Raw genomic sequence first — 109067 nt, forward strand, 5'->3', positions numbered from 1 at the left:
AATATACTAAACAGATTTTCTCAAGAATTTCTACAATAGATAGAGAGATTTTTAAGAAAACATTGAATGTGAAGTAGTTTTTTTTTATCGAATTTGGTTCTACTAAACCAGGCGGGGTCGGGTGTGTTGCTAGTGAATTTGCCAACCTGCTAAATAATATTTCATTAAATTACAAATTAAAACCGAAATACTCGGAATATTTGAGTTCTTTGAAAATATGTTCGGCTGTTTTCGGGATTTCCGCGTTCCGATGAACAGAATGCTATGGAATGTTCATATTTAGTTCATAAAGCATTTCATTTGTATTCATGTAGGTTTGCGGTTTGCATTACAAACTATAAATAGAACTTTTGTTTGTAATATACGTGTTTTACTATTAAACGTTGGCAGAGGTATATGAAGTTTAGAGACGTTTTGACTTTTACAACCTTTTAATATTATAAATGGGAAAGTTTGCTTGACTGGTACTCATGTCACGCCAAAATTAGTGAACGGATTTTGAATGAAATTTGTCACACATATAAAATACATCTTGGATTAGCATATTTTATAGGATTTGTGCTACACTTTTTACCCCGGGAAGTCTTTTTACGCGGACTAAATCATGGATAGAATTAAATGTTATTACCTAAAGCAAAATAATTTTTAATCTGTAGTTTGCATTTAATAACAGTTTATTACAACGTATTAATTACTCTTTACGAATGAACTCGATATGAAAATATTTTAATCGAATCGTACCGTTATTCACCTGGAAAACGAAATAAGTGATATTAATTGAAAGGTTTAAATACTCTTATTTGTTGCGAAGGTTTCCGAAGCTTTTAAGAGTGGACGTTTGTGATGCACTCACGGCCTGCAGGCTTGCATGATCGAAGATATTTTTGAAAAAGCAAAATTGAGAATCGGTTATGCCTTTTAGGTACTTTTTGTAATTGAAACTTCAGGCTGATTGGCAGACCATTAACTCTGTATTTTGAGGTTTTTATTTTTGTTACTTATTGCATTATGCTTGTTCCTGAAAGTGTAGGTAGAGGTTTGTGATAGAGTTGGCAATGAAAGTTACATTAGGTAAAGGGAAAAGATGGAACTTTTGTTTTGTTTTAGTTTATTTTACAGCATCTCACTTGTTAAATACGATGGTGTAGTTAGAGGTGTATGAAATACACTTACATTTCGTTTTGACAGTGTCAGTCATATGTAAGAGAGAGCAACTCAATTATTATAAGGACTTTTATCAATCTCCGGGCCTGCCACGAATTCTTTCAAATAGAAAATAACGAAAAAAATCTATTACTTGACCCCGCACTAACCGAAATTCCTGGTCATCATTCGCATACCCTATTCCTCACATTATTAAAGATCTCATATTTCGCAATTTGGCAATCAGTGTGTTCCCCTATATCCTTAATTATGTGTTACAATTATTATATACGGTTTCTGGACCACCAGCTAAACGTCGTGGTGGGTACACGCTAATTAAGTCCCATCGGCACATGAATCAAGTGCATGCGGGAGCTCTGTCTCAAGAAGTATCAGTTTCGTATACTTTTGGATGGATACTTTTGGATCGAAGGAAATCGTATACTTTTGGATTTTAGGATGACTTTTAAGTACCTATCTATTTTCGCTTTTGTGTTGGCTGTGGTAGCCGAGTGGTCTTAGCACCTCCCACACAAGTCGAAATTTCTAACCGGAGGCAACACACCAATGATTTTTCGAATATTTGTGTGTATTAGAAATAATATAACTTTTTCTAACGGTGAAGGAAAAACATTGTAATACAACTTTCAATGTCTAAGAGTTCTTGAATACATTTCGAAACTCGCATTTGGCCACCGTGGTGGACTTAAGGCCTAACCTCACTCTCATTCTGGTAGGAGACACTTGCTTGACAGTGCGACAGTAATGGATTATATTATTAGGAATAACATATTTAGAAATAGTTCCAACATAACTAGATGTATGGATGTGAATTAATTAAAGGCAGTTTGAAGCGTATCAAGGGGTGTCCTCTCATTTCCGCCTACCCCTTGCGGGAAAAAGGCCTGATATACATAGATATATCGTGCCTTGTATGATTACGAATAATTTAATTAATTAATATTTTACTAAAAGCGGTCGGATTTTAGACTTTACCTGTTATATTCTAGACAGAACTTTGCAGTGGCTTCAGCAACTTAGTTCCTAATTCATCTGACACATGTTGACTTTGCTAACTTGTGCAATAGACGTTTCATGAAAATCTTGTGAGCGGAAAAGTTGTTCATAAGCTTTTAGCCTAGATTTTATACAATTAAAGAAGTTTCTCGGGCTAAAAATATCTAATGTGTTAGTAATTCGTATTCACAACCCGAGATTTTGTTAATTTGGAGATATTTCACGGGTTAAAAAGTATTCTATGTGTTTGTCCGGATTATAATGTGTGCCCAATTGAAATAAAATCCATTCTATAATTTAAGTAGTAATTCATTCAGAAAAGTATTTGGCAAGAAACGACTTAAGATAGTTAGCAATATAAGGGTTTAGGAGAACCTTTGCCCAGTAACAACACAGTTAAAAACCAAAATGACGTCACTAAGTTACATAACACGATGGCGTCATTAAAGTTCCAAACCATTACTCAAAATTAATTTTAATCTTTTCTTGCGTTAAATTAATTCGCCGATAGTAAACTATAACCGGGCTGTTAATGCTAGATTAAAATTCGCTTATTTGTCAAGTTGTTAAGTTTATATTAATGGTCTACCGCCACGGTTGTGTGACTTAATGTTAAATTGATTTTACTGCCTTATCGCTATCGGGAACTTGGGACCGAGTCAGTTGACGACGCGAACTCATATAGATAGGTAACTTTACATTATTATTAAAACTATATGTCAATTTAAATATACTACTTATACCTTGTTTCTGAGCACATTTAGCGGTAGTTTATCTGTTAAATAGCGTTTTTTTTTATATGAGCTTAAGCGCTATTGAATAAGTAAACTACTGCTAAATGTACCTCAGAAAACGGGATTAATCTTTTTATTTTAATGTATTACTAAAACTACTATTACATTAAAATATGAGTACTATTGGGTACTTCTTCCTAATCTCTATTTTTACCGACTTCTTCTATCAACTTATATTTAAGTACTTGCAATTCTTAATCTCAATATTATCATGCGTAATTATATTTTAGGGCTGATTTTTCTATCAACTGTTATCTTTATTTAACGAATAATTTTGTCGTTTTTAAACGTGTAGACAAAATATCAAAGTTATTTCGTAAGTTTTCTGATTAACATGAAGTCTAATCTAATACTAATTAAAGAATTCTTCTAGCTACTTCTGACTCGTTTTCTTAGTAACACGTAATTTTATCTAAACGATTTCGCGACTTTCATTTCACTGTTCAATCAGTATTATTTTTCAAAGACTGAGTGCAGTATTAGATAGATTTCTTCGAAATTTTTCTAAATTCTATATCTCTTTCTATTTTAATAGCCAACTACTGGTTTTTAATTTCTGGAATCAAATAATTGCAACACACTTACGAAACATAATGAAATTTAAAAATATTAAATTATTCATTAACTTATCCGTGCCATAAATAAGTATATAAAATTTCGTCCATATTAAATATAATATCACGGATTAATACACCATAAAAATGTTTGTTATCACAACAGCTGTATATCTAAAAGTCATCCAAAAAAAACGGGGCCGCAAATTCCTCGAGGCCCAAACATCAAAAAACGTATTAGTAGTTTTTGTTATAGTTCAATGTTGAAAGCGAGAAGCTACCGACTTTCCGATGTTATTATTGGTGGTTCTATTGTGTGCAACCCTCGGGCGCGCACCGGGCCTTCCCGACCCATCTCATCCCGGCCTTTGTACAGATACTTACCCGGATTATCTGAATGTAATTACCTGTTTTTCGATGCTGTAATTATGCAGAAAGATGCAATACTAAGTGACCGACAGACAAAAGAAATCCTCGCTACTGCATCCTTTTTGTCTCTTAAGAATGGTTTACGCAAAATGACTTGTTTTTTTTCTCGTCAATAATTGTGTGATTTCCGTGAAACTACTTGTTATTTGACTACTGTTTTGTAGTTTGGGGATACTTGTTTTCTATTGTCATCGCACTATCCGTTGCGTTCGTTTTTTAATCTTAAGCCGGTTTTTTTTTTGACTTTACGAAAAAGAAATAAACGATTCCATTTTACTTTACATTAAAGTAAAATGTGTAATAAATTTAAATACAAAATTTTTATTCAATAAAATTTAAACCATATAAAACTTAAAACGTATTAACAACAGTAACAAAATCAAGTAACAATTACACAAAAACTATTCACACGAATATATTTGTTAGGGTAATATTGAGTGTTTCGAATGAATGAAACTTTAACCGCTCAATTGCTCTCGATCCAATAACCGTTTATATAAAGTGGCATTAGAACAATAACAATAATGAACAAATTGCAAGGGCCACTCGGCATTGTGGCCGAAAGATGTTGCCACCAGGCGCATTCACAATAGAGAATTATTTTCTTACGTTTGTTGCAATTCTTGACTGATTCCTTTGACTTTAGAGTGCTCTTGAAAACCGCGAAGTACTCCAGTGTTCATTCTCAACGTTCCGATGAGAAAATAGTTCCCGTGGATTCGTTTTAATGTGGTGTTTTGTTTGTAGAAACGTGGAAATATCGTGAATAGATAGTTATGCGCCCGATACGCCTTGCGTCTGGTCTTGGTAAGTGCTTAAAAGCAGATAAACTGTCAAGTCTACTTCTCTCAGTTAAGGAAACTTCAAAATAGGATATCTTTTACACTGTCTGTTACGTAAATAGTTTGGAAAAATTATAAACTTCCGTTCAGTGAGCAATAAATTTTATCCGGCTCTCACATTCGTAAAATCATTTTTAAATTGCATTTTCCAATTGAATTAGAAATTTTGATTTATAAATTGCATATAATTATGCAAATTTCCTGCACTTCCTTTTCTATACTAGTGCGAATATGGCTGACTTCTGACTAACACTTGTAAAGAAACAAAAATATATGTTAAAGTGTAAAATTACAAAAAAAAACACTAACACAACAAAAACAGTTTTAATGACTAGCTTCACTGACTGCTAATTACAATATTAGTGGCACTTCACAGTCGCTTTTTAGCGGCATTTTTTCCACGGGATCTAACCTCCCTCTCGATATTAAGTTTAATTTACATTCGATATTTATGGCTAACTAGCTGACTCGCGCAACTTCGCTTGCGTTACATAAGAGAGAATGGGTCATAATTTTCCCCGTCTTTGTAACATTTTTTACTGTTACTCTGCTCCTATTGGTTGTAGCTTGATGATACCTAACTACCTCACCTATGATTGATGATACCTAACCTAGCTACTTAACACTGAAAGATTTTTTTAAATTCGATCAGTAGTTCCTGAGATTAGCGCGTTCAAACAAACAAACTCTTCAGCTTTATAATATTAGTATAGATTAATTACAGTCAATATTAATGGCTAATTACCGTCGAGATGACGTGTGGACAATTTGACTCATCGGCTGCATTCCCACGAGGTACCCGCGCATCTGTTGATACTCTCACAGCTCCCACACACCCCTTGCTATACTGATACCGTTTATTAGTGCTTTTCGAATTAGTTATTATCATCTAACATGATAACACCACTTTAATGGCGGTTATTTTGGCAATAATTTGTTTTTGAATTAAACGTGTGATTAATTTTAGAGTCATTTCTTCTAATAGTGGTTAGCGAGATGTGAATAATTTTTGTGTTAATACGTTGAATTTATAAAATTTTAAATTTATGAGAAATCAAAAGCTGCGATTTATGAATTTCATTACCAAAAAAAAAATGATTAAAATTTTAACAAACAACACTATTTAAAATCTTATTTATTTACTCAAAACAACAGTTTAAACAATAAAAAGTTCATTAAAAAAATTCAAAATCGTTACACCGACTCTACACTTAAATAAACACAAAAAAATATTTTAAAACTCATATATCACGCAAAATTGTTGTGGGAACATCTCTTCCTGGGTATAAATTTTAATTTAAATGGCTTGTTCATTTAAGGGAGGGTTTGTTTTGACCCCTCAGTCACGCGAGCGGTCACTGCACAGGTGATCGCTCGCACGGTTAATGACCGTCAGATGATGATTTGGGACCGATACGTAAAAATGCGATGACGCATTTCGTTGGCAATTAATAATAATATTAACTGTTGACTGGGTTACGACTGGTGATTAGTTTGATTCTACGATTGGTCAAAATTATTTTTGGCTTTTTTGATATTGTCAAAAGTAGTCCGCGGTTTGGTAACATGCCTGTTATCATTCAGTTTTCAATGCTAGCCGGGGTCTGGTATCTTGTCCGTTATCAGGGGTTGACAAAATTGTTCTGGGATTTGTGAAAATTTTCAATGCCAGCCCGGGGTTTGGTTTCGTATCCTACATCATTCAGCGGCTACTACTTGGTCTATGGGTCTTCATCAGGCCAATTGTCTAACCAAACTTTAGTTGACACCTCACCCCTACTTAATTGTAAATCGAGTAACGCGGGTATAGTTTTCTTCTAAATTAAACTGCTAGACTCATTAAATTATAAATGGCGAAAAGCAGGTGAATTTTTTCACCTCTGCCTACACTTTAGCATATACAGACGTTATAATAAAATATGTTTAAAACAATAAAATAAGCCACCCTTTAGTGGTACTTCTTTGTAAATTACATCTATATATTCAGTGAAACAGTGACAATTTGTTTGGAGTGTCGACTTTCGAGTAAAAGTTCTATCAACGAGTTAATGCGTGTGGTTTTGGTGTGAACTTATTTATTTTTTATTAACTTATTCATTTATTTTCTTCCTTTCCCTTACTTAATCCTTCATTTAAAATAATTAAGTTTATATCCTAGCATTTGAGCTCACATCGCATTTGATCTAAAAACTTCGTTCCAATGGGTTATAGCGTAATGTTAGATCATCATTTTCATATAAAATATGGTTATTATACGCAATCTTATATTTCTAATCCCACGACTTCTTGATCTAAAGCATAAGGCGTTCAGAAAAAATGTTTTTCGACAAATAGATATGCACAGTCTAATTATTCGCTTTTTATTGGGTGTATTAATGTTATGGACAACTAATTTATATCCTAGAGGCATAGATTTTCTCTCTAAATAAATATTGAAATCCAGAGGAATATTCTCCTTTCAAATGGTCAGTCAAACATAAAAATAAAATACCACTTATCTCAAGTTAAAAACAAAAAAAAACAGTCATTCAGTAACCCGTAATTATCTGTGCTAAACGTTTTCTCATGGTTCATTCTTTTTACATTCACTCCCGATCAGTTCATTTGACACCACACATCCGGCGCAAGTGTATTGTGGGTTGAATACCAATGGGATGTCTTGTTCAGTTTGCCTTTATGCCTTTACGACTGTTAGCGAGTGAATAAACTTATTGTCTCTGCCCGTGGGATCCTAAAGATGCTTTGGACGTTTTGGGGTACCGCGGGATTTCGGAAATAGTTTTCAATTAAGCGGACTTTATTTTACTGTCTTATTATGAAAACTTTTACCCACGACTTAATCCTTCCGAATTGTGACTTAGGACAGAACTTTTATACAAACTTTCATCTCCTATTTTATCTTTTGGGGTTAGAATTGATTAAAATCCTTTCTTAGCGGCCTACGTCATAACATCTACCTGTATGCCAAATTTCAGCCAAATCCGCCCAGTGGTTTGGGCTGTGCTTTGATCACTATGTCAGTCAGTCCTTTGAGTTGTATGTATTTTAAATTGGTAGGTTTCGTCTAGGTTATGAATAATGTCAAATTATTATGTTGTGACATTCTATGGAGAACCCTATCCATCTGTCCTAGTCTTTTGGCTGTCTCATGATGACAGTCAGTCATTATGACACTATTCTACTAGTCACAATTACTGATATCTGCTATCTAAGCTTCCTTATCATTCGCGATTCGGGAAAAAGAATAACTATTTTAATACGGAACCCTCACAAGTAAGGCATGATCGAATAGTTTTTTGTCAGTGTGCCCTCAATGCCATGCCGGTCGTTTATTCAAAGGCAATGTGCAAATAATATTTTGACAGTAAGATGCTATATAATAGACATATTGTGATTTTGGCGTATCGACTTCATTAATTGTGTGTTTAGAGGCATAGTTATAATATTATGAAAGACTAGCTGACCCGCGCAACTTCGCTTGCGTCACATAAGAGTGAATGGGTCAACATTTTCCCCGTTTTTGTAACATTTTTTACTGTTACTCTGCTCCTATTGGCGGTAGCGTGATGATATAGCCTATAGCCTTCTTCAATAAATGGTCTATCTAACACTGAAAGAATTTTTCAAATCGGATCAGTAGTTCGTGAGATTAGCGAGTTCAAACAAACAAACAAACTCTTCAGCTTTATAATATTAGTATAGATTATTGTAATATAACTGTTTCTATCTTTAAACTTCTCTTAAACCAATCGAAATAGTTAAACAGAGTCCTTGTATACCGACTGTATACGACCATCCCTTTCTTCGTTAGAAACATACCGCTGTGCAAAGTCATAAATTATAAGAGCCTCCCATAAAGGGGCGGAGTCCTACGGCCCGCGGCGCTTTTGTGTATCTCGAGTAAATATATAACCCTGACACTTTGATTTATTAATCACTGGTGAGAGACTTTATATACTGTGAACTCAGAAAATATGTCCTTCTGTGAAGTGATGATGTAATAATGCTAACTTAACCCTCGTTTTTTAAATTGGTACTGTTTCCGTAGGTCGTATTGTTATAATATAATTATTAGATAAGTGGTTCCTATCAATGCGGCTTCCAAACTATTATAGACGGCACTGGTACTTTGAAAAGCTCGTGTCTTAGTTAAAAACAGCCGCGCGGATAAATCTCCGAGGTTAAGCCACGCTTACCGAGGTTGTTCTGTGGATGGGTGACCATCTTATGCATATCGAGTTTCTCTGTATTTCAGAAGGCACGTTAAATTCCCGGTGGTCATTTTCGAAGATCTTTGACAGACGTTACCAGTAGTCAGAAGCTTGAAAGTCTGACAAGCAGTCTTACCGAAGGGTATCGTGTTATATCCCAGGTCATTGCGTTGTGTGGAGGTCATATAGATATTCAGCTGCATCCGGTGAGACTGGAAGCCGACGCGAACATAGTTTGGAAGAAAGGCTAGGCTGATATTTAGGCTGTACTGGTACACACTGCGAGCTGTAGCACGAGCGACTTCATGGTTTATTTTACTGTTTACGTGATCTCCCCTATGGCTCACAGGTAGCAAATGCGACTGACGCGTAAAGATCTTATTCCTGACATTTTCTGCTGGTATTTTCACAACGTTTCAAGTCAACATGTGAAAGAGTATTACGATGCTCGGTGCACCTCCCATCCCTTTTTTTATTTTAGTTTCATTTTTTTTTGGTTACTAATTATTAAAAATCTAAGATGGACCTCAAGAAACCTGCCTGAGATCTGGATTCAGAACCTGCACACTTTAGAAACACATAAAAATTTGATCATGTCGGTCAACCGAGTGGTGAGACATGGACGAGAGAGCTCGTGTGCTTTGCGAAACATACAGGCGTCGCAAGCTGTTTGGGCGTGTATATCATTTAGATTGCTTGTTAAGGTCGAATCCTGTACGACGTGCCGTGCGCAGTATGCGGCGACAACTCCTCCGGGAAGCACTATGGGGTGTTCGCGTGCGATGGCTGCGCTGGCTTCTTCAAGAGGTCTGTCCGCCGCGACCGCCGGTACACCTGCAAGTCACGCCTCCCTGGCACTTGCACCATGGATAAAGCACATCGGAATCAATGTCGCGCTTGCAGACTTAAAAAATGTAGCGATGCCGGTATGAATAGAGATGGTAATTGTTAACTTCAATTATTAATATATATTTTATTTACATATTATAATAACAATGTACACGAAGAACCAACCAATTTGTCTATTTACGGTCATACTATTGATATTTGACTCCAAACCATCCAAAATTCATAATTTTAATAAAACTAAGGAAGAAAGCGCCACCGAAGCAATAGACGCAGTGTGGTTAAGTGGAGATAGGCCTGACGTGTTGCGTGACTGAGAAACACGAGGCCACTATTCGGACTCTTGTCGGGTTCGACATTCGGCAGTCAATAAATACCTTACGAAGAAATTCTTCCGATCAAGATGTCAACAAAGGCTACCACCAAACATTCCATTTTTTTAAATTTTTATTTACTTTTTCTTCAATCTTTAATAACATTACTGTATTGTAGTTGTTATAGATTTTCTAATATAAATCTTTCATAAAGAAAAATGAAACACAAGGATTTTCAATTTTGTAGAGTGCCCGATGTTGTTTTTTGTTACACAAAAACTAGTATTCTAGGTTCTGGTATATTATTAACATAGTGTAATGATTTATTTGCTACAATTAAATAAACTTATTATTATTGTTCTAGCTGTTCAACAAGAACGCGGTCCCAGACAGACGACGCTACACAAGCAGCTAGCTTATTATCTCAAAGATAATTCTTCTTCAAGACACAACATGGATTTGCGTAACTTTTTATTCAACTGGAATAATACTCCTAACTATTCAGAAGGCCGGGCTACATCTTTTACCAACAATACATCAGTACCCGCTCGGTTTACTTCACCGCCACCGGCGGGTCACTCACCCCGCCATGATGAGGGGCCTTCTATCCCTTACGATTTAACTTCAGCTCGTAGAAGTCCATCTCCGGCATCTCCGCCATTCATTCGAAACGTGGCCCCACTAGCACCCTCCAGCGGAATGCCACCTCCAATGAGTAGAGCAATGGTACGGACACCATCCTTGGCCGCTCCCTCGCCTTACAGGGAGCCGGTGCTGCCCTCACCGCGTCGTATTCCACCAGATCAGCATTCACTCGGCTTGCCTTTGCCACCTTTGCCAATGCCCTCACCTAATAGGGTTAGGCAACACGGACGCGATTCCACAACGTCACCACGCAACAGAAGCCGCCAAAGATACCAGAAGTGGCCAAGACATAAGAACACATTAACTACCCATAACAGAAACATTCGAAACGAGTTTACTTTAACACCCTTGCCCACACTCCCCCCTAGACCACAACAAGTAATACCAGGGCATGAAATGCGTCTTCCGGAAAATCTAATGCCACCGCCGCCGCAAGTGGCGCCGCAACAAGTGCCGCCGCCGCAAGTGGCGCCACAGCAAGCGCCACCGCCACATCTGCTGCCGCCGCCACAGCTAGTGCCGCCGCCACAGCACGTGCCGCTAGTGCCGCCGCCACAGCACGTGCCGCTAGTGCCGCCGCCACAGCACGTGCCGCTAGTGCCGCCGCCACAGCACGTGCCGCTAGTGCCAGCACTGCAAGGGTGGCCAGAGCTGCAAGTGCCACTGCATGGGCTGCCTTCATTACTGCCGCACGCACCAGGGCTGCCGCCCCTACTACTGCCACATTTACAAACACTGATACCACCACCTGACGCTTCGTCGCATAACTTATACTCTCCAGCTGACTTTGCGGGCATGATGCGATTGCCCGCAAAGTTATTTGAACCTAATAATTATCTGGGGATATATGAGATAGCCGCAAGGATAGTGTTTTATATAGCTAAGACAACGCTTGCGATACCTTACTCTCGCATCATGGCGATTTCTGACCGGATAGTGCTGCTTCAGGAAAATTGGAAAACGATCTTTCTAATATGGTCGTCGGCGTTTAATATGCCCACAAACCTAAAACTTCTTGCGCAACACAATAATGTTACAGATATTGCACGCGTAGAGCGGGTTGAAAACGTCATCAAACTTGTGAAGACATTAGAACTCGACGCACAAGAGTCTTTGCACTTGAACGCAATCGCAATGTTCAGCACGGCCGATATAGATGCCTTAAGACTGCAGCGAAGCCTAATAGATCAGGCCACGGCAACAGAAGCGTCATCTATGACGCACCAGGAATTGTATAATGTAAGTCATGTATATGATTTGCTACATATAGATATAAAAACATAATAATATGTCACTGTAATAGACGCCAGAAGCGTATACCATCTCTAATTCGTGCACTCAACACTCATGTACACCAGTCTGAGTGACACGGACAAGCAGGTGCTCGGTGCCTAGACACTTAACAGACCCCCGTAAAAGCATTTTGTAAATATATTCAACTAGCATTTGTCCGCGACTTCGTTCGCGTGGCTTCAGTGACTTGGGACAGAATTTTCATACAAACTTTCATCCCCTATTTTATACCCTTGGGGGTATTATATGTAGATCAAAATCCATGATGAACAATGATTTCTTAATGGATGTCTACGCTTAAAATCTGCATGCCCCAGCCACATCCGTCCAGTGGTTCGGGCTGTGCGTTGATAGACTATGTCAGTCAGTCTCCTTTGAATTATATATATAACTAGCGGACCCGACAGACGTTGTCCTGTCTACACATTAAAAATTAATTAAAAAAACATTGTCCAGCGGACAAAATTGTGAATCTAAACCATTGTCAGATCCCCTTGAATACACACAAAAATAATCATCAAAATCGGTCCAGTCGTTTAAGAGAAGTTCAGTGACATACACACTTACAGAAGAATTATATATATAAAGATATATTTAGATACACAGATAGAGGCATATTCGTAACGTATTATTTTATACATATATTGATATGTACAAGTCAATTAACTGTTTATTTTTGTTTTTCACAGTACTTAAAGAAAAAGAACCCGGAGCGTAGTATGACGAGATACACAGAACTAATTGAAGCCCTACGACTAGCGACTGATGTGCCTATGCGTACAATAGTAGACTTGTTCTTTCGGCCAACCGTCGAAGACTCTACAATGGAAACGGTTTTCGAAGGAATTTTAACCAGAAAAGGTTTATATTTGAAGGACTAGTATTCAATGTTCGTTTCGTCGCCCGGCTTTTGGGTGCCATGCGGCCACTTTTTGCACATGGCTACGTGGCTCCTGAAATTATATGCCAAGGGGGTCATATAAAAAGGCGAAACGAACGATGGTGTGTGAATTTAAAGACTTTGTAAAATGTTGTCCACTAAAAGACTTAAAACTGTGACCCGTGCCAGGGTACTCGCTGTGTAATAATAAACAAAGAAAAAAGATATAAATATGACAATCTAGTCAAAATTATGTGTAATTTAAATGTTAAATATTTGTGATAATTGTCTGTGGTTGATGTTCAACGAAATTATGTGAGGTGTTATTAATAACGTCTAGGAAAAATATTTGTTTGTCAATGTTATATGGATTCTTACACTTTAAACCTACAAAAGGGATTCAATTGATGTTTTCAGTGCTTTCGCTATACAAATGTCGTCATGTATAAATATTCGAATACTTAAAAGCATAAATATTTTATGTAAATATTTTTCTATAGCTATCTAATCTTTATGTAATATTGAAAATAAATATAATGTAGAGTTTAAATGTACATACACTCTTTTATTAGGTAAATAGTATATTGGTAAAACACATTGTGTAATCTTTATATGTCTATAATAATCTTATACTTAATAGTAAATATTGCATTAATCAAATTTTTATATTGTATCGTTTAAAAGTCGGTGTAAATTTAAAATAAGCAAGTACTTTAGTAATATTATTATCAAAATTTAATTATGTAAAACTTCAATGTCTATATAATCTATAATATATAACCATAATACATAAGTTACTATAATTATTATAAAAAAATAATCTCGTAGTTTAAAATGTAGTTGAAAAAACAATATGCGTAGTTTTCAGTAATAAATGTTAGATTGGTGAAACATTTGTTTTATTTACATATTCACCTCACACGAAACTATATTATACTAGCTTTTGTCCGCGACTTCGGTCTCGTGGGTAGTGACTTAGGACAGAATTTTCATAGAAACGTTCATTCCCTATGTGGGGTATACCCATGGGGGTAGAATTGATCCTTTCTTAGTGGATGCGGCCTACGTCATAACATCTACCTGCATGCCAAATTTCAGTCCGTTCTGTCCAGTGGTGTGGGCTGTGTGTTGAAAGATTACTATATCAGTCTGTCACCTTTGAGTTATACATACTTAGAATTCCAGGTGGTATAGTTTCTAACCAGTTCTTCTCATAGACTCTATTTCCTGGCGATAGACTCATCAACTGTAGGTATATGTATATCAAAGAATATTAAAGCAGCCATGGCTTACGAGGTGGACTCAATGCCTAACCTGCCTCGCCCCTGCGAGAGGGAGAGGTTAGGCATGACCCTTGAACTGGTGGAGGTTAGGCATGACCGAAAAATGACCCTTGAACAACAGAAGCACAGCAATGGGCACTACCTGCGCATTCCCTAGTTCGCCCGATTCTAGACATTATTTACATCATAGTCAGTCTATGTCATGGAGTTGTAAAATATGAATATACTAGAGGCCGTCCGCAACTTTGTCCGCGTGGAAACCCTTCCCGTGTGAATCCCGGGATCGAAGGCCTTTGTGTTACTATGGGTCTTCAAGCTACCTACATACCAAATTAAATCGTAATTGGTTTAGTAGTATTTGCGTGAAAGACTAACAAACACCCATTGTCACCCACACATACTCACAAACCTTCATTGGACAATACACTATATAATGATTCCAATGAGCCATATATTATTAAAATTCTATTTATTATACTCTAGACGTAAAAGGAAATATCTAAAACCTATACCTACCTACGCATTAAGACAACATTTGAATGGTAAGATTAATACCTAGAGTTGAAAAGTACCTACTAGTCGCTCGAAGGCCTTCGTCATAGAATAGACTACCATACCGTAGAATAGAGACCATCGTACGGCAGGCTACATTTGCCCCCTCAAACGACACGTTGACCACGACCACTCTGCCATGAGTGATTCAAATAAGAAGAGGAATAAACTAACGTGCCCTCCGCTTGATTGAAATATGGCACTGGGCAGTGAGCAGCCAGTATTTGAAAGCACCAAGAACTGCTAAACCAGATTGTTTTTCTACCGGTGGACGCTAGAGGCTATGCGCGCCTTACTCTCTCTCTTTCTCTCTCTCTCTTCCTGGCTATTCGTCCCATATGGTGGTAACGTCAGCCTTCCTTATACTCATTACTCTCTTTCCACTTCGCCCTAACCTTGACGTCGTCTTCCTCAACCACACATCCATATCTCGCCACAAACCTTCTGACCATCTATGCGTGCCTTACTAACTTTAAAATTTTGCATAGCCCTTGTTTGTATCAATAATAATGATTCGCATCCCCATAGCGCTGTGAGTGACAAACCGACGATTTCGTCAGCCGTGCCATGTGTGTATTATTGTACCCAAATCCCGATTAATCTCCAACTTTTATGAGCTTTTGTTCACCCCCTTTGAATTTTTTGCTCCGTTCGTCTTTCCAACAATAGCTAGCAAACATACTCGATAATAAACTCTATAAGCAAAGCGCAGGAGTTGAAATTACGTTAACCCGCAATTACATGGATCATTGTCAATTTCGCACCCTATCGCACACAAAATAAGAACTATATTGTGTTGTAAAGTGCCGCCTGCGGACGCGTATTAACTTCTAAAGTTTATAGACTTTCGGCCGCGTCAATTTGTGTATTGTCATATCTGACATAATAGCTATCCCATCCTCACGGATTTATTGGTTGAAATCCGACGACAGTTGCCTCGGCTTTTGACAAATGTGTTTGTCTATCTCGTTCGCTCTCGTTGTAAATTAGGGGTGGTGAAAAAAGACGTGGAATGAAAGGCCTACTTAGCGAAATATGGTTGTTGTAGAGTGAATTTAATGAAGTATAATAGGGTGACAGTCTATTATGTCGATGTCATCGGCGGGTACGTGACAATACTCGGCGATGTGACTTTGTCGTCGGTTAAAGCGCCCTTAAATATTATGTAACCGACTTTATGAGACATTTTTTTTAAATTATTGCAACAATTAAGTTAAACGACTGTTTTTTGAGGATGGTTAAATTGTCAACGCTGGGTAAAAGTAGATGATTTAGAGACTTTTCATCATCAAGAACCATTTAAAAACTTTAAGCCTGTCAGTCAGAAATATAGATAAGTTTTTTTTTCTAATACACATATTTTGCATGACTTAAGAGTTGCAAATAGTTCTTTAACTTGGCTATTACTGCTGCTGTCTGACAGATATTTTCTCTAAAGGGCTAGTCTCACCATCTCTCGGTATTTGTAGGAAATACAAACATTTGCAAGAAACTAAAATCACGAGAATTTGCTATCAGATACCTATAATAAGTTATTTTAAAACTAGTAGAGTCTTTTTAACATTTTTTTTTATAAAATTAGCTGTGTCATTTTTTACTCTTCTATTTAAATAACACCAACTTGCTTGTTTGTATGTGGGCGTGATTACCTAGTCCTTAATCAAAATAAATATAATATTATTCTACCTTTCTTTCTTACTTGAAAGAACTGACGTCCCCTTTGCCAACTTTTCTGTTCTTCCACGAACAGGTTTACGGCCGTAAAGCACTTGAATACACCCGAAAGCCGCGAATTATATTTGGATAATCGTAGACTTTTTAGTATTAACAAGATGCGTCTTGCGAATGCATTGAGATATATAAGTAAGTGTTGAGACTGCCCGGACGTATCACAGTTGACAACTATTTGAAAGCCACTATGATGTTCATTGCTTTCTCTCTTAGATTATATCAATTAACCCGTTACGCCAAAGCAGCAATGTACTGAATAGCGACCATCAATGTGACGTCCACTAACTGTCAAATGAGATACGTGATAATCCCGGGCATTGAGCTTTATACCTACCTAGTTTCTGTTCTAACTCAGCGACCGGAGATGACGTCGAGCAAGGCCGAGAAGACGTGGACTTTTACATGTATGAACCGTTGGCGTGACAAAGGCAAGAGAAATATTTTATGGAGACCTTTGCTCAACGCTGTGTAGTGTGTGTAATCGCACTACTCGCCTCCGTCCTATAAATAAATAAATAAAATAAATGAATAAATATTTTTGGACAACTCACACACGGTCATTTGATTCTAAACTAAGCAGAGCTTGTATTATGGTAACCAAATAACTGATAAACATACTTATTCTAAATATATACTTACTTATATAGATAATTTGACAACCAGGCTCAGAACTCGTGCTCATCACACAAAGATTTGTCCCGGGTAGGATTCGAACCCACCACACGCGGCGCTACGGTTGTTGCGGCGAGGTGACCGCTTAAAAATATAAGTTTAGAATGTAAGATCATTCGTAATTATTATACCTATACTACTCAAAGACACTATTCTATGGACACTTCCGACGTCCCACATGGCAGATGCGACAGCATAGGATCTTTTTTTTTAACTCTATCATCTCAACTTTAAATAAATGTTCAAAAAGACTTTCTGAGTATTTCTGTTGAAATTTCCTCAGTGCCAGGAGTTACGGAAGTTTATGTTGTAACATCCGTGCGAATGCAAAGCAAACGTAAAGTCGGTCTCATCAACAGAATTCTAGACCCCACGGCCGCTTGCTTTCTCTGGCCGTCACTCGAAGAACGGCACATATCTTGCGGCACTGTCTTGCAATATAAGTCATTTAGTACATAGGCAGAAGCTAATATAAACAGAAAACGAAAAACAGCTCTTGCAATTATAGTCATGCAAGAATACTTTTTTTACATTTTTTTCCGTATTTTGGAACACAACAATCAATTCCTATACACGAAAACAGGAAAAAATGAGAATATAGGAAAGATTACACATATTATTACAATAATATGTAGTAAGGTAAGTTTGAGAATCAAATCCAAGACAGGACTTCAAGCTCACGGTACCTACCTACTACCTACTAAGCGAACCTTTAAATCTCTTAGATAGATTCATTTAATTAATCACATAAAATGCCAATCGATATAAAAACTTTTTTTACAAAGATACTAATTTATTACGTTACACACCAATCACTTTTTTAAGTTTTGTACCTACGTAAGCAAGTATTAGGAATGACTATCACTTGCTCTCACGGTGAAGGAAAACATCGTCATGAAAACCTAGGATGTCTGAATTTTTTTTGTCTTGGCCAGCGTGGTTTACTCAAGGCCTAACTCCTCCGTCGCTCAGGAAGAGACCCTTACCTTGCAGTAGGACAGTAACGGGGTAAGACAAATATTATAATATAGGTAGGTACATAATGTAAAAAAGTTTTGAATTAATTAATTAAAAATTACGCAGGAATCGAACTCGGTTTCCGTAGCAATGTAACTACCTACCAACTACCTGTTTATCTAGATACTGCGAGGTGTCATCTAACATTTAACAATCAATCAGCAGTCCTCACCTTCGCTGCGTATCATATAAATTAATCTATTGTTGAACCTATGTTATAGATATCTACATGCAATCATATCGTTACAGGAACATATTGCTAAGGTTGACTAACTTGACTTTGACAAACATCTCATACACGACGGTCGCTTGTTCTATAAAATATCTCGACAAAAATGTAAGTAAAAAAATTGAATATTTTGTGTAATATTTTAGTTTGTTTTCTTCGAATTTTATCAACTTTTATGCTTCATACAAACTTTTAAATGTGTTTTGTAATAACTTTGCCAATGACATTGTAACTACTGCCATCTGTTGTGTACTCCGTGAATTTTTATGGCGTAATGTTGCCAATATACATAACACAACATAACTAATCAAAACATTTCGTAACTTTAAAAACAAAACTGTTTTAATTGAGTGGTTATGAAACTTGTGTTATTAATTTAAAACACTCTTCTTTATTATTACTTCTTGAAATTAATAATTATTGAGTGCTGCCAGTGTGTCAAAATACTAAGGAGGAATTATTTAAGAGGTAGGGTTTTCAAAGTTTTAAATTAATAAAACTTCTATCTCCGGCAAAAAATACTACCATGAAAATTACATAACAAAGTTAAATTATTGCTTTAATATAATTAATATTCTGGTTTTTCCTGCTGATACAAAATCAATATTGTACGGCCTTAGACGAGTTTCCTTAGAGAGGAATAGATGGCGTTACTCCAGGATCTTGGCCTAAAATGAAACTAGAGCACACATGAATATCGGTCGCAAGAAAGTTTTCCTGCAGCTCTCGTGGTATTTAACGCTCGCGTTATAAGGTCTATATTTGTTTACTCATCAGAAACGTTTCAGTCTATTGTCGATTAGTAGGACACGGTATACGGTTCGCGAGTATTCGTGTGAGTGTGTGCAGCAGTGCGGCAGCAAGTAGCTGTCAAAAACGACTGGACGGAAAACGAGTGCAATATTTCTTGTAAAAATGAATATCTTTAATTTATTAAACTAGACCAGAGTTATGTATACCCATACGTACACGTATGAAATAATATTATCTTGTTATTTAACAAGCAGTACTTACGCAAACTACAGACACCATGGTTCACTGTCATCCGCCGTTGGAGCTAGAGGAATTACCAAAAGAAGACGAAGAAAGATTAGAAACGCTATTTTCTAAATTAGACACCGATGGAAATGGGAAGATTGACATCCACGACCTGTCCAAGGCCCTCAAGGAGTTGGCTCCACACATTAACCGGAGTTACGCAGAGGTTAGAATGTAGACATTTCCTAATAATTGTGCTCCAGCTAACGGTTTCACCTTCCGATGATACGCTCGTTTACCTGTCGACACGTAAGCCGCGCTTTTCGCTGTTCGATGTTCAATATTATCCCTACTTTCTTTCTTTAACAAGAGAGATTTCTTTGCAGGTGCCTGTCACTTGCTAGTGTACCTAACTTTCTTTTAAAGTAAAACCTTATTGTGCGGTCACAAAACATTTTTTAATTTCAAACTGAGTTCCTTTGACATTACTGTGCATGTTGTTTTTTTTTATCTACATTTTGCTAACACAGTACCATTATGTATGGCCAGTGCTTATTACCTACACTATAATTCGTACACGCCGCGATTTTATTTTAAAACCCTACATGTCTTGATCAAAAATGTGTTATTACCATAGGCCTGTTAAACTTCATTATAGTATGCATACAATGTCTTAAGCCTGATAAAGGAAGGAGTTAGAACAGATAAATCACTGATATTGTAATCTCATGTCAAGATTTATTTATTCTGATGACAAAAGATAATGTTCCCATCATCCTCAGACTCTTTAAAATGTATTATGTAAAGTAGAATGCATTATCACCACAATCTCTGAGATTTATTTAAATAACAATGTATTTGTAGATAGCAATCAACAAATTCAAAAGCATTTGTTAGTTCTTTGATGAACTCTATTTAAATTCATCTAGCATACATTACATAAGTCATAGTATAAATGAATAAGAATTGTATTTCCTGTATTTTATCCTTCAAAAGGCTTAAATACTATAAGTAACAGAATGAGGAAAATATGAATGAGAAGATCTTTGACTACATAAATCAAACTTTTTCTTAAGTTAACTTCATAGTAATAATATAATTATTGTCATAATTAATCAAATTCCGTGCTCATTTAGTGGTACCTACATTAAACATTTCAATAGTATACCTACTTGTAGAACAATAGTTTTAAAATTTGCAATCTACTTCCTCATGGTATTACTACATTGCATTATTGTCTATGTACTAACAAAAGCACCAATGATATTAAAATGTATATAAAACCCCATTTTGACCACCATATAGACATAAAATAACCATTTAATAACAGTTTTAAAGTAATAAGTAACTTAATTATGTCAATCTCTGTCTCAATAATATTATCACCATTATTTTCTTATTACATCATTTATATTGGTTAGTACACAAACCGTAATGTTAAACACACATTACATCATTACTTAACCTTAAGCTGACTATAAATCTTTATAAAATGATTATCCTTAGTGGTTACTAATTTGGTAATTTATTAATCAAAAAACGATGTTTATCCAAAAGACATTTTCAGCATGGCTTTGCTCTCATGTATTAAAAAAAGAGTATTTTACCCTACATTACGAGACATTACCTATTAACGAGCTCACTCTCATCAATATCTGATCTATACTTGATTGGTTAAAAGTTGTAAAAACAAGTACATTTTCGAAATTTTCAACCAATTTTTAAAAGGAGACATAATATCATGACTTTTCGCGATCAAATTAAATTTAGCCCATAATAAATGGACAGCTGTCATATTATTAATTAAATAGAACATTATGACCGTCTGTTGATGAGCATCACACGTACAAAGCATGCACACAGTAATTAAAACTAAACTAAACTTCCTGTTTCAATGTGACATTACTCATATTAATATTCTATATTTTATACATAGTAGATTACTGATAAAAAAATAATGCCTATAAATTATTCCATAGACTATTTCTACGGTTAATAATCATAGAGAATCGATGAGTGGTTGAATGTATGCTATTTTATTAATAGATTCAGCTTTTTATTTTATTATTCCTATGTGGTTTGCCTTTACGGTTCACTTTTAAATATGAATTTTATTAAATACAGAAAAAACTCAATCACTTTCACATTAATAATATCAGTAGAAGATTAGTATATGTATTAACTTGTTACATAAGTTTAATAAAATGTCCAACTATTACATATTAAACTTGCATAGTCTGCATTGCTTCATATAAAGGTCATAAAAACACATGTCCTGTCACCATTTTATTACCATTCTTAATAATACACATTGCATGTTAGTTTCTATATTACTGGCATACAAAAACCTATAAGACCACACCACAGACAAGATCAAAATTTATATAATTTTTTATTTTGGATAATTAATAATTACTTTGAACTGTAAAATTGAGACCGCTAAGATCTTACCGGTTCAAATATTTGCAGGCACGTTCAAAGAAAAGCCTTTTATTTCACATCTTTCACACCAGTGTTATTGTGATGTAACTAGGCTTAAGATATAAATAGTATTATAAGGAAGCACTTGTACTGCCTTGCTGCATTTGTTATTTATCACTAGTTCAAGACAATATAAAATAAAAACCTTGCAGAAATCTTTAAGAAGAATTATCCATAAAAATCTCATGGCCAGTTTCATCTCTTAAATAAGTATTGGTAAGGTTATAAGGTGGAATTTGAACATATTTTTCACACATTTGTTGCCACTTTGTTTTTTGGATAGATTATCTAACACTTATCCATGAGCTAGGAAAATGGCCAAGAGTAATCCTGTGAGATATGGGTGTATAGGACCCGGCTATTTCCTATGTCTAAACTCACTGGTTCATTGCGTACCTACGTATATCATTATCATGTGAATATGTGGCTACTACAATTGCGAGCAGTCTAATACCGTGAATTATTATCCACAGCTGTTGTTTCATATCTAGGAATAACTTTTTTCAGTATTGCGGTAAAGGTCTCGCAATGAAAAACTGTCTCTATTTTTCCTAATCTAATTTCAAATCATGATGCCTATGATATATAGTTTCACTTGATAGAATAACATCTTTTTATGGAACAACTGCCGTAAGATCTCTGTAATCTACTACCGAATACTCAATCGACATTAAATTTTAAGTTACAGTCAAGACTGGTGCTGTCCAACAGGCTTCACAAGTGTCTCTTTTGAAAACTATTTTACGTCAAATTGATGGTCACTATTCAGTTCATTGCTGCTTTGACGCAAAATGTTAATCAATATAATCTAAGGGAGAAAACAATGTACCTGCAGCATAGTGGCTTTCAAATAGTTGTCAACTGAGATTCGTGTTAGCCCGCCTGGTTACCTTGACGGACGTGTGTTGTAGCGATAGTTATAACTTAGAGCGTGACTTAAAATTAAGTGCGTTTGAGAATATTGTTGTTTGATTTCAAAAAGATGTTTTTTTTTCTAACATTGGTTAAATATGGCGTTTTCAGAAGTTCCTGGCAAAGTCTGGCTGGAAGGACGGCGGAGATGTCACTCTGTCCGAGTTCATTCACTATGTACGCGAACATGAGAAGAACCTCAGGCTCCAGTTCTCTCATCTCGACAAGAATAAAGACGGTAATTATTACTACTACTCGCCAATTATTCTATATACATACGTTTATAAAATCATGCCTTTTTTCCTCACGGTGATAGGTAGAAAACAAAGAACGCCACGAGCAACCAACTAACTTCTTTCGGTTCATTAAGATTTTTTGCTCTGTTTGGCAAAAGTCTCCTCCCAAACAGGGGGTTAGGCCTGGAGTAGACCACACAAGCCCAGTGCGGATTACATTACTAAAATTATTACATTAAATATTATAATTTCACATCTTACTTCACATGTTTCCACCTATTTCGAAAGGAATTTACTTACACCTCTCTCCTTTCTTCCCTAAGGTGTAAACTATTTAAAAACATAATCATTGGGATATTTCTAATGGCATTAAAATCATCATAACTACATTTATTTACGCATTTAATATGTAGCCTAAAATGTACCACTTAATTTACTTTACCTTTTCTCAATTGTGGTTGGCAAACGGGTTTCCCACTTAACAATATTACCTGGTGCATAAAATATCCCAGAGGCAATTGGCTTAAAATATCTAGAATGTTATTGAATTTTCCTCCAACGAAATTATCCAGTTCTTAGTTTGGTGACATGAGACTGAAAAGCACAATATTTTACCTAACTATTAAGGATATAGTAACACATATACTTGGATACTTAACCTACGTATATAAAATCACGTCTTTTTCCCATAGAACTAAGACGACGCGACGTTCCCTACAAACTTAATTTGCTTATTAAACATAGACTTTACGATGAAGCGTAAAAAATGCTTTTTCATATCATAAAAAGACGCGTTACCAATAGCTTTTAATCCTCCATACAATTTTTGAAACAAAAGCACAATTTGTGTATAAAATACCACTTAACATATTAAAAAGAAAGTAATTATGAATCAATTACGAGAGTAGACAGTACGGCGGTCGTTATCTAACGTACTTCTACATATACTTACTACGCTTTTAGTCCGCGGCCCAATTCTGGAACTTGGCAACTATTCGCTCCAGAAAATACTACCCTAGCAATAGTCGACTGACATTTTCATGAATCAAATTATTCTCATATTGCTTGCCAAAGGGTCAATGCACTTACTTTAAAGCGGTTTCTGGGTTTCCGTACCTAAAGAGTAAAACAGAACCCTATTACTAAGACTCCGCTGTCTGACTGTCTGTCTATCTCCTGGTTGTATCTCATAAACAGTGATATTATAGCTGACATTTTCACAAATTATGTATTTCCGTTGCCGCTATAACAACAAATACTATTTTTTTTTTAATAAAGCATTAATGGGTCCCCATACAATAAACGTGATATGTTCGTTTTTTTTGCTTTATATTAAAAAAGGATAGGTATAATCTTCAAAACTTCAAATTCAGCAGATGACAGTACGAAACCCTTCATGCGCGAGTTCGACTAGCACTAGGCCGGTTTTAGTTTAGTATACTTCTTACGTGTTAATACTTAGGTCTAAACTTAACCGTTCTCTATCCCATGGTTAGGTAGGAGGTAGTTTAGTACAGTCACGGCATCGTCTATACGTTTGAAAAGGTCAGAATCGTATGTTTCGTTAATCGACCTTTTTTAGAGGCGAGCTTCAATAAATTAAAATATTCATGAGTATGAAGTCTGGTTCAAATCTATTTTAGTACCTTTTTCATTTGGTGGGTAGTTTAGGATTACCGAAAAGAAAACCTATCGAATAAAAAATGCCCTATTGTATAAGCCTTCATACAGATACATGCATACATAAAATCACGCCTTGTTCCCATCGGGGGAGTCAGAAAAGAATGCCACTCAACACGATCCTTACAAACTTCCTTTATTCATTCACATTTATTTATCTTGTCATACAGTACCTATTCCCAATTATAGTTAAGAGTACTACGCATCAGTTCTTAAATACCAAATAACTAAGTTTCAAAACCAAATGTAGTATGTCAACCATTTGTTTATCGCATATTGGCGCGTTCCAAATTCCTCCATAAATACACTACGCTATTCACGTTATAGTAAACCTTTTGTTCTAAACTTGTCGAGTTATCGCTCTCAGCTGTCAGCATATGGTGTTGATTACGTCACTATTGCGTGACGTCATGCCGTCTCGCTTCATAAGGTGGGATTCACTGAGTCACACACTAGGTACCTACATATTGTACTAGGCATACATAACTTGTAAACGGTTTGTGCACAGCCAAATGATTGAATCTCTTAATGGCTGACCGCTATAATCACAATCGAATCAAATCGTTGAGGTCAAATATTTTGACTCTGATTGACAAAGTTGCAAGTGCATTGGAAAGTTGACGGTTCGGTACAACCGTGTTAAATTGGGTTCAAATGTCGAAACCCTTTTACTGATTTGCAAATGATAGGTTCAGATTGTATTATTGATTTTTTAAAGTACCCGCACGCAATATTTTTTTAATAAACAAACAACAACAACAGTTTGCCGTTTCTTGTGTATTTGTAAAGACTTACAATACGAATTAAACAAAGCATAGTTTTCCCTATAGGTAATAATTCCTAATATACGAATTAAATGGATAAACTATCCTATTGTTAAAATCGAATTTATAAAATTCTCGTCTACATAATCTAACAGTATGTACCTACGTAATGTACGTATTGCCGAACTCTTTCGAAACAGTTTGGCGAGGCGTATTTAGTAACTCCTAATAGGACAGGAAAAAATAATAATTTAAGTGCCAAAACATTTTTTTCCGGGTCAGCTAGTAACATACAAAAATGTATCCCCTGGGTAACTAACCAAGCTAGAGGTAGTATAATCTATCAGAAAACAAAGTTAGTAGTATATGTCCTTTAAACATAGCATGACAGCAGAATATATTAGAATAATCCATTACTATGAATGCATATCGTGCTGACAATTAGACACGCGGCCAGATGACCTAGGTACTACATTAGTGACTAGTTGCGACCCGCGGCTGCGTCCGTGGGGAAATAGCAACAGAAGTCAAAGAATGTAGGACGGGTAATAAGGTTTCTTTTTCTTCTTTTCCCGGGGGACTAAAGCAATTCTTAACTAAAGTAATTAATAGTTGAGCAGTAAAGCCGTCTTGTGATTAAGAGGTCTTTGGTTTTGTTGTCTTTTCTGTAGGAAAAAGTACCTGAGAAGGAGAAAAAGGGCGTTAATTATTTTCGTGAAAATGGTTGAATTATTACAGACTGACGCATTTCAGGTGCTCAAATGATCCCAGAAAAGTACGACATGTGATGTCACTATGTTGTATTTCTATACTAAAATGTAAATCTCATAAAGAATAGTTGATTTGACAGGCAGTCAACTATATGAACTATCATATTGTGGTTGGGATTGCTACTACAATGGCTGTATCTTGTTATAAAAGAAAGCCTATATGACGTTTATTTAATTGATGTCGTGAATTTACGCTTTGGAAATGAAAAAGAAATCTATTGTTTTCTTATCGCATTCATACAATCCAACATCAGTAAACGTGATTAGGTAGTAAGATTTCTAACTAATATTAATTTCTACTAATATTATAAATGCGAAAGTTTGTGAGTATAGATGGATGTATGTACGTTTGTCTCTCACGAAAATAATACTGAATGGATCAACTATTACAGTAAAAATTTGATACACAGATAGTTTATAACCTAGATTAACACCTCGGAAAATCTTTTCACGCAGACGAAGCTGCGGGTGATATCTAGATATTCATAATTTGCATGTTTTCACGCTGTACGTACCATACTAACAACCTACCAACTTAATAACATACTAACTTACACACAGAATCGACTATGTATAGCAGATTATGTACATCTATTTCACACTTTATGTTTAATAAAGTGCTATCAAAATCGCCATAACAGTTAACCATAACAGTCGCATAAGAGATAAACAGACGGACGCACAGAACGAACAATGTATAACACATTATGTACATACATTTTCACACTGTATATTTAATAAAGTGCCACCAATATCGCTATAACAGTTTACGCATAAAAGCGTAACAGACTGACACACAAAACAAACTACATATAGCACATTATAATGGAATAGCACTAGTGACGTCACCGTTGTTACCCGCTGTTAATTATCGCGCCTCCCACACGCTAGTTTTATTTCTATCAATCATTTGTAATTGACTATTGTATTTGTATGTCGATACATTAAATGAACTGTTTGGATATCACACTGACAGTGATGTTAGTTATACCGTCAGTTCTATATAAAAAAAAAATTAATTTGTATTTGTAGTTTTTGTTTCATAGCGCAATAGTTAAAATAGTCTTTATGTGGCTACCGGGAAGGTCGTAGGTTTGGTATATTGTTAATGAAAGGATTGTATATAAAACTTCTAGAAAGGCTTTTCTAATTCGTTTTTTAAGCCGTCATCTTAACTTCTTCTATAATCTTAACTTAATAGTCTATCTGCAAGCTATAACAAATCTAGAGAGCATTTACTAGAAAATACATGAAGTATTTAAATTTACTTCATGAGAAACAAAAGTCAACTATCACATGACTTAAATGAAAATCATATGATCATAGTTAATGTTTATCAAACATCGTAGCACTATCCTCAGTATGTAACCAGTGGAATAAAAATGTTACATTTATTGGTTGTTTGACCGTAATTGTTACTGAACTGTAAAACTAAACTGTTACTGTTTTTATTTTTAAAAGGTATGGTTATAGTTAATTATTTACTTCAGATCAATAGACTGTATACTATTTTGGCGATGTCCTGCAAAAGGGTCAGGTGTGTAGTAATCGTAACCGAAGGTCCTGTATGACAAGATGTAGGGATGTGAATATAATTAAAGTGAAATAAATGAAAAATAAGAAATAGTGGGGTTTTTAGCAAGTGGTATTTTGTAGTCCCTGTCTACCCCTATAGAAAAAGGGCGTTATTTGGTGTGTATGTACTTACTATAGCTAACTAACGGTTAATTTCCAGGCAACAACATTAATTTAATAGAAATAACACAAATATCTTATCGTTCAAGTACTCAGCTGGTTCTATACTCGTGCTCGAAGCCTTCACAACGAACGATACACGGTCACGGCCATTGCTAACACGCCAACATACCAACATCACCAACATACCAACATTTGATCCAATTATTATACCAACCTTTGGGCCAACATTTTAGTATGTCATTCATGTTTTAAGTTTAGCCAGTCAAAGGTCCTTGAGCGGTCTGAACTACTTTGACACTAGGTTTGGCCACTAACCATACGATAAGAAGAAGGATGTTTTATCACTACCGAATAGGCGTTGTCAGCTTATTATGTAATTTCTACAGATTTGACTATACTTTTTATCAATTGGATAAGTTATCCGACATAATAATATATCGGACATCATCAATAATTGTAAAAGTAAATTGAATGTGATTTTTCCCTTGTTTTCAGGCAAAGTGGATTTGGAGGAGCTCATTTCGGCGTTTGCAGATCTGGGAATTGCGATAGGCAGAAATGAAGCAACTAACTTGTTGAAAAGGTGAGATTTTATCCTTTAGAGTAAAGCGACTTTAATTTAAAGCACTGCGATTTGTTTTTATTAAATTATAGCACATAGCGCAAGCGAATTTCTATTTCTTAATAGGTATTCTTGTGTATTATTTACTTAACTAATAAGTCTTAAATAAACAAGGCCAAAAACCCCGTTAGTTGTGAAAACTAACAAAAACAATAAAAAATAAAATGTTTCAGAAAAGCTGTTTGGCCAATATTCTGGTGGTAAGTCGAAAACCACGAGTAGACTGTGGCTTAGACTCGCTAAACATTTGCTAATGTTTCAAACATTGCCATTAAACAAATAAAAAAAAAGGCTGAATGCCATCCGACCTTCGACCGACTTTTTGACATAACGTTTGACAGCTGTCATTAGGTTCGAAATTTAAAATCTTAATCATCATAAGCCCGGATTCTGAGTACATTTAGCGGTAGTTTATCTAAGGTCAATTTGGGTAACTGAATCATTTGGGTAACATTGACATGGGGTTATGAACTAGTTTCGATTATTTTTTCATATGAAACCAACAGAATTGATAAAGGTTTATTTTTGTTTTGCAAGCTTTTATTAATTGTGGTGGTTTCATATGAAAAAATAATCGAAACTAGTTCAAATTCCCACTGTCAATGTTACCCAAATGATTCAAAGTTACCCAGGTTGACTGTATTCAATTGCGTTTTTTTATATGAGTTTAAACGCTATTGAATAGATAAACTACCGCTATATGTACCTCAGAAACCTTGGGTTAGTACCATACTGGCTAGGTTTTGTAATTAAAATATAAAAGTGCATGTTGCTTGGATTTTTATAATATTTTTCTATATTGATTCTCCATAATGTTTTTGGGCAAAGCGACCGATGTTACTTTTTTATTATATAAGTTATATTATTTTTCTGCGATTTTTTGTTACTATAGTTTTTTTACTAAGTTGTCTGTATTTTCTTCTTTCTCTAAGAATATGTTTAAGTTTGTTATCTTAAAATATTCAATTAATACTTATAGTTTTATTATATATTTATATTACTATCATTTTAAAACTCTCTTACTTATTTCTTTGGGCTAATGCGAGATCCAGATATGTAGAGTTATGAACACACTAAACTATAGCTGCATATAATATAACATATAATGAACACATAAGCAATCTTATTTACTCTAAACATTTTTAATTTAGTTTTTTTAGTAGTAAAAAAGTAACTATCGGAGAGACACTTTTAAAATAGTATATTTTGTACAATATTCAAGCAACATGGACTCAAACATCGTAAGATCACATGCTTCAAGTGCTGCAAAATATAAACTGCGTAGGTAGGCTGTTCGATTCCGTTTTGAGTTGATTTGACACATGCCGTGTGGTTTTTCTCATTGGTTGATAAACGCTAAAAATAATTTCGTATGCTGGTAAATTCATTTAACAAAAGATCATTTCGTTCATAACTAATTAAAGGATATCATATTAAAAGCATTTTATGATCATTGAAAATTCACCGTTTAAGTATGTAGCCTGTATCAGCTTAAGATTTTTAACGAGATTCTTTTCATACATTCTTGATTGGATAGGATAACATAGAGATCTAATAGGAATAGGATATCCAAAACAATTGTACATCCTTGTCCATAAATTATATTGTTTTAATTATAAACGTCGCAGAAGCTCTGATTAGTTGTACGAAGATTTGTCACTTTCAATTTTGTACATGAGAGAAATAGACAGACACTGTATTTAATCAGGTTCTTATCGAAATTTTGACATCACAATAATTCTTTATTCACATAGTAAGAGCATAGTGTACGAAAAATAAACTAATTTAGCCTTATAACTTATATTTGAAACGGTCCGTCCCGGCTTCGCAGCGGTGGAGATTTATTTTGTAGTTTTAGTGGGGATCCTTTTTTTTTTTAATTTAAAAAGCTTAAATCAAGTGCCTAAATCTATGGTAATGCAGCAGTTGGGCTAATTTGATACAAACATACATAAATACAAATATTTAATCCTTATAATGTTAGTATTTCAATAATAGAACACAGAAATGTATTAAAAAAGTAAATAAAATAAAAAAGTAATAAAGTCACATAGATCACAGTCATCCAGGCTATCGATGTCACTGGCCTTACTTGTACCATCGAGGCACATCATAGGCTTTATTGAACAACCACGCCACTCACGATCATAGATGTAGAGCAATATTATCACTATACTATCAATAGTATCACTTGTGAAAGTTTACCGTCGACGGTAAACGATGTGAAAAATGTTAAATTTTATATTTTGTACGGCATCTACGGCCACATAGTTGCCTCTATTCTGTTGGAAAAAGTTAGATAAAGAAGATTAGCTGTATATTTGAAAGGATTTTTTTCAGAAATGTTCGGTACGGAAATAGATAATTGAATTATGTCACATTTTCAAACATATTTGGATTATGTTGAAAAATCGTAATACCCACTACTTATAACTATACTCAATCCCTACATTTCGTATACAGTAGGCTTCCTTCTTTTCAGTTCTTAACGTCTATTCCGACAATAGAAAAAAATAGATTTAATTTGCTACATAAATGCACACTTGTGCTACTACTATTGAAAACTCCTCACTTCTTAACTTAAGTAGGAACCAACCGTAGTACCGTACGACGGTAAATAATATAAAGCATTCATGTAGTAACACATTACGCACTTACACTTAGTTAATAAATTATTACACGGAAAGGCTGAAAACGTTTAAAAGGCTATACGTGTTTGTCGCGTTGACTTTTAATTATTCATATATGAAAGCGTTTTTTGCGTCAATTAAGAGATCGAACTTGAAAATTGTATTGTTTTTAAAACTGTGTTTAAGTTATTTCGAGCCTCATTGAGAAATAGATAACGTGTAACTAAGATAAATGAATTTTGAAGTAGAATATTGGGCATATTCAGTATGTTGGTCGGATCAGAATGAATGTTTTTAAGAATTCTTATAAATTATTAGGCACCTTCAGTATGTTGATCGAATGAAGGTTTTCAAAGTTATTTGATTAAGAAGAGTAATGATTTTTACGAGCGATGAGATATGTATTGATATTGATTGTTAATTCAAAGATAGAGATTATAAAAAACTATATTGAGAATTTTACTATAAAGAATAAATATGAACTGTGATATGAATCATTCACAGTATCGTTTTCGAGAGTGCCATGGGAGAAAGATTATGTCGTGCAATAATCTAATAGACATTTACAGAAATTAGTATTAAAATGTTTAAATTCTATTTTTACAAAGCTCTTTTATAGCCAACTAGCTGACCCGCGCAACTTCGCTTGCGTCACATAAGAGAGAATGGGTCAGAATTTTCCACGTTTTTGTTACACTTTTTACTGTTACTCTGCTCCTATTGGTCGTAGCCTGATGATACAAAATATGTTTTTTTTTCACGAAAAATATTCTCAAAATTATTTATATCTCTTAATATTATGTAACGAAGTTGCGCTAAGGCATAACCGTCATTAAAACAGTTGCCATGACAACGGAATTTTGTTATTTCAATGTCATTATAATATTGATTATTCGCGACTTCGTTCGCTACCTGAATTTTCCCGGGAAATGCGTCATTTTCCCGGGATAAAAAGTAGCCTATGTCCTTTCTCGAGTATCAAAATATCTCCATACCAAATTTCATGCAAATTGGTTCAGTAGTTTAGGCGTGATTGAGTAGCAGACAGACAGACAGACAGACAGACAGACAGACAGACAGACAGACAGAGTTACTTTCGCATTTATAATATTAGTATGGATTATATTTCTAGTACACAGTATGTAGTCAGAGGTAGTTGAACTTTAACTAGAATAGTATATTTCTAATAAATAAGTAGGTATACGTAGTTCTTTGAGTTAACGTGATCCGACACGCACTTCGACAATTATCTACAACACCAATACCACTGACTAGGGTAGAACCGAACTTTAAACTTTTTGTTACTAGGCAAGTGAAATTCAATTATTTTATTTTTTTATGGTTAAGTAGCAGCAGCATAACAACAAACAGTAGCATATTATTATATGGAGTAGTTAATTCAATCCTTCTAATTATAATTATTAGAAAAAATACACATTATGATTTTAATTAATTTTATAAATATGTAACAACAGATTACTAAATAAGCTTATTACGGAAATTCGAGAAATAAAGTCAAATCAGGTATCAAAAACAAATTATTAATAACTTAAGGGACTTAAACGAGGGAATCTATCAATAAACCCATCAAACCAAAACGCAATGTACAAAAGTTCAAAAACATTCAAAACGCATGTCGGGTGTTCATCACATTGGCGCATGAGTTCACCGGGTGTCGCTGTCTCCCTCACTCTCGGAGTTTGTCCGCAGGATGGACCAGGACGGCAGTCTGAACATCAGCTACGACGAATGGCGGGACTACTTGCTGCTCGCTCCGGCGTCGGACATACACTCGCTCATACATTTCTGGAGGCACTCGACTGTGAGTACTTAGCTTTATAACTACGAATTCGAAACAGGAGGTCTTTGAAAGTATAGCAGTAGCGCGATTCTGTACAGTTATTACTGTCGAGTATCGAAATTTTGACATTTAGAATGAATTGCCAAAATAGTTCCTACGACGCCCGTCAGAGGCGCTGATCAGATTTTCTATAAAATTTCTCAATGACGGGCCGGTTATCGGTAGTCGATTGTGATAGAAAATCGGGGACCGTGTATGTAATGCAATTAGCATTACATACACGGTCCCCGATTTAAATCTCAAGTTTAAGTAAGCTCTAAGACTAAATTCTAAGACTTTTTATTTCATGTTCATCTCAAAATAAAAAGCGATCTCTAAGTCTTACATCCACGAGTAACTAGCGATATCTAATAACTTTCAAAGACCTGTCTGGTTCGAATTTGCAGATTTTACAGGTACTCCTCAAGATAATTTAAATGAAATCGGGAATCGAACTTGTAGCTTTACTATTTTACGTTGTATGGCTATCAAATTGAGATTACTGTCGCGCAACATGCATTTTACCTTTGCCCGCTTGACAGCGGCACTCGTTGGATAGTTGCAACGACTGCAAAAATCGCCTATAGCCTTGTGTAATATGGCAAATATTTAAAACCTTTCAATCACAGAGTTAAATTACATGTTCTAATAATAACCATAGTGTGATTGTTTTAGTACAGTCAACTTGGGTAATTTTGAATCATTTGGGTAACATTGAACGTGGGAATTTGAACTAGTTTTTAATATGAAACCAACACAATTAATAAAGATTCATTTTAGTTTTTAAACTTTTATCAATTGTGTTGGTTTCATATGAACTACAAAATTCTCTAGAACATTCTTTCACACTTTCTTGATAATATTGATATGTAATCCATCACTGTTGTTATCGAAATAGCTTTAAAAATCATGATTATCATGAGAAATCGTACGATTATTGTCATACATCAATGCATCAATGTTACGAAATATTGACAATATAGAGATATGTCAGGTTATGTAAAAATATGACCTAATAAAAGCAACGGCCAATGTCAATGTTATTTGTTTATCTTTGAAGATTGACGTTTCTACTGTGTTTAAGAATACGAATGGAACTCTTTTTTAGCATTAAGCTGCTAAATGATTAAGCTGTTTTGGATTAAATTTTGCATGTTTGATAGGGTTTACGGTTATTGACTTACAGTAGATTGAATCGGAGCACAAATAAAGATTTTGCGCTTTTCGAGCACTTTAGAACAAAATATTTAACAATTGTTAAATAATTTCAGTGTGTTAGTAAGTTAAAAGTCAGTTCTAATTGTATTATTATTTAATTCAGAGTACATATACATTTTTTTCAAAACATAATTTCAAATAGTTAAATCAACTCATTCAAAGTTTCTTACTAGTACCATAGTCTAATCATAGATGGCGTTACTAGGTATAAAATATATACGTGATTTAAGTTGGAGTTTTTCGTCGAAGTAATTACCTACAATAGATAAAATATAATTAAATATATGCGTATTTACATCTTATCACATTTGTATATTGTAAAATAATAAGTAAACAAGGTACACAGTTTCATGACCATTGACCTTACTGAAGTTTACTGTGGCGGACGAAATAAGGTTTTCTCAAAGATCTGACGATGTATGAAATGTTTTGACTTATTCGTTTTACTATACAAGTGTTGAACATACAGCCACATTTCCATAAGTCTCTGACCAAATTATATCTTCCGTTACCCTACATTTCGAAGCATAAATCTTATTTCACCGAAAAACCATCTTAAATTGATTGAAATCTTCTTCTTTATACCTGATTTTGTTCAGGTATTTATTAAAATTTCGTAGTGAAAGGATCGTTACGTAGCGAACGTCGGGTAAACAAATAAGGTATCCTAACCTTTCCTCTTTCTTTAATTGTGTACCCCGCGAGCTAGTGGTAGATTCAGTAATTGTAACGACTATCATAAGTGTCAATATTTGACCTAAATTAATAAATGATTTGTTTTTGATTCTAATTTTCAATCACATTTATGACCCGATGGATTATAATATTGTTAAAGGGGTTTTGATAATTGTAAGTCGCTCAGCGACTTTTGGAGTTAACTGTATTTATAATACCTATCCCCTACAAAATATAAAGGAAAGATTCAAACAAAAATTCTGATGACAGAATAGATAGACCCATCTATTCTAAGTTATTCCTAATATAGACATACAATAACGATTCCTACATACATTGCGACAAACATGCGTCACTTATCTAAATCTTAAGCTATTCTTATCCAATAACTATTTTTTATGTAAATGCGTTATAAATAAATGCTATAAATAAAACAAAATATTTTTACTGGGATTGTCGTCATAGTGACGTCACTGTTGCTTGTATTGTATGGAGGTCGAAGTTTATCAAGATAGTGTTAGTATCGTTTGTTTATTATTGTTATTACCTGTTGAGGAAAGAAAACTTTAGTAAGACGCAACTTTTTTGGTAAAAATAGTTGGCAGGCAGCATCCCCGTCACATCTGAATTAGATAGTTGTCTTTTCTTTTCCTTTTAAGAAAATTAGGTCTCCAAATCTGGAAATGCAAAATAAACATTAGAGAGAACAAGAACCAGTTACTAAATGCTAAAAAATGATATATTTTTAAAAAATTCTTCGACTGTTAAAAATCCGTTCCAAAGATGATCTTGATTGACTTATGATTAAGAAATTTATGTTATCTATCTATTTAAGCCACTTCTACCCACAATTGAGCAAAGGTCCCCCCCCCCCTCTCAATACGCCATTTTTTATGAAATAATAAACATCTTAAGATCTTTTTTTTGCGTCCGGAAATTGCATTACTGCGTGTCCCGCCCCAGGGAAGAAAGCGGGGTTCTCTCGGGCTCTCCCGCCGGCTAGGCGTTCCGGCTGGGCATATCGACTAAAACCTGACGGTGTTCCTTCCACGGTCACCATAACGTAGCTAGGACGCGGTACCTCCAATCGGATACTCCGCGTCCCAGCCGAAACCTCTTAAGACCTAAAAGCCCTGAAACGAGTTCTTATTAACTCATTTGAATTTCATTTCTCCCGATGTATCTGTGAATTCAAAATGTTGTTTACAGCGTGTGTTACACGTGACCAGTGATTATAAGTCCGTATTATTGATGCACTGGATTTTTCCACAATAATAAACAAATCGAGATAGTTGCAAGCCCTGATAGTAACTTTGAGTAGTTCGGGCTTATGTCTGAAGTTTTTTATTACCTTAATAGGAATATGTAGCTTTTCGTTCTTTGTTGTAACAGGAAATCTAGTTTTGACTAGCAGTAGTGCAATTCTCTACTGTCGGTACTGTCGAGTATCGAGAGTTTGACGTTTAAAATCTACTGCCAAAATAATTTATATCATGCCCACTAGAGGCGCTGAACCGATTGTCAAACAATATTTATATTATTATTTTTTAATATTTTTTTCGATACCTAGCCGTTTGCCGGTAGTCGAGCTACAGTTGTATGTATTTATCTTCGGTAATTCAAACAGGAATTGGCAAATGAATGGTTTCGTAAATTGATGATTTCTTTTTTATGTATCTAGTAGACAGCATCTTTATGTGAATAGCAGAATTTAGTACGTTTCTAAGTGTGTCTCTGTTAGCAGAAGCAAATAGCTCTCCTTTTACCTTGTGGATTAAACCCTTAATTTAATTATTCTTTGTTTCTGGCCATATATACAGAAACGCCAATCATCCAGATAAAAAATGATATGTGTGACTCGTTTTTAGCATGACTATTAAATATATGAATGATTAAGACGCTTTGATAGTTCAGAGTATCTGTTGATCGTATGGATAGATTAGGTTAATTCTTCACAGTTTTTTTGTAAAAATCCTAAAATAATAAACGAACAGTAGCCGGTTTTGACTTCTATATAGACATTTTAAAGAGTACAGAGTTCCTCCATGCTTCGGAAGGCACGTTAAATTGTGGGTCTCGGCTATTACTTTCAAAAATCTTTAATACGTTACCAGTAGTCAGAAGCTTGAAAGTCTGACAACCAGTCTTACCGAGGAATATCGTGTTATAACCCAAATAACTTGGGTAGTGGAGGTTCGATAGGCAGTCGCTCCATGTAACATACTGGTATGCAGCTGCATTTGGTGAGACTGGGAGCCGACTCCAAGATATTTTGAAGAAAGGACTGATGATTACGATTTGTATGTTTGTAAATTCCCACGATGTTAATGGGTTCTGTAAAATTGATTACAGTTTCTCTACAATTCGGGTTACTAAGCAGTTATCATTTCAATATTATACTATTTACATAACAAGCCGGCCATTAACACTAGTACGCGAAGGTTAAAGCCACTTATTGTCATTATTTCAATCAGATTTTATTAAAAATAATGTTTTTGATAAGAAGCAATTGTATTGCACTTATTAATATTCGTAAGTTCAATTATTAAGCTCGACATCTTTTGAATTAATTACCAATTAGCTAATTGTATTGAAAAAGTGCCAGAGTGCAAGAAAATAGTAGGGGATTCCAATCTCTATAGAAAACTTCTCACTATTTTTGTAGGATTCTTTTTATAAGTAACCAGCGCAGTGGTCCGATTTCATCTGTGTATCCAATTTGATCCCATTGATTCCATTGCCGTGGGAATTTCGATCTCATTGATCACATACAAACCTGGTCCCGACAGTTACAAACATATTTATGAAAGAACTACCCAATTTAGTTAAGTTGTTCAAAATTTATACGCGCACATACATTTCAGTACTCCATTTTTTTTTAAATATAATATTATAGAAAGATATCTAAAGACGTCAAAGGCTTATTATAGAAAAATAGATAAGAAACGTCAAAAGCTCGTTAGCTGGTGTCACCAACCGTAGATCCTTGGTTCAGTCTATTGGTTAGCATCAGTTCAGTTCACACCTGCTCTATATTGTAGTCTGTTACTATGATTTCCTACAAGTAATGGTGTTGTGTCTTCGGCACGAGGATATAACGTGCTTGGAAACATTAGCAAAGCATTTAAAAGCTAAATAGTTCACTTAACAATAATGACCGCTCATTCATCTTACAAGTCATCACAATCGTTCAACCACTTATCTTATCAACATGAATGAACAATTCGGTGGAAGATTAGAATTATCATTCGATGAATGTACAGAACACAGTTTCCTGAATTTGCAAAAAACTTAAAATGAGAAGCACAAAATACCTAACAATACTTTACTTTTCTAATCTTAGATCATCTTCAAAACCATCGAACATTCATAATTCCTTTTAAACGCCAATACTGCCTCAACAGTGAAAATCGCCCACCTGAAACCTGTGTTTGTTTTTTACCGTCCCTCTGCTGAGCAAGGGTCTCCTCCCTGATAAAGGACAGGCTAGGCTTTGAGCCCACTAAGCAGCCTAAGCGCGGGATGTGGACTGAAACGTTCAGAATTTTTATTTGCTATGGTGGTGGTGTATGGAGAACTTGTGGTGATAACTTCCAGAACATTTATGAAATTTCCTGATACTTCCTTTAAGACATTTTCCTTCCTCTATTATCAAAGAAAATCTTTAACATGAAGGTCCATCACTCCACAAACAATCGTCCTTACATATCAATGTGTTTGCCGGTCTGCTATATACCTTACATTATCAATGTTTCGCGAACAGTCTCCTGCATACAAAAAGTCACGTTTTCTTCCTGTGCGTAAAGACTACATAACTACCATCTACATAATATGTATGCACTGTATATATTTCACTTCTGCATTTATGCATGCTCGTCACATGACCGTTGGGTTTGATTTATGTACATAGAATTCATTGAATAATCTTACTTTTCTGTTTTATAACTCAACTAGCTGACCCGCGCAACTTCGCTTGCGTCACATAAGAGAGAATGGGTCAAAATTTTCCCCGTTTTTGTAACATTTTTTACTGGTACTCTGCTCCTATTGGCCGTAGCGTGATGATATATAGCCTATAACCTTCCTCGATAAATTGGCTATCTAACACTTTTTAAGAATTTTTCAAATCGGACCAGTAGTTCCTGAGATTAGCGCGTTCAAACAAACAAACAAACTCTTCAGCTTTATAATATTAGTATAGATAAGTATAGATTATTTGTGCGATCCACAAATAATTGTTTTGTGTCTGGTTTTATAATATTAGTAGGATCTGTCTACCAAATTTCATCAAAGTTTTTCAATAGTTCTTGTGTGAAGGTAGTTTGGAAGAATCAATCATAAGGAATGACATGTCCGACAGTTGTTTAACACAGCTCGTTAAAGAATGTTGCATTTAAGTTAATAAAAACTTTGTATGATACGTCCGCGTGTTTTCTCTAAAACTACTGAATTATTTCACGTTTTTTTTACTAATACAAAGCTTAATTATTCCTTAACAACAAAATATGCTTTTTTTCACGAAAAATATTCTCAAAATTATTTATATTTCTTAATATAACGAAGTCGCGCTAAGGCATATCCGCCATTAAAACAGTTGCCATGACAACGGATTTTTGTTATTTCAATGTCATTATAATATTGATTATTCGCGACTTCTTGACTTCACTTGAATTTTCCCGGGAAATGCGTCATTTTCACGGGGTAAAAAGTAGCCTATGTCCTTTCTCGGGTATCAAAATATCTCCATACCAAACATGGAAATTGGTTCAGTACTTTAGGCGTGATTGAGTAGCAGACAGGCAGACAGACAGACAGACAGACAGACAGACAGACAGACAGACAGACAGACAGACAGACAGACAGACAGACAGACAGACAGACAGACAGACAGACAGAGTTACTTTCGAATTTATAATATTAGTATGGATGTATGATGGAAGTGTATTTGTTGTGTTTTCACTTTGCATTTAAGTATGTCCTGTGCAATAGGACATGAAACTATTGCCATATATCAAACTACGTAACATTAGTATTTATGAATCTGTGATCTTACATGCTACTGAGAATCACTACTGTGAAATAGATAGTCGAAAATATTTTTATTTATTGAGGTAACCAATACGCACGTAACATTTTCACTACTTGCTTCACTACCTCTAAATAAGTATCGTTTCGCTAAACCAGCAAAAATCTCTCCAATCATTTGCTTTTGTATCTATCGTTATTCTTAAAATATTTACGAAGAAAATGGAACAAAAATAGTCCCTCAAAACTGTTGTAAAGCTTTCCTCCTAATCACCAAGACTCGGATTTTCCTGCCACCAACTTTTTACTTTTTAGTGCGACAGAACCAGTGCAAAATCGTCTCTTATATCTAGGTCATACGATGCGTGTTATCATCCAGAATAATCCAGCTATGATGACGTGCTTGCAGGATCAGTAGTCGAGCCCACAGTCGTGATTGATCACTATTACTGAGTTACTGACGCAGATGGTGTTTGTACAGGGCTGATAGTGCTACATTTAAATAGTAATAAACTAACAAATATGTTTATTAATATATCGGCTAAAATACTACTAAAGTAACTGAAACTTTTGCTACATAATATGATTGTAATGTAATGCTAGCTTATGGCCGAGGGCTTAACGCGTGATTTTTTACGGAAATATGTACTTAGTCTATTTTTTTTCTTAATGTGTAACCTTAACCTATAGCCATGCTATATTTTAAGCAAGTTTATTCTGCTGTTTGGACGTGAACAGTAGTTAATACTTCAAACAAACTATGAGTTTTTTACATTTTTAATCTTAACGGATATAAAAGGGATTGAATACGTTTTTCTTTCGTCTCGATGACTTTTGGTCGCTTTATAATGATACCAAATTTACAAGCTGACAGACGACACCTAGACACTATATTATAAAACGAAAAGGATTATCAATTTCAATGATTTCATCATGAGAGTAATAAACGGAGTAGATTACATTGACCATGCATGCAAGTTGTCATTTCCTACATATAACATAAAGAGATTTAACGAAAAACGTTACCAATTTCTGTCATCAAATCACGAGGGTAATGAACTATGCATCAAATATATAATACATAAAACATAGACCGACATTATTGCACAATATTTGTACATAGTCACTTGTTCAATGTTAGTCGGTATATTATCATTATTGTGGCCGAGTACCGTGGGATTCCCGCAATAAACAACATATTTGTTGGATCTACAAAATTGTATTTTATATAGTTTGTGGGTAAAAACCGTTGCAAATAGGATTATTATAAAATATATGTACTTCTGTTACTTATAGTATTTTCAATAGTGACTGTTATTTACAGCTAAAATCAGAAACAATTAAATTGTAGGCGATGCTAAAAATATATTATGGTAAAGAATCTCAAAAGTCACTCAATATTAATGATTCTAAAGTAAGACATTCATGATTTATCGCTACTACACACCTTAAAGTAATAGCGACACCAAGAGACTTAGGCGTAACTTAAAATTGAAATTCAGTATTCGACAAAAGAGCTCTAACCTCAAAAGTTACTTATATTTGACGAACGTTAACGTTCCGCCATTAGTGAAAGAATATACTCAAATTGTCAATATTATAATATAGTTTTCTTTCTCTTAAAAAGAGCGTATTTACTAAATAAAGAGTATTCGTAACAGCCCTATTGCGATGGAAAACGTCGTCACTAGAAAATTATCGCCTTGTACCACATACGTGTGTTCAGGGCTGCATTCAACTGTTATTTGACAAAGTGACATGTGACTTTCAAGGATTTTATTATTAGAGGAAATGCGTACTAAGTTCAGTAGCTCAATTCTCTATTACTATCGACTACCGACAACCAGATAGCTGTCGAGAAAGAACAAAAATCTGATCAGCCCCTCTAGTGGGCTTCGTAAGAACTATTTTGGCAATAAATTTTAATTGCAAAACTCTCGATACTCTACTGATTGTAGAAAATTGCGCTACAAAAATAGCCTGTTTGTTTTGCAACCGCAAACTTAAAATAACCAAAGTCTTATAATTTTGGGTATGTTACAGGCATAATTACTAGGCATTTCATCAATCATATCATAGTTAAACTATGATAGTTGCAGTTTCAAGATGGTAGCTCTTGAACCCTATAACTATTTTATATATTTGTATTGAAACTTCACGAAGCTGAGAGATCATTGAAACAGGACATTGGTAGACAAACTTAAGACATCTCTCTTATCTCAGAAAGATGCCCTGGCCCACAAAGAAAAATATAATTTACCACTAAAACAATACTTTACAATCCAGCCCTGCAACAAACAGTTGAATATGAAAACAGATGATTCGCTCAGCTCACCCTCCTTCCGTCGTACGATCCCGCTCATTGCATAAATCTGTATTGAACGTGTTATTGACTATGTGCAGATTGCACCGCACGTTGTAATATAAGTGCTTACCCGTGTATGAAACAGCCATGACGTATTATAAAGTCTGATGGACCCCTTTTTTCTATTTAGTAGCTGAATAGATGACTGTTTCTAACATGTTTATGGATTTTCAAAGTTACTGGCCTATATAGGCCAAAAGAAATGAATACTTCCTCAAATAATTTTAGAAGAAGATCGTTACGAGATCTTTCGTACCGTTCATTAAGGGATGCGTAGTCTCTATCTCGCATTTAGCCAGTTCGTCTGGCTAACGCTGTGAAGTCTTAGCCTTTCCTTTATTCCGATAGGAGACCCGTGCCCTGCTGTGGGACATCATCTAGTTTTTATAGTGTCATTTTTTACAAGTTCTTAAAACATATCATGGATACTTGAGTGATTTGATACCATGTGTGAGTTGTCCAAAAATATTTATATATTTATATTGTACTCAATAAAAAGTGACGCCAAAAGTCACAATATTACTTGGCTTTAAAAAGATCTATTCGTTTCGCGTCCCATGATAATGATCTCCAAATGTCAGCTTAGTAACATATTACACGTGGCAAATATCCTTGACATTCGAAGTACGCCTATTTAAATACCTCCAATATTTGCGGTAATGCGAGACTTTACAATTGTTTGAATAACCACTAATTGCTCATTAAGAATAAATACCTACTTCGACTATTCATTGTATAAAAAGAAATATTTTAAAGTCTCTTGAGATATTAAAAAATGTTTCTTTGAAATGGTATTCTCTCAAGATTGCTCATTACGAGAAGCGCAGTTTCCATAAGACGGGCAAATGCCTTATAATGAGGCACTCATAGAAAACCCTTATGCAGCTGGAGAATGGAAAATTGCAACAGTTTCCTAGCCTATTTATATTTTATGAATGCAAAAGCTTGAGAGGAAGGAATAAAGAAATAATTTATTAGATTGTTGGTTCTTTCGACGCTAAATCTAATTAACTGATTTTAATGAAATTTTGCCATTTACTTATTTCTTTTCCTTTTCCTTTTTACAAATATTTTAGTACTTGGGTTATATGGGACACAATTTGGAAGGATTACATTCACGTGGACAAAGTCGCAGCAAAAAGCAAGTTATAATAAGCTCGTATTAATAATCCTTTCCACCCAAACATTGTAAAAACAGCTGCTATCTTTCAAAAAACACAATGAATTATTTCAATAGCTTTCGGTTTTGTTTATAAGAATGCCGCGTAATACTCATATTGTGATATTTTGGCACCAATAGAGTAAAGCACGGCGCTGTACACGTGATGCTCTGTAAACAAACTGAAGCATTCTTTATTTAGACGTGATGGGAGATTTCTAAAAACGGTAGAGAATACGTAATTATAAGAAAAGTTTGTTCTTAGCGGTGAAATGTACCACATTTATAATTAACTGTTCATCGTACCGTGGTGAAAATTTGTGCCTGTACTTTTCAATTTAATTAAAATTGAGTATTATAGTTTAACTGATGACAGATCCAGTGGTTGTAACTGATAACAATTGTAAGGGAACCTCGAAAAATATGTTTTATTTTTATTGGTATTGAATAAATTTGGCAAGTGTTAAACGAACCAAAAACATAGTCCTTTTAAATCCGTAGTTAGAACAGTAGCACGATTAACACAGTTGGAACGATCGAGTATTGAGAGTTTGACATTTAAAATGTACTAAAAACACTACAAAAATAGTTTCTTCAATGCTCGCTAGAGGCGCTGATCAAGAACAGCTGAAACAGATTATCAAACAAACATTTTCGATAGCTAGCCGGTTGTTACTAGTCGATAGTGGTAGAGAATCGCGGTACAGATATACACTGTTTTTCTTTCTTCTTTCGGACGAAATAGATAGACTATCTATCCATCCTAATGATCCAATATACAAAAACCAATTTGTCTGTCATACCAGTCTACCCATTAAAGCTTAAACTATTAATACAAATATCTATTACACGAGTGACAATAGTATCGCGCTTCACAACTACGGCTGTAGATTAATGATTGGTCGCCGGTGTCCGACTACAATCAACATTAATCTATGCTCAAAGGATTGCTTGATGCTATTATTCTGCACTGTATTAAGCTCGTAAGGTAATGACACTAAACGCGGTCTAGCGGTCTGAGTTCTGCGTTCTCTGTAATTTTGTGATATAAAAGTTTCGACTTGAAAGTATGATATTAAGAACCTATTTTTTACTTGTTAATACTAGTTTTTTTTATACGGGATTTAGATCAGTTACGTGCGTGACGCAGTTTTTAAAATGGACATTACCTACTCTACTATGAGTGCGTTGGGTTTAAATTTCAAACGATATTTTTTTTGTTTCGGCTGTAGTTGTGCTTTGTGTCGGTAGTTTGTATGTTTGGTATAGTCCCTGCGATATAAGAGTAGAGTCTAGACTTCTTCAATCCATTGTTGTCTTTTAAGAAATAAGAAGAATTAGACAGACTGCGCTGGTCAAAGTGAACGCATATACACGTCAACCGCCGAACGCCGTTGGGCCGTGTGTATAAACCCTTAAATTAGTAAGTAGATAGCGTTGAGACGGGAAATTGCGTCCTCTCTGTTATAATCCGCTAGTCTACAATATGCTTACTAGCCTACCGACTTACATACGAAGATAAGAGCACCCTCTGTTGTTATCTTGTCTAAAAGGTAACATTCGGTTCTTAGCGACCGCGACGCGCGACCGCGACCCGCGACCGCGACCGGGTCGCGCGACCCACTGCTTAGTATGGATTTATATGGAGTACTAAACAAATCTAGCGACCGCGACGCGCGACCGGTGGGCGCGGCTAGAGAGCAGAGTGGGTCGCGCGACCCGGTCGCGGTCGCGGGTCGCGGTCGCTAAGAACCGAATGCTACCTTTTAAAGGTAGCATTCGGTTCTTAGCGACCGCGACGCGCGACCGCGACCCGCGACCATGGTCGCCTGTCGCGAGGCGACCCTAGCTTTCGGATTTCAGCGACGGCGACATCGTCACTCTTCCCGCAGTTTTAACGGGTGAGGGTTGTGTTCTAGTGCAGTACGATATGTCGGACAATTATTCCGCAGCTAGGAAAAAAGTTATACAGCAGCTATTGGAGGATGAAGAAGATGATGATATTCTTATTATGCTATTATCTATGCCTCCAGAAAAAAGAATGAGGATTATTTATAAGATGCGAGCCTTACATCATATAAAGGTGGTTTTTAATAACTAATTATATTAACTTCTCGTCCTCGTTCGGTGAAAATGCCGCCATTTTGATGTGCTTCTCGCCTGCGTCGCGTGACGGCACTGCCTCTGATGCGACCGAGTCGCTGTCGCCACGCTGCTCTCTAGCCACGCCCACCGGTCGCGCGTCGCGGTCGCTAGATTTGTTTAGTACTCCATATAAATCCATACTAAGCAGTGGGTCGCGCGACCCGGTCGCGGTCGCGGGTCGCGGTCGCGCGTCGCGGTCGCTAAGAACCGAATGTTACCTTTAGACTACCATGCTTGTTATATCCGGAGAGGTATGAAAATAAACTTAAAAATGTATTTATTTTAAGAGAACATTCATAAAATCACACTCTTTCTCTTATGAGCACCATTCGATACTATCTCTATAAACATCTTTTTTGTCAATTGCCCGATTTAGCAAGCGGAGCCGAGACCTCATAATCGGAGACTAAAAGTAAGAATACCGGAGGTTTCTTTTTATATTATATATTGTATGTTCTGTTCTAATATAATGTGTGTTTATCTATCACGTTTAAAACACACGTGCTACTCGTAAAACGTAAAGCAATTGCTTAAACGTAATTGCGAAATTATAACGATAATTAGGTTTGTCCACTCATATTTCATTGTTCTACAATATTGCATTAGTAGAGAATTTACGGTTTGTAGAAGAAATAATGAGTAACGATTATAGTCTAAAATACTATTTCGCATAATAGTAGCGATCTTTAGAAGTGTGAATTACCAATATACAAAAGCAAAGGAATACAAAATAAACTATGACGTAGTAATGAACTAGTAATAGAAAAACTGTATTATAATAAACCTTACTTTTGCCAGCCGGTTCTCTCGGGTGGTCCATCCAAATCTGTAGTATCAAGTAGGACTTTATCAGAATCTGTGAAAATATACAAATATATAGATTTGTATGCAGAGTATCATATTATTGTGGACTATTAATATAAGCGCTAATTTACTTGGTGTGCAAAAATCAACAGTTACAGTACTTAGCGCCATTTAGTATAGTCGGTACTATGGAGTAACGAGATTTTGACATTTTAAATGTACTTCAAAAATAGTTCCAACTACGCTCGCTGTAGATGCTCATCAGATTTTCATACCAAATTTTTCGATAACTACCCGGTTATCGATAGTCGATAGTAGTAGGGAATCGCCTCTCAGAAGACGGGGACGCAAAACGACGGCGTTTTTCCATTCCATCGCGTAAAATCTATAATAAAGCATTTCTAAAAACCTTTACCCATGGTAAATGTTCACGCTAAACGTTGATCAAATATTCACGTCTGCCAGCACCCACAGACGAGGTGTTATCGCGTTAATTCCTGAAGACAGCCGCTGTCACGCGTTGTAGCGCATCGCGCCTGAAACGTGACGGCCCACTCGAGTGTGACTTTATCGTTGAACTGTAGAGCTGTATTTACTAGACACGGCATTTGTAGGCTTCTCTTGAATTATAGAAAATAAAATAGCAACAAGTGACCGAGGGGACTGGAAGTCTAGGGGAGAAGCCTTTGCTCAGCAGAGGGACACAGAAATAGGCTAGATAAAAAAAATAAAAATAAAAACATTTTTTTTTGTTTTGGTTGCGAATGTGATAAATATAGAATTTTATTAGGTACCTAGATTGTTCCTTCTCCGCTTTGCTGTAAATTACAGCGTTCTATTTCATAAATAGACTTTAAAAAAATATCTTTACTGCCATGGGTAACAGACATACACACCAAATTCTAGGTATCATAACGTACAGTTTAATCAGGACGTACAGTACGTGAAATAAATAATTTCATTACTATTTACTTTACTTACTTTACCATCTAATTCGAACTGAAGTAGGTAAGTTTTTCCAAAATTTGCACTACATAATGTATACCTACATACCACTTTCTAATATTACAGCTCTAAGACCGAACCCGTCAAGTTCACGGTGTCACACAAAGTCAAGTGGCGGCATTGTGCTCCGATGTACGTTATTGACAATCACGATGATTGTCAGCCGACTCCTTGCACTCACTTTCGTTAGCATTGACCGCTAGAGACCTTTTGATGCAGCGATCGTTTCGCTTAAAGTTGTTTGGTATGACGTTTTACTCTTTTCAATGTAAGATATTGAAGAAAACTATAGTTTACTCGGATTTTCAAAAAATAAGTCCAAGTACCTCTCAAAGTCTCTGCATTTCTTGTTACGTACGAAGTTAAGGTGGTAATCAGGCTACTTTTAAAGCATGTGGGGGTCATAGTTTCGATTCCAAACGAAATAAATATTTGTCTGATCCTCAAACAGTTCCAGTTTCTAGGTCTTGTTGTACTTTGTATCCAATTTTGTAAAAGTTTCCGCAAGACGGTAATTCTTACTATGGATTATTTTTAAACAATAAACATATCAACTCAACTGAGTCATCGTTTTCTATCTTAACAAACAAATAATTACTACTAATAAAATCTCTCACGGCCCTTTTTATACAATTGTATATTCACATGTGAAAGAAACCTATTAATATTCAACAAAATTCTAAGACTCCCTTTCATATCGTAAGATAGTATGCAATTCTAAGGACCGCCAGAGGTCATTGCCCTTCCGTGTTTTTTCATGAACAAAAGTAACTGGTTATTCGTGTTGTTCCTGTCGCAAACCTTGACTTAAACTATTGTGAAGGGATAATTTTGACTGACACCTTTTGTTATTTAAACTTGTTTTACCTGTGACTATGTCCGGGATAAGTTACTTGTCGTGCTAATTATGTTTGATAAACAGTTATGTTAACATTTTGTTGTGATTAGACGATTTTATCATTCTTACCAATTATGTTGTTTTATCTTTGGTCTCTGCCTACCCCTAAAGGAAAAGCCGTGATTTCATGCATGTATGTTATGGTGCTCTACCGATCTGATTTATCAAAAAATACACACATGCAAAATTTTAAAATTAATTAACGTGAATAGTTAGCTATGATTAATTAGTTTACAGTCTTTTTTTTAGTCATACAGTTTTAAAATTTATTGAAATTAAAGCTTATACGACGTTGATTAGTAAGATATTAACTGTAAAATAGAAGAGTGTGTTATATAAGCACTTACAATACTTTATTGTCGACCCGCTAATTTATAAACCAAAGTAGTCAAGTCACATTGTAATTCGAAGAATATTATGACACATATTTGTGAATGATATGGTCTAATAACTTAATATACCGCCTGTAAACATAAAGAATGAGTTACGTTTGCGTTTTCAGGTGACTCGTGCTTCCGTGTTTTTTTGATGTTGGATAGAGTACGTCTTTTCTTATGAACTTAAATCTCCTTTTTTTTCTAATTTAAATGTTACAAATTTATTGTGTGGTTATAACAATTATATATAATTAAATAATAATAATGTTGTCAACTTCCGTAACTAGAAGATCCGGAGCGAAAGATTAGCGTGGTCAAAAATCTCTTTCACTTTGTTTTATTTTAGTGCATACAGTGATTTGAAGTCTTTTTTAAAACTTAAGTTTTGAAAGTCGAGTTAGGGCGGGAAATCGCCGACTCTTATAATTGAACATCTTGACATGCAGTCTTAGCGTTTCATACTAATAACTATGTATCTACAAAGACTCCGTATCTACAATCGAGAAATATAGAGCAGCACTGAAAATGTTGTAAAAAAGTTTTTTTAAAGTTGTAAACATATCGTCTAAGTACTTGGCATTGATAGACTATCGACTTTAACATAAACACTTAAAGAAAAACAAAAAAAAATAGTTCAAAAAAATTAAAAATTCAATTTACAGCATGGTATTTTCATAGAGAATTCATACGAATGGCATCGGTGACATCCTTTCGAATGATCGATTTTCTACTACTACATGACCTCTCTCGCAGTGCTGCGATAACGGTAGATTCGTGATGACGTGTAGTTGCCATGGCAACGGTCTAGGATCACCTAGGACCTAAGACCTAGGAACACTAACTGTCTCAAGTAACTAAGACGTGCGAGTGACAAAATGATTGAAGATATTGACCAGGTACGTTATGTAGGAAAAGTTGTATGAAAGTGTATGAACCATAATTTAATTAATAATATGCTTTGTATATTATTATTTAATTTATTGTTAGTGGTCAACTTAGTGTGAAAAGTTTTACAAACCGCTCGAATGTCTAACACATGTCTTTGCGAGTGTTATCTTAATTGACAACAATCGAGACCGGCTTTTTTACTCTCTGAAAAATATGTACGTAAAGTTGAAAAAAGTGATGATTTAAAATTTATTTAAAGGAAATTGACGAAATTTTGTTAGTGGCCATGTGGTCCGTGTGATTTTCGATCAGCATTTTATCCAAGCGTGTAACAAAGTAGATGTATTTATAAGTATGTAGATAGCATAGTGGTATTTAAACTGGGCGTCTCCGTGCTACAGAGGACACGTAAAAAGTCGGTCCCGGTTGTTGTCTACTAAGATAACAGTCGTTAAGCCATGTCAAAGGCCTTTCGGGCGGCTTAAACAACTTTGACACTAGGTTGACCACTAACCATAGGTACGATTAGAAGAAGAAGAAGTATGTATTAATGCATGTAGAAGTATGTACAGGGATTAGGAGTTGGCGTTTTTCAATTTCTATACGGAAATGAAATCTAGAAGATTGTGCCAGTGGTAGTGTGTGTGACGTTATTTTAATTTCCGTGTCCAGCGATATGTATTGGTTCTATAATTTCCGTATAAATGTTTTCAATAACTAACTGGATTTTCGTTGAATACGTTCGCAGCTTACCTTTGAATTGGACCAAATAGGAATAGTAACATTTGTGCATGTTATAATAGTCGTGATAATATTATTATGAACAACAGTGCTTTACGTGAACTAGTTCAATCGCGCGGTTTTGCTTGCTATTTCATCTCCTCTTTGGTTTCATAGTTGTTTTTCAAGTAATATAAGTTATACTCGGTTTTAATTATCTCCTTGCAAAATATTGTCTTAATTAATTTAGCAGTTTAGACGCGAAAGCATTCTAGACGAAAACGCGTTTATTGTTTTCTAGTTATTTAATTATCTGCAACTTCGTACGCGTGAAAAGATTTCTCGGTGTAAGAAATGTCCATGTTGTATGTAAACTGTCTCTGTGCCCATTCAATAAAAAAATTATTAAGTTGCTTTTTCGTGAAAGGGTAACAAACATACATCCATACTCACAAACATCCGTATTTTATATTAATAGTATCGCAGTTTTAGTCTATAAACTTGCATTTATATTAATGATGCCTTAGTATTTTTAGTTTATTATTTTCTTATGTTATTGTTTATACAAAGTTCCATATCAAAAACGTGAGGAATCTTTTCGTATCAGTGATTGAAATTAATTAAGTACTCTTACTAATTGACTAGATACTAATTAATGGGATTACATGCGGTCTAGAGGTCGTGGGTCACTGACCGTTGAACTGACTACTTATAGATTATGGAATCGTGTGCCATAGGAGGTCTTGATGGAATAATACTGATTTATTTTAATTAGATTATTTATATCTTAATAAGCCCGAGTATATTCCCCGTATTAAGAACCTTAGCACGTGACAAATAGATTGTTTCTTCACCCTTTTAACAAATGTTTTCGTAAGTTCGATTTCCACAAATCTGAATATCTTTATAGCTTCAATACTTACACGAAGTTTTTCACCATTTTCAAAAAGTAAATGTTACGCTTCTTGCCTTGCATTTTGTAACATCAATTATATGTTTTGTTACATACTTAAAGAGCACTTAAAATTTGAGCTAAAATAATGTAATTATAAGTCACCTTAAAGTGCACCTTTCATCACTAATTAATTAAACAACAATTTCGACTGTCAATAGTCATTTAAAATAAAAAAGCAAAGCATTATAAACCTTATTACTTTGTAAAAAGTCTTAAATTTGAAGGAGGTAACCGCTACACATGCACGACCATGCACGGTATTTCCGACGATATTTGTTCTTAAGATGACGTGAATATAAACAACGTGTTTATTTTAAGAAGTCCTGTGTAAATACAGCGTGATAACTGTTAGAACACTTATCAGTTTGTCCTCAAAACACGTCACTTGTTGATTGTCACGGTGACGCGAAATCGAAATGCTTCAGTAGCTCGATCATCTAATACTATCGACTACCGACAACCGGCTTGTCATCGAGAAATGTTGTATGATAATCTGATCAGCGCCTCTGACGGACGTTGTAGGAACTATTTTGGCAGTACATTCTAAATGTCAAACTTTAGATACTCGACAGTACCGACTGTACAGGATCGCGCTACAGCGAGTTTGATTCCTGCAATGCTGTCTGCTGCAAAAATGCGGGAGCTCTGTGTTTTCTAACTGTTGCTTTACGGGTGAAACGCAAAAAACGGTTTTATCAAAATATTCATAACTGGTGAGGTATAGATAGGAATTGAACGTACAAAGACGACAATAGAGACAATTTGAAAAAGATAAGAGAGGCTTTTGCTTAGCAATAGGACATTAAAAGAAACCAAGTTTAAAGATACTAATAGTTAAGGTCTTTTGCAAGACAACATTAATCCCTGTAATCTGAGAATGATCATGTAACATTGGGAAGGGTTTGAAAAGATATTATAAATATGTAAATGTAATCCATGTATTCAAACCATGGAACTACCTAGATTCCTAATCAAATCCAAATGAAAGATAGAAAAAATAGCCGCTATCTAAAACCCATATCTACTTCATTGATTGTTACTCAAAATAATCGTCCAGTAGCGTCAACAAAAATTGTTAAGCTATATCCGAAGCTAGACTTTATGGCTATTAAAAGTGCTGATCGACGTTGATGACCTCTCCCACAAATTGACAGCATCCATTAAGCAGAAAGTTCCATTACCGTCTCTCTGTTCGTTCGAGTAGGTTATTTTTGGCTAGTGGATATACAGCAATGTAAGTTGAGGGCTGAGGGCTGATCGCTTGATTACTAACGTTATTATACCTGTATCTGTGGAGGGTGCTATGTTATAATGTAACTTGAATTCTTTAAGGGAGTCTTATGTCCAGCAATCGGCGACTTTTGGCTGAAACATACATAGAAGCACAATATCACCTGATTGACCAAAGAATATGACGATGGTGAAATTATTATTATGATGATAATTATTTTTGGCTGATATGATGGTGACAGTCAGTCAGATAAAATAGGTTCAAATACATAATACCAATAATGTTCATTCTCTAGCTAAGGTTGATTAAGATAAAAATCTCAACAAGTGGTCTTTCCATGCTGACTTTGTACTTGGCTTTTTCTTAGGGTAGATTTTTGACAGAGTAAATGAACATGACAGAAAGTATGGAGCCTTATTTCAAAATATTTACTGTAGCAATAAAATTGATCATGACGGAAATTGTGGACACAGATTTCTAAATAATGACTTAAAAGAAATTGTTTAAAAATATCTGTAGGTATAAAGACTGCTCTGATGGAGTGTACAGATTAAAGGTCTAAAATTGTTAGACCCGCAACATGGCGCGCACGTTACGTTGACGGGAACTGTTTTTGACATTTTTAACAAGCTTTTGCCAACGGCTCGCTCACATTTTTTACAAATTCCCGGATGGAACCTGACGCCCACCATGGCACAAATTTTAGTTCAAATCGAGTTAGCAATTTAGCCGTTAAAAACGTTAGTCTGTTAGTCAGATTAAGTTATGTTACCTTTACGTAGATATTTATAATTCCTACCAATATAAAAAGAGAGTATGTAGAAATGTATGTAATTATGATTTTAACATTTTTAACAGTCAGCCCGTGACCACGGTCGATGCAATTGGATTAAAACGTAGGGTAAACAACTAAGGTATATAAACCTTTAATTTTCAATCGCGCTTACGACCCGTTCCATTACATATCATAGTATTTATGTATTAGACTGAATTTCGTCATCACAAGCATCATTATAAGCTTTTCTCTAACTACTGCAGGCTACAATCCACATCCAGAATACTTGTAACAAATCAGGCTACTGTTTTAAAAAGATCAAACCATTTATTCGCAAATTACTCTAGACCATGCCGCGTAGGACAGCTAGTTTTGCTCCACTTATATTTATCCGACCAATCTCTTCCTAATAATGACGTTTTATTTAAAACATTGTTGGACTAGTTTCTCAAAATAAAAATATATAAATACATTGTCGTGTAGGAAGCCGTTGCTATGGGAATAGTACGACCCATTAGGCCATTACGTCCGACCTAATGTAGTTAACGCGACCGCTCGCGAAAATTATCTCTTACACTTTATATACTGTATTTAAACTTTTAAATATTTATAAAATGTATTCCGTAATAAATACTTTATAATATAAAAAAACATGAATGCTTCTTATTCTTCTGAAACTACATGGCTACGCTTGAACGGTTAATCCGTTGAATATATTTTCATGACATTTGATACAGTGGTCAGTGTCATTGACATGAAGGTTAACCCTAGTTAAAACACTAAAAACTCCATTATTTAAAATTAAATGTTCAATGATATAAAATTTGCAATTTTAAAAAAGTAATTTTACACTTCTGTGTACAAAAAGATAAAAAAAATAGTAATAAAAGAAACTGAAAACTTTTATCTTTGATTTTATAACTACACGCAGATGGAAACCGCGTTAAATTAATTGTATCTAGAAATTATCTACTTCTCAGACACGAGACTTCCAATATTGTTTACTTCTTCAACGAAATATACTTAGTAAGCAAGTATGTATGAACGCGTATATTTGCAACGTCATCGCACAAACAAGTGCATGTCGCGGCGGTTCTAGAAACATATACAGATAAGCGCACGCGCACGACACACCCACTTTTGTTTCACACTATATTTATGCAAACTTCTCCTTTTATACCATTTAAGACATCCTCGCTATAAAAATATACTACAACAAGTAAATTAATGGCCGCTTTCGCTCCATCTTTCCACTGATTTCTTTAAAAATACTCTTAATGACAAACATTATTATCTATCTATAACCCATGGATAACAATCCCTATCGGTATAATAGGTTAGTGATCTTGACAGAATATTGAAAATAGCATATGACTATAAACAGTCTCTTTTGAAAAATCAAATCATCAAAATTAAATCACTGTCGTCGTATTTACTATGGTAGGATATGTGTTTCATAATATTATTCGGTACTAGATGTAAACTCAAAAGTACGCAAACATGAGTAGTTTCGTATAGTTGCAAGTATATTTTCAGTTCAATAGCAGGTCCAAAACCCATTGTCACGTACCCGGGATTTTTCCAAACAACTCTTGAAAAAGTTCGTGCATTTCCGTGCTTTTCAGAGATTTCAATCCTGTACACCTCTAGTAAACCTTTGGAACTATCGATGGCCATGTATGACCTAGATAAAATTGTCTCATGTTTGTTTTACTGAGTATTTTAAATCACAGTAGTTTTCTGTTAATTTGCACTTTTTGAGGCAAGGTTTTAGCACCTTTGGATACACTTTTTTTTACACTTTAGCCATACCTTTTTTTGTATAGTCTAGTCTAGCTTTTAGTAATTGTCTTAAGCCGCGGATACATGCACAAAGGTGCAATCTATGGAGAAGTTAATTCAGACTATAAACAATTATTAAGACATCACAAACATTTTTTTTCCATGTTGGTAGCGAACCTACGACCTACAGCCGTAGACATATAATAGCGAGCAACAACCACTGAATTACGGAGTTCATCCGTAATAAAATTGACATAAAAAAAGCCCAAATTAAAAATGAATCAATAATTTCAAAATTCTTATACCTTTTATTTAGTAAGTGATGACGCATCAAATGATATCATGCAACTCGTCCTTGAAACAAAAAACTACGACACATTGATAAGTACTGATTATTTCATTACTCACTTATCATACGGTAATATTTCCTACCCATATCATTGGAATACGTAGTTGGAATTGTTTGTTGTGGAAATTTCTGCTATAAACTAAACTACATACATTTTATTAGTTACGCGACTGGTTTGTTTACAAACTTTCATCCCCTATTTAAGTTGATTAGCAGTCTGAATATTACCTAAAATTATATTCTACATTTGAGCCCAGGTATTCAGGCATATCCATGCTAAATTTCATCCAAATCGGTTCAGCGGTTTAGCAGAAAAAGCGTAGTAAACAGACTGTTGCATTTATTTTAACATGGCATAGAAATATTATTTGCCGTGCCCCAAAGGTTATCCTTTTTAGATGATTCTTTGACATATTAATGAAGGAACAATGCTACGAATAAGATCTCCCACGTTGATTATTTAAAAATCATACAAACAACTATTCGAACCGTCATTTTCTAATTTATACCCAAGATTAAGGTGATAGACCTGACCTTATTGGTCATGGGAGTTTTTAAGACCTGAGTAATTCCCATGTTTAAATTACGTAAAAAAGGTAATTATTTTTATTTTTTTTGCATAGATTTTATGATGATTTTGTCTTAGTTTACCTATAGTAGCAAATGCAATATAGTAAAAGACGTGATTTTAAAAGTGTATATTCATTGTGAAAAGATAAGATTCCCGTGTAAAAATCCGTAATTTTCGAGACCTTCGCAAAATGTTATTAATACAATAATAAGTAATTACAAGTTTATACTTTAACTTAAAACGGAGTAGAAGTACTTAATAATTGTCAATATGTCTAGAAAATAATTGTTCTAAGAAGTCTTATCTGCACTTAACATATGATGCAATAGACTTGAATAGATGACATAGTAAAAGGACAACAAACCGAGAATTAATCAATAGTTCTACATAATATTCAAATATAATGTATCCAACAGCTGTTATATTCCCAGACGCAATCAATAACAAAAACATAGCAGTTTCTGTAAAATAAACATTGTAATTGTATACTAGCTTCTACGCCCGATTTCGAGAGAACATTTTCCAGAGTACAGTACATGTAAAAATAGATAAAAAGATGTTTTATACATGCATTTTGAACAGTGATACATACTAAACATCAATCCTTGCAAACAAACTTATCTGTCTTTCAATGAAAATCTATCTTTTAATCTTCGAACAAAGGAACCGCGGGTATTGATTAAGCTTAAAAAATATTTAAAAACTCGCGATCAAGTAAAGAATACTTTTTTTCCTAAAACTAATTTCAAGCGTAGTCGAATGGAGTAACTAGTTGATAATCCTAATAGGAGCATGATGTAGGATGTAATTCCAAAAGGACATAAGTCCCATGTTTCTAACGCAAGATATGCCTTTTCAAAATTGCGTATTTGTTCACCGAATACTCGTCTATATTATGTTTATCACTATTATCAGTTCTAGACTTTTTCCAAGTCACTGGGGTCTTGTTAGTGAAAAGCTGATTCATTATTACAAAGTATATCTGTTTACTGTGATTTACTTATACCCTAAGCAAGTCACGATCTTTATCTAACGTTACGAAGTCCAATACGTAATATATGCCTATAATATCTTTGCATGGAGAAACTTGTTTGATATATTGCACCATTTAATTCAATTTGATTAAATAGAAGAAAATAATAGAATGGCAACATTCTATCAAAAACATTTTTTATAATTTTCGTATAACTCTATCTCTCTCTCTCTCCCGTGCATGCTATAAATCCCATATGGTAGTGGGTCAGCCTTCATGGTCTTTCTCCTCCACTTCTTTATATTTTCGTATAACTATTAAATAATAAATATTTTGGATATCTCACACACGGTCATTTGATTGTAAACCAAGCAGATCTTGTACTACAGTGATCAAATAACTGATAAACATACACACATACTTCTAAAAACATACTTATATTGATTAATTAACAACCAGGCTCAGAAAAGATACTCGTCCTTATCACACAAATATTTGTCTAGGGTAAGATTCGAACTCACTACAAGCGGCGCTATAGTTATTGCGGCGAGGTAACCATGTTAACCACTGCAGTTCATTTGTAACAATGTTTATTTGATACATTAAGTATGCGATAAAATTCTTGTGTTTCTGTAGATAATAATCTTTGTTGTTAGATAACTGTTTCTTCGACATTTCGAGTTAGTGCTGGAGGTTTTTTAGACTTAGAATTTACCTACCCAAACGCTCTCAAATAAGGCCTTTATTGAAACCCTTAATTGCATCTTCTAAATTTTGCATTGTAGTGTGATACACTACAATGCACTCTTTTATATTATTCCACGGAACCCTGTAATGGTCAAAACAATCATATAAGCAAGTTAATGTATAATAACACAGCCAATGATTGTAATAGGATTAGCTATAATCTAAATCAAACATTTCAGTCTCAATTAGTGTGAAGTACCAATAATGTGCTGGAATATTTACTAAACGCTTCAGCTATTCATACTCAAGTGATACAACAATATGGGCCGGTTTATTACAATCTGCAATATGTTAGAAGAAAACAGGCATATCTGAGAGTCCTTTAATAAAAATTATTGAAGAATGCATCCTCAAACAGCACTTGGCCAGCATAGTATACTCAAGCCGGGTGGGCTATCACGTATCTCAGTTGACAACTATTTAAAAGCCACTATGCTGTACATTGCTTTCTCCCCTAGGTTATAGTGATCAACACGTTACTTTAAAGCTGCAATGCACTAAATAGTGGCCATCAATTTAACGTAGACTAGTTGTCAACTGAGATACGAGTAAAGCCCGCTGAAAGGCTATATTGAGAAGTATGACATTAGTTGAGGTATAACAAGAAACTTATAAGTTCTATAGAAATTCTTCTTCAGTGTATATTATTGTGTATTCTTTTGGCTTCGTTCAGAATGGAAAACGATAATGTAACGTATGAAAATATATATGAAATCGTTTAGAGTTTGGCTTCGTTCATGTATGTTCTTTATTTGTACTATAAACGTATTAAAACAATACTAGTGTGTTTGCGAAATTCCCCAAGTTCGACGGGTGGGACGCAAACCTCACTATATCGAAATTGCAACTTGACAACTAAACTAAACTACTCATAATATTATAATGCAACGGGTCTTAATCCTTGAAACTGAAATATTTGGACACTATATTTGTATACCCCACAGTTCTAAAATAGCCTTTACAAGAAACGAACCTACAAAGATTAAAACTTCAAACCCGTTCTTAAAAAATGTGCTCTCATTTTTTTCGTCTCGTTTGCCCAAAAATGGCCAGTGTTATAACGACAATCACTTGGCGCTTACTCAATGGACGATGGACTTCGACCGGCACATTCCCGCTTACCTGCACGAAATGTGAGTTGCATAGCAACATGTGACGTATCTCTACTATCTATACTAATATTATAAAGCTGAAGAGTTTGTTTGTTTGTTTGAACGCGCTAATCTCAGGAACTACTGGTCCGATTTGAAAAATTATTTCAGTGTTAGATAGTCCATTCATCGAGGAAGGTTATAGGCTATATATCATCACGCTACTACCAATAGGAGCGGAGTACCAGTGAAAAATGTTACAAAAACGGGGAAAAATTTGACCCATTCTCTCTTATTTGTCGCAAGCGAAGTTGCGCGGGTCAGCTAGTGCATGCTATAAATAAAACGATATGTGAAACGATGGCACTTGGCTAGTGACAGATGAAATGACGTTAACAAATCAAATTATGTCGATACAATGCCAGTTGTATTTCAGAGCCAATCGGGATTCTTTTGGTTTAATTCACGTTTGATGGTCATGTTCTCTACCCCCGATCGTATGAAACCCAGTTTTACGTAATTCAGCCCCGGGGTTTGGATATAGACGATATTTAGGGGCTAAATATGAATGAGGAAAGTTCGCGGTGGTTGAAATCAGACTATATCATTTTTTTAAAGGAAAATTATATGATTTCTTCTTAAAAACTAGATGATACGGTAGAAATCTTAAACAACTTCTTTTTGTTCAAAAATATGGTTTAACCTGTAAAATACAGGTTATTGCATTTCTGAAAAAAAATCTGAATGTTTGGCTACGTTAATTAAACAATCATATTTAAATAGGAAAAGCAAAAGTCTTCAAATTTGTATGTGTGTTTGTTATTCTTTCATGCAAAACTTCTCAAACGGGTTTTATTTTAATATGACACGCTTAGTTAGTAAAATTTTGTAAGACAAATTAAGGTCTCTTAGAAGAAGTATTAATAAGTTTTCGTGTACTATTGAATAAAATTGATTGTAGTTAATACACACAACGATGGTTAGCAGTATTATATAGAAAAGAGTAAATATGAAAAACGGTCAAAATATGCCAACAAAATGTGTTTTCACACCTCTCATTACTGTATTTATTAAAAAGAAACTCGTAAAATTAAAGGTAGTTGCAAAAAAAACATTGATTATACGACGTTTATTATCACGAATAATTTTTACAAATGACTCGTCATTTTAGTCATTACATTATACAAAAGCTATTACATCAAATATTTCATAATAAAAATTACATACTTTTTATAAATAAAACTATTGTCCTTGTCTCTTCTGCTATTATTTGATGTGGGAAGGCATTAATTATGACATGAGTGACGCAATATAATATTGCGGAATGTTGAATAATAATTATATTATGAAAATAATATGATTCATAAGACTTACGGGCGAAAAAGTAGCATTTATTTTTTCCCTCTACTTTCCCTTTGTTTAAAAGAACTCCCGCACTAAGAATTGATCTGCATCGCGGGGACTTTAACAAACATACAAACAACAGACACAAAGTACTACCAGACTCCAAACAACTAAGTATTTGTGCGATCCACAAATATTTCTTCTGTAAGGGAATCGAACCCAAGACCTCCTGACGCACTGGTAGCATGGCGTCCAACTTAACCACTGGGCCTCAGAGGCCGTTAAACATTTTTTTTTTTTTTTGACTACTCCCGCACTAAGAATTGCTCTTGTGTCGCGGGGACTTTTACAAACATACAAACAACGGACACAAAGCACAACCAGACCCGAAACAATTAATTGTGGATCGCACAAATAATTGTTCCGTGTGGGAATCGAACCCACGACCTCCCATTGCAGTGGTATCGGCGTGGTGACCTAAACCACTGCGCCACGGAGGCAGTCAAATTATAGTGTTGTATTGTTTTATTATATATTATAAAATATCAATGTACCGTCCTACAAAAGCATTGAACTTATTATAAGATAAACAAATTCTTTAAATATACGAAAGTGTCGTGAAAATTTACATCACAATCAGTTGATATGGATTATTCGTACATTTCGTAATATATCACTTATCACTGTCCTGTAACAAAGATTTTCACATTTTACATCATCTGAGTATATATTTATAGATATTTACGTATTTCAGCAATCTTCTTAGTTTTGTCTTGCGAATATTAAAAAATGCTAGTTTTCAGCTAGCAAAAAACTTACTGTCTCGGTGACTATCACAATAATATTAGCAATATATTATTACAAAAAGTTCTTAAAAGTATGCGAAGTCCCGAACCCGCAATTGGGATCCCTGGCATAGCAGAGGAACAGTAATGGGTTAAATTTATTTTATTATTAAAATAATTCATACTTATACAGTAATGATAAGACATTAATCAATAATAATCACGAGGTTTCCTCACGAACGCAATAAACTTAACACCATTTTACTTTGACCTCTTATTAGTAATTACGACCTCGAATAAAACCATTATTTATTAGTAATTAAAAAACTAGTTATATAAGGAATACAATAATATATAAAGTTTTTTTTTTATTAATTTCCAACTAACTCAAGATACTTGATTTATATTGTTAACCACTACTTACTATCTGCACCAATAATGGTATTCAGCTGCATCCGGTGAGACTGCAAGCCGAATCCAACATGGATGGAAGAAAGGATAGGCTGATTTACTATTTGTAGCTGTAATATCTTATCAGATGCCTTTTCAGTAAAAGTAATTGGTCTACAAAATAAAATAATCAATATTTCTTTAGTTAAAAAAAGCTAACGTGATTTGTCTATAACAATAGGTTGTAGAAAACCACACACCATAATATAACTGTTTACATAAAAAATAATCCCTGCACAAAACGCCATAAAAAACTATAAAAAAGAAACAACTCTATAAAACAAGTGAGCATCACAGTTCAATATAAGATGGTGGTATAAACCTCGTGACGCCACACGCACGTCACATGACATTTAAACAGCTGTTTTGCACATTACATGCGGTTGCTAACCCACCCAAGGTTTCCACTTTTACTTAAGATATTTTGACATAGTCATGTTAATTGTTAGGTGATTACCCTGTGAATGCAATGGTTAAGACGACTTTTTGAATAGCAGACGCATCTATAATCATATTTTAAGACACTCTCATAACTTTGCATTTAATTGGTTAAGAAAGAACCAAGTGAAATCTTTTAGGTATGTGAAAATCTTTTGTACTTCATGGCCAAAGGGTGGTCTTTCATTCCCTACGTATCAGAAAAAGGAATTCATATAAAAACTAAAAAAGTGTTCTCAGTATGGCCCTACTGAGGCAAATTGAGACATCAAAAAAAAAGTGGTTTCTGGTGCCTACTGCAATTAAAGACAGTTTAAATAGTCTTCATAAAAGTTTACGAATATGTCTTGACTTTACATCTGTCATACTAAGTCATTGGGGACCGTGTTAGGGCCCCTCATAGTCAGTAAAACAGTTGAGAGTAACAGAAAACATCAGTTTTCTTTAAGACCGCTTTGTAGGCCGATTGTGAGGGAAAGTAGACAAATTGCTATACCTACCTTGACCTGATTGGAGCAGGCCTACTGTGATAAGACGCTGACATACGTAGAAATACTCTTTGCAGACCATTGAGCATTTACACACTTGCATCAAACGCTTCATTAAGCTTACTTCTGGATCAAATGCTGTTAAGACGAAAAAGAAATAAAGAAAATAATCAAGAACTTAGAACTTGTCACCATTTTTTTTTTAGTTTAAACCTGAATAGAAAACGATACTAAAGCCAAAAAGAGGCAAGTTTTTTTCCTTAAAGATTGAGATCAAAATTGAAAAATTATGAATACTTCGTAAAATGTTAAGAATATTCTCTCTCGAGTCCAGACACTTGGTCAATATGTCATTTTGTTTATTACCTCTCTGCACTATTTTCCTTACATTATATAGCATCGAAATCAGGCCAGTGTCTTTATAAATAGATCTTTCTATGTCATTAACGTAATAAAAGAGTGACGTCCTAATTTATTCACGGCTCACTCAGAAAGCTAGCCTTTCCTTCTAAAATTAGCTTTAAACCTAAAAACCGTAAGTTATTTTTGGGGGCTAATATTTCAAAGCTTTGGCCATCACGTCATGTCCCCTTACTACGCAAGGTTACGTTCAAGGTTCCTATTTTAAAAGGTGTGGTGAATACAGCCTTTGACGTCACAACATGGCTTCCTACCCACACGTATACTTACCAGCATAAATATGGAGACACTGATAAAATTGACATTTGTGACACACAAAAAGATAGATTTACTTTTAGCTGTCGTTAGGTTTCATTTTAGTAGATACGGATATAAATAAAAATTATGTGAGTATATATATAATTAAAAAAACTTTTTGAATTATAATTATTCAGTTTTTGTTAGATTCCTTTTGGGTAGACGTAGCGATCAAGTAGTCTTCAATATTTAAATTTTCACTAATCCTTAGTGGCCAGTCTTACTGCCTACTTTACAAAACGATCCAGCCCTTACCAGACTCATCGAACAGTATTACATTTAAAACTTAAGTTAAACAAAAAACATTAATTACATATGAAACTATACGATACAATCATAAATCAGCCTCATTTTTGTATATTTCAATTCTCAAACACAGATTTTAATGCTTAATCCTTTTTTTCCTATATTTTACTTCACGATCTTAGATTTTAATGCTCAGTATAAACAAAATGCTCATGCCAGTACAATGAAATACTTTCACGTGTGACGTCAAGTGCCTCTACTAGTTAATTTGATTGTCTAGAACTTTCCACACAATTTAATTGAGACAAGTCATGTAGTTATTGCGGTTGACGTTGAACTCGTTTTAGGAGTTCAATAGGGTTGCCAACTGTATATACTAAGCTACGATACTACTATTTCTATTGAAAGCAAGCCTACGAAACAACGGTACATATACATACTATATTTATGTAATCAACAAGCTCAGCCTAAAAGTATAGATATAGAAACAGATTCTACATTACGAAAAAACAAGGCAAAAGCGATTTTGAACCCCTAATTCTACCTTTTTGGAGTTAATTATTCAATTATCGTATGAACCCTGTTTCCACCCCGTTGCCATTCTCCTAAAAACGTAAAAAGTACACTACTCATTCTCTTACAGCATATTATATGGAAACACTAAGATATTTCTACAGTTTATGCTCTTTGTGTTGCCTATAAAATTATATTATCTATGCTTGGACTAGGAATACTGTGCCTCGATTCTCTACTAGTATCGACTACCGACAACCGACCTGTCATCGAGAATTTTTGTATGAAAATCTGATCAGCGCCTCTGACGGGTGTCGTAGGAAATATTTTGGCAGTACATTCTAAATGTCAAAATTCGATAGCTAGCCGGTTGTCGGTAGTCGATAGTGGTAGTGAATCGAGGTACTGGTCGTAACTATTTCTGAAACATCATTGTCAACCCTAGTACATGTACAACAATGTGTGGTTCAAACCATCGTCATAATTACTATTTTGTTTACGAAACAAATGTTTTTAGTAAACATATTTCTTTATTGTTATAGCAATATTCTAAATTGTCGTATAATTGTATCTTCATTAATGATACAGGAAATCTATTAAAATCAATTATTATACGTCATTAGTAATGACAAACGCGCTTAGAACATGTCATCACATTAAATATGTCTCTTGAAATGATAAGAACTGATTTGGTCCAATCTCTTAACTAACCGAACGAAAGTTATTGATTGAAATTATGATCAAATACTGATAATTTAAAGAATAGACTAAACATACAATTTTTTTTTGGTCCCGGCTGTCAATTTCGAAGATCTTTGGCAGTCGTTAACAGTAGTCAGAAGCTTAAAAGTCTGACAACCAGTCTCACCGAAGGGTATCGGGTTATATCCCAGGTAACTGGGTTGTGAAGGTCAGATAGGCAGTCGTTGCTCGCTGCTGTAAGCGATGATGATGATTCAATAGTCTTTGCATTAAAAGACGCAAACATCCTTACAAACTTTCGCATATATAACATTAGTAGGATACTTCGAAGCTGCTCTCAAAAGCCAGTTATTCAAATAGTACAAAAACAAAGACAGATTCGGAAAGGAGTAGTCGAACCACTTTCACTAAATTCTTCTGCGTGCTTAGAAACTTGCTAAATGCTAATACAAAATAACGAACTAAATAAATTAGTGGTACAATCTTTGGCAGGAAGTTCTGATAGTAATCTAGGTCGTAAATTTAGAAGTAATTTGGTTATCAAACACTTACGTACTGTCTCAATTTCGTACTAGTTTGACTGATGTCCACATTTCCATAGTTATAGCCCATATCCATACTGTCCAGTTAGTGTCCACAATATCATGATTATGGCCCTTTCTACCATTCAAATGAAAATGGAACATACACATATATAGGTACTGTACTGATAAGTTCCTATAAGATTCATGAGCTCATAAAACCACTCTCTTTTTAGTACAAATTTTTCCTATAATTACATCCTGCTTATATTCCATACTCTATGCAATATTTTTGTGTTTCAGGCTTTCCACAAAATTAGTGGATTATGGCCTTTGTTTTAACAAATTAAGTCTTTATATTCTCTGTTCCCTGCCTACAGAAGAAATTGTGTTTTTATGTTTGTATGTATATTCTATGGTAACCAACTATCTGCAATTAAATAACATTGTCTTGGCAACCGAACTTCAGTGATCGTCATACAAAAGTGTATATAAGTGTAACACAGATCTTTCCGCGTCAAACCTATCAAATTAGCTTTCACTAATCACGTGAACACCATTGAAGTAATATCAATCCATTCATGCGCCGAAATGTATAATTAATGGTGAGCCGGTTCGAACCGGTTGTGTTGGCATATTGGTGGTGACGTCACAGCATGGCGGCGCGGGCGCTAGAAGAAGTTCCGTCAATTGTTTTCACACTACACTGCCTACGTCACACGTCCCAGTTAACTATTATAGACATATGATCGTTATGTAGAAATTCTACGGTGAGGTGTTTTTCCTTGGCGATAAATGTCGTTTTGGAGTGACTGGTATAACATTTTGTAGCTGGCTGCAACTGTCTTTGATAACAAGTTTCAATAAATCTAATATATAAAATTCTCGCGTCACAGTTTTCGTTGCCATACTCCTCCGAAACAGCTTGACCGATTCTCATGAAATTTTGTGAGCATATTGATTAGGTCTGAGAATCGGCCAACATCTATTTTTCATACCCCTAAGTAACACTTTTTTTAATTTATATGGCAAAACAACCTTTGCAGGATCAGCTAGTAATCTATAAAAAGAATCACTGATATGTATGTATGTAGGTACACGCTAAGTTTTGCACAACTAAACCAAATGGGGTACTTTTTATGTTTGTAACTGTCGACACAAAGTTTAAATGGACTCGACAGGATGATTAGAATGGAATCAACGGAATTAAATTGCACTATACCCGGACGAAGTCGGGCTAATCCGCTATATCTATACAATAAAGATTATTTGGTTATACCTAAGGATTGATCTATCTCTAACTGAAGATGTAATAAAGAAACCGGTTGATAGTACACCATGATTAAGTCATAGTTGAGTTTATCTCGGCTATAGTTACGCATGTCTAATAAGTGATTTCCATAAATATCTGCTGATTCATTCTTACGTTCTTTGTATTACACTCATTAATGACCTTCATAGACTTCATTTAAAGACGGATTATATCATTTAAATTATTTATTTGTTTCAACTTCATGTGCAGTAGTGGTACATAGGCAGACTTAGCCCCGGTTTCTGAGGTACATTTATCGGTAGTTTATCTATTCAATAGCGTTAAACCTCATATAAAAAAACGTAATTGAATAGATGAACTACCGCTAACTGTACTCAAAAACCGGAGGTTAATGCATCAAGGCATTCTCTACCAGTCAACTATTAGGTTATACAACGTGTCCCAAAACTCAACGTCAAAACGAAAACCTGAGCTAGGCCGAGTTGTGTTGGCTCTCAAAAAATAATTTAAAAAAATCTATCTCGTGTAGTTTAAAAATGACAACCATTTTTGTAAAATTGCCACCCTCTGATGAGTTTAGTCTACTGTGGCTACTGCGTATAAACTACTTTTTTACTATGTTATTGTCTTCTAGAACAAGCAAATTTTGGCAAAGCCTATATAAGGCTTCATTCAGGCTTCAGAATGGAATTTATATTAGTCGTCTCTATACATTTGCAGGCGTAATTTTGGCTTCAGAATTAAATTACTTATATGACGACAAGTGGAAAACCTACAAAGTACCTATTAAAAAAACCGACCAAGTGCGAGTTGCTCTCGTGCATAATGGGAACCGTATCATTTTTACCACCGACAAACAGCGAAGTCACGGTAATAGGGTTCCGCCTTTATGTTCTGGTTACGAAACCCCTAAAAACGCAGAGTAATTGAAATTAACTAATAATGTGACAGTAATGCACCAAAATAATATTTAAAACCATTACGGCATATAATTTCGCAAATCTCATAAACACTATTAGCTTATCTATAAAAAACAAGCAGCAAAATTCCCAGTGTTTCTCCACTGATCCGCATGTAATTTTCCGCGTAATTAAGCGAATTCATTAGTATTATTGTTAGTAAATATTTACTTGTGTTATTTAATACGAGCGCATAAATAGTTGCGCTGACCAGTCAGTAAACGTTGAGTTAAGCAACCTTTAGTGCAGACCATCCATCGATGGGTGGTCTAATGATATTTGACAGTGTCTCCGGAGTTCCAAAGGCATGTAAAAAGTCAGTCCCGGTTCTTGTCTATTAAGATTTGTTAAGCCAATGCCTTCGGGCGGCTTGAATAGCTTTGACACTAAGTCGTCAGCTAACCATGTGACAGATAATAATTAAGGGGTAGTTTTATGGCTAACAAAAATCATTATCCATTGGCATAACCACCCAATACTTAATCTTTCCGATATTCCATATGTATAAAAAACAATAGCTTTATCCATCGGATATGTTATTCGGCACTTAATTTAGCAAACCGAGTCTAAAAATTCTGCCTAATAACTTAACCGACACTTATTCACAAGCTAGCTCTCAATTATATTTATGTTTAACGAGTCTTTATAGCTGTCAGACGGGACATTAGACATGATTACGTAATCAGTACAAAGCATATTGTGTAGTACAAACACCGGTCTATCAGATAAAGTTTATTGCACGTTTCTATTGCATACTACATACTGAGCGAACATTATGTTATATAATGTAATTAAATTTTGAAGCACATTTTTGTATTGGATAAGAGTTAATTCTTTAATTATAAAATCTAGTAGACTCTAGGCGTAACTCCCTCATTCGGGATCGTCGATCAGAGAGAGAGAGAGAGAGAGAGAGAGAGAGAATTTAGATAGAATTATCTTGCAAATTCAGAAGTTACTTTAAAATTGAAAGGAATAGGTATAATTGCGATCGATTTTACCCTTTTATTCATAGTGATCGAACGATTTTATGCTAGTTATTAACTTATTTCTGTTTCAATTTAACTTATTTTTTCCTAGTCATCCAGATTAACGGTACCAATAAGCGCACATTAGGCCAGATTTAACTTACAAATTCTTAATTTACAACTTCACTGTTTGGCTAGCCCACTGTGACTTATCGACCCCATTCTAACAAATTTCTAACCCGAAGAAATAACAATCATATCATCTCACATTCAAAAGCCTTGAGACTGTACAATACTTATCAAGTCACGGGCGCGAGCAGCTGTCGCTTCCACCTGCGTCTTCGGCGGGAGTCGGCTTTTTTTTTCTTTGCAGCCAGATGTGTATGCGTTTACCTGTAGTGATACCGACAGCTGTTTGAATCAAACGTGAACTATCTCTATATTTAATGATAATTACATTTATACCAAGTTATTGGTTGTCAACGCTGTATTGTAGCTTACTTTTAACCAGCTTCTAAAGGCGAAAAATCTGCTTCTGAGGTTCTCCAGACGACTGTATTCTATTTAATGTATGTTACCTCATATGTTTTTACTGTGTGGACAGATTTTGATGGTTGTTTGTTTGTAGTGTGGTGCGGGTTCAGATTTTACCAACTACACTACTTTTTTGCGGTTTCCCCCGACTACGTTTTCTATTAAACCACAGCACCTAAATATTATAGAATTGTCACTCTTTTACAATAAGTTCGACGTGATAATAAATGTATGTATAGAATTTTCTTTATGTATCAATAAATCATACATTTTCATACTTATTTTATCGCGGTAAATTAAACTCTACACGTGTCGTGTAAAATGTTATAATATATTACATACAGCATACAAATGTTTAATGAGCATGAAAGAAATCATATAGCGTATACTATGAAAAAAAAAACCATTGCACAAAGTCCGTGTTACTGTTAGAGGAATACCATATTATAAAAAGTAATAATAATCTGCACCGCTAATTTCTACAGTCAAAATATCGAAATTATAAACTATGTTGGGGGCGCCGCCAATGAGATCGCCCCACAGAACATCTGCCATAAGTTTATATTAGGTCGGGAAAAAAGTCTTTTCGCATTATAGTATGTATGAACTTGTAATAAAATCTCTTCTCTCAAAAAGCTCGATATTTGGGTACCTCACGAGCTCACTGAAAGAAACCAACCATGTACTCATTTGTCATTCTTGAAGCCAAAGAGATTTTATTACAATTACATACATACTATAATGCGAAAAGACTTTTCCCCCGACCTAATATCAACCGTATCTATTAATAAGCCCTTAGGCATATTTAAGTACTTATGACTGTTATGTTTCCAAAATTAAGGTTTCTCTTTATACGCATTTGTTAGAAACATTAAAAAAAGTTTTGGCAAAAAAAAATGTTTTAACAGATGGTTTCATAAAAAGTCATATTTTAAAGTTAATCGACATCTACGCAACAGCAGACGCGAGCCTCTCTCCGTGACACGTTATCTACAATTGATATCATTATACCTACATTAGTCTCGTATCAGCCGACATTACCTATTCAAGTGGTTTTAAAGTGCGCCTCTTGTTTTACTTTAATGTATTTTAAAACGATCCCCTATTTATTTTGAAATGATTTGTTGGAGGTAAAAATGATTGCTGTGAGTTGGCAGTTAGCTTGAATCTATTACTCTCGTACGAATAGACATGCCTGGTCCTGGTCGCTAGACTACTGTAGATGTTAAAAGAGTATATCTACAAATCTATGTCTCTTTGGAAATTAATATTTAAAAAATATTTATACATGATATTTTAAAATTTCCTGTCACCATTACGCACTTGATAATTTATTTCTAAATACGTAATTACTTCAAAACACTGTTGGTGTGTGCTCACACACAAATTGGGTAACTAAAAGGAGAGATTTAGTACCAGTTTCACGGGTTATAGATAGTTGACAGTTAACATATCTTAGAGATAAAATTACAGCAACCGAATGAAAAAAACCTGTTCAAAATGCCACCTATACTTATTCTGAACTTTTTTAAACAGCTACAGAAAAATGAACCGTTAGATAAACTACCCAGCACTCACCCATACTCCCTAAAAATCTCAACATTCTTGAACATTCATACAAAGGCGTGTCTGTAACTACCTTGACACTTAGATAATCGACTGTCGTGGTATCAGTCACTATACTCAACAAGTGACCTTTCAATATCGAAATAAATGCCAATTGTCTTCAGATAACACACACCTATATCACCAGAATAGATTTTAAAAACTGGTTATGTAATTTTAAAGCTGTGAGGTCGCGTGTGGTTTTTGGAAATAAAAAATAAAACCTGATTTAGTTTTCCAGCATATTCTAGCGCTGATTGCTATTGTACTACCATATAATTATCATTAGATGTTCTTATGTGCTACTAGCGATTTAAACTTTGTTCTGTCTTAACCTGAAATATACTTCCTTAAGGCTGGTTTTGTTTTAAGTGGAAAAGATTCCTTTTTGTATTTTATCTAAGCTACACAAAATAATAATAGGTATAATTTTAATAAACTTTCCATATTAATAATTCTGTCTTTCGGTAAAAAATCTTATTTAAATAATATTGTGTTTAAGTTGCAAACGAAACGTAACTGTGCTTTTCTAATACGGGTTATTTTATAATTACTCATGACAACACGCAGTTACTGTCGACACAAAGACTTTAAAATTACTTCAGAGACCTTCATCTGAAAAAACAAAGAAAAAATACAATTCCTCAACATAAGTATAAAATATAGCTTCATTTAATATTACAAAGGTTATCAGTGTATTTGTCATCAATACTTATAAATTGCACAGTCATTCTGATCAAAGTCCTATAAGTCTTAGCAAACGACTAGCTATTTGTTTAACTTATAAACAGTTTTACTTTTTCAAATGCTAATTGGACCTCAAACCCATCTGGCAAAAGGAAACTCACCTCTCTTAGTTATTGTAAAGGTACGTAACATATATTTTCTACTATTAACCGACGTGATGGATTTATTCCACATCCTCATCCCTTTGGCATCAAACAGTCAACAGTCAGTGTGTATTTTTGTTATCCTCTTTAACCTTAAAATTAAAACCGATCTATCTATTTCAAGGTAGCTACCAGATTTCCAACAATAATTGCACTCACAGCAATGTATTGTCAATTAAAGTATTATATTAAAGTCAGAGCATAATGTTGCCTTATGTGCGGTTTCTTCACGTAACCACATATTCTTTATTACATTCTTTTATCCATAATATTCTCTACACCCACCGATATTACTTGCTAAATCCCACGCAACAACTTAGTCCAGAATATTCCATAACAATTTAAGTTCCTACCAAGTTAAACATAGCTCAACTGCTTGAAGTAAGCAAGTATCTAACATTAGCAATAACTGTGTAACTACTCGATAGTTGTACCTGCAATGTAATAACTAGCGCCTTGGTAAAGCACTTGGAAGTTCTGACTAGTTCGGTTATTAGTTCCCGATGCACCACTCAGATAGTTGTATGTTATGTGAAAGTTTATTAACTAGTGAAATAGCGGTTTAACGGGGACACAATGTGGATACTTGCATAGATATTATCACGCCTTCTATACTCGAAGGCGCCCACATTTCGCTATCAACAATTTTAAGCCGATATATGTAATAGGGGCGAGTCTTTTGCTATTTACCAAGTGTTCTCTTTAGGTTTACAGGTCATGTTATCAAGGGATATTATTGAGAAAATTAGAAAAGACCAAAAGGACGTCACTACCAAGAGCGCCACAGAGTAATTTAAGATACGATTAGGTATTTAAAATCATATTTTTTTTACTATTTATTTGCTGAATGGTAAACGACTGAATTGGTATTTACTTGGGCTCCCATGCAGACTTTTAAAACGAGTGCGTTCATGCGAATTTCGTGTGACCGATTCCCATATGGGACAACTATTTGTGCTATCAACAAATAGTTGTTTTGCACTCTGCAATCTGTGTTCGTTGTTTGTATGTTTGTAAAAAGTCCCTGGATGACAAAATAAATGGCTACTATACCTATCGTGCCTGTAGTGTAATTGAGTGTCAAAGTATGAGGTGCTATAACCACTTGAAATACCATGTTCCACAGCACTTCACAATTTTCAAGATTGCAATTCGTGATTCCGCTACATAACATTTATTTTGAACAGCACAGCCTGTTCGGCAAGCTATTTTTAAATCTAAAATATAGCTTCAATTTTTTTTAACAATTGTCTTATGTAGTTTTATATCCTTCTCGCAATTTTTATCACTTATAGTTTAGGATCCCGCAATGCAATCACCGTTCTGGATAATGAATGAAAGTTATTTTTATCAAATAAATGTCAAGAAATATATTGCGAATGGGAAAATAATCTATTCTTTTTATTTTTATTTACACTCGGTCTTAATATAGCGGGATCTTAGACCATTAAATACACGACTGAAATCCGGTAGACGGATAACATATTAAACATATTATACCTTTAACAATACAATAGTACCATTCATCTGCTAAATAACATTCTAGAAGTTTCGCTAATAATTTAAGCAGTACAATACAGATTAGTTTCGTTCAGAGTCCAAGCGTGAGTCAGCCCAATTAGAATGGACTTATGGTCAAGTGCTAACCGGATCACATCGCTAGGTATTCGGCTACAGCAGGTTTGAATCTCCGTTTATGCAGATTACAATGCATTTGATCAAAGGTGCATCCTTTTTAGTGGTTTAGTGGAATTGCATTAGTCTAGATTGTTCGATGTTAAGTAGGACATGTGACATGAGCACAAAAGGAATTGATTTAAAACTTAACTTATAAATAATATAGGTCCTAGAAAATTCATATTTATTCCTGAATGTTATTGGTGAAATTATTTACACCAAAAAACATAAGTATCTCATATTTCAGGCAAACACATATGTAATTAGTTTTACTATAACTACTTAAATAAATTATTATTTGTAACTGGTAGAAATTGACACGCATAATTTTGCCATCAAAAATAATTTGACCGCCGAAATTTACTTCAATAGTGATTGATGACCATTGAGAATTTTACTGCACCACAATTCACCACACACACACATTTTTGCAAGTAATTGAGTTGTATAGTTGTATACGACTAATCAGTCCTAGTATTCTATCTACTTATTAATATAATAATTATATCCAGTTCCCAAGCGGTAAACGTTATCGCTACCTCTCTTTTCCTCGTTTAAACCCAAACTGTATAAATACGTAACCAAGTTGATTGTGTCAAACAAAACCGCATCGGGGATTTCCAGTTTATTAAATAACATACAGAACTAAAATGCATTGACATAATTTTTGACATAATTCGGTTGAAGATAAATAGCTGTATTGAAATTGATATTTTCACACAAATAATTACGATAGAGAATGTGACTTTTGAAGCTGGTAAAAAACATAAAGTACAAAACGTACAAAATCATTCGCATTTGATACTTTAATACATTAGAATAGATACAAATATTACTTTTAATGATACTACTAACGTGTTATTAAAACTATATGTAATAACTCTTCAGAAAACTAATATGTTATCACGTTGTAGTACATAATAGGGTTGAAAATCACAAGTAAAATACATGTATTTTTCAATCGGGCTTTGTATTTTTCAATAAAAAACAGAAACTTTCAAAGAGGTCTTACGATGTATCTTTCGAAACTTTCCGTTTTTTACATGTATTTTACATATATTTTACTGTATTTTAGGACTAATAATGATAAAATAACTTTATGGTTAAATCAGCATTAATCAGCATCCTCTTTTACATATAATTAAAAATCATTCAATTGGTTGTTGTCTTGTTCACAAATAAACCCCAACAAATACTACTTGCACGATAATACATTATTTTTATTATTTTAACGAGCACGACAAAATGTGGCACTGACTGATATTATAACGACAATGAATAACCAACTTTACTAATTATTCTATACTAAGTGGGTAGTAGTAATTTATTTTCTTCTGGATTCGTGTAATCTATGTTATGTTGCAGTAGTTAGTTAGCTATTGAGTCTGATTCATTCACTTACTAGTACCTACCAACCGATGCACTCTGATAGTTGTTACTTGTTATCAAGCATTAATTTATTGATTCCGGATAGTTTTCTTTTCTAATAATAAATAACGTTAGTAATTGTAATAAACAGTGTCATTATCATTGTTTGTTTTCTTTTTCTTTTCAAACAGCCCTATATTTGTATTATTCCAAAGTTACATGTATTTTACTGGAAAGTTTCAAAGTTGCGAAAAAAACAAATGAGTATCTTTCGCCATTTTCATCCCTAGTACATAAGCAATCACGGTAACATTACATCAGCTTTGCACGGCTTAATCACAAGTGCACACGTGCCTTTAACTATGAAGTAAGTGCTATTACACCATAAAATAGTCAAAGTATTAAAAAAAATTTTAATACATTTATTGAGGGTAACCAACCCGTAGTTGGCCAGCCTGGTAGATTCAAGGTAGCCCTGCCTAGACAGCAGTGGGACAAAATATTTCTTGTAAATAGGTAAACATTACTTTTTGTAAATAGGTAAACAATATTCTTGTAAATAGGTAAACATTATTTCTTGTAAATAGGTAAACATTATTTCTTGTAAATAGGTAAACAATATTTCTTGTAGGTGAATATTGTATCTCACGTATTTCTAGTAGTCCCTTTTAGCTTTGCTCCCGGTGTGACACGTGGGATATTTTCCCAGTATTATGCCAACTGTTCCTCTATAGGGGTTTAGGCACAAAGAAAGCAAAAAGAATAGACCTAGTTTAGCATTTCTTATTCAAGTTTTATTCAGAAAATTCTTGAAGATTTATTCACAATAGCGGCACTGAAAGGCTCGTGAAGAGAAGCGGCTTAGGCTCTCTATACTTTATCTCGAAGCTGTTGAGTGAATAGGCGTTCAGGTGGAAACTAAAGGCGGATCAGATACTGCAATGCCTCAACTATTATTTACATTAAACATATTTATATATGTAGCTGCAGGATAAAAACGTGTTTAAATGTTTTTTTCTATCAAATTGTAGGTAGTTTGTGATATGTAACTTGGCACAACTGGAAACCATCTAGTAAATTGGACGGGAATCAATTCGATTACATTTTTACTTGTAGATGCTTGAGGTTCCGTCACAGAGGACAGTGGCCGTGGTCCTAAGTCAGTAAGTTTCGTAGCAGCGGTTTTAGACAGTCATTTTTCTACATTTTCTACCTTTGTATGCAAAAGTATAGCTATCCGCCATCTACCAGTGGGACAAAACTGATCCCAGGTATCCTATTCAAAACAAATAATTAAGTAAAGATTTGAGAATTTATGCTAAAATAAAATATATTAAAAAGTGTTATAGATAGCAGACTGCATTACGAAAAAGAAATAACTAACACAAATTATTTCCCTATTCCGCAAGTAAGCAATAAACCATAATAACACTATACATTGTTTGAAACAAAAGCGTCAGTGTGAATTAGACCATTATTACAAACATACAATACCGAGTGCACTTCTAAGTAACAATATGACAGTATTCAAAGAAACCATTGATATGAACTGCCGACAATCGTCATTAGTATCTATACTAATATTATAAAGCTGAAGAGTTTGGTTTGTTTGTTTGTTTGAACGCGCTAATCTCAGGAACTACTGGTCCGATTTGAAAAATTATTTCAGTGTTAGATAGCCCATTTATCGAGGAAGGCTATAGGCTATATATCATCACGCTACGACCAATAGGAGCAGAATACCAGTAAAAATGTTACAAAAACGGGGAAAATTTTGACCCATTCTCTCTTATGTGACGCAAGCGAAGTTACGCGGGTCAGCTAGTAAACAATATAGTATGGCTTTTATGACTTCAGATACTGTTGCTTAGGGTTATACAGTTATTATACTCACGGCTATAACTTTATAACTACGTAATGAAAGCAGAACCAATGTATTTTTTACATTGAGTAATTTTCAAATATTCTTTCTCTGAATTTGGTTTTTGTGACTTATTGGTAACGTCAATTATATTCAACACTTTATTGCTAGCTAGCTAACGGTCGCCGAAAATTTGTAAAAAAATGTGATAAATTGAATCTGCAAATATTTGGATATAATTTAATAATTTAATTCATCCACCGCAACATAAATTAACTATTTTCTGAACTATAATTATTATTATAATATTTGGGTATAATGAATCTGATTCGTTACAAATTCGTAACTTTTAATTCATTGTCGAATACTTCAGCATAGGCTTAAAACTGTGAATGCTGCATCAAACAAATTGTTATTGGTCAATTGCAAAATATTGACGAATATTTGTCATAGTTGTAACACAGTTTTAACGAACAACCAACTGCAATCATCATGTCCAAGTATCTATAACCACTGTCACTTTCTTTGCAATCGAGTTCTACTTCACTTAAATAAATATAGTATTTAGCATATAGCATCGTATAGAAATGTAATCCTTATTTTAACGGCTAAAGGTTTCATTTACGAAATATATTTTGCCTAAGTCTTTAAAAAACTCCACGATAAGTTTCATCAAATCCGTTCAGCGGTTTATCAGTGATAGCCCAAAAAGCAGACAGACAGACAGACTTTCGCATTTATACTATTAATAGTTATTGAGATCAGTGTCTATTGATACAAAGGAATGTAGTTTCTAAAATCAAGTTCAAAAGTCAAATACTTGAGATAGTATAGAAAGTTCGCGATTGTGTCCATGTATTGTATATGTTACTGTAAAAGCCCGAACTGTGGTAAATCCTAAGATTTTCCGGTAAAACCTAAGATTTACCAACTCTCAATCGTAAAAGTCCGAACAAGCCAGAGTTTAAAATCTATGTTACGATATATAAAAAAATCCTCCTTCATAACTATGTTTATAACTATTTCACGGTATAATTATATACTGTGACATAGTTATAAAGAAGGAGTTTTGGGCAAAGCGACATGGGTAGGTTAGGTTAGAAGGCTAAGGTGGGAGCGAGCGAAGCGAAGCTCCCACCTTAGCCTTCGTGGTTATTTTTTTTTAACCACCCAGAAGGAGGAGCCCCGCGAAGCGGGGCTCCGGCGACATCTCGACATCATCAAGTGAATATAGGTAAAAGTTCGAAATAAAAGAATTGTTCGGACTTTTACCATTGCGAGTTGGTAAATCTTAGGTTATACCGGAAAATCTTAGGATTTACCACCGTTCGGGCTTTTACAGTAACATATATTTAAATTCAAGGCTACGAGTGTCAGCTAAATATTGGCTGAATTGATTGATTGCTCTTATCCTGACACAGAAGATTCTCGTTCTAAAGTATATCAGTGTAATCTGAATAAAAATATACTTTCTAGTGGAAAATTGGATGAGATTTCTGCAATCAGTCGTGTTGACGGCCTCCGAGATGCAATGGTTAAGGTGGCCGAAATGCTATTACAACTGTTTCTGGTTCTTTTTCCACACGATACAAATATTTGTACGATCTACATTTAGCCGTTTTGGGTCGGTTGTTCTTTAAGTCCGGTATTTATATGTTTTCAAAAATCCTTGTTACTCGAGACTAAAGGAAGGTTTATATCTGGCGGAACATGCGTCGCGTACGCATCTTCCGTCAGATGTGAACCGTACCTAAATCTAGCAGGGACTTACCTTAAAAGACAGCACACCTTTTCTAACTTATTGATAGCTTATCATCCAACACATACAACTGAATCTCATCACAAATGGCAATCACAAAGCCCATTTTTTATACCATATCGGAACGTAAACAAAACTACTGAATGATGTGTAAAACTGTTATAATGACGTCAAAGTTACGATACACGTCAACCTTGCGGCATGTTGTGACCGTGCCAAGTATTCGGTTCCTGTATCTTTCGCTCCACTTAGTCACGGGTAACTAGGAGACGGAGGTATTATTGTACTAGACAGTCCCACGCTATTATCTAATCATTTGATTGGAAAGACATGTTGGTATTTTTTTTAGAATATTCTTATACCTTAATTTCTTATCCCTGTCTCGAATCATTTGCAATAGGCGATCAGGTCAATGATGATAAAGGTGTTGAAAGTATTGATGCTGTAAAAATAATGATTCAATGATTATGAAAGCGAAAGTCTGTCATCTGCTCTTTTGGGGCTAAAACTGCTGAACTGCAGCTGGATCTTGATGAAATTTAGCAATAAGATAGTTAAAAGCCCAGAGCCTACATTTATATGTTACTTGCTTGTGGATTTACCTGCGTGTGGAGCCAAGCTGTTCGACCAATTTTCTAGCCACATATAAGTCGATTCAATTTAAAATCTTGTAACAAACGTCTATCAATAATGCAGTAATGCAGATTTGTGTACGTATTTGTTTTGTATCGATCTTTCTATTCCTAGCTCGCTGACATTGATTTCCATAATCACAAGAACAATATGTTCTGTAATGCATTACTGGTTTGGCTTTTGAAAAACAGCACTGGACAAACTCAGAGGCTATCACGTATCTCAGTTGACAACTATTTGAAAGCCACTTTGCTGTACATTGTTTCCTCCCTTAGATTGTATCAATTAACACGTTATGCCAAAGCAGCAATGTGATTAAGTGACCATCAATTTGACGTACACAGTACACTACAATCGGGCCATTTCAAACATGCGAACTAAGTCATGTCATTTTATCGCTCTCTCGCTCTCACTCACACATTGTCACATTCTTATGATTCTTTTGATTATGACGTAGATCAGACGTTTGTAACAGCCTGAGTATAGTTGTCAACTGAGACACATGATAAGTTCGCTGGACATGAGCCATTTTGTTGTTGTTGGCTAATATTCTCCATATTCGTCTTTCTCTAACCTTGATCAGGTCATTGAACCCAATTTTCTCAATTTACTACTAGGTCTTCGGCTATGATTTCTTTTCATATCATTTCTATAGCATCTCCGCAGTTGATTAGCTTTTTCCAATATAAAATAAGGCGATTATTGCCAGTCAGTTCGACTTGACTGAATTAATTTTTCAGCTGAACAAGTTTGCTCTTTTATGTATTCAGTTTCAGATTTATTCAGAGCAAATACGATTTAATTATTACTTTCCTACTATTTACCTGGGACCCTCTTTGTATAAAGTATTTATGTTTTAGGAAAGTCACCTATGTTCTTATCTTAGATACGATTATCATCATGTCAAAATTCTTCTAAATCTGATGGGCAGTTTCGTCGTGAAAGCGTGACAAACAAACAGACAGACTGTGTAACTTTCATATTAATAACATGAGTATGTTATCGTCGATATAGTCTTGTTAATACGTTTAATTATAGCAACATATTAATATACTAAGTTTAGCAACATGAAATGTAAAAATAACTAGGTAAAGTCAAAGGGTGAATTATTTATAGCCGAGACCGGACGATACATGAAGCTGTACTCGGATAAAAATATATTGCAATAAAGTAAATTTAAACAATATCTTTCCTCACTTTCGTAATTTATGACTATTCTTAATATTGTACAGAGAAAATAGTTCGTACTTATGTTTTTGTCTAAAGAGAAAAGTAGCCTGTATTTTGATTTGTATTTGAGGTCCAAGTCTTATTTATGTATAATAATAATTAATAAAGATCCGACTCTTATTTAGTCTCTATCAAAAAGTTACATTATTCCTCATTAGTATCTACTTACTTTTATCCTAAATAGTAGACAGAAAATATTCGCCAATGTAGCAGTTAAAAACTTGTCGCAACTACGCTACTTCTTACCTAAATAATAATCTCAAAATAGCAAGCAAAACTACAGTTAGAAACTAGCAAAATATAAATCGTGTGATCATGATTATTTTCAATTCTCCATCGTAACCGTGAAGAGAAAACCACGTGATTGCATAATGTGAAACAAAAGATAAAAACTGACGGACAAAAAATGGATAAAGTAATATTTTTATATATTTTAGTAGTTTTTTTATAAGCTGCATCTGAAACTATAGTATTTTATAAAAGTATCTTATGATAGTACTCAAGGCCTAATCCCTCCCTCATTACGGGAGAAGACCCTTGCCCAGAATTGGGACAGTAATGGTTTAAATTTATTTATCGTATCATAGAAAGAAATAGGCAATTAATCTGTTTCAATTTATATGTGCGCTATTCAGCAGAAGACATTGATGTATAAAAAAGTCTGTCAAAATTTTGCTTGATAAGTTAACTAGTACTTATCTTGAAGTTACGTTGTCCAAGCTGAACTAAGCAGTAATCCTCTTACTGTAAATAAAATTATGATTTTCTTTTATTGCAAGCTAGATTACATTTTCCAGTCAGCTCTATTTTCATTTCTTTTTTGTAGATTTTTGACATTAGACTTATATTGAAATCGTACTCGATTCAAACTACTTTTAATACAGAAAATATGTATAATACATTTTTTACTCGATCAGATTAAACTTCAGTACCTCGATTCTCTACCACTATCGACTACCGACAACGAGCTATCGAAATTTTGACATTCAGAATGTAGGTACTGCCAAAATATTTATCACGTATCTCAACTGACATTTACTTGAAAGCCACTATGCTGTCCATTGTTTTCTCCCTTAGATTATAGTGATTAGTACGTTACGTCAAAGCAGCAATGTACTGAATAGTGACCATCAATTTGACGTATACTAGCTATCAACTGAGATACGTGATAAGCGAGCGATGAGAGTAGTCGATAGTAGTAGAGAATCGAGGCACTGTAGCGCGATTCTGTGGCTCGATTCTCTATTACTATCGACTACCGACAACCGACCTGTCATCGAGACATTTTGTATGAAAATCTGATCAGCGCCTCTGACGGGTGTCGTAGGAAACATTTTGGCAGTACATTCTAAATGTCAAAATTTCGATAGCTAGCCGGTTGTCGGTAGTCGATAGTGGTAGAGAATCGAGGTACTGATCATTGTTGTTATCTAACGCAGACAATATTTATCAGAACGTAGAACATTAGCAGCAGTATACTAATGTGTTTGTAAATAAATATGTGCACGTCACAATCTTCACACGTGCCTCAGACGACTGACATATTACTAGAATGTCTAACTAACAGGTGTCGACAACAATGTGTTGTTACAATAGACACGTTTTTTACTATTATCAGTAATTTTCTTTTGAATTTAAAACCTTAGTTGTATATGTGCAAGTTTTCTTGTTGGAAAAATATAACTTCTGTTAATTGTGGTACTTGGTTCCCGTAAAAAATTGGTGGATGGATTCTTCTTCTACCGGTAACGAATCGTACTTAAATTAATAAAAGCTAGTATTTTCTTCTTAATTGATAAAAGCCAGTATCTTCATTAGAAAAACTTGTTAGTTGCGTTAATTCACCTGATATACTTGTATGATATAAAGTATTCGGCTACATTTTGTTTCCAGCAAGTAAGGAAGTAAAAACAATTAAGGTCACTAGGCTATGAGAAATGTCTCTACTTCTTTTAAAATCCTTAATCGAATGACTTGAGAAACAATAATGAATAACACCTTTCCGTCTAGACTTTTAATTAGCCCCACTATCAAGACAGTTTCACCTCCGTGCAGTTCTGTGGAACACCGGCGACGAATCGTTGCTAAGCGCCGGTTATACAGAACGTATACTTGTACAGTGTACCCTGTCCTATCGCACAACGCAATACGTATGCGGCGAGCCCCCAATGAACTTGTATTTCGACCTGAACACCTTTATTATCAGCTGCTTACAACCGATACCACGATACACGCGATCCCACCGCTCGCGGCTCGAACGAAGCACCGCCGACGATATGGTAGGCGTGCGAAACGTTCCTTGGTATCGGGGGCTCGGTGTTCACAGCGTCCGCCGGCCACACTGAACCGGTGGCACGCGGTTCTGTGCCCCGTCAGTGACGACACGGTATCGCGAATGCTCGCTGACGCGCCGTCGCTCAGTGTGAGCCTGTCCGTTGGCCGACTTAGACGCGCGTTCGTTATCGCGCCAGCCATACGCACACTCGAAATTTATTTATACGATCTGATAGTTCCAAAGAAGTAAAAGTCTGTGATCTTAATTATAATAGTTAAATATATAATTTATCTTATTTGCGCCGCTGTAAACTAGATAAAATGTCGTTAGAAATGGAAGAGCTGACTGTTACCACCGGCGATGTCTTCGAGGATTTCCTGATTGTCTTCCGTCGATGTTTGGCAAAGGTAAATGCATTCTAAATTCGGGTTAGCTAGGACGGCCAGTCGACTCGGTGCCAGTGATTCAATACATTTTGGTGGGACCGGGTCCATAGTTTGTTCTTTAAACTTTTGACTTTCAAACGTCAAAAATGGATATGGAGTCGTGCGGTGATGCTATAGAATGGATACTGAAGGTACTTTGTTCGTTCATTATCATTTTATGTAATTATGTATTTGGAACGTTCTCAAAAGTTCCGAAATAAATTGTTGAAATTTTTTTTCCCGCTATTAGCAAGTATGCGCTATCTCTGTCGCTCGCGGCCGGCGTGTCAGTCGTGTCAGGGAATATCCAATAACGGCATATAGCAGGAAACACGTGTTACGCGTGTGGAGTTTGGTTATCGGAGCAATTAGGGATTTTTCTCTGAAAACTGATTGAATGACTAACTTTTGCAGCTTCTTTAATAGGTCATCATGTGGGCGTCACAAAATGATGTTCGGTTCAATTAGCCTTGAGTTCTAAGTTTGGTTGCCTAGGCGACGAAGGGCATGCGTCATGACTTTAAACTTAAACATGTGGAATTTTAGAAACCTATATTAAAATATTACAACACCGACATAAGATTTTATAATGAGCGTATTGAGACTACCTGAATATAAAGATTTACCGTAACCTCGCCTACATTCCATGCTGTGCGTCATCGTTATGCGAATTCGCGAATTTTGATGAACTTTCTTCACTATCACTTTCACTTCTCATATTATAATCACTGTGTTTTATTTCGCCTCTTTCATCATCAGTAGGTATTAGTTTATCACTTTCATAAACTTGACGTAAAGATAGCACTTGAGTGCGAACGTCGAACAATTCACAAATTATCTTTGAAGTATTCTACAATTATTACTTGGCTTTCTATAATTTTCCTCATACATCTCTCTTGTATTATATTTCCCTTGCTGAGCGATCAAGTCACATGCTTTGCGAATCTTGTTTAAACTTTTTTGTAATTCTAAGTATTGGTCGCAGGTAGTCTCATATTTTTTTGCATTCTTTTTCCTTGATGATTCATTATTTTAGGTTCTTGTATACTAATCCAATTGTCAGTCAATGACGTAAGCATCTTCTTAGCTTCATATTTGTCGACAAACAAAGTTATTGGGACCTTCAACTTTATTGTCCTACTTTTGTATACTCTACAGTTAATACGATATTGACGACCACCCATTGTCTAGCCGCGTAAAAGGTTGCTTACCTCATTGATAGTTTGATGAATACACTACTTTCAAACTTCAATTATCTAACCTAGTTTAACTTTAGTCACTCTTCAGAAAACTATGCAAGTTAACTATTTACATTAACCACGGATGTATATGTATTATATTATATACAATTGTATAAGTGTACCTTTGAATAATTATACAATGAGTGTAATTGTCAATGAATGACGTCATTGAAGCGGTACTACCTTGACCCTTTGATAGAAATTTTCCTCATTCCATACAAATATAATGAACTAGCTTCTAGTGAATGGGTTTCCTGGGGTAAAAAGTATCCTATGTGTTAATCTACTTTACAAGCTATATGTGTACCGAATTTCATGGAAATCTGTTAAGTAATTCTTGCGTGGAAGAGTCACAAACATACAATCATACTTACAAACTTTCGCATTTATAATATTAGTATGCACTATTTAATAAGTAGGTATGTTTAAATATTTACTTTGAGATTTTAAAAGACAAGATTATATGTTACATTACTAATCCACAGTAATAAAACTTCTGTTACTAAGGCTTTTGCATACATACAAATCGTGATTTACATGTGAGTTAAAATGACATATTGTGTGAAGATCATTGACCTATATAACTCACGTAGATACATAATCAAAGAGAAATTTATATTGTTAGTCTATTAGTAAGAAAATAATTAACAGTTTGAGTTGTTCTTAATACAGTAAAAATATGAATACATACTATGAAGTAATGTGTAAACTTTCAAAATTTAAGTTTACATTTTTTAATGCGTGCAAATGAAATACTAATTACTATTTTTTATAACTCATTACCGTCCCATTGCTTAGCAAGGGTTTTTTTCTGAATATGAGGAATGGCTTATATTAGGCTTTGAGTCCACCGCAAACCAAATGCAAGTTGGAGACTGCATACCTTCTGAATAGCATTAAATAAAATTCAAAAATTACTTAGACACATCTCAATGATGGAATTTTAACAGTATCATCAAACTATATGCTAAAAATACTTCTACAATATTTGCTATAGCGAATTCTATACTTTCGTATGTGCCAGTCATAACGTGTGCCCTACATACAGGTAACCAGACAACTGATAATGTTTATTTAGGTTAAGTATACCAAAAACTGACTGTGAAAGCCTAACAATGTGATATTGAACCAATACTGATAATGTTTTTATATACCAAGCCCACATTGGATAGTTGAGTATGTTAACGAAAAATATTAAACTTGTGTTCCTAAAAGGTTCATATCAAATGCCCAGGCTATGTAATTTTGCTGGTAAATAGTGTTGAAATTGTGATTACTATAGACTGAAACATTTTATTAGGCATTCATTTGATACCAACGAAAATACGAAACTGTGACGTCACTATGTCATATTCTTATACTATAATTTATTTTTGACATTCCGTAAAGAGAAGTTGATTTGGCTGGTAGATATCTACCCTATTTTATATGCCGTATTTTATAATATAAATGTATGTAACGGAAGTTAGACTTCGCAAGTGATTGACCAGCAGGTGTATGAATACATGTTGTTTAGATGAAATTTGGTATTCAAATAGCACAGATGAAAGAATTTTAAAGTCTCTTGTAGCGGGATTACTATATATACAGTTCTATATACATATATAGTTAACTTTTTTATTTATTTTATCGTATGGTTAGTGGTCAACCTAGTGTCAAAGTTGTTCAAGACCGGAAAGCCTTTGACATGACTTAACGACTGTTATCGTAGTAGACAACAGCCGGGAAAGACATTTTACATGCCCTCCGAAGTATGGAAATTTCCGGCTCAAATACCACTAAGCGGTCACCCATCCATATTTTATCGACGGATAGAAATTGTATTCGAAATTGAAGTCTAGTAAATCATAAATTGAAAGTTTAAATTAACGACAAAATCGTAGTGATGTTCTCTTATTCGCTATTTGAAATTGGAAACAGTCGGTTACGATATATCGATTGATTATGCGAGACGAGCGAATAGAAATCGTTACTTATCGATTGTGACATCATTAGGATGTGAACGCGTATCTATGGAATGGGGACGAATACTGCAAAGTATGATTTCTGATAATTAGGTTAGTTGTATTATTAGTGATTATATTTTCTAGTAGGTATAGTACAATAACTTAGCAGAGAACCTTGTGCAAAGTTTGCGTTGGCGGAGGTGTTTTAAATTCAGAATTTAAACATCAGCGACTAACGTTTAATGAGATTACTTGATCCTGGAAATACAAGGTGTTATTATAAATGCATATTTATGTTATGTGCATAGTACAATTACAAAGCACCATATAACGTTTAAAAAACATGATTTTACGAATAAAAGACTAATTAGAAACAAATAAAATCATGCCTTCTTCATAAACACAATGTGAAACAGTACAATTTATTTATATTCTATTTCAGTACACGCGTATTTCCACTGCTATTTTATTTAAAAAATTTACAGTCATACAAACAATATTCTGTAAATTCCAGTGGGTAAATACATAAAAAATTATCTCACTGTAACTCTGAACTTGCGAACTGTTATCAGCTGTTATATTATTGACTGTACCACACATCAACGTTTAAAACTAAAAGTTACATCATATTAACTAATTATTAAATTAACAACAATATGTATTTTTGTATGAAATAGCCATTTTTTAACTCAATAGTGTGAAAAGTAGATTCTGCTTGCGATTTCGTCTCCAAAAATATTTCTCGGTGTTAAAAGTATTCTGTGTTAATCTAAGTTATAAATTGTCTGTGTATCAATTTTCAACAAAAACCAGCTGCGTAGTTTTTGCGTAAAAGAGTAAGTAACATTTATACATCTATTCTCTCTTTCGCAATTATAATATTAATAGGATAATAATAAAAAAGAAGACACTAGTTAACTAAAGACTATTATTAGTGACTATTACTTAACTTTCAAAATGTCAAGAAAAAGCTATATTGTATGAATAAAACTAATCTTAATAGAAATACCAATTTCCGCTTAACTTATGTAACCTACATGGTTATAAAAAGATTATAACAATGGAATTTAAATAACATTTTTAAGTGTTTTTGGCTGAATTATGTTTACATAAATTGTTTAAGATAATCTTTTATTGCTTTTGCTTAACCTATCTTTCTATAAGTTAAAATTAAAGTATACAAACAGTAAAGAGACATACATACATAAATACATAAAATCACGCCTTTTTCTCATGAGGGTAGGCAAAGACGAGAGAAAAAAACGTTAACCAATAAAGATTTCGCTGATATTCTTATAATTACCTACTATAGCTTTAGCTTGACTATTGAAAATTCAGCTATCAAGATTATCCCCTTTTAATAGACTTCTGGATATATAACAAAGTTAACAATTATATAACAATAACAAATCATCATCACGTAGTTTGCTTCGCCTTCCCGGTAGTTCCCAACCCCAGTATGAACTGGTCAAAGCCAGAGAGATACGAGAACTTCTTTAAGGACTGGACGTCATGAGGACTTAAATCACTAATCTATAGTACGGCAACTTAGTGGAGAGTCTTGTATGCAAGAACGCTTAAGATTTAGAGCGATATTAACCCTCATACTTAGTCAGCGAATAGCTACCTGATCGCAACTCTTAAATTTTAATTATGCTTCAAAATCATGCATCCCAAGGCTCTCTAAAAAGTGGTCAGACTATAAAATGTTCCGCAACTCGGTTATCTAAAGCGTTACATAATTAGCACGTAGTAGTGAAAATTTGCGAACCGTGAATGAATACGTCTATAGAATTCGTCAACGTATTCTAGGACAAATGAAAGCGAGCCAATTAATATGCGAGTACTACCGTCTACACTCCGGTATTCAGTTTATATAGCAACAAAAAACTGACGGACGTGGGCGAAAAAAATCGTGCCAATAGTTTTTTATATGAGAGACAAAAATTCAAGAAATTTATTTTACTGAGTGATGTATTGTCATATCAATCGACCTTCTTGTTAATTAAAACACGTTTTAAATCAGAAACGTGTGGGCATAATCGTTCATCGGTGAAAATTGACGGCCATTGTACACACCTAAATTGTGACGCGAAACGTCAAGGATATTCTAATGTCAAGATTTAATTCGTTCGACGCATGCGCGCGGCGAAGCGATGACGCGGCGCCCGCGCCGATTGCGTCATGCACACGCGCTCTTCGCACCGCCACGATCGCTACATACGTCGGGGAAATCCTATTAATATATTTGTAGGACACACATCCTTATCTCTGATTCATACGCTTTCCTGCTACCAAGTTTCAGTTTGAAACACTTCAGATATCAAACAATTATTTTTCTGTTTGTGCTATTTTCACAAAGTCCAAGGTCTAGGCTGCCGGCTCGGTCTTAAAATATTTGTTGATAATCGTAGAAATATGGGACAAAACGAGCTGAAAATAACGACTGAAATACATAAAACTTTTTGAAGACGCAATTTATCCCAGACTCCGATCATGTAGGTAAAGAATGAAATTTGTAAACAACTCTGATATGACGATGTAATTTAACTCTGTCATTAGCTAGGCGCCGATTTATCGATGTTGATGAATCGATATCGACACCCATGTTTGTGGGACTCGTAACGATTTCAGCTAACGATTACTAATCGATTAACTGTTCTTAGAAATCGTAATCGGATATGTTTTAAACATAAAACAATGCAATAATGATTCAAACGATTGTAAATGACACTTATTTATAGAATACTCAATTAATTATTTGGAAAGATAAGATGAATCATAAATATATCAAATGGAAATCTATTATAATATCAAAATAATCGTTTCATCGTTATTCTACACGTGCCTGAAATTGCGTTGTTTTACAGTTAAATATATCAAACACATCTTAGTATGTGGCGCTGCGACGTAATTTTAATGTAATCTATAAATTTAAATGATAAAAGTTATTGTGTCTTAATTTTACCTGATAATTTTATGAATAAACACAATTGTTAACATCTTTAGTCTAAAGAATCACTGAAATCATTAGCCTACGTATCCAGGCGAGAAAAACCCACAGTACATTTAAATTTCCATGCCAACCTTTTATAAGTACCTTCGTTCCTTAAATGTCTGTTAAATTATGTAGAAGGCTATCAAAAAATTAATATATTGTAATTGGAAAGTTAAAACGCGGAAATAAACTTTCGTACACACATATTAACATACTTTTTAAATATTTGTCTTTCAATTCGCATGTGATAATTCATGCTAAAGTTGGTCGACCTTAGACTACCTGATCTATTTGCATCATGAATGTCTGCCGTGATTATCACGTGAGTTACCGAATATTTAGCTAAATTGTTTTATTTATTCTGACCTTAGTGAGAATTCCTTGACATGAAAACATTTGTTTATTTTGCTATTTAATTTGGGAGGGAATTAAAAGACTTTTCTTGACAGCCATTTTCTATCCACTGCTGAGTTCAGGCTTTCCCTGCCTATGCCTTGCTTCCGAATTCTTCACATTTATTTTTCCGTATGACCACTCATCGTGGTATAAAACTTGGTTTCTTAATTCTTTGGCAAAGAAGTAGTATGAAATGTGTTATGCAAGTATTCTTTTCCGGGATAATACTTATTATTAACAGTAAACCATATCGCTAATTAGTTTTTGGTTTTCCCTGAATTTTGCGGTAAATACGTTGATTTTATAACTAAACGCTTGCTTCTATTTATGTAGTAACTGTTTAAATATCGGGAAATATCTCTTATTCAAAATAAACAACGCTGTACCCGCGAATTCCACATTTTTTGGAAAGGTCCCGAATAAAAAACTATTTAAAATAAAAAAATGAGGAAGGAACCTTCTGTAAGTCTTTCAATTGGTGCAGAGCGGTACCAGATTTTACGATGATCTCGACTATTGACAGTATATGAAGAAAATCAGTTTGCGAAGACCAGATACAGACAGTAAATGATTGCCATCCTTATCGGGAACAAGGCATGATTTTATTCATATAGATCTTTTAAACCAATTAAAAAAACAATGAACACAAAATCGAAATAAAATGGCGGTACAGCAATTCAATGACCTTTTCTTAATAGCTCGAATAAGGACATATATAATTCACCCGTCTTCGCTCGCTCTAGTAAATGCCAGACGGCCACAACAGGTTCCTAGTCAACGTACCCTGTGGCCGGTTGTCAAGGTCACTTGGTTGCTAACTGGCAACCTTTAGTCATCCGAGTCGATTTTTACGACATTTTATTTCGAAAATTAACATTTATGTGACAAGTTTTTATTTCTACAGCCATACGGGTTTTTAACGATACAAAAATCTTTAAATACAAAAATCATATCGTTTTCCTTAATTGATAAAAAGATACTGCATTTCCTGTTCAGGGTCTTTTCTTGAATGTGAGAGCAATGACATCCTTAAATCCTTCAGGCTGGCCTTATGAGTGGATTTGTCGGTCATTCTTAAGTAATCTGGCCATGTCGCCTAGGACTTTCAGGTCTCCCTAGTATCTGCATAAATTGCCTCGATTGCGAACACTGCGTCTCTTTTTCAAAGGATATTACCAATTAGCACCCATCCTAGAGTGGCTAGAGTCCCCTTCATCACGTGTTTTATATCTATGCTACAAATGCACGTCACTTTTTCATCGCTCACTTATGTAATGAGACATTCTAAAAGTGTTGATGAAACTTGGCCGACTGGAGGCTCGCCTTTCAAGCACTGTCCTTGGACATTGAACAGTTCTTCTTATTTCTTAAAATACAGTTACTTTTAACCTTTACAAGTATATGCGACTGTATGACTTTTAAAAATATGTCTTGCCAGTTCAATATTCTTATTGGAGAAACATGTTTCCTTATTCACGCGAATTGAATCAATCTTGAAATGTTGCTAAAAGTTAGATGTAAATACGTGCAACAAAGGAGAAGCCACGGTATTAAGTTATAATCTAGATTATCGTTAAAGAAAATGATATGTTTTCACTAAATAAAGTAGCAATATTTAGCCCAACAAAATTTGTGATACACAATACCTACATGAATAAGTAATGAATAAAAAGTATAAATAAAATAAGCGTTTCTTAGTAAGAAACAAAAAGCCTTCAATAGCAATTTCTAAATTGAAAGCACTTTATTAATTTTGGGTATTAAAGCCCCTCAAGATCACGATTACTTTCGTGAATGGAAATCAAATTACTTTTTGTAAGAACTTCTATACACACACACTTCTATACACATACTTTTTGTGTAGGTAGAGACTAGAAAACAAGGAACACATACAAATGCAGTTCAATATTTTTTTAACCCATGACTTTCCCACTGCAGGGCAAGGATCTCCTCCCAAACGAGGAGGGGTTAAGCCTCGAGTCCACCACGCTGGCCAAATGCTGGTTGGGGACTTTGCATGCCCTCAGTAAATGAGTTAAACAAATTTTAGACATGCAAGGTTTCCTCACGATGTTTTCATTCACCGTTAGAGCAAGTGATAGTTACTTCTAAACCACACATAACTTCGAAAAGTCGTTGGTGTGTTGCCTCGGGTTCGAACCTGCAAACACTTGTGTGGGAGGTGGCAAAACTGGCAACTTAAACCACTCGGCGATCACTGCTTCTCTCATATACTATTAATATTACTATTAGATCATGACTTAATTGCCTTCGACACTTAGACCATCAAGCGATAGTTTGGCTTTGACCGAGTTACCCAATATCCACGAAAGGCCACTGCTAAGGCTGAGAACGTGTTCAATTGTTGGTTAAGTACCGGTTATACTTACAACTATCCAGTAGATAAAGTACCAGCAGCACGAAATATACAAACTGGTTTCTTAAAACTTGTAAAATAAAAAATAGTGGTTCCACAAGTGACATTTATTTATCGCTGTCTACTCCTATGGGAAAAAGGCGTGACATTATGTATGTATGTATGTATAGATCTACTAGAGTATTTTAGAAGAAACTATAGTGCAAAGATTTATCGACATTTTATTTTAACTATCCGATACTTATTCTGAGGTGATAAAAAAGAAGTAAATTTAATTGTTATTTTAAAAAGCGTTTCCTCGTTTCGTATTTCGTTGTAAATAAGGACAAGAAATATATTTTATTATGAACAAAACTTTCCTCCTTCCTACATATAGAAGGAAAATAGTTTACAGCTGTATACTATAGTTTTACGTTTTAAAACAAACTGGAGAATTTCCAAAGAAAATAGTTGCCAAAATTCCGTATGCATATTTAAATCTATGCAGTACTAAAAGCGTGCATTTTCGGCTTATGCAATTAGCTTTAGTTGCTAAGCTTCTTATGTAGGTAATGTGCCGTGAATAATGCCTATGAAAATTTGCATACAGCCTGAATTGCTGAAGGTACGGTAATTTAATAATAACTTACAAAAGCCGTACGCATATTAGATACATTTTCCTAACGTAATAAGGAAACTATTTTAATGGTTTGTACTTTTTCCCATAATAAGTACATTGATGAATGTTAATAAAAATAATGCACCCGTTGTTTGAAGTCCGAGTAATGTTGAACTAAATTTTAAGAAAATCCTAATAATAATATAAATTGCAAATTTGTGTCAATCACACTACAACTACTTAACGGCGTTTAAAGCTTGATATATGGATAGTTTTTAACCTAGATTAATTCATAGAAAATCTTTATACGCGCACTAAGTCGCAGGCAGAAGTTGGTAGCAACTAGTAGTGCTAACAACTTATACGAGAGACTAAAGACAGAGTATTGTCTATACATGTGCGTTCGCTAAGAATTCGGTGCAGTATCCAATAGGTAGATCATTAACCTTGCTTGCGTTAGGCAATAAGTGGAATGCGAACCGTCTATTAACCCTGACATACATATATTAGAACAAACTTTGGACATTATATCCGTCAAACGGTGTCAATTTTAAATCAATATGTGATAGATTTATACCGAAAACTAATAAAAAATACTCCAACAGAAGGTTTTAGAATGTAAAGAGAATATAATATTCATTAATAGATCGGTTGTCTGGTTATCACAGTATAGAGTCTACAATTAAATACAATTATTGATCAATCAAATGAAACTGCAGATGCTAGCGTAAGATTATATTAAAATTTAAATTAACTGTACTTTGAAAAAGCAGTATCGAATAACTTTACTTAAAAGTCAATCATAGCTCTATGGCTATAGCTCTATCAAATGGCAATACAACTAATTACTTACCACACACTCAGAACAAAAGTTCACCACGTTCATAAAACAAAGGGCAACGAAATAACTGTCCTATTTAATTATTCGTTAGATTTCGTCAAAACGAGTTATCGATTAACAAAAGGGCACTCCAAATATTTTAATATCGTAGTAGGTCAGTAGGCGTTAGGCGTTTGCTCTTGAATCATTATCAATATGGTGTAACTATTTAGACGTGATATTTAGCCGGATAATACCTGTATCGATTCGATATGTTATCTTTTAGTGCGTAGTACGAAAATTCTGATTTACGTATCTATTGTATTGCGTAGACGAAAAAAAAACTTTCCTGAGGTACATACTTACCACCATAAAATTGATCTAAGTCATTTTTAAAAGATATAATTTAGAAGTGCATTTATACATCAAATTACAGAACTCATGTGTGAGCGATGAATTCTAAAACTTACGAGAATTTGAGTTTCTCAAAGGAATACGTACCTATAAACTATTGAATTGAAAACTTGCTTTTCAATCTACAGTATGTAATTTATTTTCTGCAAATAATAGCACAGCGAAATCAAACAAGTATAAAACTATAATTAAGCTTGCATTGATTTCCCAAGCGAGCGAAGCAATAACTCCTACAAGCGGCCAATTTAAAGCCTAGAAAACTCAATTACTAAGCATTTTTACCCTAAAACTAGAAAGGTTTCGACTTTCTATGAAACACGTCATGCGCTTAAGCAAGCCATATTGGGCCCGCATCCGGATACTGACACGGTTTTCAAGGCAAACCTGAGGCTTAATACTAGTCGTTGAAAGTTACGGCATTGAGACGCGAAAAGTTCCTTTACCTTAACGCGTGTGATCGATTGTTTTATAAAAAATATAGGTATATTAAGCAACTTTTATACTTTTTTATAGTAGACAGAAATATTCACACACATTGTAGTGGTGTATCCGCTTGTATCAGGCATTGTGTAGTTACGCAGAGATAGGAAAATTATATATATTATACAGGGTGTCCCATAACTCAACGATAATCCGAGACAGGATGAAAGGCCAAGTCATACCGGTTCTAGGAAAAATTAAAAAAAAAATCCATATCACTTAGTTCAGCAATAATAGACACTTTTCAAAAAAGTTAAAATTCCACACCCTTGGTCGCATTTTCAAGTCCTGTGATCACCAATGTCACAATTTCGCTGTGTTTTTTTGAATTTCGTGATCTTCATTAAATATGCTATTAATCGTAAAACAAATTAATGCACAAAACATTGTAAATTTAATAAAAAAAGTTAAGTTTTAGTGAGTCATGGTTCACAAAAATATCGTTAGTTAACTTTGACGCTTCATATTGAAAAAAAAATGTACTACACTACCCTTGGCAAGTTATTTCAAAAGTTGGCGGATTTAATCAAGATTTCAAAACGGTGCAACACTTGCCACTTTTCTTGCCATTAAAAATGTTATTTTTATTTGAACGACGGGTATCCTCGAAAATGGATCGAACGCAGTGGTACAATTGTATGACGTCCTCGTTCCCGCGATCTAAATCCAGTAGATATTTTTTACTGGGAATGCGTAAAAGAAAAAGTCTATTCGAAATCAATACAAAATCTATTAAAACTTCGCCAGAAAATTGACACAGCGTCAGAGGTAATAAATGCGAGGAATTTTGCTTGACTGGTGCAAAGATCTTTTGTACGCCGTTGCAGAGCCTGTATTCGTGCCAGAGGAAAGCAATTATTTTTAGTAAAGATGTAATTGAGTCAGTCCATAACCAATATTTAATGTAATAAACATAATAGGTAATGATAATAAAAAAAAAGAATGAACGAACTATCGTTCTTATTTAATTATTCTCCTTAAACTAAAGTAATTCCGGATTGTTTTCCTCTGGCACGAATACAGGCTCTGCAACGCCTTACAAAAGACCTTTGCACCAGTCAAGCAAAATTCCTCGCATTTATTACCTCTGACGCTGTGTCAATTTTCTGGCGAAGTTTTAATAGATTTTGTATTGATTTCGAATAGACTTTTTCTTTTACGCATTCCCAGTAAAAAATATCTACTGGATTTAGATCGCGGGAACGAGGACGTCATACAATTGTACCACTGCGTTCGATCCATTTTCGAGGATACCCGTCGTTCAAATAAAAATAACATTTTTAATGGCAAGAAAAGTGGCAAGTGTTGCACCGTTTTGAAATCTTGATTAAATGCGCCAACTTTTGAAATAACTTGCCAAGGGTAGTGTAGTACATTTTTTTTTCAATATGAAGCGTCAAAGTTAACTAACGATATTTTTGTGAACCATGACTCACTAAAACTTAACTTTTTTTATTAAATTTACAATGTTTTGTGCATTAATTTGTTTTACGATTAATAGCATATTTAATGAAGATCACGAAATTCAAAAAAACACAGCGAAATTGTGACATTGGTGATCACAGGACTTGAAAATGCGACCAAGGGTGTGGAATTTTAACTTTTTTGAAAAGTGTCTATTATTGCTGAACTAAGTGATATGGATTTTTTTTTTAATTTTTCCTAGAACCGGTATGACTTGGCCTTTCATCCTGTTACGGATTATCGTTGAGTTTCGGGACACCCTGTATACGGAAATATTACCTATTAGGTAGCATAATGATTTACTTTTAACAAACCTTTGAGCTTTGCTAAAAAGGTGCCTAGGATTATTAGATAACTTCTGTATGATTCACATACATACATAAAATCACACCGTTTCATAGGGGTGAGCAGAAACCGGGGATAATAATATAATTTACAATGGAGTAATATAATACATCAAAACTCATAATTTCACTTTTGGCACTGAATAGTTAAATCGGGAGAACTTAGACTACTTTTTTAGCCTTTAATTTTTTTATCTCGCGAAAAAACCGCGCATAAAATGAAATTGCAGACAACATCAATATTTTCTTTACGATATGCAAACTCCATTGCACGAGATAATACATTTGCGGTTATAACATGTGACTTATAACGTGAGGGTAAACGTGCGGCAAAGTGACCAATCACTTACTTGAATTGATCTAATAACATAGCAATCACTGGACTATCTTCTATAAATATACGCTGGAGCCATTGATTTATTGCCGTACTATTATTTTCTATGAGATTCACTTGCGATTTCGCCATAGTATTCCTGTAGAATGTTTTTCTGAAAATGTCTTAACGTAAATTTTTCTCCATACTTTCAACCGCACTTTATTCACTCATCATCATCATTATATCAGCCTGTAGATGTCCACGGCTGGAAATAGGCCTCCTCTAACGAATTTTACTAAATTGATATTTAAAAAAAATGGCTGGCAGAATCTTAACTAATGTAATGACCGTCAAAATTTATGACGATTTGGGAATGTGTAGGTATACTTTAAGGCGTCGTGCTTGATTTTATAATCTGTGAAAAGTGAATCATAAAACCTTACAAATAACATGATTAAGATTGCCATTACATATAAAAAAAAATATAACAATCAATGCCAAACAGATTGTTACAGTCAGTAGACTGTCATAGCAAAAATCGGTGCGTTAAAAATCAACAAAAACTGCTAAACAACAAATGGGGCGTTATTTTATTTTAAAAACGACTTAAGTGCACCACACATGACTACTAACCATGTCTCGGGGGTTGATGGTGAAATTCTGCGTTTTACCAGACATATTAAAAACTATGTACTTGAAATTTTATACGGCATTAATAATGTTTTTTATTAACTGGAACGATGCGATGGTGTGCTACCTCAAAGATGCTGCGGTAATGATCACAATACTTATTTTATATAACATTTAAGTTACCAAAGAACTTTCGAAACATAACTTACTTTTGTTTCATCAATTTACATTTCAACAATGTTTTCATCGTGATTCTATTCCTCCTTTCAATATAACTGTAGTATTTGTATCCCTATGACAGTTTCCAAAGTGATATGTATCCATTTCTCAGTCTTTATAAGTGTTATAATACCGCAGTGGCCAGTGACCTATTCTAGGCTATCATAATAGCTATCCTTTCAACTGCCCTATTTAATATCAGCTATTAATATAAAGAGACTCCTTCTATTAATATATTATTAATTTTATCGTATCGATTCTATAATTATAAGACTGTAGGTGTTTGTAGCCATTCATATAGTTCATATACTAATATTATAAATACCTCTCGATTGGTTGTGTATCCGCCAGCTGACTACGCTGTCCCAGGTTTAAATCCCAGGCCGGAAAAAGTGCTAAAAGTATTTTTCTAATTAAAATCCTGTTCCCTATTGTAGTCTGGAGTTTAGTAACGTGCCCAGTATAATAATATAGCAATAGACTCGCCCCTATTGCATGGGACTAATATCGCTAACGGCGAGGTGTATTTCATACACTTCTGCTTTCCCCTTAGGGTATAATAATCGTAATATAATTTTTGTACTAATATAATACGTTCTCATGCCAGGAAGAACAGATAAAATTAAAAAAAATATGGAAGAGCAAAAAACTATCAAAATCCTTAGCGGAGAACGAAGAAGATCCGATAACAGTGTAATAACGTGATTATTATGTGATTTTCGTATATTTTACTATACATTACCCGTTGGTAAAGTATGAAGTATTTCGTAGCTCATTTAGAACAAGCATCGTATTTTGAACAGCGACTGTAGTATCGATTGAAATCATCTTTTAGTGTATACCAATGCGACTGAATTAACAAGAGTAACATGACATTAAACAAATATTTAGAACAGTTTATTATTCCTATTTTTAATCAAAAGTATACTCAAAAATCTTTCCACCTTCTGCATCATTCACCTTTTAGTAGGTAAGGGCTAGTAATTGGTCAGAAAAACAGTTTCTATTGCAAGATATTAAATGCCCAATAAATCACACGACCTTTGCAATCAAGAACTATAAAATAATAAATAATTAATGTTTCTTTTCAATTAGTTTCGCAATCACTAGGAAGTAAAATATTAATCAGTTTTAGATTAAAAGTGGGAGTTATGAAAGTAGATGTAGAAAAGTTAAGAACATTTTGTATTAGCATACAATGTATAACTGTAGTACAAGGAACTGTTTTTGTAATTAAAAACGTTTGTGTTGTTATTTAGGCGATTATTTAGATTATTTGACACTAATACCCAGTTGCGCTCACTAGTCGGCTTGCTACATATACATACATTCGGTTCTATCATATTTATCGAACAATGAAACTCGACTCACTTCTTCTGCTTGTGCCATCGTCTACCGAATATGTGTATAACAAGCCTAAACGATTTGTGAGTAAGCAACCTTTGGCGCGGTCATTTCTTAGCGAGGTGACCGTATAATGGTATTTGATCTGAGCGTCTCCGTGCTTCAGAAAGCATGTTAAGCTATGGTCCCGTTTGTTGTCAATTAAGATAACAGTTTAGGAGCCTTGTAAAAGACTTTTCAGGTGGCTTGAAAATCTTTGTCACTAGTTTAACCTAGTAACCATGCGATAAGATTGAATTAAAATAAAGATGAATGTATTTTCTTTGACAATATAAGTAGAAGATTACTATAATAATAATAATTTATGGCCCGTTGGTGCGTGAGTTGTTGCAATTAGCAACACGATTAATTAAGAGAAATCTATATCTTACTTAAAGCTTAATAGGTAATTATTGAAGATGAGAATTAGAATGAAAATTGTTGTATTATCATTCCAAGAATATGCAAAATAATAGCTTAGACCGTGGATAAAATTAAAGTGATTTACTAAAACTCTAAATACCCGCATCTTGCCGTACGACTCCTAATACCGTATTAGTTTTTTGTACCCAGACATTACTCGTTCGTTATAAAAATAATACTTAAAATTGCATGTCTATATTTATATTGTACAAAACATAAAAAGATTATTATTAACAACAACGCTATAAAATATTATGTATTAAAAAACGTATTATTCGCCATATTTTTATCGCAAAATATACTCCAATTTTAGCCCCACAAAAGATTCATATGGAAGACTTTATCTACTATCGCGTCTGATTTTCCTAAAAACTCTTAAAAAAATTGTACTAAATATTTCTAACAATATATTGTTTTTCTTGCAGTACCTGGACATTGGCGAGGATATGAACGTACCTGATGACTTCACCCAGAGCGAGCTACAAACTGGCAAGTGGTGGAGACACTTATTAGCTGGAGGTATCGCCGGCGCCGTCAGTCGGACTTGCACAGCTCCCCTCGATAGATTAAAAGTGTTTTTACAGGTAAATATCTAATACATAATATAATTTTTCAAGTATTAATCAACAATAGACCCTAAAGTCCCACTACTACGTCTACAAGGGCGTAGGGTAGTCCGAAAGAAGATATCATAAGTAAAATTTTTGCTAGTATACATCAGTTTCTAAAAAGCGTTAAAAATGTTCTTCGCTAAATTTCTAATACATGTTACAAATACAATGATCTGTGGGAACTAGAATAAATCACAAATCAGGAGATACTAATGTTAAGAGTCAAATAAACTCTTAAACACACCTGACCGCGCCATCTAGCGATTAATACCTGTACTAAAGGATCACGGCTATTTCACGTAAAGATGTCATCACGGTAAAGTTTATTTCAAGTGTGAAGATTTATATAAATTGGTCGATAAATTAGTAAAATTAGCCTTTTGGAATATAATCTAGGACATACTAAACAGATTATAGAAATAATTTTCTAGAAGAAAGACAATTAATTATTAATTAATATAGTTAGTTTTTATACCCGGAAGATGGAAGCGAAGGAAATATTTCATCACTGATAATGAGTCGGACAGAAGCGAGATCTATAATTGTTTTGTAAAAAGTGTAGACCTTCGCCGCGCTCTGTTTGCTCGCCCTTGTCACTTGCCAAATAAATACCGTTACGCTTTACAGACATCAAGATTGCAAACATCTCTGATCTTCATGACATTTCTTTGAAACTGATGTTATTTATAATTTGTAGTTGGATGACGTCACTGCACTTTTCCAATAAAAAAACGTTACTATGCTTCTTTACACTGTCTAAGGAAACGATTATCTTTTGAAAGTACACTGTAGATGTGTCAGATAAATAACTTGTAATGCGAAGATTTTGACTAATTACTTTCTTCTGTGATTTTCAGGTGAACCCTACGAGGGAGAACATGGGCAAGTGTTTAGCTAAAATGATAAGTGAAGGTGGTATTAGCGGAATGTGGAGAGGCAACGGAATAAACGTGATCAAAATAGCACCAGAGTCCGCGCTCAAATTTGCCGCATACGAACAAGTTAAAAGACTAATAAAAGGGGAAAAGACAAAAAACACGCCGTTGGAGATACACGAACGTTTCGTCGCCGGTGCGACAGCGGGTGCAATAAGTCAAACTGTGATTTACCCACTGGAGGTATTGAAGACGAGGTTAGCGTTAAGGAAGACTGGTCAGTACAGTGGGATAGTGGATGCCGCGAAGAAGATATACGCGAGGGAAGGCTTGAGATGTTTCTACAAGGGTTACATTCCGAATATTCTGGGGATCGTGCCTTATGCGGGGATCGACCTGGCGGTGTACGAGACGCTGAAAAAGAAGTACATCAGCACGTACCAGGCGCACAACGAACAGCCCGGCATGCTGCTGCTGCTGGCGTGCGGGAGCACCTCCTGCACGCTCGGACAGGTCTGCTCGTACCCTCTAGCGCTCATCCGGACACGATTACAAGCACAAGGTAAACAGTATTTTTATGTTTTTTTATACAAGAAAAGAAAAAGGGAAAAAATGGTAGCCATCTATATTTGAGCCTTTACAAACGTGCGATCTACGTCATAATCAAAGAAATCATAGAATTGCGAACAAGAGACTTCGATAAAATTACATGACTTTCTTCGCATGTTTTGGCCCGAGTATAGAAGGCTACTTAATTTTCCATTCATTTCTATCCTATATCATAAAATCATTCAGCAATAGAGTCTTTGTACAAAACTTTTGCAGTAGGTAGCAACAATTACATTGACATCGAACAGCTATTCAAACCCAAATACGATATATTCGTAACAATGGTTTGTTCAAACAGTAGTATCTTATCGATAATCTATCATACATAGTTCACGTACAAAAATATTGTCTAACAGTTCGAAAAATTGTCACTTATATCACAGGTTCAATATTAATCACTAACCCCCGATTTCTGAGTACATTTAGCGGTAGTTTATCTATTCAGTAGCGTTTTTTGAATAAGTTTAAACGCTATTGAATAGATAAACTACCGCTAAATATACCTCAGAAACTGTGGGTTAACCCTTTAGGTCTGATAGCTCTATCAATAGTCTGTCTTCTGATAACAGCTCTAGGTATTTCCTTGTCCATAGAAATATAGCCGTCCATATAACATTATCTTTAGTGATAAGCCTTATCACAATGTGATGTTCAGTCGTCACATGTGTGAATCTTATCTAAATTTTGAACTCAGTAAATTATAGCCGTTAATTATAAGACGCGGAATGTTATGAAATATGCTAATTAATTATTCGTAATAGATCATTCTAGATTGATATTACTGGTGTTTAGACAACTTGTTATTTAAAATCATGATGACTTGCGTGGTGTACTAAGGATGATTGGCGGAATAAGTCTATACTAATATTATAAAGCTGAAGAGTTTGTTTGTTTGAGCGCTCTAATCTCAGGAACTTCTGGTCCGATTTGAAAAAAACTTTTACTGTTAGATAGCCCATTTATCGAGGAAGGCTTATAGGCTATATATCCCACGCTACGACCAATAGGAGCAGAGTACCAGTAAAAAATGTTACAAAAACGGGTTAATTATGAGCCATTCTCTCTAATGTGACACAAGCGAAGTTGCGCGGGTCAGCTAGTGTATACTTATATTTGCCTGATGTATGTTGATTTGCGGAAAAATGTATGCATATATTTTTTTACCTAGTGAGCATGAAAGCATTTAACACAATTCAGTTAATTGCCATAAAATTCAGAATTGTAACGTTATATAAGCATTTTCGCTTTCAAAGAAATATAGATATATTGGGTTAATAAAAAAACAAAGTATGTAGCAAGTAAACAGTGTCTGGTTAACACAATAACTTGTGTTTCAACCACCTGAGTAACTTATCAAAAGGTGTTAAATACTGATAACTGGGGTCATTATTACTTTTATAAAGATTCTTATAATTAGTGTCACCTCGGCACTAACATATTTGCGAATCATGCTTATTTCTGGAAGGATGAGTAACTGTGTTTATGTATAGGCTCTGTAATAGAGAGCAACTGTCTATGAAAACGTGATGGGGTTATCTCTGCTCTAGGGAGCCTCGTGGCCTCATTATTGATTTACCCAGCTCTTTGTTAAGACTAGTTTAAATATTGTTAGGAGACGGCTGTAATTTAATCTTGCTTATAGAAATAGAGGAGTTTTGCATTAATCAATATTATCAGAATTCATTGGCCACATAGCTGCTTCCCCAAGAGCCCTTAATTTAGACTGCTTAACTTATGTTATGAGACGGCTCTCATGTAATCTTACTCATGAAAATAGAAACCAATAGTTTTGATTTACAAGATCATAATTCATTGTCATCTCATTCTTGTAGCAATTGATATTAACATGTATTATTCTGTGTTTCCAGAAAAAGCTGCCAAGGGCGCGGAGGGCACGATGCGCGGTACCTTTCGCGAGATAGTCCAACGCGAGGGTCTGCGGGGCTTGTACCGCGGCATCACGCCGAACTTCATCAAGGTGATCCCGGCGGTGTCCATCTCGTACGTGGTGTACGAGTACGCCAGCCGGTCGCTCGGCGTCAACATGACGTGATCGCGGCCGGCGCCCGCGGCTCCAGACTCGCGGCCCCGCGCCGCCACACGCCCGCCATCGCTCGGCACCACTCCACCTCACATCACATTCTAATTTAAGCATATTAGCAAATTGCATTTCCTTGTACATACCTCTTGTGCATGTTAAGTCTTATTTATTCTATGTATGTGACATATTCCAATATTACTTTAAAAACGTTCACCATTCGGTTCACGTTGTAATCTATTAAGCTTGTAATTGTGTTTAGACAGCATTGGTTGCATTTGTTGGAAATTATCGAGGTGGTTATCGAGTAAATGACATACCGTCGCTACGCGGTCGGTCCTCATCTGTGATTACAATAAATTATGTAATTTTTTAATTTATTTCTCTTTTTATTTTTAATTTAAGTTCACCTTACACGCTCTCTTGGATTAGACCGTCCATCTAAGTATAAGTCCATCTCGTTGCGTGTCGTATCTAATTTGAAAGAGCGCAAGAAAGATTTCTTCCTGTCCTACATCAAATGTAGGGTAGTGAGACTTCTAGTAATTTTGAGTTGAAATCAAATCCAAATGGGTGAGAAGGTTGTAAGATGTGTCGATTGGTCGTCAGCAGCTGTGCATTACATGAGGTAAGGAACGAGCTGTGATTAATATAAGCAAAATGGTCGGAATCAATTATGGTACCTTTGAAGTAAGGTATAGGCCGAATGTAACTTGTGTAAAAGCAATTATAGGGATGAATAAAACACTAAGGAACACCAGAGTACATTTAGTAGCATAATGCTATATTTTCTAGCTCAATGATTGCCCATTATAGTAGAATGTTATTATTTATTCAGTATATAAAGTAGTAAGCTCTCTAACCTCAATGTGTGTGCTATTTCATAGGATAAATAAATATACTGTGTTGTTGTATTATGAATAATCTTCCTCCATGCAGTGTTCGCACACTCCCGCATATACTAGCATGTTGCAATCGTATGCTTATCGAGTATTGTTTAAATAAGCCTAATGTTTTAAGACTTGTAATATAAGTACCTCAACTGCTTCCAAATGTTGATTTACATGTTTATCATTCAACTCTATGCATATACATAATAACAAATATTAACGTTTATTGCCTCTGATAGTTAAATTAATTAGATATAGATAGGTAGGCTTTAAAATGATCTATTGCCTTTCTAAATGTTTATCCCTATAGGTATGTAGTAAATGATAGTAATTTTTCTCTCTTCTTAATGAGTGTTAGGTAGAATTTTCAAATTATTATATTTAGATAAATTGTGTGTGTGTGAATTGAGTGAGCACCCTAAATAAAATTCAATAATATATACTAGTCATTTAGTAAAAGGTGTGAAACAATTGTAAAAACAATCTTACAATTTGTAAAAATATAAAACATGAGATATATCAGTTAATGAATGCTCACTCAGTTCGCACATACGACCACCCTGAATCTCAGAACGTATGAAGAATTCATGTAAGATTTATGTACTACTCTTTAGTAAAACCTTTATAAAGTTGTCGTTTTAGATATCAATCGCCAAGGGCCGTATAAAAAAAAATTACAAATACTTTCATATGCTCACTCAATTCACACACTTTGAAAGGACCCGATTTCTTATGAACAAACCATAATTTCATTTTGTTATAAATCTTGTTTTATTAAAAGGTATACACGTGATTTTGTAAAATACAAAGCGAACCATAAATGTAGCACGTTTTGTAATAGTTAATTAATATAAGTGCTCACTCAATCCACACAATTCTGAAAAGTTATAAACGTTAATATCTTTGAATTTATAAGGATTAGAAAGCTATAAATTGCGCTAGTTTTAGTAAAGAAAAGTTACTAAAGATTTGCCATTTTACATTTAGTACTCTCAGTTTACTCTAAAAGATATTCTACTGTTTGTGTTTCAATGAAAATCTGCCATACTGTAGGGTTGTCACGCTGGACATTTTTGCTGAACTAAAATTTTATTTATTTTATAATGACCTTTATCTACGAGGTCAGCAGTAGGACCTAACATGGGATGTTACAGTAAGGTCAATGATACACGAATTTGATTGAAACCATTTATTTACATAATGTAGTTTAATTAAAAAAATTACAAATTTAGATTTTTGGGTTAACAATCGTACCGTATCGTGTACTTTAATAGCAGACTTATAGCTTAGGTCTTTAGCTATTTGTTTTCTTCGGTACGGGGTAAGCTTCGATTTTTTTTTAGGATTGTGTTCAAACGTCTTATCAAAATTATATACCTTACAGATGAATTCCATGATTTTTTCAGTTCTTTTAGAACTTGATATACGAATTTCAGCTTTGCACTGGGAACATTTACCGATAAAAGAAATTAAATCACTAATTTTGTGTTTTTTAATAGTCCAAGTGCACGGTAGTTTTGTGTGAATCCATATTTTTTCCTTGATTAAACTGCTCCACTTAAACTTTGGCAGCGTTTTATAATTAAAGAAACTCAAAGTACTGCTTCTTCTCCTAGAGGCACTTATAGGCATAATTTTTTTCCAATCGTAAATATCGAGATAGAAAGAAAATGTTTGGCATTCATCATCACTCACAACAACACTGCTGTTCTCTTTTTCCGACGATGACGACTGTAATAGTGGAGTCGCACAGCCTGAATCGGATATTGGCACCTCATTTGAAATTGTTGCGTTCGAAGTTTCGTCGTTCAGAGTACATATACGGCTTCTATGACGATTCAGTGATATGTATAATGCCATCGGGGACATTTTATTCTCAAGTTCTTCAGACATCTTAGAAAATATTGGGTCGTTATATTTAATGTTGGGAGCTTGTAAGTATTCAGCATGTTTTAGAAATATTTTTTTCTGATTTTCGAAACTTATCAGAGGTTTTCGACCTCTTCCAATTATTACTCTGTAATGCAATAGTTAATTTTTATAGTAGTACGTATTACGGAACCGTAAAAATTGCATTGAACAAATAAAAAAAGAACAAAATATTGTTATTTATTAGCTAAATATACTTACGTTATAGTCACCAGGAAAAACAATAACATTGATAATAGGTACATTATTGCACTGTACTACGTATGCCACACAATAATACGATTAATGTTAAATGACAAACTTAACAAACAAACAGGATTGAATAATCCGAAACTAGGTGCATATTATTATGAGGGTAGTTTAGTAAAATTAACAAAATATGGATAAGGCTGCGTTCGGAAATACCGTGACAACCCTACAGTATGGCAGATTTTCATTGAAACACAAACAGTTGAATATCTTTTAGAGTAAACTGAGAGTACTAAATGTAAAATGGCAAATCTTTAGTAACTTTTCTTTACTAAAACTAGCACAATTTATAGCTTTCTAATCCTTATAAATTCAAAGATATTAACGTTTATAACTTTTCAGAATTGTGTGGATTGAGTGAGCACTTATATTAATTAACTATTACAAAACGTGCTACATTTATGGTTCGCTTTGTATTTTACAAAATCACGTGTATACCTTTTAATAAAACAAGATTTATAACAAAATGAAATTATGGTTTGTTCATAAGAAATCGGGTCCTTTCAAAGTGTGTGAATTGAGTGAGCATATGAAAGTATTTGTAATTTTTTTTATACGGCCCTTGGCGATTGATATCTAAAACGACAACTTTATAAAGGTTTTACTAAAGAGTAGTACATAAATCTTACATGAATTCTTCATACGTTCTGAGATTCAGGGTGGTCGTATGTGCGAACTGAGTGAGCATTCATTAACTGATATATCTCATGTTTTATATTTTTACAAATTGTAAGATTGTTTTTACAATTGTTTCACACCTTTTACTAAATGACTAGTATATATTATTGAATTTTATTTAGGGTGCTCACTCAATTCACACACACACGATAAATTTATGAGAACGAAACTGCCATCGTAAGCAAATATTGTTATATTTAGCTTGGTACGGATGTTGGCATGTAATGTATCTGATTATAAATGGTACATTGCACTCACTTGTAGTCAAGTACCCAGCTTGTGTATGTGACAAGCTTCAATCTCTTATTCTGCCGCACTTTCTGCTGTTCTTGTGAATAATGCATTCTACATTAGTCTAACAATACAAGTTTACTCTTCAACCTGCAATAATGTAGTCGTAGTAGTACTTTCGAATTGTCTGATATATTTCTACTGAAAGGGCTGGTTACATTGCTCATGAATAAGTATGAGATAACCTATCTGATAGATAAAAAGACAGCAAATGTAAACTACTGTCAACATTCATTCTGATAAGTTATCTGATACATATCCAGGAGTAGTGAAACTGGGTCTAAATATACACAATGGCTGATATTATAGTAAGGCTGATTGACTTTGCGGGTGGTCGACTTTGCTCAAAATCTGAAACTTTCTCTGCACACTACTTAAACACGTAGTACGCTAGGATTTCATGATTTCCTGTACTATCGCTTGCCACACGTACTGTCAAGGATTACTATACAATCAGCTTTAGAGTGTTTACACACTGGCTGTATTTTGCAGCTACATACTCATACAAACTTTCTTGTTCTGGGTCTGTACAGCAATCCAAGCATAAAGCTAAATGCTCTAGTAGATGTTGTACCGATCTAGATGAGTAGTCTCTATCTAGATGAGTAGTATCTAGTATGAGCATGTTACACCTAAATACTGAAGTGTGTAATCACTCTTAGCCCACTGGAAACGCCAGAGTTATAATATTTACACCACCCATTTAAGGGACAGATGAGAAATATTTATTTTACTAATAACATTGTGTCTTAATATTGTAATATTGAAACCGAGAGAATGAATGTTAGCTATGTAAGTACAGAGTTATTTTTATTTTATATTAGAAGTGCAATAAAAAGCAATATCAGACGATTTGTAGGTGCACTGAATATTAAAGGAAAAATTTTTGAATGTAAACTAGTTGTAATCGTCATGTTAGGTAGGTAGTAACAAATTTACTATCATGCTTCTAAGTAGTTTGCTAGTAACACATTGTTTCTAATGTTGATCTTTGTTATAAATGATGGTATGTATGGTGAGAAAGCACCACACGTTATGCAAAGATACAGCTGCGAATTGAAATTTAGTATGTAGGTGAATAACTTATGCAATAATCCGAGGCCATCACAATAGTATGATCAATTAATATTAAATAATACAATAGTTAATTCAAATTACATACAAATTATTGGTGCTCCCGAACACATTTGTTTTATAATGTTACGTAACAGACCACTACAAATATAATAATAGCAATGTTGTTATAACACGTGAAAAGGCGCCTGTAGCGCCCCTGTTCACAATACACATATTTCCAATTAAATTTTGAAGCGACGTAAGAAGAAATGAAACTATTTCTTGGCGGGCTTTATATAACATTATGAAACAACTGTGACAGCAAAAAATTGAAGACAATAGCTTTGTAAAATTAGATACAGACGCTAGAAAAAACGAAATGTGAGGTTGACTCAATGTCTACATTGTTCTTTATATTATTAATTACTTGTTAATAATAGATAAAGTACGAATGCAATATTGTCTATTTACGTCTATACTTAATGCCTTATTCTCAAGTATTTTACTCATTCTATGTAACTACTGTGTAAAAAATAATATTTTGTTGAAATGTTTCAATAAAGTATTGGCTGTTGATTGATATTTACCTGAATAAACTAATTATAAACAAGTTATGTTTTTCATTTACATTTTCCTAATATTTTCCTTTTACGCGGGAATCCCATATTTAAATATATCAGTCATAATGACAATGATATAGTTGACTATTGTTATGATTCATTCTTTTAAGACTGCGTTCACAAAATGAAATTTGTCACCTACCTTTGTATCTATTTGGAGTTGCTAGTAACGATGAGATCGTGTCTGATAGCTTGATTAATAAAATAGTGAACTGAAATATATAATAGATATATAGTCAGTCAGTCTTAGTCCAGATTAAGAGCATTTTGGTCCCTTACTAATGGGTGTCGTAGTAGTTCAAACGCAGCAAAAGGATTTTATGGTATAATAGAAATAAAAAATGGATCACTTGCAATGGTGTAGACCCGGTGATGACAATATCTTCAAGTTGTCAAGGGAGGACTACAGACTCTTGGTGTGTTCGGTTAGGAGAACCGTACCCATCAGCAAGGCCAACGCGTAACGGTGAGATGAAACAGTTTAAGTTTGCTGGCTTTGCAGCGGGCAGAATATCAAAATTCATAAAATTACGTCTTTTTCCATTGGATACTAACTCAGCGTCATTTGGTCTCCAGAATGCAATAAAGTCGATCAAAGTGTAGATTATATACTTACAGCGGAGGAACAAAAAATACTTCCAAGCCAACCTGTCTTTAACTGATCTCCTTGTCATGATAAATTTAATTTATAATTA

The 109067-nt window shown here is 34.5% G+C and overlaps 2 protein-coding genes across 6 annotated transcripts in view; both read left to right on the top strand.

Annotated features, from left to right (window-relative positions):
- Nucleotides 1-13710, top strand: part of LOC142986448 (uncharacterized) — an 18410-nt gene extending 4700 nt beyond the window's left edge. The window contains exons 1-5 of one of the 2 annotated variants that reach the window (XM_076134961.1): nt 2771-2849; nt 4685-4744; nt 9695-9931; nt 10515-12034; nt 12778-13710. In XM_076134961.1, the coding sequence (XP_075991076.1) occupies nt 4714-4744; nt 9695-9931; nt 10515-12034; nt 12778-12969 (1980 nt within the window). In that variant the 5' untranslated portion in view covers nt 2771-2849; nt 4685-4713 and the 3' untranslated portion in view covers nt 12970-13710. Of the gene's footprint in view, nt 1-2770; nt 2850-4684; nt 4745-9694; nt 9932-10514; nt 12035-12777 lie in introns of those variants that run through there. The other variant, XM_076134962.1, reaches the window with a different exon arrangement.
- A 5469-nt stretch (nt 13711-19179) lies between these two features.
- SCaMC (Short Calcium-binding Mitochondrial Carrier) lies at nt 19180-103039 on the top strand. Of its 4 annotated transcripts, XM_076134336.1 has the most exons (8): nt 19180-19656; nt 22935-23061; nt 28467-28554; nt 28767-28793; nt 32934-33045; nt 98952-99110; nt 99995-100574; nt 102490-103039. In XM_076134336.1, the coding sequence occupies exons 1-8, from the start codon at nt 19483-19485 to the stop codon at nt 102672-102674; spliced, it is 1452 nt and encodes a 483-aa protein (XP_075990451.1). In that variant the 5' UTR covers nt 19180-19482; the 3' UTR covers nt 102675-103039. The 4 variants fall into 4 exon arrangements, with proteins under 4 accessions (XP_075990451.1, XP_075990452.1, XP_075990453.1 ...); XM_076134337.1 differs by lacking the exon at nt 28767-28793 and having other exon boundaries at nt 19185-19656; XM_076134338.1 differs by lacking the exons at nt 19180-19656; nt 22935-23061; nt 28467-28554; nt 28767-28793; nt 32934-33045 and adding an exon at nt 82154-82459.
- The last annotated feature ends 6028 nt before the right edge of the window (nt 103040-109067 follow it).

This window comes from Anticarsia gemmatalis, chromosome Z, assembly GCF_050436995.1.
Source record: "Anticarsia gemmatalis isolate Benzon Research Colony breed Stoneville strain chromosome Z, ilAntGemm2 primary, whole genome shotgun sequence".
Taxonomy (NCBI): Eukaryota; Metazoa; Arthropoda; class Insecta; order Lepidoptera; family Erebidae; genus Anticarsia; species Anticarsia gemmatalis.

What these genes read in the sequence shown, in the direction of transcription:
- SCaMC (XM_076134336.1), top strand. Translation starts at nt 19,483, where the DNA reads ATGGTTCACTGTCATCCGCCGTTGGAGCTAGAGGAATTACCAAAAGAA. An exon ending in TTAACCGGAGTTACGCAGAG is followed by an intron (nt 19,657 to 22,934) that starts GTTAGAATGTAG and finishes TGGCGTTTTCAG; the next exon opens with AAGTTCCTGGCAAAGTCTGG. An exon ending in GATTAAAAGTGTTTTTACAG is followed by an intron (nt 99,111 to 99,994) that starts GTAAATATCTAA and finishes TGTGATTTTCAG; the next exon opens with GTGAACCCTACGAGGGAGAA.